Below are 144,179 nucleotides of genomic sequence, written 5' to 3'. Positions count from 1 at the left end.
ATGGGACACCTTACCAAGTTCAATAAAAATGTTAAGTTCATTAAGGAGCATAGTATGTTGGGAGTCACCTTTGTCTTTTGAAATGAGTAAGAGGCAATATAATTAACTAGAAAGGGGTCTCCATCATCTTTTCTGGGAAAGGGTGAAGCAAGGAAAGGGCATATATGGTGGAGGATTTGGGGGAGGAATAATGAATAGAATCCAAATACACTATGAAATTCTAATAATAAGAAATGAGAAAAATAAAAAGATGTGCGATTGAGAGGTGATCAAGCCTCCAAGCCATTTGTTCGTCACCAGTCAGCCTCACAGACCTGCCCATAAGTCATCATATCTTGTTATCAGAGTATTTCCTATCTAAGGATGACACTTTTATTCAAGAAGAACAGGAAAGGCTAGAAGAAAGGACTTTTACTATGAAGAAATGCTAAGTGTTTGGGGAGATTAATATGTTTACCTAGACTTGAGCATTACCCAAAGTACACAATGTATCAAAACACCACATTATGGTCTATAAATATGTATAATGCTTACATATCACTGAAAATTAAATGAATTTTTAATTTTACAGAGCACTTCCACAGGAAGAGAAATGTACAAGACAAAGGAAAGAAAAAATTGCAATTTGTGTAATCAATTCTACAGACAAAACCTCCTTATAAATTTACTGAAAACCTTTTAGAAAATGGCATCTGCATCATGCAAAGAAAGTAAAGCTCACAACATGTCCCTAAAATTATGAGTCATCTAAGCACTACGATCAGGAAACCTCCAAACACTTAAAAAGCAATTAATATCTGTGGAGGCCACAGTCGGTCCCCATCGGTGGGGTGTGCGGTGGACTGCCAGGTTGCATCTGGCAGCCTTAAAAGTTCAGCATAGAACCTTCAGTCCCAGGTAAGAAGAGAGTGGTCTTGGGGATGTCACAGTAGCCAAGAGGGGCGAAGTCATCTGCTACCAAGACTAAAGTCCTGCCTTGGATCCCTGAATTCCAAATGGTAGAAAGAAAGAATTGACTCTTCAAAGTTGTCCTTTGACCTCCTAGAGAGTCTATTGTCAAAAATAAAACCTGGTCAGTGCCTCCTACCATCAGCCCAAGCTTTTACCTTGGTAAACCCAATTCCTGAGACCTGCCTCACAGAATAAATACAACCTACAAAAAAACCCACATCTTCCACAAGCTGGAAATGGCTTTCTCGGGACTATACCCAATATTTCCTTTACTGGATCAAGTGGCTCTATCCACCGGTACCTCAATTAAAAAAAAAAAACACTTTAATACAGCTCTACTGTTTAATAAAAACAAAAAAAGAATTAGCAAACCAAAATACTGACAGAAATGATTTCTGAAGCTAAACAGACTTTTCCTAGGAAATCTGGGTGGTGCCAAATGGGCACTAGAATCTTTCCAAGTCATGGGCAAATAAATTGTCTAATTATATATGATCTGATTGTAAAGTGGATGCATGATTTTATAAAGGGGGTGAGAAGGAAAAATAAAGAATAGAAAAGAAAGAGAGGGATCAAAATCAAAAAGGCTATTTGTGAAGGGTCCACTCTCTGTTCCTACTACCAAAAAGCAATTTCATCTAATTGTACAAAGGAAGAAAAAGCCTTTCTTTAAGCCAAAAGAATACTCTCTGGGTCATTGTGTGGATGGCAGCATCTTCTGAACCAGGGAAGCTATTAAATGTAATGCTACCAAGTAATTATATAGCAGGCCTTGGGCCATAGCCCAAGATTAAGCTGTAAAATGTGGAGGAAGGGCCAGGAGGACATCCAACACCTGACCCAGTATCCAGCCAGGTAGATGTGGAGGTGGACCAATTTAGAAGTCAGCGCGGTGGAACTGAAAAGATATCTCAGTAGTTAAAGCATGTGTTGCTCTTGAAAGGACCTGAATGGTTCACAACCACACATAACACCAGTTCTAAGAGATTTGATGACTTCTTCTGACCTCTGCAAGCACTAGGTACACACATGGTACACAAATACATGATCAGTTTCCTCATACCACTGTGGCAAGATTCTGTCAGGTGGATTTCTTCATTTTTATGTTTTGTTTGAAGAGGGTATATTAACTATTTCACCTGATGACACCTTGCCATCATCTCAGATGAAAGTGACTTAAGGAAGTGTTATGGCTGGTAGTTTAACATGGCAGGGGAGGCATGACAGCAGGAGGCAGCTGATCACATTGTATCCACTGTCAGGGAAAGCGGAGATGGATAGATGATCACACTCGGCTCACTATCTCCCTTTTATGTGATCCAGAAGCCAGACCATGAGATTGTCCTGCCTGTATTTCGGGTCAGTCCTCCCACCTCAACCCAATTTAGAAAACTCCTCACAAACGTGCCCAGGAGCTGTATCGTGTGATTCTAGAGCCTGTCAAATTGACAGCATCAACCAATACACAGGGTCTCCTTTAACCCAAGTCAACTTTATATCTATACTATTATATCTATACTATTATATCTATACTATTATATCTATACTATTATATCTATACTATTATATCTATACTATTATATCTATACTATTATATCTATACTATTATATCTATACTATTATATCTATACTATTATATCTATACTATTATATCTATACTATTATATCTATACTATTATATCTATACTATTATATCTATACTATTATATCTATACTATTATATAGCCAAGAATGATCCAGAGCATCATATCCTTCTGCCTCCACTTCCCAAATGGTAGAGAAAACTGACTCCTACAAGTTGTCCTGTGACCTTCACATGCACATTGCAGCACATATGTGTACTGCAATATATATATATACATATATATATACACATATATATACATATACATATACATACATATACATATACATATACATATACATATACATATACATATACATATACATATACATATATATATTCACACCAAAAGAGAAAAGTGTGACTATATACATTCAAGTGACTTCAAGTAGTCCACAGTTTCAGAAGAAAAAAAAATCAGACAGCAAAATAAAGTGATCCTGGGTTTCTTGAATGTGTATTTGGTGGAACTGTGTATATTGCCTATAAGGAAGTATCATAGGACACAAAGGGTACTTTTCCCCACCCAGGGGCAGCTAGCATGTATGAAATACTGACTAAAGCAGGCCCTCCCCAGCTGCCTCTACCCAGAAGCTAACAAAACAGAGACAAGACAGAAATTGCTTGTGTTCTTACAAGGAGAAGGCACTTTGAGGAGTACCCACTTGAACATCCTCCTCCCTTTATCGATGAGGTCATTAGAACTCTGGAGAAATAGTAAATGAAGGTTCTAAGAAGGCTCCCTGTGGGTACTTTTGGGTGCTTCTGGAATGGCATAGTGATGGGGGGGGGAAGCAATGGGCTATGCACAGCCTGGTCTCCAGTCGAGCTGAGGTCATGAACCCCGGTGGGACCCAATGGGTGGTAAGTTCCACCTACATGGGACAGAAGGCGTTCTCTCATGTCTCCTGGACCCCTGGTTCCTGTCGAAGAAGTTACCATCTCCACAGCCCCCACAAGAGAGGCATGTGGCTAACAGTCATGTGGACAATGTCCCAAGCTTCTGGCCTTCTGGCTAGACTCCTCCCCACAGTTACCTAGCAACAGCAAGATAAGAGGGGCTGTTTGGTCCCTCCTCACTCTCTAAACTTTTACCTTTTTCTCTAAGCCTTCACCTTTCTTACTCTCTAGCTCTCTTTTCTCTCCTTCTCTTCTCCCTTCTCTCTACGTGGCCATGGCCTGTCTCTCTCTCTCTCTTTCTACCTTCTCTCCTTTCTCCCTGCCTTTCTACAATAAAACTCTAAAACCACAGACTGTCTCTGTTCATCAAGGCCTTCTGTGCTTGAACGATGGGATAGGCTTTCTCCTCCCGCCAGCCTGTAGCCAGCCCGGATTAAGGACTCTCACCTGCGTGGGAACCACCCAGTGCCCCCCTCTCCCTCTGCCCTCTTCCCTTATCTCCGGGGCCGAGTGCCACCCCAGAGCCCCTATTCTGTTCTCAGCTCCTCCGCCGTATCCAGTGTGGGATGCCAGAGACTGAGAACCTGGTTCCTGGGGCTGCCCCTTGTCCACCACCCACCGTGTGGGGTCAGTGGCCTAACATAGCCAGATGCCCACCCAGGGCCGCATGGAAAGTGTCTGGCAGTCCTCCCACGTCTGCCTGCCCAGAGCACCAGAACTCTGGCAGGACACAAGCTCTTTCCTACTTCCTTCTTCTCACACACCCACAGCCCCACAGGAGAGGTGTATCTTTTAGGCTACTTTTCTGAAACTTTGAGCCCAGAAACTAAATAAATAATAGAACAATGAACTCTGCTGCAGTTACTTTGTTAGGAGGAAGATCTTTCTTGGCAAGTCACCACACACCTACTCAAACCTAGTCCTCTCCATGAATCCTGCCTATCTCTGTTGCTAGCCCACTGTGCACACATATGCACTATTCAGACACACTGGAATTTCTGAAACAGCCCCCCTTCTAATACACACCTAGAGAGTCCTCCAATGAGTCCTAGTGGCTTTTCCTCCTACAATCTCAGAATCCATCCACAGCTGCCTCCCTTCTCCTCTCTACTCCCATCCATAAGGCAACCCTACCTCATCTGCAGTTACCTCCTGAGTATAGCAACTCTGAGCTCTGACCACAATGACCACAATTCAGGACAATGACGCCACCAAAAGTCAAGAACGTAGAGATGAGCCCTGGGCAAGGCAGCAGATTAGAGTGAACCTATGAACCTGCAATGGGGGGGGGGGGGGGGGGTCAGAACAAGACAGGAAAGAGCAGTTTATATCCCAAAGACAGAAACAGTGGGAGAATTCTGGAGATCAATGAAGGGGAGAGATACCACAAAAGAGCATTTATAAGATGTGTGACTTTGAGAACAATCCAACACAGCCTCAGCCCAGCTGGTGGAGAGAAGGAAGAAGACACTTCCAAAAGATAAGCCAGTTATCCCTTCCTGGGGCAGACAGTCCTGCCTGCAGGATAGACCTTCACACTCACAAGTTTCAAATCTTGCAGGTTCTGGGAAGATGGGGATTCCTCTGGCAGACAGGTCAGGGGTGGATACAAATCCCATTATTGGCATACTACATGACTTAGAGGACAATTTGGTCTTTCATAGGAGAGTCCCAACTCACAGCTGAAGACCTTCATACTCACCAAGTCTCACAAGAACAGAGATGGATCTTATGCCAACTATAGCTCTCTAGCTACTGTGTCCATTCCCAACACTCTTGGGAACATCTCAGCCATGTGTATAAGAACTGGAGGAGCCTGACAGACTCCTCCCAGCCCACAAAATACAAAGCTAAATATGGCCAGCAGAGGGCCCTGGTATGCAAGAAGGCAAATTGACACCACAGCTTCCCCCAAGCCCCAACCCATGGCAGATTTCTGGTACTCCAGTTCAAACTCCAGGCATGGAGAATCCCCCAGGTTTAGCTGAGCACCCTCATGCCACTTAACTCTCCCCTCCCCCTCCCATCCCTCCACCCTGCATCCCTGTCTGTAAAGGCCATCTCTGCTGTAAGGACCTATAAAGCTGCTCCAACATCACATGTTTTCTTTTGCTTTTGTTTTTTTTTTTTTTTTTTTTTTTTTTAACTGAACGTTTAGCAGGGCTTTTTCCTGTATTTCATTTTTCTAAATCTCTTAACTTGTTTTATTTCCCTACATACATTTATCTAATATGGTTTATGCTTTTTCATAACTTGAGGGTGGTAGGTGTTTTTTCTTAGTCTTTTATTTCTTTTTCTTTTTTGTTCCATTTCCCTCTTTCCCCACCCAAACTCCCTCTATATTCCCTAGCATTTATATTTTATTGAGTTTTATGACATTCTTACATTTTTAATTTTTTATTATCTTCTTACATGGGCCTAATTTTGGTTTTGGATTTATTATTATTATTATTATTATTATTATTATTAATGGGAATTCATTTTCTTTTCTTTCTCCCCCCTCCCAATTTCTTGTTTCCTCATCTTCCCCCTCCATTAGATTCCTGCCTATCTCCCTGATGTCTTTTAATGTATTTAACCTTGCTTCTCCTCGATATTTTTTCTCTGCCAGTCTCTTCCCTTTGTCCCATTCACTATTTCCACACTTAACCCTAAATAATTTTAATTTCAAAGCACATTATGCAATAATTCACACAAGTTTACCACTTTCACTTCAACTGTCACTGGTGATACATCAGAGCATGCAATTAATCTGAAGAGTATTTCTATATCATGTATGATTTGATACTGATACTGTAACAGCAGACTTATTTTTCCTTATCACTGAAAGATAGTTCATATTGAACCTTGAACTGTAAGATACTAAGATATTATAAAGCCATTTTTAAAAAAACACATATCTAAACCAACAACATAAGCACAAATCACAACACAGAAATGCAAGAAACAAGCAAAATAAAGCAACATGACTCCTCCATTAACTACTTCATTCATGATGCTGAGAGGCAAAATGGCCAATAAGGATTTCTTTAAAGGCTTTTCTGGCAAAAATGATAAATGACAAAGGAGCAGATTAATCCCAAACAAGCAGAAGAAACGGAATGAACAAATGTTGGGAAAGAAAATTTTGGTTAATTAAAAAAACAAACAAACAAACAAACAAAAAAACAGGAAAGACTCAACAATAGGCTCAACCAAGCAAAAGAAAGCATCAGGGTTGGAATATAAAGCTGGTACCAGGCCAAGTTCAATCATCAGTTAGGGAAAAAACAGATGAGCAGGACCACACCATCCAAGAACTATGAGATGCAATCAAGAAGCCAAAAGTATGAGCCCAGTGCATAGAATCCAAGATGAACCCTGGAGGCATACAGAACCTATCCAGTGAATTTAAGATACAATTTGCAAAACACATGAAATTGAAGAAGAACGAAGACCAAAGTATGGACACTTTGCCCCTTCTTAGAATTGGAAACAATCACCCATGGAAGGAGTTACAGAGACAAAGTTTGGAGCTGAGACAAAAGGATGGACCATCTAGAGACTGCCATACCCAGAGATCCATCCCATAATTAGCCTCCAAATGATGACACCATTGTATACACTAGCAAGCGTTCGCTGAAAGGACCCTGATATAGCTGTCTCTTGTGAGACTAGGCCGGGGCCTAGCAAACACATAAGTAGATGCTCATAGTCAGCTATTGGGTGGAGCACAGGGCCCCCAATGGAGGAGCTAGAGAAAGTATCCAAGGAGCTAAAGAGATCTGCAACCCTGTAGGTGCAACAACATTATGAACTAACCAGTAACCCAGAGCTCTTGACTCTAGCTGCATACGTATCAAAAGATGGCCTAGTAGGCCATCACTGAAAAGAGAGGCCCATTGGACACACAAACTTTATATGCCCCAGTACAGGGGAACACCAGGGCCAAAAAGTGGGAATGGGTGGGTAGGGGAGTGGGGGGGGAGGGTATGGGGAACTTTTGGGATAGCATTGGAAATGTAATTGAGGAAAATACGTAATAAAAAAAAACAGTTTTCTCAAATGCTACAAAGAAAAACAGAATTTCAAACAGGATACATTTAGAATCCTGAGTAGACATGACCAGAGAAGATCTGTGACATATATAGTCAAGATGTCAAAATATAAAGCAAGAAACAACATGAGAAGCTGTAAGGGGAAACCATCAATTCATTCACAAAGGTAGAAACATCAGAGTAATGTCAGATCTCCACACAGCAAAAATCAAGCCAGAGCCGGGCGTGATGGCACACACCTTTAATCCCAGCAATCGGGAGGCAGAGGCAGGCAGATTTCTGAGTTAGAGGCCAGCCTGGTCTACAGAGTGAGTTCCAGGATAGCCAGGGCTATACAGAGAAACCCTGTCTCGAAAAAGAAAAAAATCAAGCCAGGAAGGTGTGGAAAGATGTATTTCACGCACTGAAAGTAACCACTATCCATGCTGCCATAGCCATTCTGGTATTTGAAAAGACAGCTTCAAACCAAAATTTAAAAAGATAAAGAAGATCACTGTGTATTAATAGAAAGAATGATTCATAAAATGGAAACAAAAATTTTAACTGTGCACACACCAGATATGAGTGTACCCAATTTTACAACAGAAACACTAATGAGCATAAAAAGTAAAATAGATCCTGATACAATGATAGTGGGTGATTTCAACACCACAGCCTCGTATCTAGATAGGACACCTGAACTAAAAACAAATAAACTGTAGACATAAACTTTTTCCAACCTCTCTCCTCTAGCCCATCACCCACCAGAGGTAGTGGAAAAGAAAAGTTATTAGGACATGGGGGAAGTAGACCTGTTTAAAAATAGTTCTTTGGAGGTGAGTCCAGTCTTTGTTGTCAGGATATCAGCAGTTCAGTCCCATAGCAAACACCAAATATGAATCAGCAGATGCAGTCCAGTCCACTCGGCAGTCACCACACACTAACCAGCAAAGGCAGTTCAATCCAGAAGAAACCGCAAGGCTTGCCAATTGGCCCAAGGCCTGGAAACAGCAAGAAGCCTTAGGAAACTCACAAGAAGTTCTTTGCTGAGTTTCTCTCAATGGCATCACCACAAGTGGATCTCAGCGATGCAATGTAAGGTGAACCAATACATGTGTGTCCTTAGAAAAGAATAGAGAGGTGGAGCAAAGGAAACCAATGCTCTAGCTCCAACTGTCTGTGTGGTCACATTTATACTCCTTCATCACGTGTCCAGTCACGTAGTAAATGTGCACTATATTTCTCAAAGTGTATCCACAGTATAGAACAGAAAGGACTAGAGAGGCATCCTCTGCTCTCTCTCCTTGATGTTTTATGGTTTTATGTATTTCTGATGACTTGAGATATGGGGCTTTGCTCATCACAGGGACTGCTCTCCACCAGAAACAGGAAGGGTACTATTACCTTCGAGAGACCTTCTATGCAGAACAAACAGAAATCCTTATTTCTGAAGACATAGAAGACAATCTGAATCATTGGGCCTTGCTGTTCCCCAGCTGAGCACATACATACACACACACACACACTCACTCGCAGAGAGAGAGAGATTTGCACAAAATTGGGCACATCAATATTCTCTCAATGTTCCTGGTCTGTAGATAAGTCTGGAGGAATTGGTGGTTAAAGTTCATTCCTATCTTGATAGTTCCTGATCCCTTGATTTCAGAAGTACAAAAAATGTATGTGGCATATGCATCAATCTATGTTCCTTGCCCCCAAACTCATCTATTGAGGCCCCAGGCCCCAGTATTTCAGAATGGAACAGTGGTTTTAAAGAGGTCACTAGGGGTAAATGAGATCCTATGGATAGGCTCTTGTCCAATCTAACTTACAGCCTTTTAAGAAAAGGACTAAAGGCCAGGCATAGTGGTGCATACCTCCAATCCCACCACTCTCAAAAGCAGAGACAGATGGATCTCTACATGTTTGAGGCCAGCCTAGTCTACATAATAAGCTTTTTTAAAAAGCCAAAGCTATATAATTAAGACTCTATTTAAAAAAAAAAAAGGCAGGAAGGAAGGAAGGAAGAGGGAAGGAAGGAAGGTCCAGGCAGTGGTGGTGCATGCCTTTAATCCCAGCACTTGGGAGGCAGAGGCAGGCAGATTTCTGAGTTCGAAGCCAGCCTGGTCTACAGAGTTGAGTTCCAGGGCAGTCAGGGCTATACAAAGAAACCCTGTTTCAAAAAAGAAAAAAGGAAGAAGGAGAGAAGGAGAAAGGGAAAGAGAAACAGGGAGAGGCAGAGAGAGAGAGAGAGAGAGAGAGAAAGGAGGAAGAGGGAAAGGAGGAGAGGGGAGGAGGAGGAGGGGGAGGAGGAAGGGGAGAAAAACAGGAAAAGATTAATGGCCATTTAAAGAAAAAGAGAAATTAATATGAGGAGGCCACACTCAAGGGAAGGGCATGTGAGGACAAGGAGACTTGCCATCTGCCAGCCAAGGTCAGAGGCCCTGGGAGAAGTTGATCCTGCCAACTCACTGATCTGGGCCTCTAGCCTCCAGAGCTGAGACAATAAGTCCTTATTGTTGAAGTCGAAGTCCATGGTACTTTTACCACAAGTGCAGATGGTATCAAGACCAACCGCTAAAACTTACATTGCCCAGGAAGACTTCCTCAGCAGGAAGCCACCCCATGATGTTTCTGATGCTCAGCCAGTCTGCCCGGGCTCGGTGCCATGACTAATCAGAAACAATTCCGTACAACAAACACTGACTGCATGCCAGTCACAGCGAGAGGCGTTGGCAAAACACTTCTAATTCTCCAAGGTCAGAGGCACTGGAGAGTGTACTCAAAGGACGGGTCAATCAGAAGTCCAACTTCAGCCAAAATCCAAGATTTCCTTTCTCACACATGTCATCGGGTTCTCAAACAACAAAGAGAGTTGCCTTGATCAGGATTGCTCCTGTCCGGGTGAGACACTAATAAGCCACCACTGGATGGAGAAAGAAGAAAGGCAACCCACAGAAATCCACATACTTGGGTTAGCGCCCTACAAAAGCCAAGGCTGCTCCCTGTGAGGAACCCCTAGCTTCAAGATAATGATGGAAAGAGAAAACTCAGTTCCAAGTCTGCCCCCTGAAACAGCTTCCCTCACTGAGGCCTTAAATTGCATTATGGGGAAAAGAAAAAAAAAAAAAAGAACAGGTTTGGAAGCATTTCAATAATATTCTCAGATATGCCCCCAAGAAGTATGGAGATGGGCTAATGCATACATGTAAGCTCTGACTGCACATAAATATATGATAATGCGGAAGAGAGGGAAGACAGGAAGAAAGATCCGGGGCTGCTGTACTTTTGTGACTGAATGCCCTGGCAGAGGTGGCAAGCTTGGGAATCTTGGGAAACCATTCCATCATCACAAATCCTCACACCAACATCCATGCTAAAAGAAGAAGAAGAAAAAAGTATCGTAGAATCTAGAGAGCACCCTTAATATCAAAGCCCCCCCCCAACCCACCAACTTGGAAATCCAGCACTACCAGGTGGTCCAGGGACAGAGCCCCTCTGTCAGAAGAGCTGAGCACTTAGTTCTCCAAGTGACAAAGCTCTAAGCCCAGCGATGGCAGCATGGCGCCAGATGGAGAGCAGGGCAGAGCAGTTTTCCCCTGATGTCCCTTTTGAAACATTCACTTTGTCTATGTCCTGCTCATGTGGAGAAAGCCGGTGGTTTACCATTCCAGGGTCCTTTCTCCAGAAGAACTGGCAGTTACTTTCAGGAACTGACTCTGCAAGTCTGAAACTCACCTTTGCCCTGTAACCACAGCCAGAATATGTGTCAAGTCCTAAGGGTCACCTCAGGTTAAACACCTGCTTGCCAGTCACCAGCTGGCTGTTGACCATGGGGACAGCAAACAGTTTTAGGTCCTCTAAGGACAATCCCTGCGGAGATTTAGAAACTGGGCGTGAGCCGGTTGTTAATGAAATACATAGCATAGCATGTGCCCAGGTTCTGATAAAGACTGGAGTGTCTGGCCCTAGCCATCTTTTCCATTGGCCTTAGATAAGTTACAAAGTATCTCTGGACACCTTTGTGCCTCCTGTAAGGAAGCAAATCTCTGTCACCCAGCTTCTGTTCCATCCATTGGTTCTTATTATCAGTTCTTCTTTCTTTGAAAACAATCATAGTATACATAAGACTAAGACTCCTATAAGCTATTAAAGGCACAAAGTATTAGGAATGCTACTTTTTTTTTACTGTATAGCGGCTATTTCTCTCTTTCCTGAGTATAAGGAGTGTGATGATATTGTTAGTTTGTTTCCACCTAAAAAAAAAAAAAAAAAAAAAAAAACAGATACAATAAAGTTCTAATTTTGATACCTCAGAATTTTGGAAATAGGGTTACTACAGATGCAATAGTTAATTCTGGGCCATAGTCCTACTGAGAGGGCCTCCTTACAATGGTGGCATCCTTATCAAAGGAGAAACTTGGGACTGGTGCCTACACAGAAGGAGGAAACTCTATGGAGATTAGTGTGCATGCCACAGAGCCAAAAAGCTATAGGAAAGCACAGATTCCTTAGTGCACCTCAGAGGGAGCAAGAGTGCCAGCACCTTGACCTCAGACTTCACTCCGGAACTTCAGGGGACTGAGTTTTGATGAAGTCACTGATATTTGGCACCCTGTTAGCTGTAGCAACTGGATGATGGAGGTAACCCCCACTCTAAAGTCAGACTGGTTCACTTCCAGGTCAGGGGGACTAGGTTCTGTGAATCAGGCACATCTGACATGGCTGGCAACTCAAAGCAGTAATGACCGCAAGAACCCCTACCCCACCCCCACCCAGCTGACCCGAGGCAGCACCAGCCAACAGGAATCAGCATCTGCCATGCCCGCAGCAGGGTCTGTGCATGGCAGCAAGGACAGCAAACTACCCATTCTGCATCTGGGTCATGGGGTTCACTATGGTTCACCCGAGTTGCCCAGTAATATTTCATCTATTTCCTTCTTGCTCCAACAGAGGCAGCTTTTGCTTACTCTAGATCCTGGTGCATGTTAGGTCCTTGGTGTTTATCAATGTTGATGAAACCTGATATTAAAGCTGACTGGGGAAGCTGGCTCAGTATATAGAGAGCAAGCATGAACTGGAGTTCCAGAATTCGAGTTAAAGTTGGGTGTAGCAACTTGCACCTGTGACCTACAGCAGAGACAGAAAGATTCCAGAGGCTGCTGGCCAGCCAGGCTATGAGAAACAGCAAGCTTCAGGCTCAGTGGACAGGCTTTGTCTCCAAAAGAAAGGAAGAGAGAAATAGAGGGAGCTATCAAAAGTATACCTCTAATTCCATACCTGGACAAACAAGCAAGAATATCCACACACACAGACACACACATACACACACACACATACACATCATACACATCACACAGACAAACACATCACTCATCACACATATCACACACACACCACACATGCACATCATACATACATACCACACACACACCACATACCACACATCCCTCACATACACACAAACACCACTTGCACACATTCACACACATAAACCCCCTTACACACACTCACACATACAAAATAAACTGACAGATTTCTAAGCTAATTCATCTCACTGAATATCAAAATAACAATTAATGCCATTTAATCAGAAAACACTGCCTGTTGTGGTGGTGCAAGCCAGTAGGATATGCTGAAGAGGTGGAGATAGGAGGTTTACAAGCTTGAGCTACTTTAGCTACACACTTTGGTCAGGTGTGACATCACACTCCTTTAATCCTAGCACTTGGGAGGCAGAGGCAGGCAGATCTCTGTGAGTTCTAGGCCAGCCTGTCTACATAGTAAGTTCCAGGACACCTGAGGCTATGTAGACAGACTCTATCTCAATAAAATGAGAAGGGAAGAGGGGACTTTTGTTGGGCTCATTTTCTCAACACGTGGCCCCAGGCTAGGCCTTTCTAGCCTGGACTGAAATTCACAGATGGGGAACCCATGTTTGAGATCAGGAACCAGCAGGTGTTGAATGCACAATTTAAACCCAGTTGTACTGTCTGTAATAGTGAATAGAGATCCTTGAACAATGTTCAAAAGAAATTTCTTTAAAATGACAAGTAGAAAAAAAAATCATAAAAACTGCTGACATTTTCAGTCATAGACAAGCCTTAACATTCACTTTGATGGCCACGTTTGCATGTTCTTCTCTGGAAGAAAAAAAAAAAGAGTAGACCAGAATCCTTCTTCTTTTCTGGCAACAGCCCACAAGGGGACTGATTGATGGGAGCAGCTAAATAATATAGGGTACAAATTACTCAGGCAACAGCAAAGCTGGCGACATAATTTATCTGAGGAATTGTGTTGTGTCAGCTTGTCTTATAAGACCACATTCATTTTTTAAAGCTTTCGCCATTTCAATTCTGAGAGTCTTTGTAAAGCTTGTTTGGCAAATGGGAACAGTTTGGAACATAATATATGCAATGAAGGGAACCGAAGTCTCTCTTTCAACTGAGAAATTATGGTTAGCAGTAAAATCTAAGTAGTAAGAGCCCATGTCCATATCCTCAAGGTTGGTGACCTTCAGAAACAAAGCATCATTTTGGGAAGTGTTGGAGTTAGCCCGTGTGGTCCAGCAGCCAGAGCATGTGGTCTGGTAGCCAGCTCTGTGTTGGAGCCTCTGAAGTGAGGATGAACTGGGTCAGCTATAACATGCTTCCCATTATTGGCTGGAAATCCTCTCTTGGAGGGTTTACTGTTGAGGCCAGGTACTAAAGGTCTGTCTATTGGTTCGTCACCTTCCACACCACTGGACAGGACCCCTAGACCTCTTTCCTGGTCCACTGAATAAGACAAATCACTCTCTGGGCCATGGCTTACTCACGAAGTTCAAAGTCCACCTGGTGTCAGAAGAGGCTTTACTCTTTACTGTTTGAAATCCTGAGTCTGAGTACAGTGGGTATTCCTGAAACCCTTGGAAATGCCCACTGACTTTCCAGCCAAGCTGTCCCTCGGTTCTCAGTTACCCCCTTTCCTCTCTCCATACCCTCCAATCAGAAATATGAGAAAGCTGAGAGACCCAAGGCTTGCTGAAGCAAAGGGGTAGGATTCAAAATTAAAATGTCACACAAATGTATCAAATCTATTAAAGCTGACCGTACATCTGCCCGGTGACCCAGCAATTTGCAAAGTGACCAAGAATACAAAGCTCTCCTCTAAATGACGAGTGTTCAATATACACAAAAAACACACAACTGGAATGTACATCAACAATCCAAAAGTGGTTCAAATTGACACATCAGAACACACACACACATAAGCCACTTCTATATCCAACAACATGGGTGGGCCTAAATATTGACTGGAAGAGGGTAGACACCAGGACTACAGAGTTCATGATTCCATTAAGTTCAAGAAGTGGAAATACAGATCTATGGGGAAAGGGGTCAAGAAAGGCTTACCTGTGGGAGAAAGGATGGATGTTCACTGGAAGAAGACAGTAAAGAACCTACTAAGATGCTAGAAATGTTTTGAATATTTGACCTAATAAGAGCAATTACCTAAGTTTACATTTATGTCACAGAAGTCAAATGATGCTTATTTTTCTGTATCTTGTTTATAAGGGTTTTTTTTTTTTTAGGAAATGGATTTTGAGGGTCAGGATTTCAAACAGTAAAGAGTAAAGATTATTCTGCATAAGTTTATGTCAAAGCTACCAGGTCTCTCAGTCTTGTGTTCAAATTAATATGGAACACTAGAACATAAATAAAATACCTTCAAGAAAACAGCAATAATCACAACTGTCCAATCAGTATTTTCTAGGGGCCATGTACTACCAGGCATATCCAATCTTTTGGTGTTGTGACCTGACATTATCGACTACAAAGTTCATACTTGAGAACCAAACAATCTAATTCCAACAATATCAACAACCACCAAATCATGTGTCAAATAAGTATATAATTTTGTGTTGAACCATACTCGTAGCTACTACCTTTAGCCACTATGTGAAGCCCATAGACAGCAGGAGTGACACATCTCTAAGAGCTTGGTAAGTTTGATCTCATTGAATATGGAAAATGTATTATAAACATAATAACACTCAGCCACCATCTTTAAAATAATGACAGGCCTTGCTCAAGAAAAGCCTAGCTGTCAGTGAGAGGGAGTGTCGGACGCCGAAGGTTTGTGTCCAGAATGAAGAATGATTGCAGGCCAAGAGGAATGAGCTTCCCAGGCACTTTCACTCTGGGTTTTAATTTATTGACAATCCATTAATCAAATTTTCAGATATGGGACTAAAGAGATAAATGCTTGCAACACAAGTGTGAGGATCTGGGTTCAGATCTCCAACATGCACACAGAGGCTGCCTACAGTGGCACCTCTGTAATCCTAACACTGGTGGGACAGAGACAGGCAGCCCTCCGAAGCTCACTGGCCAGTCAGTAGAGCCAATGAGCCACTTCATTCAATAAGAGAATCTCTCAGGACAATGGGGTGGGGGTGACAAGTTGCAGAACGACTCAGAGGACACTCACCATTAAATGTTGACCTCCAAGTACACATATGGACACGTATATGCATGCACACATGCATATGCACATATATTCACATGCTCACATATGCACACACGATGCACACACATTCACATGCGCAAACACTGACACAAAGAATTTCAGATATTTACATATCTTTCCAGTCTTAGACATCCAAGCAATTAATACAATAAAATCGAGAATATTTTTATTTTTGGTTTAAGTAATGACTTTATTTATTCTTTGAGAACTTCATACAATATATTTCAAACAGATCCATACCCCCTAGCCTTTCTCAGATTCTCCCTCATCACTATGCCCCTCAAACTTCCTCTTCCAACAACCTAAAAAGAAAATCAGTAATAGTAATAGTAATAGTAATAGTAATAGTAATAGTAATAGTAATAATATGAAACAAACCCATTAGTGTGGACCCTGGGAGCCTGCCCTGCAATGTGGTCAATACACCACCTAAAGGAGGGAATAGTTTATATATATATATTTTATAATTAATCTTTTTATTGGATGTGTATTTACATTTCAAATGTTTTCCCCTTTCCAGGACTCCCCTTCAGAAATCCCCCTAACCCCATTCCCCCTCCCCTGCCTCTATGAGGATGCTCCCCCACCCACCCACTGCCGTCTTCCTGCCCTGGCATTACCCTACACTGGGGCATCAAACACCCTCAGGCCCAAAGGCTGCTCCTCCCACTGATGTCCTACAAGGCCATCCTTTGCCACATATGAGCCAGAGCCATGGGTCTCTCCATGTGTACTCTTTGGTTAGTGGTCCAGTCCCCAGGAGCTCCGTGGGGGGGGGGGGGGGTGTCTGGCTGGTTGACACTGTTGCTCCTCTCATGAGGCTGCAAAGGGGAGATTTTTTTTTTTTTTAAGGAATCACATCTAGGCATATAGTGGCTTCTGCCTTAGTCAGCAAATATCCTTTCTCCCCTTCTTCTGGAAAATATTCCACACAGTCCCAGCCAACAACTGAGATGGGCAGTGGCCCAGCAGAATCGCATCCCAGAGGCCAGGAAGCTCCAGGACCAAAGTGAACGGAGGCCAGGAGCAAGACACTCTACAGACTGAGGAACAGGGTGCCTGCTCCCACCAGCCCCAAGCTTACATCACTTTTGTTTGCCTTTTGTGAATTCTTTCAATAGAGCCTGTGTTCATGACAAGGCTCTTGAAAATAGTAAAAGACACTCAGTTTGACTCAGCTCAAGTGCAAAGAGAAATCCAGTCATGAGATATGCACATCGAGGCTGGAGAGATGGCTCAGCAGTGAAGAGCACTGGCTGCTCTTCCAGAGGACTCAGGTCGGAGTCTAAGTCCCAGTATCCACAAAGCAGCTCACAAGCATCTGTCCCAGAGGATCTAGTGCCCTCTTCTGGTCTCCCTGAACTCCAGGAGTGCATATGTCATCTAGACATGCATGCAGGTAGACAATTCATACTCATAAAAATAAGGAGATGGTAGGAAGCAGGGCAATCTGCTCGTCTCACAACTTCCAGTGAGACAGGAACTCAGCAGCCTCAGGAAGAGCATCATGGCAGGAGGGAGCCCCATAGGGAAACTGGAGGCCATTCTGTATCACCCTGTTTCTCCCCAGCCATCTGCTCTACTCTTCTCCGTAACTGCAAACCAGCCTCCTCCATGCCATCTATACAGTGAGGCATGGCTACTGCTGCCCCCAAGCCAATGCTCCCCACGAGAAGCCTATCTCTGGTTCTTTTCCTCAAACCACAAGCTGGGGAGGGGGGCAGAGGGATGAGGGGAGTAGATTCCTGAGCTCCAATCAGATGCTCTAGACTAAAAAAGTGCTGCAGATGGGTTCATGGTTGTAACTGTATAGAGAAATTGTGACTCTGACCACAATTCTGTGGATGAACAGAGGAAGAAGCAGCTCGTAGGGATTGCAGACAACAATCTGATGGGTATCTAGCACATGGACTAACTGAGCCAATCCTTTCACCGTAGGAAAATCACTAGCTTTAAAGTTATAGGTTGAGTTCCATCCTTCAGCACCTGTGTGATCCTAGACAAACGGCATCGACTTCATGGTGTCTTTGAGAGTGACAAACCAACGGAATCTGCACAGCACCTAACACGTTGCTTGACACATCTAAATGTTGAATGGTCCTAGCCTTATATTTAATGCCAACAATGAAAAAAATGAAGCTTTTTGTATAACGTTACTAAGCTAGGCCCATTTGTCACCCATGCCAGTGCCAATCACTGAAACAGCACATTTGACAAAAGAACAAGTTTATTCGACAGCTAGACAATGGAAGACCCAAGCTTCAAATCTGCCTCCTTGAGAACAGGGCTTGGGGACCTTTGGGCAAGGTGTGAGGGAATAAGACTGGAAGTAACCACACAGGCAAGGTGGATATTGTGTCTCTAGTGTTGACCCAAGAACAAGGAGTGGAAGGGAGTGGAACTGGGTTAAATCTATGGTGTCTATTTGCATTTTCCCTTCCCACCTTGTTTTTTATTAATCCCTCCTTCTTGAGGCATTTGAAGGTATGGATGCTTTGTATATGCCTTGGCCCAGGGAGTGGCACTATTTGGAGGAGTGGCCTTGTTGAAGTAGGTGTGTCACTGTGGGAGCGGGCTTTAATACCCTAGTCCTAGCTTTCTGGAAGTCAGTCTTCCAGTAGCAGCCTTCAGATGATGCTATAGAATTCTCAGCAGTACCTGCACCATGCCTGCCTGGATGCTGCCATGCTCCTGCCTTAATGATAATGGACTTAAGCTCTGATCCTTTAAGCCACCCCCAATTAAGTGTTGTCTTTATAAGAGTTGCTTTAGTCATGGTGTCTGTTCACAGACATAAACCCCTAAGACAAGGTAACAGTATATGTGGCTGTCTATCTGGCTACTGAATCAGAGCACAGACTGAATTCGATTAAGAAAACTGTTTAGCGCTCATTGGGGAATATGTGCAGGTTCTCTGGTCAGATGGTGAGCTAATGTCAGGAGCAATCCTTGCTAAACAAGTAATTCATTAAAACGGGGTCACCTGTAGAAAGGAGCCAGGTACCTACTATGCCTTAGTATAAATTTAAGATAGCATGCAAAAGGAAGCCGCCCATGGTTTATATGTGGAATGTCCCATGGGCTTGCTTATGTACTGGGTGCTTAGTCTCCAGCCCAAAGCTGGGGAAGCATTCTAGAGTGAAAGAAGCTCAGTCAGGAGAACGTGGACCCATTTGAAAAACCAGGATTGGCCACTTTAAAGAAGTGTGGCCTTGTTGAAGCAAGTGTCAAGTGATCAAGCTATAGAACACTCAGCTCCTTCTCTAGCACCATGTTAGCATGCATGCTGCCATGCTTCCTGCCACAGTAATGGACTGAACCTCCAGCCCCAATGAAATGCGTTCCTTTATAAGAGTTCCATGGTCTTGGTTTCTCTTCACAGTGATAAAACCCTAAGACACAGGTGCTTCCATCAGGTGAAGCAAAAGTAATTGAAATAACACCAAACCCAGGAAGTAGTCAACCAAACCATTCATGTAGGACTCCTCTCTCCAGTAGCTACACAGCTTTGGGGAAAATCTTGTCTGACTGAGTTCCTACTTCTTCGGAAGTGTTCATCTGGTCAAGAGCAGCCTCATAAACAGGAACTTCAATGCAAAGGAAACGTTTTAAAGTTTCTCAGTCATGAGGACCTTTGCTTCACAATCTTTTGGCCTTGTTTACCTCTTTGCTACTGATGTCACAAGCAACTCCATCTTGATTACATTTCTTTGCGTGTCTCTGCTTCTGATTCCCACTGATAGTCACTTTGTATGACCCATATTACCAGAATGGATCTGTGCCAGTTGTTGATCTGATCTGGTCCCAAGGTGACAGAAATTGATTGATCATGACTAGGCTGTGTCAGCCTCTTTTGGCTAGTGTGGCTAAGGGTAAAATGACAAAGAGGTTAGTAGCATTAGACAAAGCTCACAAAGGAAACACTAAACAAACATAAATAAAACAACCAAATTGTTTGGGGGATTGTAGTAGAAGTAGTAGTAGTAGTAGTAGTAGTAGTAGTAGTAGTAGTAGTAGTAGTAGCAGCTTTTGTTATTTGAATTTTGTTCTTTTAAGAAAGGTAAGTTAACCCATGCCCTTTGGACTTCCAAGTACTATTTGAAAACCCAAAACTATTTCTACACCAAAAAAGCTAAAGTGACAAAGCAAAGAAAAGTAGCATGATGAGGTGACATTGATGAGGTGGCATATGCCGTTAATCCCAGAACTCGGGAGGCAGAGGCAGATGGATCTCTGAGTTCAAAGCCAGCCTGGTCTATAGAGTGAGTTCCTGGACACGCAGGGCTACACAGAGAAACAATGGCTCAAAAAGACAGACAGGCAGGCAGACAGGCAGACAGACAGACAATGCTCAGCCTCTAGAAAAGCTTATTAATCATTTTGTTCATTCACATATTAAATCTTTCCCAAGACCTAAACCTTTATAAGGCCTTTTCAGACCTTTCTCAAATTTGCTATGCTTATGCAAACACTTGTTTTGGCTACCTCCCCCCATCCCCAACACCCTCACATTCTCTTAAATTTCCTTACAAAATATATTTGATTTTCTTCACAACAAAGGAAACTCTCCTACACTGAATAAAGCCAGCTAACTCTGACTCCCTTGTGTTGTTACTTTACATGAGTATTTTGTTGACCAGAAAGCATAGCTCTGTTTATTAAACTGACAGTATTAGGCAAGTCTTACTTAAAGGTATTTGCAACTTTATGAGTCTTCATTTATTTCTAAGTCAATGGGGTACCACAAAGACATAAAGCAATATAGACAGATAGGCAGGCGTATGCAAAAACATGGTCAAAACAGAAGTCACAGAGCCTTTAGATTCATTTGCTGTCTTTTAGATAAGCTTCCTCTTCTATTCTGTCAATATTCCAATTACTTCCTCTATTACTCTAAGCAATCTCTAACCCTAAATGTACCTAAGTCCTAACCTAGCTCATTTCCTAATCAGATTACATGCTTGAAACAGTAGCCTTCTGTTTTAGTTTGGGGTTTATTGCTGTGAAGAGGCACCATAACCAAGACAACTCTTATAAAGGACAGCATTTAACCAGGGCTGCAGCTTAAGAGGTTCAACTCATTATCATCATGGCAGGAAGCAAGATGGCATCCAGGTAGACATGGTGCTGGAGAAGAAGCTGAAACTTCTGCCTTTTGATCTGAAGGCAGCCGGAAGGAAACCAGCTCTTCTGCAGGCCCCCAGGAGGAGAGGCCTTTTCCAAACTAGGCCAAGCTTCAAAGCCCAACCCCACAATGATGCACTTTCTCCAACAAGGCCACACATCCTAATAGTGCTACTTCCCATGGGACAAGCATATTTCAAACTACTACGCTTTCCTAAGGCATTTCCTATGCCCACTTAACTGGAAAGGGAGTTTGTGAGAAAGTGCTAGAAGTTGTCATAATATACCACAGACAAAAGTCATTTTAAAAAGAAGGTCTGGTTGGAAAGGGAGTCTAGAGTCTGTAGATCATATCTAAATCTGGTGTTCTGGTCTTAGATACAGCTTGCTCTGGATTTCAACACATTTCTCCCTTCTGTTTCTAAGCAATATCCACTCAGAAGATGAGTCAGTATAGATGAAAGATCAGAAAGGGGTAAAAAAAAAAAAAAAAAAGATCCAGAAATCACCCTTGGACTATTATGGGCTGGTGGAAGGGTGGTAAGAAAGCCTCACTATCTGAAGAGTTTCAAACCTCCAAGGATAAGCTAACACAGGTGGCTGTTCGAGTCCATGTTCATTGCATTTCAGGTCTTCCCACTAGTTAACAAGAAGGCAAGGAAATGCCTGTGTTTGCCCAAAGCACTCCATGGGAGGCTGCAGGGGTTGTTCTGGTGAGGATAGAGAGGTTATGGGAGCACGGGGAGACAGCCACAACTCTCTATATGGGTCACAAAATGTATCACTCCCTGACTGATCATTAAAGCCAGGCTGCAGCAGAGATACACAGAGCCCTAAGCACTAGACCAGCTGGGGCTTGAGCTGCGCTAGCTGCCAAGGGGATGGGGGTGGATGTTGGTGACTTTGAACAAGTCCTTATGTCTACTGACAGTTTTGTAAGAATTAGTCATTTATAACTCTGTGAAGACAGCAGACCATAGTTCCCAAGTCAATCAGGTCTCATGATAACTTTTTTTAAAAATAGAAAATATCTTTTCTAAGGTTTTTTGTTGTTGTTGTTGTTGTTGTTGTTCTTGTTGTTCTTGTTGTTGTTTTAAATGGGTTTCAGAGTTAACAATTAGATGATTACATTTTAGATATAAATTGCTAAAGTAAAAAGTCTTCAAGTAAAAAATCAACATATTCCATATGGGCAGAGAGCTAAAAGGTCTCCTCCTGCTAATCCTGTAGCTGCAGCTTAACAGTTTTCTGTGGGTGCTCGCAAGAAACTTCTAAATCAAATGTGCAAAGTAACCATTTACATATATAACTAACTAAAAGTGAATTGGGGAAAAAAGAAATCCCTGACCACAAAAGGCAGAGCAACTTGTGGTAACACTCCCTAGGACTTTCAGGGTCAGATACCTTGGTGGTTTGGACCAACTCCTATCCAATGCTGTCTCCAGAATCCATTTCAGGATCTCTCCTGATTTCCAAGAAAAATGGGGCTAAGAAATAACTGAGAGTCTGTTGGTCTTTGACTCACCTTAACACCTGCTTCAGAAAGTAGACATTCTTGGCCTGGAGAATGCATGGTTGATACTTAGGCTATAGCTAAAACCAAATCTATGTACCTCAGGAACTGAACAAACCAAGAAAACTGGGTGCTGGATCCTGCATGGCCCGAGATGGGACAGTGTGAAGTGGTTCCCACCCCTGGAGCAGAGCCAGCAGGATGTGGGTCTCTCTGAATGCTGATGGGTGTTGTAGGTGTGAAGCTTGTTTGGATAATAATGTACATATTTTACTCATATTCCTCCTTCCTGGGAATGTTCTTGCTGCCAAGATTATTGGGGTATGCTCTCCCTGACAAGGTTAATGTCTCCATTATAGTCAGAAACAGCAGGATTCTGAGAAGCAAGAATGTGTCTGGTGATCTTCAGCAAAATGGAGAGGCTTTGACCTTCAGGACAGCCCTTAAGGCTGTGGGAAAGAACTCTGAAAACATGAGTTCATCAGAAGTTCAAGAATACATAAATCAGTTTAAGATCTGCCCTTTACAGGATTTCTCAACTATGCAAAATATAAGGACACAATATAAATTATATGAGGGCTTAGTGAGCCTGGAAGAACAGAGGCACCTGCACTAATGAGTCATCTTAGTCTGAAAGATATTAAGGAAGGAGACATGATTTGGTTAATAGAGGAAAAAACCCGGATCACAAAAGGGAAAGCAATGGGAAAAAAAAAAAAACAAAACAAAAAAACAAGGCTCAGATAGATGGCTATATATAATATTAGTGGTAAAATGGTGGTCACCTCCATGAAAGCCATCAACAACTAAATTTGATCCAGATATTCACTCCCTAAAGAAGATAGATTTATATTCCATCCAAATAGAGGTTGGGGATGAACAAAATGTCTGGTTATCTAAAAAAAATGATGATGGCTAGTGATATTCCTACTTTCTGGAATTGCTTATTACTTTCCAATAATAAGTCTTGGAGTTGCTGAGATAAAAGAGAAAAAAATCCAAAGATTGAAGTATATTGGTGTAGCTAAGAATGATAAAAATGAGCTTCTATGATGCTTGTATTGGCAAAAACAAGAGCTCACTAACTTGCAAGAAATTATAAAAAGTATTTCCTACTTTCTACTCCTCTTGGGTGAGTTTGCTTCTTTTTGTTCTAGAGCTCTCAAGTGTGCTGTTGTTAGTGTAAGATCTCTCCAGTTTCTTTATCAGGGCACTTAGTGCCATGAACTTTCCTCTTAGCACTGCTTTCATTGTGTCCCATAAGTTTGGATATGATGTGTCAACATTTTCATTAAATTCCAGAAAATCTTTAATTTTTTCCTTTTTTCTCCCCAACCAAGTTATCATTGAGTAAAGAATTGTTCAGTTTCCATGTGTATGTGGGCTTTCTGTAGTTTTTACTGTTATTGAAGACCAGCCTTAGGACATAGTGATCTGATAGGATGTCAGTCTTCTTGTATCTGTTGAGGGTTGTTTTGTGACCAATTACATGGTCGATTTTAGAGATGGTTCCATGAGGTGCTGAGAAGAAGGTAAATTCTTTTGTTTTAGGGTGAAATGTAGATATCTGTTAAATCCATTTGGTTCATAACCTCTCTTAGTTTCACTATGTCTCTGTTTAGTTTTTTCAATGGCCTGTCCATTGGTGAGAGTGGGGTGCTGAAATCTCCCACTATTATTGTATGGGATTCAATGTGTGTTTTGAGTTTTAGTAAAGTTTCTTTTATAAACTTGGGTGCTCTTGCATTTGGGGCATAGATGTTCAGAAGTGAAGCTTTCTCTTGGTGGGTTTTCCCCTTGATGAATATGAAGTGTCCTCCTTCATCACACTTGATAACTTTTGGTTGAAAGACTATTTTATTGGATATTAGGATGGCAACTCCTGCTTGTTTCCTGGGACCATTTGCTTGGAAGACCTTTTTCCATCTTTTTACTCTGAGCTAGTACCTGTCTTTGTTGTTGAGGTGTGTTCCCTGTGTGCAGCAAAATGCTGAATCTTGTTTGCATATCCAGTCTGTTAGCTTATGTCTTTTTATAGATGAATTGAGCCTGTTAATATTGACAGATATTAAAAAGAGTTGACTGTTGGTTCCTGATATGTTTGTTTTTGTAGGTGGCTTTATGTGTTTGTGGCTCTCTGCTTTTGACTTTGTTGTGAGATGCTTAATATCTTGTCCTTTCTTGGTGCAGGGCTAACTTTTTCCACATAAAAAGCTTATGTCTAGACTTGGCAACCACAAGCACAAGACTTGCTGTATTAGTCAGGGTTTTCTAGAGTCACAGAACTTATGGATAGTCTCTAGATAGTAAGGGAATTTATTGATGACTTACAGTCGGCAGCCCAATTCCCAACAATTGTTCAGTCGCAGCTGTGAATGGAAGTCCAAGGATCTAGCAGTTACTCAGTCTCACACAGCAAGCAGGCGAAGGAGCAAGAGCTAGACTCCCTTCTTCCAATGTCCTTATATTGTCTCCAGCAGAAGGTGTAGCCCAGATTAAAGGTGTGTTCCACCACACCCTTAATCCCAGATGAAAAGGTGTAGCCCAGATTAAAGGTGTGTTCCTTAAACTCGGAGATTGAATCTTCTGGAATCCATAGCCACTATGGCTCAAGATCTCCATACCAAGATCCAGATAAGGATCTCCAAGCCTCCAGATAAGGGTCACTGGTGAGCCTTCCAATTCTGGATTGTAGTTCATTCCAAATATAGTCAAGTTGACAACCAGGAATAGCCACTACACTTGCTAAGTTAAAAAACAAAACTGTACTTGTTGCTGGTTTATTTGCCTTGAATGTGTTCTGTGTATCAGTTTCTGAGTTGTGGGGCTAAGGTCATAAGATGCTGATCTGTGGATGATCAAAATGAAACCTGGGGTAAATGATTCAAATGATATGCAATCTCTAAGGATGTAGCTTATGCAAATAAAAGACTGGGCTTTGGTCTGCAAGAGAGAGCTATGAGCAGATTCCAGAGCTGGCAGCTTGCATCTATCACTGACTCTAAGTCATTCTTCTGCCTCTCCTGTTCACCCCTCCCTGAGGACCCTCTCTCAAGCTGAGGCTGTAAATCAGAACCCTGGACCTTCCTTACATCTGAGCATGCCCAAATGAGAGGAGAGCCCTCAAAACAAAAGAGAAGCCAAGGCCTCCTCTACAAAGCCAAGTTGCCAGCTCTTTCCAGACAAGACCCTCAGAATAAACTAGAGGGGAGGAGAGGCTGCAAAGCAGTTACTTCTGCCCAGGACTCCCCAAACAGGATGCCTTCCAGACCCAGAGACCAGTTCCTCACTACAAAAGTAAGATTATTTACTGAAGGTCAGCAGCATCTAGAGGAGCAAAGTCCTGGGGAAGGTCCCCTGGAGAGATGCTCAGGCAGTTGCTTAATTTATCCACGGGAAAAGTGCTTGTCTGAATTTACCTAGAGCAGGGGTTCCCAACCTTCCAAATGCTGCAACCCTTTAATACAGTTCCTCCTCCCGTAGTAAGAGCCCCCAACCATACAATTGGTTTTGTTGCTACTTCATAACTGTAGTTTTGCTACTATTAATTATTTTAATGTAAGTATCTGATATGCAGAGTGGTCTTAGGCAACCCCTGTGACAGGATCTTTGTACCACCAAAAGGGTCGTGACTCACAGGTTGAGTCACTAAACCAAGACTGTTTGGTCCACTCTGCAGTGTTCCGAATGATAAAACGAGGTATCTTGCAATAGAAGGCAAGAGATCCAAGTCTCAAATCCACTTCCTTAAGAAGACTGTTCTTGCGCGCACTCAACTGGCCAGGAAGAACGACGCTGCAACAGGATCCTTCTGCACACGTTTATTCAGTCCTGTTTCTTCTTGTTTTATATCTCCCTTGTTTATATCTCCCTTGTTTATATCTCCCCCGAACCCTGGGCCTCTCACTCTTTTATACTCTCAGTTCCCATCCACGCACAGCAGGCCACGCCACCTCACCAGGCATGCAGCTTCAGCTAATCAGGGCAGCAGGGGCATATCTCCATCAAAATGGATTCACTGGTATCCTGGTACACCTGTGCAGCTCTCAAGATGTTTGTGGCTTATATGAGGAAGTCAGGTGCAAATCATACGACTTAGCTGCAGTCCCTGGCGCCTTTGGGACTGCCACCACACCCGCTCCTCACAGACTGTTTTCTTTTTTTTTTTTTTCATAAAAGGAAAATAAAATGATTTTATAAAATCATTATTTTATGAAATTCTGAATAATCTCGAACCCTGAGTGAGCTGCTCAGTGGACTTGCTATCAAGATGGTGTTTCCAAAAGCCAAAGGCAATGGGTGTTCAGGTCAAGCACAGGGGGTTGTGGATCTTTACAAATATCTTCTTAAGAGAAAGGGCCTGCCCCTTGCAGTCTACCCTTTGCTGTACATCTTGGCTTAGGATCCCCAGGGCTCATCCTTGCCTCAGGATCTGCAATCACTTTTGTTAGGGTCCAGCCTCGACACCAGATCAGAGTTCCCAACTGGAAGCAGGGATATCTGGAAGGCGCATAATAAATATACACAGACTACTTTTGGGGTACAAGCTGACAGGCAGCTTTTCAAGGCTTAAAGTGTCTGTCTTCTCTCTCTCTCTCTCTCTCTCTCTCTCTCTCTCTCTCTCTCTCTCTCTTTCACTCGCAGCTTGAGGCTGCACACATTTTTCTGTGCACTCTGCTCTTCTCCTGAGTGCTTCTCTTTTTTTGAACTCTCACACTCATACACACCTCTGTGCATTCCCCTTTCACTCACACATACACATCTTACACATCACACACACACACGCTTGTGCACTCTTTCACTCATGCACACACTCTCCATACACACCTCACATTTTTCTCTTCACTCACTCTTCTCATGCTCTCTACAGGCTCTCCACAGTCACCTCACATGCTCTTTTCTCACTCACCTCTAGCCTTTCTCTTGCCCCAGTCTTATACTGATAGTCCAAAAGCAGGTGGAAAAAAAGACATTGTATAATCATTGCCAAATCAAATTCAAAAGAATAAGCACATCCCACAAAGAATCAAGAATTACAATTGTTCCCCAAAGTTTCAAGCTTCCCCTATTCTCAAGCCTATAGCCAAAATAATAATAATTGCAAACTTTTCGTTATTTAAACTTTAACTTTTGACTTATTATACTTCAGAGCTCAGAGCTTCAAGGTCAGCTACTTGCATTTTCTTATGAAGCTCTAATGATAAATGACATGGGCAAAGCTGCCAAACAGTGGCCAGAAAGAATCAAGTTAACCCTTAACTTAGTAGTTCTGCTAGCTTTCTGCTTCTGCACACTGCACATAATGACTCTCCTAAGAGTCCCAGTGTTTTGACTTAGTTTTACTAATATATAATTTTATGCATTCTATACTTGCTTATCCAGAAACCACTCTTAAATGTTGTGCAAAACTTCTTTTATAACTTTAGTAGTTTATTTTTTCTTTCTCAGGGTTCCAATGTTGGCTCTATTTCACTTTCTAATAATTTCTTCAAACATTCTTTGCAAGTCAACCATTAATCTGGAACTACCATTGTAGTTATTACATTGTTTCCAAGATGAGAGCACACAGCAAGCACCTGGGCCATTAGGACTGTGCTGTGCTGTGCTGTGCTGTGTCCCATGCCTCAATTTTTAATTGTGTAAGAATCATTATGTCAGGGAACATCTAGTTTCACAGAATTCACCAGAACAGAAGGAGAAAGAAGAAAGTCAAATATAATAGATTAATTATGCACACTAAGGCCAACTGAATAGTCACGCACAAATGAAATCTATACAGCTGTTGTCCAGGACTAAGGTTAGGAGAAATGGGAAAAACTGTTTTTTACAAACAGTTGCCACAGGCTACTGAGATGTCTCCATCCAGGCAGTGCCTTATTTCAGATGGCGGGTTCCCTGGAGGGATTGTGGCTCCTGTTTCTCAGGGTCCCAGATGCTGTCCTTTCTAACAAGATGCTGCCGTGGGCTTCTGAGATGTCTCCATCCCAGCCAACTGCAGGCAGTCCCTGTCATTGTATGCCATCCCCAGCAACTCTCCTTCTCTGTGGCTGCATGAAAGCCACTGGGTCTGCTCTATCTACCATCCCTGATAGAAACAACTCTTTTGTTGCTAACAAGCCTCAGATCTTTTCCATCATTGTATTGGTTTCTCTTTTTCCATAGAGCTCAGCAGTGTTGTGATGATCCTCCTGCCTGAACCTCCCAAACTCACAGCACACACGCGCGCGCACGCACACACACACACACACACACACACACACACACACACACACACCACCTCCCACAACCGGGCTAGAACACTCAGATTGAGAGTAGCATTTATGTGTGTGAACATTTATGAGCAACAATCTATGTACAGCCAACATTTGATATGGAAAAATTACTCTTCTGGAAATGAAAGACTTATATACAATCTAAAATTATTAGTCTACATTTTCTAGTGTTTTGAAAAGACTCGGGGCATCTTTCAATTAAACCATTTTCATTTCCCTCGTGAAAAGCAGTGTGCTTATCTAAGAATCATATAAACCATAGCTGGAGGGATTAGATAGCTCAGCGGTTAAGAACACTATCTGCTTTTCCAGAGGACCTGGGTTTGAATCCCAACACTCACATGGTGGCTCACAGTAATCTATATTCCCCAAGAATCCAATGCTCTTTTCTGCCTTCTAAAAGCATCAGGCACGCATGTAGTACACAGATAATCACACAGACAAAGCAGTCATACACATAACAAGAATCATAGAAATCAGACTAACACACACACACAACTTTACATCAGACCTGTGAATGATCACCCACCAGAGCCTACAGCCTTTCATCAGGTGAAAGGAAACAGCCCAGTAGCTCCTGAGCTCTTGTGCCAGCTGTGTCTTCATAAGCACTGGGTAAGTTTGGCCACACACCGAGAGGTATCTTTGCTAGCCCTCACAACACCTGTGTCCCTGCCTCCCACCTAGAACCATAGCTCTTGACACACCATGTTGAGAATGACCTGATCCTGTGCAAACAACGAAGCAGATTCGTCATTTAAAACCAAACCACACAAGCTGGGAGTAGAGGCTTGAATAGGTTTGGCCCCAAAAGATTGAATGTTTGAATGCTTGGCCATAGGGGGTGGCACTACTAGAAGGTATGGCCTTATTGGAAGAGGTGTGGCCTTGTTAGAGGAAGTGTGTCACTGTGGAGGTGGGCTTTGAAGCCTCCTATGATCAAGCTCTGCTCAGTGTGTAGGAGACCCTTCTCCTGGCTGCCTGTAGAACTCTTGGCTCCTCCAGCACCATGTCTGCCTGCCTGCTGCCATGCTTTCTTCCGTGATGATAATGGACTGAACTTCTGAACTGTAATCCAGCCCTAATTAAATGTTTTCCTTTGTAAGAGTTGCCTTGGTCAGTGTCTCTGCACAGCAATGGAAACCCTAACTAAGACACTGGGTATGGTGACATGGTAGTAATCTTGGCAGCTGGGGTAACAAGCAAGAGGAGCCAAGCTGAGCTGCATAAGATCCTGTCAGAGCAAGGAGATGGGGGGAGGGAAGGGGGGAAGGAGAGAAGCATCATAGCTTTGGTCATTGCTTCAAAAACATCAGAAAATGGACTTTCTGTAACATAATATCTCACTCATGATAACATATTATTTCCATTTTTTTCGTTAAAGTTAGATGTCTTTATGCTTTGGCCAACACCAACCTCAGGGGGAATTGACTACAAAGAGTTGATTGCTTCTGGTGGTCAGGAAATGGTTCTTTTGTTGGCAAGAGAGAGGTCACAAGAGGGCTTTTATGGGAGTAAACTAAAGAAAATAGCTTTTAAATTGGACATTTTCTTTGAGAAAGAGAGAGACTAAGAAATGTCGTTGCGGGTGGCAGCTTCCTGGAGAGAAAATAATGAGACATGAAGGGGTAGTGTCACATAGAATCACATTTGTGTTAATTAACGATGGTGAGCAGAGGACTGAACAAGAAAAAACAGTGGTTTTTCTCTTCTTTCTAACTGATACACGGTAATTCTACAAGTGTGTGGGGTATGGTGTGAGAGTTTGATACGTATCTGGGACCTTTAATGATCAGAGAAACTAGTATTTCCATCTCCATCTGCTGAAATAAGCCATTCCTGCTCTCATCTCCTGACTTAAGGGCCAGAGGCAGCCAATGGAATCCTAGGCAGAAAATTGCTTCAAAGAAAGAGACAACATGGATGGATGGTTCTCTTTTGTCCTAAACTTGTGTATATGAAGGGGATATGTGTATGTGTGCGCGCACACGTATGCACATCTGTGTGCACGTGAGTGGAGGCCTGAGGTCAAGGTGGGCAGTGTTCCTCTGTTGCTCTCCAGCTTGTCTTTTTTAGTAGTAGTAGTAGTAGTAGTAGTAGTAGTAGTAGTAGTAGTAGTAGTAGTACGTGTTTTCCTCAATTACATTTCCAATGCTATCCCAAAAGTCCCCCACACCCTCCCCCCCCACACACTCCTCTACCCACCCATTCCCATTTTTTGGCCCTGGAGTTCCCCTGTACTGGGGCATATAAAGTTTGCATGTCCAATGGGCCTCTCTTTCCAGTGATGGCCGACTAGGCCATCTTTTGATACATATGCAGCTAGAGTCAAGAGCTCCCGGGTACTGGTTAGTTCATAATGTTGCACCTACAGGGTTGCAGATCTCTTTAGCTCCTTGGATACTTTCTCTAGCTCCTCCGTGATATAGCTGTCTCTTGTGAGACTAGGCCGGGGCCTAGCAAACACAGACGTGGATGCTCAGGGCCTCCAGCTTGTCTTTTAAGACAGGATGTCTTTCCTGAACCAGGGGCTCGCCACTCAGTTAAGAGCTCACCAGAAAGCTCCTGCCTCTGCCTCCCCAATGTTACAGACATGCACCAGGCACAGCTTTACATAGGTGCTGGGGATCCAGACTCAGGCCCTGTGCATTTGTGGCAAGTGCTTTAACCACTACACTGTCTCCCGGGTCCAACTTGGAGTATATAGGCTGTGCAAAATGATGGGTTTCTTTCCAATATTTTTATTCACATATATAGTATGCTTCAATCATATCACACATACACTGCAAAAAATATTGATGGAAAATGTTCATGAGGACATCTCTACAATTTAAAAAAAAGAACAGAAAATTTCAAAGTATTTTCATTCCTTTCCTTCTCTTTAACTACATCACAGTTATAATTGAGGAAATTGTACATAAAAGGATATGAACTACTCATCAAACAAGAACACAAAATGGCACGCATTCATTGGTCAGGCACGTGGATCTCCAGTGATGTTATCCTACAGTGCTACAAAAACCTCCAGAAGTGAACCCAGAGGCATGAATTCTCACCACACTTACATTCCTCAGAATTCTTGTATCAGGAGAGTAATTCGTGGCTAGCATAATGTATGTGAATCCTGTTCTCATTTGGAAAATAACTTACTCTCTCCTAACTCACATGCAAAAGCACATTAGCACAAGTATTTGGGGTTCAAGAAAGTCATGTGTGTGCTGAATGGTTTCAAGAAGTGGAATGGAGCAAACAGTTGGCAGACACCAGTAAGGATGAAGATGATGCTCTATGTCCCTGCTACCCTGGAAGACAACATCACCTTGTGATAGAGCACACAGACAGAGAGGACATGGGGCACAGGAAGGGCAGCAAGGCCCAGCACAGCAGGCTGAGCATTGAGAGAATCTCAACAACAGATTCTGAACCGCGTTAGAGTCAGAGCACACATCTTGATCACCTATTGGATCTGTGCTAAGGACACCTTTCACTTTGTGACTTGTGCCTGAAGCCTTATCAGCCTGTTAATCTGTATCGTGTAGCCACCCCGTGATCTCACTTACCTTTAAGAAGTTTCTTAAAAGGACACCCAAACATTTCATTCTGAACAGCGTAACATCCTAAGCCACCAAAATACTGTAAATATAGGTATTCTTAAGTCACTGCTTCTCCCTGTGAGAGTTAGATTTGATTCAGTTTATTCTACAGTGAGAGTGTGGGCTAGCAACTGTTCCTCTGAGGTCCAACACACTTGAAAGATGTGAGACACCTTATCATCTGCATTGCTGCGGCCATGTTCACATCACAGAGGAGGCAGCAACCTAGAGACCCATCGCTTTCCAAACACCCTACCCTCATACCCTCAGGGTATCAAGAATTAAATCAAGAATTTAATGATAAAAGGTGACCCTGGGTAGTGTTTGCCTAGCAGGCATGAAGAGTCCCCAGTATCATCACATAGAACTGGCACATACTTATAGTTCCAGTACTAAGGAGAGAAAGGCTGGAGAATCCGAAGTTCAAAGTCATCTTTGGCTACACAGCCAATTTGAACTCAGCCTGGGATACATGAAATCCTGTCTATAGATAGACAGACAGACAGACAGACAGACAGACAGACTGGCCGACAGACAAGAAGGATAGATGGCTTAGAGGTTAAGAATATTTACTGTTCTTCCAAAGGACCAGTGTTTGATTACCAGCAACCACATGGTAGCTCACAAACATTGGTAACTCCAATTCCAGGGCATCCAGCAACCTCTTGGGGCCTCCATAAGTATCAGGCATATACTAGGTGCCCTGACATACAAGCAGTTAAAATACCTACACACATAAAATTTTAAGTAAGTAAAAAATACACAAAAATAATTAAGAAAACATCAAAAGAGAAGCCCTGAAGAGAACCAGCCCAACCAAAGCACAATACAGCGTCGCTGTAACACCTAGTAGCCAACCAGATCACTACAGAAAAGGTAAAGTCCTAAAACGGAGCCAGAGACACAGGAAGATGGAAACCCCATGATGCCAACTCCATGGGGCAAAGCTAGCACTTGTAATAAACAGTGCTGGGACAACCAGCTTGATAGGGGAAGGGGGAAAATTCAGTCCATTCTTCATGTGATAAAGCTCCCTTGAGCCTTCCTGGCTAACAAGGAGCCTAGGAAAGAATGAAGGAGCACAATCCCTTCCCCTACCCAGCCCCCTAGTTCCAGCCTCCCTCCTCCATTACTATGCCCTGCTGGCTAACATCTCCTGCACTTGGGATCCACCCATGTGCATCCAGGCCACTCCTGGCCGGGGATGTCTTCTTGCTTAGCTACACACATGCTCCATTGCCTCTCCTCTCTCCAGATCTGGCTTTGAAAGCCTTCCCTTGATCTCTGGCATGGTGCTCCACCCCTCAGTGCTTTTACAGCTGTGAAAACCCCGGTGTACTAAACGCAGACGATTGCCCACCTGCTTCTGGCTCTAAGCCCTTAAAGGGCAGAACTGTTGTCTCTGTCATCTTTATCTTCCCAGTGCCTTCTGGTATCTAAGCACTTTGTTCAACTAAAGTGATCAGCAAGTGTTTTCCTGCAAGCCATGAAAGGTCCTCTTGTCGAAAGAAAAGTCAAACAAACAAAACCTGAAACCTGTGTTACAGTGGGCGGGAGGCAGTGGCTCCGTTCCGCAGAAAGGAAGACTCCTGCAAGCACCCTCTCACAAGACCACAGGGTGACACAGCAGAAAACCAGAAAGGGACCTTTAACTGATAATGAATACCACAGACTGACGTGAAGAAAATAAACCTCTGCTGCTGTCTTACAGGTGGCTAAGATTTTTATGTGGAAAAGCCGTTGTTAGATGCTTAATTGGAAGTGACTTGTCTAGAAGTGAGGAAACTGTATCGAGCATTGCTGACCCAATGCTTATAGCAGCTGTCATATTCTGAGCAAGATTCACTCCCCAAGAGAATATATATATATATATATATATATATATATATATATATATATATATATATATAAAACAAAAACCAACCTTTTCACTATAAATGTGGTGTCTGTGTCCTTAATGAGAGCTCTCCCTTTGCTGCAGTTTTCAAGGTGGCTTACTTCCTGTGTGTGTTTCTGCATTGCCTCCCATCCTAGGCCATCCAATTCCTCACTGGAGCAATGGACTTTTCCATTTGGATGCTTACCAGTCAGCATTTTACTCCCTACTCCAACCTTGCGGATTCAGAGACACTTAGTCTAGCCACTACTCCTGACAAGGTCAGATCATGTGTCAGTGCTGAGGTCACAACATCATCTCATCCCTAAGACTGAAGCCAATGAACTAGAAGGAAAGAGACAAAACTTAGCAACAGAGGGAGTGGGGGAGGACAGAGGGGATGAAGGGGAAGGACAGAAAGAACCAAGATATTATGGATGCTGCATGGAGCAGCCCACTGCCCTCCTCTTACACTTGGGAAAAGAACCTTCTGGATTGAGTTCAGGATTCTTTCAGCAATGACTATAAGGGACAGAAAAATTTTAAAGCCTGACATCACTTCTCCATTAAAGCCAGCAGAGTGATGGAAGAGGCGTGTAATGCCACAGTGAAGGCAACAGCCAGCTGGGTTCAGGTCACAGCACTGAAGTCTTGAGTGAGTCACTTAACCTTCGCATCTCAGGGTCATCTGTCAAGTTCTGCCCCAAAGGGCTGCTGTGACTGCACACGCACATGAAGCTGTAGGTTCATATTTCAACAGTGAGTGCAAAGAGCGCTTTCAAGTGGGTGGAGTGTTCCCATGCCTGTACTAAAAGGGGTTCTGAGAAGTGATGTTTGAAGACACTCAACCAAAGCCAAGATGCCACATTTTTTATTAGATATTTTATTTACATTTCAAATGCTATCCCTAAAGTTCCCTATACCCTCCCCCACCCTGCTCCTCTACCCACTCACTCCCACTTCTTGGCCCTGGCGTTCCCCTGTACTGGGGCATATAAAGTTTGCAAGACCAGGGGGCCTCTCTTCCGATGATGGCCAACTAGGCCATCTTCTGCTACATATGCAGCTAGAGACACGAACTCTGGGGGTACTGGTTAGTTCATATTGTTGTTCCACCTATAGGGTTGCAGACCCCTTCAGCTCCTTGGGTACTTTTTCTAGCTCCTCCATTGGGGGCCCTGTGAGCATCCATTTCTGTATTTGCCAGGCACTGGCATAGCCTCACACAAGACAGCTATATCAGAGTCCTTTCAGCAAAATCTTGCAGGTATATGCAATAGTGTCTGGGTTTGGTGGCTGATTATGGTATGGATCCCCCAGTGGGGTAGTCTCTGGATGGTCCATCCTTTCGTCTTAGCTCCAAACTTTGTCTCTGTAACTCCTTCCCTGAGTATTTTGTTCCCTATTCTAAGGAGGAATGAAGTATCCACACATTGGTCTTCCTTCTTCTTTTCTCGTGTTTTGCAAATCGCATCTTGAGTATTCTAGACTTCTGGGCTAATATCCACTTATCAGTGAGTGCATATCAAGTAACTTCTTTTGTGATTGGGTTACCTCACTATGGATGATATCCTCCAGATACATCCATTTGCCCAAGAATTTCATAAATTCATTGGGTTTTTCTTATTTGTTTTGTTTTTTTGGTTTTTTGAGACAGGGTTTCTCTGTATAGCCCTGGCTGTCCTAGAACTCACTTTGTAGACCAGGCTGACCTCGAACTCAGAAATCTGCCTGCCTCTGCCTCCCAAGTGCTGGGATTAAAGGGGTGTGCCACCACCGCCCGGAAAATTCGTTGTTTTTAATAGCTGAGTAATACTCCATTGTGTAAATGTACCACATTTTCTGTATCCATTCCTCTGTTGAGAGACATCTGGGTTCTTTCCAGCTTCTGGCTATTATAAATAAGGCTGCTATGAACATAGTGGAGCATGTGTCCTTCTTACCAGTTGGAACATCTTCTGGGTATATGCCCAGGAGAGGTATTGCTGGATCCTCCGGTACTACTATGTCCAATTTTCTGAGGAACCTCCAGACTGATTTCCAGAGTGGTTGTACAAGCTTGCAATCCCACCAGCAATGGAGGAGTGTTCCTCTTTCTCCACATTCTCACCAGAATCTGCTGTCACCTGAATTTTTGATCCTAGCCATTCTGATTGGTGTGAGGTGGAATCTCAGGGTTGTTTTGATTTGCATTTCCCTCATGATTAAGGATGTTGAACTTTTTTTTTTTTTTTTACAAACACTCCTGTTTACGTGCATTTCTACACACAAAATGGCAAGGGGCAGGGGGAGGATTGAAAGGAGAAAAGACATTTTTCTACTGTATGAAACAAGAATTGGCTATATGCAGAGTGAACTGAAGACAGAACAAACTTCAGTCGGTCTTTCAGATCAACACTGCAGCAGAGGTTTGGGATCATAAAATAGGAATCTTTAGTTTCTGTCTCTAACACTCAGCACAACCAATGGTATAACAATACTCAGAATGATGTGCTGCCCCCATGGTCCTGGCCACTGCTCTCACACTGGCCACCTCTGTCCCCTCAGCTCCCAAAAGATGAAAGGTGCAGTAGTGAACGCTGAGATGAAGGAGGATGGTCGCCAGCTCAGTGCAACTGTAGAACCTCTGGCTCTGACTGGTGTTGCCACCAGAGCCGCTTCTGAGCCCTCCTTCCGTGGTTCAGAAAAGGCAGATTTTTTTTTCTCATCTGTAATTCTGGTTCTTCCTGTCTTTGGGACTAAAGGATTGCAAAAGCAGCAGCAGCAGACCAGGAGCCTGACTCGGGACTGTCAGGAAAGCTGGGCTCTGCCCTCTCTTCCTGCAAAGATCTGGATTGCTAATGGTAGAGCTGGGCTTCCTTGGTGACTTTGAGTGGCTGATTATTTGTATTTCTCCTCACTTTTAAAAATCACTGGTACATCGATCTTTAAACCTGTTGGAGAGAACTCATCTGTCTCTATCTCACGGAGACTCCCTACTGGCAACTGTGCCAACCATGCTGTGCCCGCCTCACTGATTGCATTCCAACTACGATCCCAGCTCCACCTGTTTGAGTAAGTTGGTCCAAACTGGAAGTTCTCCCTTTCTCACCGTGGGTAGAAATACGAATGCCAGTGGGAGGAAGCAGGCACGAACGACCATTAACCACTTTTTAAGAGAAATGAAATGTCAGGAGGACAGACATGCACACCAAATAGAACTGATGCACTGCCTTAGAGCTGTGACGTAAAGAGCAGGTGCTCTGGCTGTGTTTCAGATGAAGGAAGCTGGCTGCAGCCTCCGCTGTAAGATGGAGGCAAGGGGAAGTACACGTTGCCTACTATGTGTGTGGGGCATAAGGTCAGTACTCCCTGCATTTAAAAACAAGCATTTGCTGGATTAGGTTAGACTCAAATTCATACCTGATAGTTATCAAAGCCTTTCATCAGGGGTTCATACCTCATGGCTATATATCTGTCACATGCTTGTCTGGATTTAGCTAGTGAAATGAGGGACCCTGTGTCATTGATCTGGTCCTGTGCCCCATCATGTGTTGAATGAGTTGAATAAATACTGGGAGCTGGTCCTTGAAATAACTGCATTTTAGAGTCACTAGAATAACTGAATTCTATAATCACAGACTCTTTCATCAGCAGAGATGTCTATAGTCCTCTTGGTTATTATAATTGTCAAGTGTGAGCATTGGGATGAAAAGTTTAAGAACAGAGAATCTAATCTTGTGGAAAGGTGCAATACTATTGATAGGATGGTTCTAAACTGCTGTCAAATGTGTTCACTGGGGACTAGAAAGATAGTTCAGAGTAAAACACTATACTGGTCTGTACTGGCTGGTTTTGTGTGTCAACTTGACATAGGCTGGAGTTATCACAGAGAAAGGTTTTAGTTGGGGAAGTGCCTCTAATAAGATCCAGCTGTAAGGCAGTTTCTCAACTAGTGATCAAGGGGGGAGGGCCTCTTGTAGGTGGTGCCATCTCTGGGCTGATAGTCTTGGGTTCTGTAAGAAAACAAGCTGAGCAAGCCAGGGGAAGCAAGCCAGTAAGTAACATCCCTCCATGACTGCATCAGCTCCTGCTTCCTGACCTGCTTAAGTTCCAGTCCTGACATCCTTTGGTGATGAACAGCAACGTGGAAGTGTAAGCTGAATAAACCCTTTCCTCCCCAACTTGCTTCTTGGTCATGATGTTTGTGCAGGAACAGAAACCCTGATTAAGACAAGGTCCTCTACAAGAGGGGCCTGAGTTCAGTTCCCAGAACTCATGATCCCTGTTAACTACAGCTCTAGAAAGATCTAATGTCTATGCCTGCCTACTACAGTCACTGTAGCACTCGGGCATTCACGCACACCATACACACACACACACACACACACACACAAATATATATATTAAAAATAAAATCTAAAACAAAGCAAAACTGAAAAAGCCGAAATACTCACCAGATTCAGTTCCCACTTCTCTGAGAAAGACCCTGCCATGACCTCCCTACCACCCTCTCCTAAGTCCCGAGGCCTCAGACTAAGTTTAGCCTCTTCTCTGAATATTCTAACTGCATTTTCCTTCCCTGGCATTTCTACAGCTGCACAGGCTAGATTAAAAAGAAAGAGTCAAGCTGTATGATTTCTACCCAGTTGTCATTAAGTCAAGTCGGGCAAGCAGAGCCGCTATGTGGGGTCTACTGTTGTCTCTTGCCCTTTTCCAGCCCAGAGTCACAGAGAGAGGTGTTCCTCCACCCAAAATTCTGTTTGCATGCTCTATGGCTCAAATGTTAATCAAGCTGGTACCTGAATCTACTTGTCCCCAGTCAGACTCCTCTACTCTGCTCAGTTGTGAGGAGCCGCCCTTGCAATCGCCATTACAAGATTTTGAACAAACGCTTCAAGAGTTGAGAGTTGCTATTCTACAAGTAAATTCTACGAGTCTTGACCTTTCGCTGACAAAGGGCTTCTCCACCTGGATTTCCTCTGCATTTTCCTACTTTAAGGAGTAGGTGGGGGTAGGCTTGTTTGCCGTGATCCTATGCGGTGGAGCGTTGCTTTTGCTCTGGATGATCTGTAAACTTAAAGCCCAAACAAAAAGGGACAAGATGGTAATAGCCCAAGCACTTACAGCATTAGAACACAGTACCTCCCCTGATATATGGTTATCTATACTTAAGCAATAGGTCGCTGGCCACTCAGCTCTTGCACCCCACGAGGCTAGTCTCATTACACAGGATAGAGTGAGTGTACTTCAGCAGCCCGAGAGAGTTACAAGGCTAAACACTGCAGTAGAAAGGCTCTGTGACATAAAATGAGCCTATTCTAGAGAGACATGCCATCTTGTATGAAGGTTGAGTGTCCAAGTGTCCTTCCCCCAGGAAAAACGACACGGGAGCGGACCAAGACCCCTCCGGGTGACGAGCCTGGGAGAAGGTTTTGTGTAATGCCCCTATTTTTGCACACTGGGGATTTGACCTCTATCTCCACTCTCAGTACTGGGTGGCCTGTTGCCTTTTAAATAAAAGAAAAGGGGGAGATGTGAGGAGCCGCCCTTGCACTCGCCATTACAAGATGGCGCTGATATCCGGTGTTCTAACTGGTAAACAAGTAGTCTGCACATGTGCTGGGGTATTTTTCCATGCCTTGTGCCCTGCCTGTCCCGTGGCGTCATCTGGGCTAATGGTGAGCAGCTAATCAGGAGCTGACACGTCTCCAACCGCTCTTTGTGGGTTATAAAAGGACTGAGTTTCCTGTATTCGAGGTCTTCCTGATAAGTAAGCAATAAAGCTTTGCCGTAGAAGGATCTGGTTGTCCGAGTGTGCTTTGCTGGCAAAACATTACAAGGACAAGACTCAGTGTCTGACATTCTGGTAAAAAAGAATCCTTTGCCTGGTGACACAGAAGGGGCATGTGGCCTTAGACTGACACTTCCAATGGCCTCATGCTACAGGGCTGAAAACAATGACTTCCATCGTCTATATTTTAAAGGACAATGAGGGGGCTGGAGAGATGGCTTAGTGGTTAACTCAGGGATCCAATGCAGTATCCGGGGTACCTATAATTGTGGTATACACTCAAGACGATATACACATTAATAAGTAAATGGCAGTGGTAAGCCTCATTCCCTAAATTTGAGTTCTCACACACAATATTTGAGATCTGGAAAGAATTCAGCAAAATGAGATCCAGTCGTGATTGTGAGTGGTACATTAAACGATACCAGTTCACTTCTTTTCTACCTTTTACCCTAATCTTGTACTTCAAGTGACTGCCTGTATTAGAATCACCTACAGAATGTGACAGACATATGTGTCGCCCACCTAGCTGGATCAGAATCTCTGGGTACTGGCTAAAGGAACTGCATGCTTACAAGGAATCTAAAGATACACATGCATCTAAATTGGCACCTGAGCCAGTGTTTCTATTTCATAGCAGTTCATACTGCTTTATGCACTTGGACTCAAACAATATTGCCTAGATCACTTTCCTAACTCCTACGTAAAAGTCTTGCTGTAAGCCATGATTCAGGTCTGTAACCCCAGTACTTAAGTGAGACTGAGTCAGGAAGATCTCAAACTTGAGGCTAGTTTGTGCTGCATAACTGAGTTCAAGGCCAACCTGGGGTACATGGCAAGACCTTGATTCATAAAAGCAAACACTATAGTCTCCCTGTTAATGTTTCATACACACCCAAGAACACACAATGATTTGGTATGTGAGAAATATGGCATCTCAAAAATGGATAATGTAAATAATTAGTGTCTGGGGAACTGACTAAGCTATATGGGGAACAAGATCTGTATACATAGCCCAAATTCAGATCTTGTATCAAAACAAATTAAGACTTTACATATTTACATATGTCATGGAAGCCAGAAAGCAGAGCAACACATTTGATGGATATTAAGTCATATATAGCAAACAGGTTACTATGGTGTAAATCATAAAATGCTGTCCAAAGGCTCATGTGTTAAGAGTTGGCTGCCAGCTGATGGGCTTTGGGGATCAACTAGATTATAGGAGCTCTAATGTCAAGAGATTAATCCACTCATGGATTTATAGCTTGATGCCATTACTGGAAAGTGATGGAATCTAGGAGATGGGAAATTGAAGGAAGTAGGCCAATGGCAAGGTATCTCTCATCCCAGCCTCTTCCCCTCTCTACTTTCCAGAAAAGAGAGCTGTCAAGAAAACCACTTTCCTTCTTCATGCCCATCCACCATAAGCAGCCTCTCCATGCCACCGATCCAGGAGCAAGAGGGCCAATGACCATGAACTGAACCCCTGAAACTGGGACTGTGCCAAAACAGAACTCTCCTACTTTACTTCAGGTATTGATTCAAAGCTACAAAAGTGAGTCTAATACACTCGCAACACATAACAGACAAATGAATTATCTCAAATATGTAAAGGTTTCTTAACATCAGTAAGAATGGTCAACAGGAAAAAAAGTTAAAAAATGTAAAGTCACATGCACACACCAAAGCACACACCCAACTTCTACATATGCTCAGTGAGCAAATGAAAGCCGTAAGAACTTACTAGAGAGGGGTGTGTGTGTGTGTGTGTGTGTGTGTGTGTGTGTGTGTGTGTGGTGTGTGTGGCATGTGTGTGTGTGTGGTGTGTGTGGCGTGTGGCATGTGTGTGTGTGTGGTGTGTGTGGTGTGTGTGTGTGTGTGTATGTGTGTGTGGTGTGTGTGTGTGTGTGTGTGTGTGTGTGTGTGGTGTGTGGTGTGTGTGGTGTGTGTGTGGTGTGTGTGTGTGTGTGTATGTGTTTTGTAGGTACACACAGCAGCACTCATGACGACTATGGCTCTAAAGCTCCATGGATTGCCCTGTATAGCACTGTACTTGTACAGAGACCAAGAGAATGCTTGCTAGCAGCACAGGTGATTTTAATTACTCTTTGTGCTTTTTTTATAGCTTTCTTGTTTGTTTTATTTTACAGTATTATTTTACCAAAACAGTTCTTTTTCTAAGATGACACTTTATCCAGCACTATATAAAATCAATAAAAAGCTTGTCTGCTTTGGAAACTAATCATGAACAGTCTTGGTTTGCCTTTGGTCTCCTTTTCTCATGCCTGTCCTGAAACCCTAGAACCATCATCACCCTCAATTACTTGACGGACAGTCTCAACTAGTGGGTAATCAGTTCCTACCAGATATTTGTGACCTGATTCCCAGGGGTGGGGGAAAGCCATACTTACACTAAAGATTCTAAACGGTTGTCTGACTGAGAACTTCTTGATTGTAAAGCTGAAATGTTGCCAGATCCATAGCCAAATTGTCCTTATTTTAAACCCTTTAGTAGTCCTTCACTGCTCAGCACTATGTCTGACATAACATTCTTGGGACTATCAGGTAAATTCTCTTTGGAATGTGTATTAGCCCCTCCCCCTTCCACCCAGTCAGCTACAAATACCATCAGATAGTAACTAAAACAACAAGGTTTCCTTATTTGCTGTAATCCAACCATTCCCACAAATGCATTTGAGAAGTGCCTGGTGACTTTTTTATTCTGTAACTATAAGATGACATTGCATCCACATTGGAGCATGGAACAACTACGGTCACTCATTGGTAAACCATCTCCTCCTCCTCTGAGGCAATGGACACATGAATGAATGTGTTCACTGATAACCAGAGCCACAAACACACCATCCGCCTTACGCTTGCTGACTTGTGCTGCTGTACCGGGGGTGATTAGACTCCAGGGCTCCAGAGATTGACAACCCCAAGTGTGGTGAGGTCGAGCAGGAGGCGTGCGCCTCTCCTGAGTGTTTGCTTACAGCTGACTTGCATTTCCAGTGCTGACATGCTCACCAACTGTGATGGAGCTATTCTTGGCTCTTCTGAAAACATGATCAGTGAACTGATGATAGTCCGAGAATAGTTAAGCATTTGGAAACCTTTACAACAATTTTATAAGACATTTTTATGGTCTTAGATCAAAATTAAGTTGGGACTGATTATGTCTAAAATTTTATTTTCTGGTAGTGATTTTATTGTATTCTATCAAAGAATCAGGTCAAAACAGATTAAAATTTTAAGTTCTAAATTTTTTGAAAAAGCTATCAAACTGGTTTACAAAATGTACACAGAGCGCCACTGGGTATGATAGTATAATGTCTCATATGTAAATGCCAGAATGCTTTTCGGCTTGAAACAACATTAAAGTCCTCATGGGTGTTGTGTGACATGATTTCTGGAGAGACACAGTCGACTCACCCCAGATCACAAACTGATGACAGACTAAAGTGAAGATAACACCCAAATTCAACTTAGTGAAACAGTAGGTTTTACTGTGGTTACTTACAGGAGCAAAATTGCCTCAAAAACAGCTGCATCACAGAAAGCCACCGCAGCCTATCATATATCACACATATCGCACATATCATAGGTTGAGAACCTATGGAAGAGGAAAATTCAGAGCATTTTTACTAAAATCAGAAACAAGACAAAGTGCCTACTCTCTCCACTTTTAATTCAATATAGTACCAAAGTCCCAGCTAAAGCAATGAGAAAAACTGAAAGTGAATACAATAAACAGAAAAAAAGAAAGCAAAGTATTCCTATTTATAGATATGACTCTACACACAACACTACAGAGTCTACCAGAAAACTGTTAGTGTTGATAAACACTTTCAGCAAGTTACCAGGATACAAAATTTTCATACAAAAATCAACAGCCTTCCTATATACCAAGGGCAAATATACTAAGAAAAAAAGAAAATCAGGGAAACAATTCTATTCAAAATTACCAAAACAAAAACCAATAAGCTTAGAAGAAAGATTTCTACAAGGAATACTTTAAAATGGTGAAGAAACTGAGGAAGTCATTAGCAAATGGAAAGACCTCTTATGCTCCTGAGTTGATAAGATTAATAATGTGATAATGGCCATCCTACCAAAAATTATCTACATTCAATGCAACCCTAATAAAAATGCTAGAGACATTCTTCATAGAAAAGAACAATTTTATAACTCATGTGGAAGTACAAAAGTCAAATAGTCAAAAAAATAGTGCTAGATATCACCATTATCTGACTTCAAATATACTACAGGGCCATAGGAAACAAACAGACAAACAAAAAACAGCATGGAACTGTCACAAAGCATGCACGAAGATCAGTGGGATAGAGTTGAGCACCCAGATACATAGAGTCCAGGCACCTAGCCACCACATTCTTACAACATGCAAAAAAATACACACTGAAGAAAACAGCATCTGCCACAAACGGTGCTGGGGAAACTTGGAGAAGTTCCCTGTAAGTAGAACTTCTAGACCCTAACCCTCAGCCTGCACAATGTCAGCCTGCACAACGGAGTAGGAGCCTCACACCTTTTGCCTGCAACTGCTAGAGGCATACGGCGTCCACTTCACGCCTAGCCACAAGTAAGGACTTTCTGAAGAAGACTGAAAATATGGTCAATACTCAACAAATGAGACCTCGTGAAATTAAAAATCTATTATATAACAAACGAAACTGTCAATAAATAAAGAAGCAGCCTGAGAATGTGAGAAAATCCTTGCCAGCTAGCTATACATCTACCTGACAAAGGATTACTATCTAGAATATGCAAAGAATTCAAGAAACTAAAATTCTAAAAAACAACCCAATTTTAATTGGGGGGAGGGGAGAAATGGGACACACAGACCTGAACAGTCTCAGAAGTACAAACGGCTAATAGACTTTTTAAAAACTGTTTGGAAATAATTTAAATATTCAGCCATCAAGGAAATGTCCAATTAAAACACCCTTGAGATTCTGCCTCACTCTACTTAGAATGTTGATCATCAAGACAGCAAATGACAACAAAAGCTGGTGAAGACGCAGGGAAAGACGACACTTACTCTATGTTGATGTGGTGTAAACTGGTGCAGCCACGAAGGAATCAGGGTGGAGTTCCTCAAAAAGGTAAAACAGCAACTACCATAGGATCAAGCACACCATCTTTGGGCAGATAGATACCCAAAGGACTCCACATCCTGCACATAGATACCTGCTAACTGTGTTCACTGGTGTGCTACTGACAAGCTAAGAAACAGAAACGGGAATTGCCTACAGAGTCATCAACCGATGAATAGGGATAGTATGGTACACAGAATTCTAATCAGCTACAAGAAAAATGAAATTGGGGAAATTTCAGAAAAATGGAATGAACTAGAAAATACACTAAATGAGAGAGAGTCAAGCTCAGAATGACAAAGACTAAGTTGTCTCTTGTGTACAGATCCTTCGCTGTGAAATTTTAGACTTGTATACTTAACCTCGAGTGTCTCGGAGAGTCAGAAGACCAGGTGGGAGGGAAACCACTCTAATGGGGGAAACGCCAAGTACAATGCTAGGAGACAGTCAGGGGATAAAGAGTTAAAGCAGGTATTGGGTGGGGCCAGGGAAGGGAGTGGTGAGGGTATTTAATCAAGACTAACAATGTATTAAAAAGCCAGACAGAGACCCACTACTTTGTAAACTAATTTAAAAAGAAATTTTAAAACGAAAAAGGATTTTTTTCCTTGAGGTAGGGTCTCTCTGTGTCTAGGCTGGCTCCACTGACAGAGATCCTCCTGTATGAGAGGACATGTAAGAGAGTGAAGCCAAGCCTGGTTTCCAGGAGCTCGGGCTTCATTACCTAGCTCTTGTGTGTCACTGGGACACACTGAATAGATGCCATCCTAGGACTCAGACACATGGCTTCACTCCCCAGGCTGTTACTTCAGACACCAGCTTCTAAATCAAACACTACTGTCTTAGTCTCTCAACTCTTTACACTCAAAACTTTAATAGCACAAACTTCTAAATCTTATTTTTTTAAAGACTACACATTACAGAAATCTGAAAATTGATTACCACACACTTCTCTCACTCCTGTCCCCACAGGAAAGGGTGTGGTTCTCACTGTAGTCTTTTACACTTGGCCCCCACATTGAACACTTAAATTTCACTCTAAATACAACTCTTTACCAGAAAGAAAAAAATAAAAAATAAAAAACTCACCAAAAAAAGCATCAACAGCTTCCGTGTGCTGCCTGGGCACTGCTTGTTTTGACTCTTCTCCCAAGCACGCGCACCTGCTGGAGGTGCCGTACCCGAGGGATTTGCATGCACTGGAGTCACGGCTTGCCTGGTCCAGGAGGCCAGAAAGCCTATCCCCGAAGTCACCCATGCAAACACACTTAAAATGTGTTATATTCTCCATAGGAAGTACAGTAGTGCACAGGACTCTACCCTAACTATAAATCTGAGATTTCATGTGTTCAGGGATTTTTAAGAAAGCAGCCCACAGGGCATCCCCACCTCATACCCCCAGAGTCAAAGGTACAAATATGCAGGTGAAAGAAATAACAGTATGTAGCAGACAGTAGATCTGCAAACAAGACTTCTAAAGCTTTAGAATATGTACTGCCATGTCCAGTTGTATGATCTATAAACCGGATCCTTAGACCAATTAATAAAATGAACACCTGTTACTTCAAAAGAAAAAAAAAACCCATAACTCCAAATTACATTAGGAAACTTTTATTGACTTAAGCTGGCATTCTAGTTTTGTCCAAGTCTTAATAGGTGCCTTTCTTATCAATCTGCGTGTGTTTTTACCACCACAGAATCATGACGACTTGCACTTATCATTGTCCTGTAATAATTAAAATGATGTTCAAATAATCAGCAAGTTACTTCTCTAAAATACTTAAAAGATGTTCTGAGGAGTGCTTCCAAGTTCTATGTATAAATAATGATTGATACATTTAAGAGCCATTTGATGCTGAAGATAAATATTTCTTATATAAAACATTGTTATAACATACCATTGTCCTAATGAGGCTGTTATTAGATATATTTTTATACTAAAGAATAAAGCTTTATCTTTGTAGTAATTTTATTTATAGAACTCTTATCAATGAAGAACTCTGTATCCAACACCAGAAAGCAGGCATACTGCAAGTGACATTCTGTAGAGGAAGCAAAAAAAGATGGCTGCAAGAAAAGAGACCACCGTAAGTTTATATCAGACATTCTTTATATAAACAGTCCATTCTCAGCAGCAGAATCAGATGCAGAGCAAATGCTTTCAAAGGTATGTGTGCCTATGTGGTGATTACATTCTCCACACATTAAAAGAAAAGGGACACTAGGAGAGACCACAGTATAATAAAGAATTACAGCACATTAATACCCGTAGCCATCCACCAAGGTCTTGCTCATATTGGCAATTGAAACTTCACATCCACATGGGCTTCTTTGGCTAAGGTCACTATTTCAGAGAGCTTTACAACCTGAAAGAGAGAACAGGGCATATCTGTATGTTCATAAAAAGGTGAACCATTATAAACCAAGGCAAAAGACAGAATCGTTTCCATTTAAAATAGTAGGGCTATTCTGACATTGTTACAAGTTACACTATAGTCTAGTAAGAACTGACACAAGACTGTCAAGTTTGACATTCTCCATAACCTATAATTCAATTAAATATGCCCTGATAAAAATATATAACTAGATGTATTACCTAAATTTTACCTTGAGGACACAAACAAGGAGTATCCTTTCAAGACAGCCCATAATTCAGAGCATAACTAAAGCTTACCTGGAAAAAGCTTACAAGCTTAATCTGGTATTGGGGTAGGAGTTTAGATATAAGAACTGCTGGTGTGGGCTGGAGAGATGGCTCAGCAGTTAAGAGCACTGACTGCTCTTCCAAGAGGTCCTGAGTTCGGTTCCCAGAAACCACATAGTGGCTCACAGCCATCTGTAATGGGATCTGATGCCTTCTTCTGGTGTGTCTGAAGACAGCTACAGTGTACTCATATACATAAAAACTGCTGGCGTAAGGCAATCTTTTGCGAGGAAACCAACAAAAACCAACAAAAACTCCAATGCTCTGTATGATATGAGAATACCTATCTGTTTCCATACAAAATGTCATACAAATTAGACATGTCTACAAACAAAATTCAGCTCCACTCTAAGAGTAGTTACAAAAAAAAAAAAAGAAAGAAAGTAGTATGGGGTTAGAGGTATATGACTTTAAATGAGTGAATTTAGATAGCCTATTTCTTCATATATGACTTTAAATGAGTGAATTTAGATAGCCTATTTCTTCATCTATACACATGGAAACTTTACCACCAGGAGGATCCTTGCAGGGTGTGAAGGGGAAGTATTATCAAACAGTCAAGGCTACCGACTGAACTTCCAGTTTAGGAGAGAATACAGAGGACAGAGCATGCTAAGCAGATGATGGTTACACTCGTTAAACCCAGACTGAAACTGTACAGGACCATAACATAGTACTGGTCCAACAAACCAGGAGGGCTATAGCTTAAGAAACATAGCTGCATATTACCCAACTGCAGTGCATACAGTTTGACACCAAGCTTAACAAAGAACCTAGATGGTACAAAATAATAGTTGAACTTTCACAATCAGAACGCCAGTATTCCACTAAAATAATAGTAATTTCTTTACATCATCATACTAATTCACTTCATATATATGATTGAGAAGTATAAAATGCTGCACATGGGGGTGTATACGAGTTTCTGAAAAAGAATCTGTAAGTTCTCACTGCCTCCAAACACTTCTGCACTGCCCAGTCTGAATGTCCCCTTAGTTGCATTGTTTTTAATTTCCCACCTGCCAACTAGCCATCTGGATCCTTGAATACAAAGTCCTGCTTTTCCTTGTTGTATGAGGCTGAGTACAATTTTTATCCCCCACTGCAAACCCCATCCTAACAGTATTCGTATCTATTGCTGTCACTCCCCAGAATTCAGCCTGCTTTCCTGAAGTACTAATATTACTACTTGGCTGGCTCATTTTAGAATCTAAAGCTATCTAGATCCTTTCCACACTATAAATGCCTTGGCTCATTAGAGCCCACTTACCATTTTAGCAGCTTCATCCAAATCATCACAAGCAAGGATTTTAAGACCACTGTCTGCTATTAGTGCCTTAGCATCATCAACTCGTGTACCTAGAAATGAGTTATGAATAGAAGCATATAACTTGAATATATATACAAAGCATTTAAAATCTTTTTCTCACTATAAGAATTTCAGCACAGGAATTTCTATTATTTAATACAATACTTAATTTTTAATAAATATTCTAAGAGCTTGGAACTACCTTGTGGAATATTTTGCTTTACCATAACCGTGGTAATAAAAGCAAAGTCAGAATTGCAAGTAAATCACCAAACAAAGCAGAACTTCAAGCATTTTGCCCAATGTAGTAAATTCTTTAAAAAGCCACTTTGTGAAGCTGAGTGGTGGGGGCCCACACCTTTAATCCAAGCAGGGGCAAGAGGATATCAGTGAGTTTGAGCCAGCCTGATCTACAAGTGAATTTCAAGGCAGCCAGAGAAACCCTGTCTTGAAATAGAAACAAAAACCAACAACAAAATCACATTGTGGTGGTTGGAGTGAGAAACGTTCCCACAGGCTCATGTTTGGTCCCCAGTTGCTGGCATTATCCGAAGAGGTCACAGAACTTTCAAGACAGAGAGCCTTGCTGGAGGAAGTACATCACTAGAGACAGGCTATGACCATTTATAGCCTCATCTACTTTTCCTGTGTGTGATTGAGATGTGAGCATTCGCTCCCTGCTCCTCCCCAGTGCATTTTCCACTACTGTGGACAACCTGCCCTCTGGAACTATAAGCCAGAATAAACTGCTCCTTAAGGGCCTTTCATCAGGATATTTTATCACAGCAACAGGAAAATAACATTTTTCAAGTTTTGTGTTTAATGCTTTCATTGAAAAGATGTAGCTATTTGCAAATCATTTTTTAAATTAACCTTGCCCCTTACAACTGCATCACTGAGAGAATTAGAAAGAACTAGGTGACCAGCACTGCATCACTGAGAGAATGAGAAAGAACTAGGTGACCAGCACTCACCTTGTAACCGCACCACAACAGGTATTCTGATTTCTAAATCCTTTACTGCCATGACTATTCCTTGTGCAATAACATCACATCTCATGATTCCTCCAAAAATGTTGACCAGAATAGCCTGCACCTATTAATAAAGTATTAAAAAATAAGTATTTATCCTCTTCTCCCCAAACAGTAGAATATAAAAATCCATCCCTTGTCAGCAGTTTCAGATAAAACCATTATTTCCTTTTCTATCTCCCAGTCCACTACCACCAGGACTTACAACTACTCATTTCAATACTGGCTTATATTTGTTTTCTACTACATCCATAACAACAGAAACCTTGTAAGCCAGACTTCCTCCTACTGAGCCACACAATCACCTCAGATCCTATCTTACAGCACTGTCACAGCAGGCTTCTCCACTGTACTCATCCCTACTACTCTCTTCACTCCACCCCACCAATCCAACCAATTTTTACCAAACCCTGGTCAGACTACCTCACAACTATGTCTCCCCTGGCCACAGCCCCTTTAACTAATCACAGCTCAATCCTTTACAAGCTGGCCCTGCCTATCCTCAAAAGGTCTTCAGTAGCTCGTTCAGTCCTTATTCTTCTTCTTTACACTGTCTGCCCTGCACAGCAGCCCACTCCTGATGTGTGATCTTACCTCTAACCGTTCTCGCTCGCTCGCTCTCTCTCTCTCTCTCTCTCTCCCCCTCTCTCTCCCTCTCTCTCCCTCTCAGTGGCTTTTTAACAAAACTGAGAGGACAGGTTCTAGGGTCCTCACCTCCCTAGTTCCTAAGGCCTCAATTTTCCCGAATATGCTAAGGACTTACAAATGTATCTCCAATCGTTATAAGAAGTAAAACATTCTGGGGCAGTTAAGAGTGTCTGCTACTCTTGCAGAGAACCAGAACCCCATTCAGTGGCTCACAAGCACCAATAACTCCAGTTTCAGGAGATCCTTTTCTGGCTTCTATGGGCACCCACGTGCACATGCACATACAGACACTGACACACACACACACATACATGAATGAAAAGAAGATAATGCTTTTAAAAGTATGTTTACAGCTAATTGTTTATGAGGTAGTCACCACTCAAGCTCAGCACATCAATTCCAAAATCCTTAACCATTGCTTCTACAGTACAATAGGAACTAACATCTAGTGTGCCTCATTTTAGCTCAATTTGTAGTAAAAAATATTAATACATGTAGTAAATAACTTTATAGGATTCCAAGGGAGAGACAGTACAAATCTTTTTTTAATTCTAAACAGAAAGGAGTACTTTTCCATCTTCTAGTATTTTCTATCATTTCCTTTTTCCTAAAGTCTAATACCAAAAGAATTAAATACTGTCAGCAACATCAATATTTATTAATGAAATAAGTATTCTTGGGTACATATATTTTTACAATTCCAGGCTGGTGCAGTCAAATAATATCACCAAGACCACTTCCCCTATGAATGGCTCCCATGTCAGTCCACAATAGGCATTAATAGTATCTTTATCTAATTTAATCAAATCTCTTCACTGTTTGCTAAACTTCAACATTAATTCCGTCAAAGGTTCTCCTCAGATCTCAAATCCTACCACATAAGCCCCACCCTTACCTTTTTATCTGAAGTGATGAGTTTAAACGCTTCTGTTACTTGCTGGACTGTGGCGCCTCCACCAACATCAAGAAAGTTGGCTGGAGTCCCTCCGTGTAGTTTTATTATATCCATTGTGGCCATAGCCAAGCCAGCACCATTTACTATCAAGAGGGAAAGATGGTTTTTGTGTAAGGAACAAAAAAATATACTAAGTTGTACAAAGCCAATATAACATGAAAATACACTGGGTACCTAGACATCCTATGCTCCCATCGAGGCCGATGTAGTTAATATCTGCATTAGCTGCTTCTTTGTCCCTTTCGTCTTCCTGACTCCAGTCCTGAAGATCAAAGATCTTCTTCTGGCGGTAGGCTGAATTTGAATCAAAATTGATCTTTGCATCCATGCACAACACTTAGAGGGGAAAATAAAGAAAATAATCTAAATTTTATGACAGATACAATGAACTATCCAATAAAAACATAGTTTAGTATAGGGTAAAAAGGACATGTTAGTTGGTTATTTATTCAAAGTATTTCAATTCATGTTCACAATGAATTCAAACTGTTTCTCATAGAAAACATAGGAATTTTAAATACCCTAAAGTTACTTTTTCTGCATCCAACCTGGCACAGAGAGAGAGAGAGAGAGAGAGAGAGAGAGAGAGAGAGAGAGAGAGAGAGAGAGAGAGAGAGAAAGCGAGAGCGAGTAGAGAGCAGAGAAAAAAAGAAAAAAAGTTCCTCAAAGACATCACACATTTTTAAAGCTTTCCAAGAATGAACTGGCCATGTTCTTAGCTGAAATCCTTTCCCATGGGCCCCATCCTTACAACTCAAGGAAGTGTCTTTGGGCAAATCTTTACACCCCCACACACTGTTATAATGGCTACCTCCCCTAGACTTGCAAAGCAGTGTTAGTACCGACAGGACTTTCTCTCAAGCCCACCACCTCCTCCTCACTCTTCTCTGCATTCCTTAGCAGCAAAAATTCTAAAGAGTTGAATTAGGGGAAATGGGGGGGGGTCAACAAACTATGGCCTGTGAACCTGATGATTTTTGTCTATTTCTACTGACTTGTGAACCAAGAAAGTGATTTATAGTTTAAAAAGATTAAGTAGAAAAGGAGAAAAGGGGAACAAAAATAAAAACTCCGAAATCCAAGATCATGAATGGTTGACAAAGCAAAAACTACTTAGGAACCATTAACCTGTTGAACTAGCTGCTCCTATCATGCACTCTTATACCCACTTCAACTAGCTTCTGCCCTTCCCACTCCATCAAAAGGGTGGTGGTGGTGGTAGTGGTCATCATCGTTGTTTTTTTTCTTCTTCTTCTTCTTCTTTTCTTCTCTTTTTCTTCTTCTTCTTCCTCTTCTTCCTCCTCTTCTTCCTTCTTCTCCTTTTTTTTAATGTATCATGTGCATCTAACCCAGCCAATGGGAAACTGCTATCTAGAAGAGATGCTTTCTTGGGACCAACGGGGTGTTGGTGGAGGGTATTAAAGGAGCTTGCAGCAGTGTTCAGATGAGCTTGCTGCAGTGTTTCTTACCTGCTCTGGGAATGTGCGTGTCATTAACTCTGCCCCACCTCACCTCCAACACCCAAGGGCAGGTAGGGTCAGGCAGGGAGTAGTCCAGGACACAGGTAGCACATGCCACCATGCCCAACACAAAGCAGCTCTTACAGGTTGCTTCTCCAACTTCACTGTTCATCAGTTATCCCTTCCTCAGCACAGGGTGTGTGAACATAGAAGCACAAGTTTGGCACAGGATTCAGAAGCTGAGATTCTCAACTTGGGAGAATAGTTAGGAAAGTTAAAACTCTCAGTTACTGTCTCTACATCCATTGCACCATCCCTCACTGCCTGGCTGATCAAGATCAGGGGAAATGCAGGTGTGAACTTGGTTTGGGTTGAGTAATGCCTTGACAGGCAATTGGGTCTTCCATAGGCTCTGTTGCAAAAAGCCCAGCACAGCTTGATCTCCAAAGCACCAGGGATTAGGTTAGAATTTGCAGGTCTAAGATGTCAAATCAGAGTTCTGGCAGAAAGTGGACTTCAGTCACAGAAATCCTTGTCAGCTGTGAAGGACTACTTTCTTTCCTGGTTTGAATTACTGAGACCACAACCCTCACTTCCACCAGTAGAGACTGACAGCAGACATCAATCAACAGAAACAATCAACAGGCCTGGCACGATGGCAGGCACATCTTTACTCTTCTGAACTAGAATGTTATAGTGTGGAGGTCTGAATAGAAATGATCCCCACAGGCCCATAGGGACTGTCACTATTAGGGGTGTGGCTTTGTTGGAGAAGTGTGTCTCAATTTCTTCCTGCAGCCTGCCTATCTGAATACAGAGCTCTCTACTCCTCCTTTAGGACCCTGTCTGCCTGTGCGCCACCATGCTTCCTGCTATAACAATAATAGACTAAACCTCTGAATTATAAGCCAGCCCAAATTAAATGTTTTCCTTTATAAAAGTTGCTGTGGTCACAGTGTCTCTTCACAGCAATAGAAACCCTAAGACAAAGACCAATAGGAACTACAATACTTCATCTTAAGTTTTTATATTTGTTGTGTTTTAACTGTAACTCTAAAAAGGCTTTTATCCTTTCTCTAAACCTAGTAGTATTTTCTTTACTGTTACTTTTCATAACTCAAGAAACCTAAAACATATACTTTCCTTTCCATTGATTTTAACTCTTTTAGTCTGTGCCCATTTCTTGTTCAGTTTGCTACTTGAGTGTTTCCTTAGCTCTGAAATAAGAAACTTATGACTGGGGAGATGATTCAGCAATTAAGAGCATTGACTGCTTCCATAATACCAGATTCAATTCCCAGCTCTCCATAGTGGCTGACAACTGTAACTATAGCCTCAGGGAATCTGACTCCCTCTACTGGCATCCCCAGGCACTGCACACAAGCATGCAAGTGCAGAGGCAGTGATTAACTCAGAAAATGATCCATCCATCACGTTAAATTAATGTTGATAAGACAAAAATATAACAATTCTTACCTTTCATTTTCTACATGAATTACATACTGATGCACTGTTGCACAATTCCTAGATATTTACATTTACATCATTTATGAAAAATGCTTACAACTTTTGATTACTCTTCCTCACTATGAGCACTATATACTTGATGTGACTTCTGATAATTAAGTAGCAGGGGCTGAGAGAAAACCTAAGTACAAAGTACTGTGCCCAGGGAAACTGATAACTGACCCTGTAGTGGTGAATTTTGGCTATTGTCCTGTGTACCAGCCACCTGCCCAGGAACTCTTTGAACTTACAAATGAAAGGCACACATACATTAGCTTATTTTAGAAGTGCCAAAAAGAAAAAAAGAAAAAAGAAGAAGAAGTAGTGCCTTGGCTAACTCAATGACTGGGCACTCCTATACCTTCCCCTGCTATCCCAGGCCCAAACGGGAAAGTGGCCAGTGGCTACTCAACCAAATTCTTACACAGCTTGTTGGTTCTCTCTCCTCTTCCATCTCCTACCACTTCCTGGCGATCCCCACTCTTCCCCCTACATCCTAGCCCTCACAACTCTATGGGTTCCACCCTGTCTCACTCCAGACCCTAACTGGGTAGGATTCTTCAGCCTTGAGTTTGTTTACTGCTGCTGTAAATGTGCTGAGAATCTGAAGCCATGAGACACTTGGGTCTATAAGTACCTTACTACTTAAGGCACAATAAAAAACTTGAAATTCAAACAATGTAATTTGTAAAGCTATTAAAAAAAAAAAAAACCTGTCCATTCCTGTGAGAAGCAGTCCAAGTTGCCCTGACTGACTGAAACAATCCCAATTCTGCCTTGAATTCATGGTGCAACTTTCTATGTAATAACAGCTACAAACTTCCAAGTCAAAGAGCTCCAGCTCCTAAGGTCCTCTATGCTTCACTACATTTAGTCTTTATGTTCCAGACGTATCCTTAGGCAGTTTATTATTGATAGAAGTGTTTAGAATCTCTTATATGTCATAGTTTAAACTTCACTTCACTGCAGAAATTCCTGATTCTGCATTAGACAACATGACTGAGAATAATCTACTATGGGAAAAAATGCTTTTCGGGATTCATCTAACACTTTCTCCTGACAATGAGTATATCATTTACTAGAAACTTGGGAGCAAACATCTGAGCTTGCCACAAGTGTACCTGGAGACCAAAGGAAAACTAGCTGAAAGTAGTAACAGTGGCCTCAGTGTCCAAGTGAGACGGCCTGTGTCTACTCCAATACACCAGAGTTGAGAGCTAAGGTCAAAACATCGAAGGTTCACTATTATCACAATTTCTGGCCCATTTTCCTCTTCATACTCATTTCGCCCCAGAGTGTGAAAAACAAATTATCTGCCTAATAACTGCGGGTATTATAAACACGCCATCTCTTGGAGTAAGCTACCCAGGGGAACAAGTTATCTGCTAATCCAAGGCAAATTCCATCCTGCTGATGTTTAGCATTTGATTAAGTAGATTATCTAATCTGTAATTGAATTGGCAGATCCAATTGGACTGAATTCAGGCAGGGAAGGGAAGTAATCACTAAAGGGTCTTAGGGGATTCTTATGGCAATGATGATAAGCTTTTTAAACAAATCCCTTCACTTTTTTTTTTTTTTTTTAAAGCTAGGGTCTTGCTTTGGAGTCTTGCTTGACCTGGAACTCATCATGGAAACCAAATTCATCGAGGTCTGCCTGCCTATTCCTTCCAAGTGCTAAGATTAAAGGAGGGACCACTATACCCAGCACTTTAGACTTTTTATGTTATCCTGCTTTTAGACATTGTTTTCCCATTACTAAAAATAGTCTCAAGTCTCCATCTTTCAATTACTCAAACAATTACACAGTATACTTAAAGAGACATACTTCATCATACATGGTAGATATTTCCTACAAAGCTACACAAAACAGTAATTCTAAATTTAGTTACCAAAATTTCTTTTAAAGACTGCTATGGAAACTTCTACAAACTTATACTATATGTTTTATGACAACCATTTACCAGTTTACAAAGAGACGACTACATTTTAATGAATACTTTTGAAACTAAGTATCTACCTTCTAAAGGAAATTTGTCAATCTATAATGTTAAAACTATATCCTACATTGCTCTAAAGTTTCCAATAGAAATAACTAAAAAGAAATATAGATCTGGTAAAAAAGCCCAAATGTAAACTAATCTGTGCAATAAAGCCTTCTCTTTCCCATACACTATGTTTACAATCTCCTGCTCAGCATACAACTGCAGCTATCTAAGGTCTACCCCTGTTTCCAATCTCCTGCTCCTCCCAGCACAGCAATCACATTCCCAAGCAGAAATACACCTGGCATGCAACTACGTTATTATTAAGTTCTACTGATCACTGGTTTGGAGTTGAAAGCACATCTCTATAACTAGTCACATGTCCTCAGGCAAGCCTGATATCTTGACACTAAGTTTCATAATCTATAAAGGTAGCAATAATATCCAACTCACAGAATTACTGTCTATATTTAAAAAATTAAAGAGGCCCACATTTGTACTTACAACAGAACCTGGCACTGATATGTTCTTGTTAATGAAAAATACATATTTTTAAAACTTTTTAACTATACAAACCTAAGTATGCTTAGAATATATGTTAGTGAGGTCAAAATTCAGAACTGTTTAATAACAAAAAGACGATAAAATATAAAAGGCAAGCTGAAATCCACAAAAGGCTTTTTTAACTAAGAAAAATAAAAGCAGTGGTAGAATTAAAATCTGTAGTAAACTCTAGAGTCTCGTCCTAGTAGAAATGGTGGCAAAGATCTCATTCAAAATAGCAAGAGTGGCTAGAAAGATGACTCCATGGGTAAGAGCATTTGCTGCACAAGCTGAGACCTGAGTTAAAGTGTGAAAAGGTTTGGCTGTGGTTTTAAAGCATCCCCCTATACTTTGGAGGTTTGTCCTGCACTGAGCAGGTGGTAGGACCTTTATTTAAGAGGAAAGGCTACTGCAGCCACTCGAGAGTGCTGATCCCTGAACAGATTCACATGGTTCCTTTGGGTTTGCTGGCTAGTTTATATGAGAGCAAACTGTAAAACCAAGAACAAGCCTGCACTCTGGACCTTCTTGGTTTCCTGTCCTCATGGTGTGACTTGTCAAGTGTTTCCATCACTGTAAAACCATCACCCAGAGAGGCTCTCATCAGAAGCCCAAACAGCCAAAGAGGCTCTTCCTATGTGTGACTTTTTCACACATAGAAATACTACATACCATACCATACCATACTATACCATACTATATTATACTATACTGAACTCCACATAAAAATAATCACATCTACAGAATCAGGTATGATGGGTCAGGGTACCAAAGATCAACAGAAAAACAACATTGAATTTAACAATATTACAAAAGGGCATACTTTATAAAAGAGGCAGAAAAATCATTGTTAACTCCAAAAACTTAAAGCTTTTTAAATGAAACAATTAAAAAAAAAAAAAAAAAGGACACTTTATACTGATTCATAGTTACTGATCCTGAGGTAGCAAAAAAATCTCATCACGAAAATAAAAGAAGCATAAAAGAGGTCTGACTGGCTAAAAATTAAAAGCTTTAATATGTTCAAGGCAAGCAAAATTAAACAAACAATATAACTAAGAAAATATTCAGCTCAAGTGCCAGAAAAGAAGTTAGCATCCTTAATAAACAAAGAGCCTATATACATGGAGAGATCACCAAGAAAGGGTATTAAGTAAATAAAGAAAAATACAAAATGCATGGAGCTTGCAATCTTCAATTAAGTAATTAATTAAGAACATGTTTTCTAACATTTTACTTAAAAATGAATGTTAAAAAAGGACAACCAAAAATGAGGTCAGAGAGAGACTATATTAAAAATTGATATGAAAATATCCAGAAGTCAACATAGTAGTAAGAAAACTATACCATTTGGGTACTAGAGCAAAGAAATTACAAATTTACAGAAAGTGTTACTCGATACGATCGTTTCTACAGATGTGCTAAGGATGCTGAGATCGGGTATTATCCCAGATGACAGGAACCATAAGCATCCTTACAAGAGAAAGGCAGAAGACTAGACAGATACACACGGAAGAGAAAAAAGCAATGTGGCCACAATGGCAGAGACGGAAATGAAGTCCCTCCTGGCCAAGGAACACTACCAGGAAGAGGAGAACTCAAAGGCACAGATTTTTCACTATGGCCCCTGAAAACACACAGCCCTGCTCACACCTGGAATGTATTAGATAATGATTTTGGACTTCTAGCTTACAACTATGAAGAGGAAAAGTCATTTAAAATTATGGTAATTTTTATCAGCCATAGAAAACTAATAATGGTAACAAAAAACATCAACAGAAAACTCCAAAACAGAAAACATGTTCAACGAACAGGAAAAATATACATTAATAGAAATCAAAGAACTGAGTAAATTAGACAAAACACCATTTCTTCATCATCAGCTTGAAGATAAAACCCACTATGTTAACTGATAGCAACATATGCAACAAGACTACTGCCTTCAGATCAACATGCAAAACTCTCAGCTCCTTGTCCAGCACTACATTTGCTAGCATGCCACCATGATAAGAATGGACTAAACCTCTGAAACTGTGAGCCAGGCCCAATTAAATGTTTTCCTTTATAAGAGTTGTCATGGTCACCGTGTCTCTTCACAGCAATAAAATCTTAACTACAACAGAAGTTAGTACCAGGAGTGGGGTATTGCTGTGACAGGCCTGAGCATGCTTTTTATTGTAGAATTGTGAATTTGGGAACTTTGGATTATAAAGAGCAATTGAATACTTTAAGTGGGTCTTAATGGGTCATACTATTAGAAGCACAGAAGAGCACAGCACTGAGGGTGATTTGAACTATGGGGACGTAGCTCACGAGGTTTCAGAGAAGAATTTTACTATGTGGCTTAGAGACTGTTCTGGGATGTTTTGGTGGAGAATGTTTCTGCTTTTTGCCCTTGTCCAAAAAGACTGCCTAAAACTAAAGTGAAAAGTTTTGGATTAATTACATTGGCAGAGGAAATCTCAAAACAGCATTATTAACTTTGTTATGTTATTATTAGTGGTCACTCTTACACGGATCTATAAGAAAAAGGAGCAAGGGCTGGTGAGATGGCTCAGTGGGTAAGAGCACCCGACTGCTCTTCCGAAGGTCCTGAGTTCAAATCCCAGCAACCACATGGTGGCTCACAACCATCCGTAACGAGATCTGACTCCTTCTTCTGGAGTGTCTGAAGACAGCTACAGTGTACTTACATATAATCAATAAATAAATCTTTAAAAAAAAAAAAAAGAAAAAGAAAAAGGAGCAAGCTGAGCAAGGAAAAACACAAAATGTACTTTGAGGGGGAAAAAAAGGCATCAGGAAGTGGAATCGAGCTAAATCCTGTGTTCACAGAGATAACCAAATTAAAGAAAAGCTTGATGTTAAATGGAATAAAGGGATGACCCAGCTAAGAGTCTAACTTGTGAAAAGAAATTTTTAAAAAGCTTAGGGCCAGGTGTTGGTGGCACATGCCTTTGGTTCCAGCACTTAGGAGGCAGAGGCAGGAAGATCTTGAGTGTGAAGCTGGCCTGATCTACAGAGTAAGATTCAGGACAGACAACCTGAGGCAGTGAAGGAAATCATAGAAAACAGAAAGTTGGTGAAGATGAAGCTGAACGGGACCATGTTCCAGCCTGAGCAAGCAGCAGGACTTGGCAGCTTCATCCACATGGTTCTGGCTTTAGAGTCAAGAATAGAAGAAAGGGATTATGGAATCTCCCTCTAAGGAAAGGCACTAAGGTCACGCATGTGTCAGGGTGTCCCTGCATGAAGTCCTAAGAGAGGCTATTGTGTAAGCTGTTGCCATGGTTATAGTGTCTCTTCACCGTAATAAAAGACAAGCAAACTACCCTTCTTCTCTACTGGCTCCAAATGCTGAAATGGATTCATGTCTGAGCACATCTTTTCACAGAAAGGATCCAAGCATGGAGGCTTGGATGGCTAATTCTCCCAGACTGGCTAACTCTTGCCATAACCCTTATTTCTCCAACCAAGTGTTGTCCCACAAGACCTTCTGCCTGGGTGGAAATGCTCCATTTCTGTCCAATCCACTATGGTGACTACTGAACCCCTGGAATGTGACTGAGTGATTGCTCACTTGGATTTGCAAGTTGTATCATTTTTATCAATTCAACCAGAAAACTGTGATTAGATGTCCTTCACTATATAAGGCAGCACAGCTCCTGTGTTTGAATGGGTTTATTTCACATCTGCTCACATTCAATTCATCAGAAGATGAACTGCTACACAAGAACAACAGATGACACACAGCATCATGTGATAGAAGAAGGTACCTTACCCTTTCCGTCAGAATCTTCTACCATTGGGTTTATTTCTACCATAGTTGCATCATACTTCAGAAAAAGATTATAAAGCTTGATCATGTTTTCTGCTGCAGAGTCCACAATGTTAGAAGGAAATCCCATCTTCTGTGCAAGCTGAAAGTAATTTGTCTTTTTCAGTTGTAACTTGTATATATCTAATCAACATTAAAATATTACAAATAAAAACTTTATCATTTAAAAAGATAAGCGAGAACTATAGTTAAATCCTTGGAAGAGCAGCTACTAAAGGTTTAAACAACAAAAAACTTGCTACTTCAAAATCTTAGTGTGTGAGTTATGCCTATTTTACAAATCAGAAAACGATTCGGAGATCAAGCGCTAGCCATTAGCCTAGAACACAGTCCCAGTGGTCACTTCATAGCTTCCTCACTGAATCTATCAACAGTCAACCTAAACTGAAAAAGAGACTTATGTGCTCGTTCTGGCAACACATATATTAAAAACTGGAACAATACAGATAAGAAAAAGACTTATATTTTATTAAAACAACATCTAAAAAGGTTGATAATCTCAATGGTCGAATCACTAGCCAGTTATTAAAGTACCCTACTTTGCCTTGAAGGTAATGCAAGGCATGTCTACTGGGCTAATAGGGGAGGCAAAGGATACTGTCTCATCCATTCTAAACTCAACTCTGACAGGCTTCAAAGACACGGGCAGTTGAGCCTCTTGTCTAGAAGAGTTACAGAGGTGAGCAGAAATCCGAATCAGAGACATGTATGGAACAATTTAAAGAACAAATTTCAAGGTCACAAGCCAGGAGATGTAGGTTGCACTTTCTACGGTGAAGCAAGTGTACAGCCCTCTGTGGAGCTGCTGCTGGGTCCTAAACCTAGGAACTCCTACCCGCGTGCCACGTGCTCTGCCACCAAGTGCTGTCCTACCTGAAACAATAGTCAATTTCAAAGTTCCTTGAGAAATTTTGAAGTAATGATATACAGAACAGGAGTCTGCTTTAAAAACTACAAAGGATTCTCTCCTCTATTTCAAATATCAAAGGCTGCAATACACTCCTGATTTTCAGGAGCAGAAAAATCTTAAATCCTTTGAGGGTGAATATGATTTATATAAAGAGCCAAATAGCAAAAAATTAAATAAATAAATAAATAAAAGTCACTGATCAAAAAATAGAATTGAGTGAAAAGCCTTTTTGTGAAAAGCCTTTATAAATAAAAAATTAATACAACAATGAGTACCATTTCACCATAAAGATTTTTTTATAGAGACTTAAATATTTGAGAACTACAAAATGATTTTCACCAATCTACTATGCCATTGCCCAGCACTGAGAGATGCCTCCTTCCTGCTATCTTCCCTCTCTAGTCATCACTCTCATATAATTCATAATAAATCATGTCACTTTTGCATATTTATTCCACTCATCTGATTAAGCTATGGGTCTCACTAGAGAAGCCCCTCTGCTCTGTGGGCCTTACATCAGTCACAGGCCTGCTGTTGCTATACTTCAATAACTAAGCTTATTTTAACAGTGTTTTCTCACAGCTACTGATGAGCCTGTGTTTATATCCACAGCAAACAATTTAGCTTATTTTTATACATAAACCAAATAATTTAATCCAACAGCATCATTAAAAATAATATCAAGCAATACTCAGATACAAGGTATTAAATTCTACAGTTTTGTTTCGAAGGAGCAGAAGCCAGGCAGAAGGGGAGGAAGGACAGAACAGAAAGCCAGAAACCATACACAGATGTTACTGAGTGTACTTGTAGGACAGCATCTCTGGCACTATATATAATTGACAGGGGAGCCGGGGAACATTTAAAATGACTCAATGAGAATTTAATCTCAGACTATGAAAAGCAATGACTGATAATCACCCCTGATTCTTCAATAAATAAACAAATTAAAAAGTGAGAAAAGACCTACACATTAGAAAAACTGGTGTGGGACGTATTACCTAGTCACAGTGAAGGACATCCTACCAATCTTGACTCAGGCAACTTCCACAATACTGAGACATTCCGGGTACTACTAAGAATGACTGGACATAAGCTGACTTTAAGGAATCACGGTTAACAGTACTAGATCCAGCAATGGCACAGGAACCTACATAAAAGCATTCCTGTGCTTTAAAGAAACACAGAAATCTTCAAGAAAACTATTGTAGACTTTCAAGATCTTAAAAATACTGTACTTTCAAAAACTGCAATTTTAAATAAAAAATTAAACTGACCTAAATTGTTTAGTGTTTTACAAAGTTAACTATCTTAAGTATTATAATTATCTAATTAAGAAGTAAAGCTGTTTCAGAGCGTAACATACTGTCACGGCTTGTTCCTTTTTGATGCCCTCCACTATATCAATAGGCTCCTTTACAATGGCTTCAGGGTTCTCGGCAGCCACATCTTCAATGTTAACACCACCTTGTGCACTTCCTATCAGTACAGGACCCTACAAGGGAGGAAGGAGACAAAGCATCAAACTTTATTTTAGACTCAATATGATTTTAAACTAATCTGTGCAGTGTCAGATTTGGGCATATCCAGCTCCCACACTGTATTTTCAATTTTCTTTGACAATGTAAAATATCTCCAATAACTAACCATTATAAATGTTTAACTGAAAAATAGAAAAGAAGCAGAAACAGAAAATAAAAATGACATCTTGCCTGCAAGGGAAAAAGATAAAATACACACATCTATACCAAATAAGTAAATATAATCAAATATACAAAATATAACCTACGCATTTTTATACATAAAACTAAAAACACATTAAAGTATTGCTTAAATTTTCCATCTAAGGAAAAATTTACAGGTTTTCTGAGCTACGAGTCTTCCTGCAAGTAAGCAAAACAAACCACCCTGCAGGAACAGCCCTGACTACTGCCACACACACAGTGTAAGAAAATAAGGCTTATGTACAAATAGTTAAATCATGAACTTTTAGTTCCTCCAAAAATCAATAAAATTACAAAACAAACATCTTGTAGATTTGCTAATCTGGTGTGACTAGAACTAATCTAGTGGCAGTAAGAATAGTAAAATCATATTAATGTGGTGTTTTATAAAACAGTAGTGCGATGTAGCAGAAAGAGCAGCTCAGCGGCCAGCCAAGGTGTCCCCTGAACAATCAAGCCACGGGACAGAAGGTTTATGGGAGGAAGGGAAGGGGACCTGGAAAAGGGGGTAGGAGCAGAAAAAGGAGGACAGAGGAGGACAGAAAGAGAAAGGAGAGAGGAAGGGAGGAAGAGGCTAGCCAGGGACACTGGGGTGGGGGGCAGGAGAGGGGGAGAAGCTATCTTCTTACATGCCTGGCTCCTGGCATTTACCTGGTGGGTGGAGATGCTAGTTGTTGCTAGGTAACTCTTGAGTGGAGCCTAGAGGAGATGCTAACATAATAAGAAAATACAGATCAGAGCTAGAGACCTGACTCAGTGGCTAAGATGGCTGCTCTTCAGAGGACCCAAGTTTCACTCCCAACCACCAACAACCACCTGTCACTCCAGTTTCAGTGACATTTTAAAAAGAAAGTCACTGTATTTTTATGTCATTATAGTATTTCAGTAACAAACATAAAATGTAATTTCAAATAATGGTTTAGACCCCCTTCACTGAAAAATACAAATCTTTTTTTTTTTTTTTTTTTTTTTTTTTTTTTGGTTTTTCGAGACAGGGTTTCTCTGTATAGCCCTGGCTGTCCTGGAACTCACTCTGTAGACCAAGCTGGCCTTGAACTCACCTGCCTCTGCCTCCCAAGTGCTGGAATTAAAGGTATAAAACAATAACTAAAGGAAATTTATTTTTTAAGTTAACTCATATTTAAGTAAAAAAATATTTTCTATCATGTGGTTAGATACTGTGTGGTAATGAATTGTCTAGCTGGACTTTGTTCCAGTGTAATATGTAACTTAAGTCTTCAGCCATCTTTATGGTCAAGGAAGGACTCAAAGGTCCTGAACCCCACTTTATGCTAAGTGTGGTTGTTTGAATACATATGACCCCCGCAGACTCAATGTTTGAATGCTTGGCCCACAAGGGGTGGCACTATCAGGAGTAGGCGTGGCCTTGTCGGAGGAAGTGTGTTACATGAGGTTTCCTATGTTCAAGTTACAACCAGTGTGGCTCATAGCCTCTCCTGTGATGCTTGCAGATCAAGATGTAGAACTTCTTGCTCCTTCTCCACCACCACATCTGCCTGTACACTGCCATGTCTCCCACCATGATAATGGACTGAATCTCTGAAACTGTAAGCCAGCCCCAATTAAATATTTTCTTTTATAAGTGTTGCTCTGGTTATGGTGTCTGAGTCAGTTGGCCAATGGTACATCGCTCAATCAGGTGAGCAGAGGGCCACAGCTTTGAGCCGAATAACACCATGTGGAAGACAAAGATTTAAAAATTTAGTCAACTGCAGAGATAATAATTTAATCATTCCTGCAACAAAGAAGTCCCCAAAAACTCTAGATGATAGTAGCAAGATTAGTAAAGTAGGAAACCAAAACCCCTCCCACAAGCATCAAGTTCTAGCACCAGTATGCAGTTGAAAAGGCCTGAAAATTCAAGAAGCCAACCAAGGAGTCACTGCACCCAGAAACAGTTAACACTAACAACGCGTGTACTAACTGCTAAGAAAAGCCATTTCAGCCATTTCACTTCATCTGCATTGGCCACCCACCCCCACCCCAATTCAGTTTGGGACTAAAGGGGAAACAGCCTTTGCCCCAAGGAGTACAAAGGTGACATATGTCAATATTCTGGCTTTTCAGGGTGTAGTCCAGGGTGCTAGTTCATTTCTCTAACTCCAAATACAGCAGACAGGCTACCTGTGGCCAGAGACAAGAAATGAGCTGAAAGCCTGTGGGGATACCAGAAAACTAGTGCTCTAGTCACAGACTGACACACATGGCTCACTCTGACAGAGAAAAAGCACCAGCGCAGGATTTGATTTATATCACAAGGAACCAAAAAAAAAAAAAAAAAAAAAAAAAGTTACTAGTAGAACTTACATGAACTAAAAGAAATAGGGATAATGGGGGGGGGGGTGATTACAGTTGAAGAAAGGCTTTTTATTGAAAGTAAGGAAACATATACACAGTAGACAGCAAGAAAAAGGCCTTGGCAAAGCAGTTTCTTTTCTAAGGCTGGGAGGTTTTAAAGTATGTGTAGGCTCTACCTCCTCTAATTTAAAGTTGGTCAGTTAAAGGACAAGAGGGCTAATTGGCCCACAGCTACTGTGTAATCTGGCCTTGAACTTGCTGAGTCAGCCCATCAGCAGGGGCCCTATTGGCAGGAAAAATACACACAAGGCCTTAGTGTGAGTGAAGCTGCTGGCTTTTATCTCAGTTCAGGAGAACAAGGAGGGAGCCATATTGGAAATTCACCATCTTTATTTTACCTGGCCACAGCCTGTCTCCCTATCTTTCTGCCTATCAGGTAAACTGTCTACCTCCTAGCCCTTCAATCCTTTCTCTCAGAGGTCACCTGAACTGCTGTTAGAGATTCTAAGGCACAGACTGCTTTTAACTGCTTCCAACTGAAAAGGAAGGGGCAGCAGTCAGAATGCCTCAGACAAGGGCTGCTCTAAGCATCCAGAAAAAAAACTTCACCAACAGCAACATTCTAAAACATAAGATGGCCATTTAGTGACAGTGTGACGGTGACTTTAGAACACTGGGGAAAAATTAAGAAAGCTTGGTGGCGCACGCCTTTAATCCCAGCACTCGGGAGGCAGAGGCAGGCGGATTTCTGAGTTCAAGGCCAGTCTGGTCTACAGAGTGAGTTCCAGGACAGCCAGGGCTACGCAGAGAAACCCTGTCTTAAAAAACAAAAAACAAAACAAAAAAGGAATTAGACAGTTAGAAGATGAACATTAACAAACTCTCAAGTGTACTAAATGGGAGGGAAGAGCAACTCAAACAACAACAAAATCAGCAGAAACAGAAAACCTAGCAAATGGTGACACTGAAAGACCCACAACGTGAGGACTCCCCCACGTTCTGACTCAGGAGAGGCGACACCCCAAATCACTCACGAGAAACGGTCTTGCTGCAAACTGCAAGAGGACTTTTTATTTCAAGAGTGCTCTCAGGCCCACAGTCATACACCACTCAGGGGTAGAGGACCATGGCGCCTGGAATAGCTGGGTAAGGGGGTATTTAAAGGAAGAAAGCACAACTCAAGGAGGTAGGGAGGGCATTGTTGGAAAATACCAAAAATACCAGTTAAGAGTCACAAGGAAGTGCAAAGTCACAAGAGTCACAAGTAATACCTGGTAATTGTGGGGGTTATTTCGCAAGACAGTTTCTAAGAGCCCCTAACAATAGCACATTTGCATAGCGGATTCCAGCAATGGTCAGGGTGGGTCAGGGTGACTTTCTTTGAATGAACACTTGAACCCAGAAAGCGGGTGGGTGGAGGAATGTCGCTATCTGTTTTAAGATTAGCATACCTTGGAGCATTGAGCCACAGAGGTCACATTCTCAAGCCTTGGCCTAAAGGCCGAGGATTTTGCTTTTATGTTATACTTTTTCAGCACAAACAACGAAACCCAGGGAAAGTAGATGGAAGGTGAAGAAACTAGCAATCCAAAGGTAAAGAAGGACGGACGAGACGGACACTGTGGGCCCAGTCACCAGAGCGTCCCAGGAAGCGGCCATGTTAAGAATCATGACACACTAAATCCAAGAAGTATAACACTAGCTACTATAGAAAAAGCAGGTCACAACTCCATCCCTCCCCGGAGCTTTAACACCAGTAGGCATGCCTGCGGCTGCCAGTCATACCATCGATTGCAGCCGGGAGCCAAGGACTACAGTAGCTGCCCAGTACTGAGGCCACTGGTAGTTAAAGCCCAAAGCAATAAGCACAGCCTTAGGTTTCTGCCTTCTAAAGCCTGATGCAATAGACCCCAAGTACTCAGGGCTTGGAGATATAACAACCCTCTACGTTGTAAAATAGAGCTCTGGGGCCTTGAACACTCAAGGACTAGGGACCACTAACTCTAGAAAAGTTTCTCCAAGCCTACTCAAAATTTCTATCCAGGTAGAGAGAAAGGATGCCAATCAAACAACTGGTAACAGTTTGAACTTCAAGTGTTTAAGTCAGCAATAAAGCACAAGTCTGGGACAAGAGAAACTTATCAGTGGGCAACAAAATCAAATCCTTTTTAAATGATCATGCCTACATGAAGAACTGCTTATGAGGCCAGTGAGATGACTCAGGTGGTCACAGCGCTTGCTGCCAAGGCCATCAACCAGACTTCAGTCCCCAGAATCCATAGGATTTAAGGAAAGAAATAACTCCCTAGACGTTACCCTCTGACCTCCGTATGTATAGCCGACACATGCATGCATCTACACATAGGCATACAAGCCTACAGCACCCAGATACATATGAATGCTGTGGTGGTGTGAATACGTATGGCCCCCGAAGCTCAAGTGTGTAAATGCTTGGCCCATAGAGAGTGGGAGGCCACTATTAAGAGGTGTGGCCTTGTGGAGGAAGTGTGTCACTGTGGAGGCGGGCTTTGAGGTCTATGCTCAAGCTCCACCCAGTGTAATACAGTCTCCTTCCTCCTTCGGCTGGATGGACTCAGCTGCAGCAGCATGTCTGCCTGCCTGCATGCTGTCATGCTTCTTGCCCTTATCAACTCATGGACGCTGATATGGACTGACTGCTCATCTGTGTGGCCTCCAGATTTAGTGACTTTTTAATCCACTACAAGCAAATGCTTTTCTTTTCTTTTAACAGATTTCTTTGGTAGCTGAGGTGATACTGTGAGTTACTGAAGGCTTATTTTGTGTTTTCAGAAGAAATTTTTCTTGGTAACAACTCCCCCTTCCTTTGGCATTCTTGAACCTCACTAGTTTTTAACATGGAGTGGGCATAAGGAGCTCCTACCTGGTACACATCTCTGCCTTTGAATTAATCTGATATTTATTGAAAAACTGTTGAAGACATGCTTTCACTGAGTAACACTTTAAGGAGTACCTGCCTATAGTCCTTACCTGTCTTACAACCAGGCAAGAAAAAGAAAAGGGGGAGGGGGGTAAAAGCACCCAAAGGTGAAAATTAAAAATAAAATTGCCTCTATAGAGATAAGATGATCATTCTCATAGAAAACCCAAGAATTGCACACACATACAAAACTAAAATAATTTTAGCAAAATTCGATACAAAATTAGCAGGCAAAAAAAAATATCTGTTTTATTTCGATACACTAAAATAAACACCCTGAAGAGGCCGAAAGTGCCTCTGTAACAGCACCAACCTGAACAACACATAATACTAAACATAGCCAATGACTTTTATGCACTAAAAGTTATAACACATTGCTGAAAGAAACTGAAGACACACAAAATATGGAAAGATACTGACTGGCCCAAGAGGTGAGAGGAAGTGTAAACGTTCCTACTAACCCAAGCAACCCACAGGCTCAATGGAATTCCTACTAAAACACCAATGCCTAGGGTCTTCTTTCTCCTCTTCTCCCTCCATCTTTCAATTCATTTGCAAGCTCAGTCATAATGGGCAAAACAGTCTTGAGAAATCAAAGGCTGGGAACCTCATCTTTCCTGATTTCAAAATATTACCACAAAACTCTAATGATCAAAACAGTATGAAGCCAAGCATGGAAGCACATGTCTGAAATCATAGCATTGGGAGCCTGAGGCAGGAGGACAGAGACTAAGCTACATAAATAGACCCTGTCTCAAGAAAGATAGTATGATACTAGCCATAAAGACCAACGGACTAGCATTATCAGGCCCAAACAATCTCTCATACATCATAGAGTCACATGATAAGCAGCAATAGCCACAATACACAAAGGGTAAATGATACTGTCTTTTTTACATGTAATGGGAAGGAGATATTTAGATGCAGAAGAATAAAATTACATTAAGTCAAGAGAGAAAAATTAATTCAAAATGAATTGCAGACCCAAACATATGTCCTGAAACTATAAAACAAATTGAAGACCCTAACATATGCCCTGGAGCAAATACAGAGGAAAGTTTTATGATATGAGTGTGGCAATGATTTCTTACAAATCATACCAAAAACATAAGGAACAAAGGTTGTAACAAGTGTGATTGTATTAAGCTTGAAAACTTCTGCACAGCAAAGGAAATAGTCAGACAAAATGAAAGCCAACCTACAGAAGGAAATTAAAATATGGGCAAAGTACTGAATAGCATTTCCCTAAAAAGATATACATACGGACAACAAGCATGTAAGAAGATTCAGTGGCATCAATTTTTATAGAAGCATAAATCAGAACCACAATAAGGCACCTGCATGATGCTCACGCTAGGTAAAGACATGCACTACCAAGCCTGACAACCTGAGTTCGAAACCCAGTATTCACGAGGTGGAAGGAAGTTAGGCATGCATGGATATGCACACACACATACACACACACACGCTCACACACACACACACACACACACACACACACAGAGACATGATATTAAGTGTAATTTTAAAAATCTGATAACCCACAGTGAGGTATCATTTTATATCCTTTAAAAAAGCCACTATCAAAAAAATTAGAAAATAAGTACTGGCAAGAAAATGAAAGACTAGGAGCCCTGCACAAGTTGGTGAAAAACAGAAACCATTCTGGCATATGATCCAGTGATCTTGCTTGTGTGTAGTCAAAAGAACTGAAAATGAAGGACGGAGAAAAGGAGGGAGACAGGGAAGGGAGAGAGGGAAGGAGGGAAAAGGGAAGAAAAAGAAAAGTACTGTCATATATTACTTATCACAGATGAAGACATTTGAAAAATGAAATAAGCAAGTCACAAAAATGCAAATGCTACATTTACACAGGCATCTAAATAGCCAAACTCTGAGAAAGAATGGCGGCCATCACCTAGCTAAGAGAAAAGTGAAGTGTTCAATAAATATAGTTTCAATTTTGCAAAATAAAAAGTTCTACAATCAATCTGTGTGAGTTGGCACATGCTTATAATACCAGTATTTTACCGCTAAGGCAGGAGGATCACCCTAAATTCTAAAAAACCCATTTTACATAACAAGTTCAAGGCAAGTCTAGACCTTGACTCACAAAAGGCAGTGCCAGAAATCAGTGTCCAATAACCTTTAGATATATATGCATGCATAGATGGCAAACTTTAGATATATGTGCATGCATCCATAGATGGTAAACTTTGAGTCATTTGATTTTAACATAATTTAAAATTTTTAAAAGTAAGAAACCCTCTAGATTCCAGAAACCTGGAGAGAGACCCCTTCTGGTTGTCAGCGTTCTGCATATTGTCAGACAGCTTGATGGGAGAAGAGGAGACACAAAGACAATGAAAACACAACACAGAAAAATCACTAATGTGGTACTACTGGAAACAAAGCTTCATGTCTAAGAAGCTCTCAGCCTTGCTCTGTATGTCTCTATCTGACTGCTTGTGACCTTTGCCCCATGGCTGATAATAAGCGTAATTACTAGGTACAGCATTCAGTATAGTCTGTACATTGTTCTGGGGAATTATCAAACTAGAGAGGATGAAGGAAGCCCACAGATCTGTGCCCAAGTCAGGTGTGGTGGCGCCTGCCTTTTGTCCCAGCACTCAGGAAGCAGGGGCTGGTGAATCTCAACTAGAGACCAGCCTGACGTACAGAGTGAATTCCAGGACAGTCAGGGCTACACGGAAAAACCGTCTCAAAAAACTAAATGAATGAATGAGTATATATTTACACTAATAATGTTATTTTTACTTTCATAAACCTAAGTTCTTTGTCCCTCAAGAATCCTTGTCTTAAAATAAGTTTGAATTTAAAGTATAAAATAAAGATCTATTGGGCTGGAGAGATGGCTCAGCTAAAGTTAAGAGCACTGACTGCCCTTCCAGAGGTCCTGAGTTCAATTCCCAGCAACCACATGGTGGCTCACAACTATCTGTAATGGGATCTGATGCCCTCTTCTGGTGTGTCTGAAGACATCGACAGTGTACTCACATACAGAAAATAAATAAATCTTAAAAAAAAAAAAAAAAGTCTTTAACAAAGGCCATCTGATGAATTCTGTTTTCTCAGGGCAAAGTCAATACCAAACGGCAGTAGGCAAATGTCACATCTCACGAAGTGCTAGTGAAGGTAAGGTGATGTCTGTCAGTCTGACACATGAGTTCACAGACATGCCTGCTCAAGGATTCTCACGTGTTCCTACCAAAGCCCAGAGCAACGCCATGGCTAGGTGTGGCTGTGCCTGCATATAACCTTAGCACTGAGGGAGCAGGCAGGAAGGCAGGACACTCGAGTTTGAGGTCACTTGGGCTGTGCCAGGCTTCCAGGGCTCCTTTTGTTACTATTACACTGATGCAAACCACATTTTTAAAAAAAGAAAGAAGTCTGGACACAACAAGGAGCCCTGTAACCCGTTGCAAGTGGAGACAGGTGGGTCCTGGGAGCTTGCTGGTCTCCATATAGCCCATGGGCACATGTATCCCATGTACACCTGTGCGTGTGTGCACACACCCACACATGAACACACACACTCATCAACTTAACAAAATAAAAAGAACTAGTCTCTCTTGCTTTGTCCAGACATTTACATAACTAACAGGGTGATAGGTACTGATGTATACCAAGTGAGAAAAGAATGTGTACAAAAACCAAGTCAATACATGAAACACAACTTCTGCCAATCTTTGTGCTTAGACTATTGTGGGATAATTGCTGAAATCATTTACAAAGCTCAATTATACCATACAGAAAAAAGGAATACTTTTAAAAATCATACCAAGTGGGGCTTTGCTACCACCTAGTGTTATATCTCAAGAAATACTCCTTAATAAGAATTAAAAATCTTAAGATACAGCCGGGCATGGTGGCGCACGCCTTTAATCCCAGCACTCAGGAGGCAGAGGCAGGTGGATTTCTGAGTTTGAGGCCAGCCTGGTCTACAAAGTGAGTTCCAGGACAGCCAGGGCTATACAGAGAAACCCTGTCTCGAAAAACCAAAAAAAAAAAATCATAAGATACTTTTATTACTGAAGATTTTAACTGTGGGAGGGCAAGTATCACAATATAGAAGAATACTGTTTTTTAAAGCTGTTATATAGAAAACTATCTTATGATCTTTAAATTTTGTTACTCTAAAGCACACAATAATAATTTTCTATACCAATTCAAACATGAATAGTTTGCTTCAAACAAGAAGCTAGTAACATCCCAAGCAGCCCTCTATACACTGTATCTTCAGTACACCGGGTATGTACTGAAGCGGATGCTATGTTCAATGCTAAAATGTTGGTTCCATAATGGGAACAAAGCAGGACTAAAGCTCCTTGAAATCCCTCGTTCCCTTATGGCTGCATCATTTACACTCATCATCACCTTCCACCACACCAATAAACAAGTCAAACATGAAACATAAACAAAACAGTAAAGTAAAATAAACCTAGAAGCAGAAAAAGAACAGGATGCTATTTTTTGGTTTATTCTTTCTTCTTTGGTAAGACTACTTTACAATGCAAAGAACTAATTTTCTCTGTCCATTAACCCAAATACAATTTCCAGAGATTTAAGGTACGTCTAAAGAATTAATCATTTGAAAACCCCATGAAACGTATTACAGTGGAATTCCCCTATCGCTTTTTAGAAACTATATTACATGTCAAATTCTACCATATTATTTTTCAAACCTGACAAATTCTCTGTGAGTAATGGATAATACGTCTTATTCCTCATGTATATAATGCTCAACCTCTGAAACTGACAGTCAGATGTAAATCCTGATGTGTCCTGTCTACAAGTACTCACTTGAAATGACCTCTCCATTGTTATTGCAAAGTAGTATTCTCTCCTGGGATATTTGCGCTCACAGACCAAAACTTGATTGCATATTCTGCCCTTTTCTCCAGTTTGCTTGGTAATCAATTTTTGCCCAATCATCTGTGAGGAAACAGCTTTTGCTTCTTCTGGACTACAATAAGAAAAAAAATTCAAATTCTTCTCTTCTCCAATTGAAAAAAATCTACACCACAGGTAACGCTCAGTGTTTTCAACAATCTGATAATTTAAATAATTTTTCTTTAAGAAACTATTACTTACGAGAAAACAATCTTCACTCCTCCTTTGAGGCCACTTGTAAATGTTCCTTTTCCTCTGCCGCCAGCCAAAACCTGTGCCTTTATCACAACATCCTTTGATCCTAGAAGAAAAACACTTTTATTACACAGAAAGCAGGGAGTCACATCCAGGACAGTATTTTATTTAATAAGTGTTATTAAGTGAAGTCCCATTACCACAATGTCTAAGACTAAGTCATTCCACATACATAGATTTTTCTAGATTTGAAAACTAAAACATTATTCACCATATGAAAGGTCTATCCCTTTAAAAGATTAAGCACTTATTTTAGATCATTTCTGAAATAGTATACTGAAAATTTTTGGCAATTCTTAAACTAGTGCTTTGGGAGAGATTAAAAATACAATAAATATTAAGGTTAAAATGTTTTCTTAAAGCTTCCCAGAAAGTTTTAAGGAGAGATGGCTCGATGGTTAAGATCTCTAATTGTTCCTCCAGTGGAACCAGGCTCGGTTCCCAGCACCCACATGGTGACTCACAACCACCTATAACTCCAATACTGAGTGACTCAATGCCTTCTCCTGACCTACACTGGTACTAGGCACACATGAGACATATGGAGACAAAAACACCCATACATACATACATACATGCATACACACACACATGCCTGCATGAACACACACACACCCCAGTCTCTCTATTCAAATGTAAACTTATGTCATGTGACTGCTGAGTCACAAATACTACTTCAAGCAAGACTTGGGACTTGAATGAGCCTATGACTTGACTGATAGGACTGATAATGCCTCCAATAACAACAAATGCTGTTATCGCACACTGTTGAGCAGTGAGTGACCTTATGAAGAGTACTTACCAAGAGTCAGGAAGATAGGCAAATAAAAGATTTCCCAAATGCTGTGTTTAAAAGTCATTCATCTTTGGGCTTGTTTATATAATGGATTACGTTGATGGATTTCCAAGATTTTGCTGAAAGGACCCTGATATAGCTGTCTCTTCTGAGACTATGCTGGGGCCTAGCAAACACAGAAGTGGATGCTCACAATCAGCTATTGGATGGATCACAGGGCCCCCAATGGAGGAGCTAGAGAAAGTATCCAAGGAGCTAAAGGGATCTGCAACCCTATAGGTGGAACAACATTATGAACTAACCAGTACCCCAAGAGCTCTTGACTCTAGCTGCATATGTATCAAAAGATGGCCTAGTCGGCCATCACTGGAAAGAGAGGCCCATTGGACATGCAAACTTTATATACCCGAGTACAGGGGAACACCAGGGCCAAAAAGTGGGAGTGGGTGGGTAGGGGAGTGGGGGGGAGGGTATGGGGGACTTTTGGGATAGCATTGGAAATGTAAATGAGGAAAATACCTAATAAAAAATATTTTTCCAAAAGCAATCTACAGATTCAATGCAATCCCCATCAAAATTCCAACTCAGTTCTTCAACAAATTAGAAAGAGCAATCTGTAAATTCATCTGGAATTTCAAAAAACCTAGCATAGCAAAAACTCTTCTCAAGGATAAAAGAACCTCTGGTGGAATCACCATCCCTGACCTAAAGCTCTACTACAGAGCAATTGTGATAAAAACTGCATGGTACTGGTATAGTGACAGACAAGTAGACCAATGGAATAGAATTGAAGACCCAGAAATGAACCCACACACCTATGGTCACTTGATCTTTGACAAGGGAGCTAAAACCATCCAGTGGAAGAAAGACAGCATTTTCAACAAATGGTGCTGGCACAACTGGTTGTTATCATGTAGAAGAATGCGAATCGACCCTTTCCTCTCTCCTTGTACTAAGGTCAAATCTAAGTGGATCAAGGAACTTCACATAAAACCAGAGACACTGAAACTTATAGAGGAGAAAGTGGGGAAAAGCCTCGAGGATATGGGCATAGGGGAAAAATTCCTGAATAGAACAGCAATGGCTTGCACTTTAAGATAGAGAATTGACAAATGGGACCTCATGAAACTGAAAAGCTTCTGCAAGGCAAAAGATACCGTCAATAAGACAAAAAGGCCACCAACAGATTGGGAAAGGATCTTTACCTATCCTAAATCAGATAGGGGACTAATATCCAATATATATAAAGAACTCAAGAAGGTGGACTCCAGAAAATCAAATAACCCCATTAAAAAAATGGGACTCAGAGCGAAACAAAGAATTCTCACCTGAGGAATACCGAATGGCTGAGAAGCATCTGAAAAAATGTTCAACATCCTTAATCATCAGGGAAATGCAAATCAAAACAACCCTGAGATTCCACCTCACACCAGTCAGAATGGCTAAGATCAAAAATTCAGGTGACAGCAGATGCTGGTGAGGATGTGGAGAAAGAGGAACACTCCTCCATTGTTGGTGGGAGTGCAGGCTTGTACAACCACTCTGGAAATCAGTCTGGCGGTTCCTCAGAAAATTGGACATAGTACTACCGGAGGATCCAGCAATACCTCTCCTGAGCATATATCCAGAAGATGTCCCAACCGGTAAGAAGGAAACATGCTCCACTATGTTCATAGCAGCCTTATTTATAATAGCCAGAAGCTGGAAAGAACCCAGATGCCCCTCAACAGAGGAATGGATACAGAAAATGTGGTACATCTACACAATGGAGTACTACTCAGCTATTAAAAAGAATGAATTTATGAAATTCCTAGCCAAATGGATGGACCTGGAGGGCATCATCCTGAGTGAGGTAACACATTCACAAAGGAACTCACACAATATGTACTCACTGATAAGTGGATATTAGCCCAAAACCTAGGATACCCAAGATATAAGATACAATTTCCTAAACACATGAAACTCAAGAAGAATGAAGACTGAAGTGTGGACACTATGCCCCTCCTTAGAATTGGGAACAAAACACCCATGGAAGGAGTTACAGAGACAAAGTTTGGAGCTGAGACGAAAGGATGGACCATCTAGACACTGCCATATCCAGGGATCCACCCCATAATCAGCTTCCAAACGCTGACACCATTGCATACACTAGCAAGATCTTCCTGAAAGGACCCAGATATAGCTGTCTCTTGTGAGACTATGCCAGGGCCTAGCAAACACAGAAGTGGATGCTCACAGTCAGCTATTGGATGGATCACAGGGCTCCCAATGGAGGAGCTAGAGAAAGTACCCAAGGAGCTAAAGGGATCTGCAACCCTATAGGTGGAACAACATTATGAACTAACCAGTACCCCGGAGCTCTTGACTCTAGCTGCATATGTATCAAAAGATGGCCTAGTCGGCCGTCACTGGAAAGAGAGGGCCATTGGACACATAAACTTTATATGTCCCAGTACAGGGGAACGCCAGGGCCAAAAAAATGGGAATGGGTCGGTAGGGAAGTGAGGGCGAGGGTATGGGGGACTTTTGGGATAGCATTGGAATTGGAATTGAGGAAAATACATAATAAATAAATAAATAAATAAATAAATAAATAGATAAATAAATGTCATTCATATAGTTTATAAATAAGCATATTATACCATATATATTTCCCTTCCCTTTCTAATTTACTGTACAAAACTAGCAAACTTGGGGCAGGAGAGATGGCTCAGTGGTTTAAGTGCTTGATGTGTAAGCATGAAGCCCTGAGGTCAGAGCCAGAGCACCCACATCAGGCACAGACGCACAACTATAGACACAGGTAAAACCTTGGAACTTTCTAACCAGCCAACCTTGCTGAAACTGAGTTCTGTGTTCAGCAGGTGACTGTGTCTCAAAAACAATATGGGGGACAGACAAGATACTCAGCAGGCAAAAACATTTGTCACACAAACCTAGGGACCTAAGTCAAACCCTAGGACCCACAGGAGACAACTAAAAGGCTATCCTCTGGTTTACATACACACACATACACACACACACACACACACACACACACATACACATACACAAACATACAATGCACACAGCATGGCACAATCATGCCTGTACCTCACATATACAATACAACACACATACATGCACATACATAGCTCATGGCACAAGCATACCTGTTACCTCACATACATTATACAACACAGAGAGAGAGAGAGAGAGAGAGAGAGAGAGAGAGAGAGAGAGAGAGAGAGAGAGAGAGAGAGAAATACACTCACACAAAAAACAATTTTTCTGAAGTGGACAGCAATAAAGGAAGACATCCAATACTGACCTTTGACTTCACATGCACCCACACATTTCTCCCAAACCTAGCAAACTGGATCGTTAATCTAGATTTTACTCACTGTTAAAAGGCATTCCCCTTAAAAAGGTATTCTCTTGTCACAAAGACATGCATAATTTCTGATCCTCATCACTCTGCCTCTCTTAACATTTTGCCCACCCTGACAATGTAGCATCTTTTACCATATTATGGCAAAAGAATACAGGGCCTCATGCTATTTGCTGTACCTCAAGCACGTCGTTGTCTCTGGGATATGACCGCTCCTTGTAAATACATATTTGAACAGACTGAAGATGGGCACTGCACTATGAGAAAAAGTCATTTCCAATGCACAAAGCATAATAAATAACTAATCACTGAGATAATCAATGCTTTTGGTGATCAAATAAGAAGTGAACTACGCTGGGTGTTATGGGGCACATCTTTAATCCCAGCACTTAGGAGGCAGAGGCAGGTAGATCTCTGGTCCAAGGCCAGCCTGGTCTACAGAGTTGAGTTACAGCACAGCCAAGGTTACACAGAGAAACTTCGTCTCAAAAAAACAAAACCAAAGCAAACAAACAAGAGCAGAGAACTCTAGCATATAGGACTTTACAAAAGAACACATAAAATGCTGTAAATTAGCCTACACTGGAAATGTTTACTGCCTGAGTCAGAACTTGATCCTAACGTTAGTCAAGATGGCATTTAAGAACACTCCCTCTCCCGAAACTACAGCACTGGCCACTCCTTGCCTCCAGCTAGGCACCTGCCCTAGCCACCATTCTTCTCACCTGGATGATGGAATATTTAAATAGTCAATGAGATGATACTCTACTTAAAACTACTTCAAGGCCGGGCGTGGTGGTACACGCCTTTAATCCCAGCACTCAGGAGGCAGAGGCAGGCGGATTTCTGAGTTCGAGGCCAGCCTGGTCTACAAAGTGAGTTCCAGGACAGCCAGGGCTACACAGAGAAACCCTGCTCGAAAAAAACAACAACAACAACAAAAAAAAAAAACTACTTCAAACAGCCATTTCAGAGTAAAAGCCACAGTGTTTACAATGGCCTTTTACAAAGCCAAGAACCTAGACAGTGTCCTTTTAGCTCCTGGGTTCACTGCACTCCAGCTACACTCCTCTCCTCTGGCCATCCGGGCTCATCCTAACGTACTAGCTGTCCAGTCATGGTTCTAAGACTCATGTGGCCCTTAGGCTTACTTACACTGACAGGCCTAGCTAAGAATGCAATCTGCACACCTCTGACCCATTTCCCTTCTCTGACCTACTTTTCCACCAGAGATTCATCAGCTTCTAACATTATACATTCTTTTCTTCTGTGTATCACTTGTGCCTTGGCTTGCCCACTAAAATGAAGCTCCAGGCAGCCGAACTTTAGCTATATCATGGATACGGATAGGCTGTTGCAAGAGTTTCCAAGACACAGCCTGTTGAATGTTGAAAAAGGAACATGTTAAAAAAAAATCTTGAATTCTCATAAAAATCAGAATTCTCATAATCTAGACTATTTTCCATTGCTCTAGAAAGACTCAGAACTGAAAATACCAGAGGCTCATGAGTGCCTTATTTGGAAAAGACCATTCCCAAAATAAGCCAGACTCTACCATTCACTAGCGTATGAAACTAGCAATAAGGTTATTAAAGGTAGTTCACTTAAAAACAACAATTTCCTTAATCAACAAGTACCCTCTGGGACCAGAAGACAGGCAGTGTCCAAACTACAACAAAACTCTTATTATTCTTTCTAGCTCTCCCTTGTTATCTGCCAAAACTCCCAACTTTCTAGAATTTTAGAAGTACTCAGTTACATACAAAGATGTACAGAAGGAGAGAAGAATTAGAAAATTAAGTATGAGGACAAATGATTAAAATAGTCCAATCAACTCCATTAATTCATGCAACAAGTTCCGTAGGTGGCAGACAGCAGAGAGAAGGTTGAGAAGCCACAGTGAGAGGAGAGGGCCAAGCCTTTCCTTCCTCTCGGGCTTACAGGGCTGCTCTGCGCAGACTGACAGCGAGCCTTCATCTTTGCAGTATTTCCTAACACGAGCAAACATTCTCAGTGCCTAAGAAGTCTGCTCCACAGGCCACAGTCAGGGCTCACAAGGCTGGTGGCTGGGAACAGTCACTGCTCTCCCCTGTATGTAACTCCAGTCCCAGTGGGTCCCCGGCCTCTTCTGGGCTGTGCTCACCGCATACAGGTGGTGCACATGTACTCACACAGGCCAATACACTGCATACAAAGAACTTTTTAAAAGAAGCATCTTTTTAAATAAAAAGTCAGAGCCCCCCCGCCCCCCCGCTGTCCTTTACAGACCTGTAAGTCCTAATCCACAGACATTTCCAAAATACAAAGCAACAAAATAATTATCTCGTATTTTAAAAAAGCCTTTCAATTATTTTTTCAAAAAAAAAAAACTAGGTGGAAAAAATAATAATTTGGAAATAGAGACAGTTTTTCTGACTTCATTAATAAATAAGTTAGGACCTGTTGCCATGGGCCATATACAAACTCAAGTCCCACTGCATTCAATTAACAGGCATTTCATTGAAATTAGTATTCCACAAAACTTTTGCTGAATAATCTGAAATGTTTTTATTATTAAAATGATAAAAACTGTAAATAAAGTCATATTCTCAAGTCAAGAAAACAATACCCATTCAAAATAGTTTACCTAGTAATATTCTCATTTTTAAAGAAAACTATTTACAGCTAAGGTAAATGAAATTTTAAACACTTCTTAAATTTTGCGTGAAACAAAGTCACATATTTAAAGTCACAATAGTCAAAACTGCATCCAGGATGAATGCCTTCTTACCTAGATAAAAACAGGCAAGCCCTCAAATACTACTATACAGAAAACAGAGTGGGCAGCTACTGCTTTATTTCATTTATTACGTATTCTTTCAATAAAAAACAGATGTACTAATGAGGTTGGAAAGATAGCTCAGCGGTTAAGAGCACTGGCTGTTCTTCCAAGGGACCTGCGTGTAACTCCCAGCACCCGCAGAGCAGCTCATAACTGTCCATGACTCCAGTTCCAGGGCTTCTGACACCCTCATACATGCAGTCAAAATACTAATTAACATAAAATTTTTAAAAATTAAATTAAAAAAACAGATAATGTGCCAGCAAGTTTTTGCAACTCATTGAGCAAACACTAGTATGTATTGATTACCTAGTTGTCAGGCATCTTTCTAAGCCTTTGTGGTGTTATCAGTGAACACATAAAGACAACAAGGAGCTTAGCCTAGAGTTCACCTTCTTCATTCTCTTGCATCCACTGGGAGCAAGGAAGTTAAGTCTCACCCTTTCCACACCACACATAAACAGCTAAGATTTCCCTTCAGAATCTTTCTAAAACAAAACAAAAAAGTCAAACAAAACAAATCCATCACAGCCACCATCCTTTTTTTTTTTTTTTTGGCTTTTCGAGACAGGGTTTCTCTTTATAGCCCTGGCTGTCCTGGCACTCACTTTGTAGACCAGGCTGGCCTCGAACTCAGAAATCCGCCTGCCTCTGCCTCCCAAGTGCTGGGATTAAAGGCGTGCGCCACCACACCCGGCTCGCCACCATCCTTTAAGCTATAAAATAAAGAGAGTAACTTTCTCCTAAAGTCTGTTCTAGCTAAAAGGAGGACTTCAGCACCCTACCACCAATATAAATGATTCCTAAGTCACTAAGAGTACAGCTCAATATCATCTTCTAATAACTATAAAGTCTCAACAACTATAAAATTCTACCTCCTCAAAAACAAGCCAAGTCAAACGTGATGGCCCAGGCCTACTCCAGGCATTCTAGGCGGTACAGACAGGAAAGTCTGAGTTCAAAGTCATCCTTGGCAGTCAAATATGCAAGGCCACGTCATCAAACTCAAAGGAAAGGTCACATCTTAGACAAGCTTCTGTGTCAAGGTGACTAAGGTGGTTTTTAAAGTACCTAATTTTTTGGCAATTGCGTAAGCTTCATCGGATGACTTTGCCACGAAGCCTTTGGGAACAGAGACACCCGCTTCCTGCAATAACTCCATACTCAAGTATTCATGCAGCGAAAGGGTCCTCTGCTGCTGCTGCTGCACTTGTAGTCCATGCTTGTTAAACAAGCCAGAATTTCCCAGAACCTAAAAAAATGGAGACACATTTAAGTATGACAGTGGCAAGTTTTTGTCTTTTTATTGTTGAGAGAGAGAGAGAGAGAGAGAGAGAGAGAGAGCACAGGAGGGAGGCTAGGAGGGAGGGAAGGAAGAGTGTACCTATTCATACTTGGTTATAGAGTGCTCAGTTCTCCAGTACTACAACAAAACTGCTAAATTAAGTCATCCAAGCTCAGTTATAATATAAAACTAAAAGCTGGTCTACAGTTAAGCATCAAACTTTACCCTTGGCACTTTTCATTGTTTCCTCTTCATCCATCCCTAGTCCTTACCTCACTCCTGGGTTTTATTATCATATCTCTACTAGCCTACAGGTAATATTTACCTAAATGATAACTTCAGAGGCTATAAAGCCAATCTCATCTTCTCCACCAAACTAAAACTGTTTCCCAATTCTTTTTCTCTATCCTCCTCTGGGATCTATCTGGCCGAATAATTGGTACCCGGTCGCACTCCTTCCCAGAGAACATGCCAACTACAAACTCCTGCCCTTTTCAACCTATGTTGAATATTCATTTGTTCACTCTGTTAAACACTTAAAGCACATAGGAACTAGACATAGAATGATGAAATTATCCTCTAAGGCTGAAGTCTTGTGTGTATTTGCACCAAGGACAGTCAGTGCATAAACATGCCAGATGAATGGGAAAGTGCTCATAGATAGAGAAATCTAAAACATCGGGATTATGACCCAAAAGCCAAAGGGGTGGCTCCAAGGGTAAGTAAGGTGTTTACAGTCCAAGTCTGGTGACCCAGGCTTAATCCTCAAACCCCTGCAAAAGTCATTGTTGCCCTCTGGCCTCCACATATGCACAGTGGGTAATACTCACATAGACATTTCAAACACAACATACACACATTGTTTTCCTTATTCAACAAAATGTCAAAAAGAAATCTCTAACATACCTTACTGCTAAAAGAGAAGTATGCAGCTAGCTTTTCAGCTTCCTGCACCATGGCCACACCTCAGGAAGCACTCACATCAGTTACATCTAGCATCTATCAGAGTCTAAGCTGAACCTAATAAAATGTTGAAATACCTGACTTCCTTTTCAAAGACCCTCAATCCTTTCAACCTCAAGGCGCTATACAGAACAAGTAAGTCACAAAACCCTTCCACGGCTGCACGGAGAGAGGACTCTTAGCCTTTAGCTTACACTTCCATTACGTCCACAGGAAACCCAACACCAAAACATAATTCACACCACAAAACAGACTATCATAAGAGTTAAACTTAAAGAGCCCTATACAAAGTCTGCTTCTTGAAATACATTCTTGATCCACAGCATCAAAATGTTTCTTAATATGCAGATTCATGGCCTCCATGGTCTGCAGAACCAGGATCTCTGAAAAGTGGGCTCAAAGAAATCTGAACTAGTGACAAACCACTTAGTTGAACCTTAAGGATGCTAGTTTAAGAGCCTCTAACCTAACAAGCTAATCAACGTGTAATAGCCCTTTGTCGCTAATTCAACTAGTTAAAAGTTGGCCAGGGTTGACAACATGGTTCAGTGGGTAAAAGTGGCTTGCCATGAAAGCCTAGCAACTAGAGTTCAAACCTCAAAATCACTAAAGGTGAAAGGAGAAAACTCCACAAAGTTGTCCTCTGAATTCCATGTGCACACAGTTTACACACACACACACACACACACACCATGGAGGTGGGGGGGGGGGTAGGAGGAGGGAGAGAGGAGAAAGAGGAACAAGACATGAACAAGAACAAGAAAAAAAAATAATAAAAACCTGGCTAACATTTCATTTAACGAACTCAATCCCTTGACTCAGTGTCACTCCAATATAAAAGGCAGCAACTTCCCACTGTCCTGGATCTCTATCGGCTGACCTATTCCTAGATATTCACAACAGACAATGAGTCTAATACCTACCCAAAGGCAAATACAACATTCACAGCAGGCTTACCCACTAAGACAGAAACGCAAATGCCCCAATGGCTTACCAACAGGTTAAATTCTAAGTATTTATATAACAGGATACTTCAGAGGGGGGGAAAAAAGTTGTTCACCCATCAGTGAATTAAAGTCACAAATGTAATGCTGAAGCAAAGATGCCAAAGAAAAAAGAGAACGTCTCTGATATTTTCTACTTCTTATGTCATCCACTTGTGCTTGTGGGTGCACACCATGGCACATCTGAAGACAAAGTCAAGCTGTGTGCGTCACTTCTCTTTCTACAGTGTGTGTCCCAGGATCCAACTCCAGGTCAGGCTTGGGGCCACACACCTTCACCCACTGAGCAATCCTGCCCACCCCCAGGTTCTCTTTTTACATAGTTCAAACTGGTCAAAACTGGCCCGTGGTGGCCAGAATCAGAATCAGTGGTTACTCTGCAAGGGAGTATTGATAAAGAGAGGGGCACAGGGCTCTCTGTGAGCTGACAACACTACCTGTCTTATCTGACTGGTGACGTACGAGTTGTACAAACATAAAAATCAATCTAGCCATTAAATTAAATCATGTATTTTATTGTACATAAACTACACAGCAAAATAACAATAAATACAGGTGAAGGAAGTACTACCTAGGTAAACCTAGTAAAGGTTGTCACATTAATTTTTTAATGTTTCTATAAGGAGACAGTGTGCCACTAATGTTACGAATGTTAATGCTGGGGCTAGAAAACTGGCTCAGCAGTTGTACTGCTGTTCTTGCAGATGACCTAGGTTCTGTTCCCAGCACCCACACTGAAAAGCTCACAACTGCATGTAACTCCAGTGTCTTAGTCAGGGTGTCTATTCCTGCACAAACATCATGACCAAGAAGCAAGTTGGAGAGGAAAGGGTTTATTCGGCTTAAACTTCCATACTGCTGTTCATCACCAAGGAAGTCGGGACTGGAACTCCAGCAGGTCAGGAAGCAGGAGCTGATGCAGAGGCCATGGAGGAATGTTCCTTACTGGCTTGCTTCCCCTGCCTTGCTCAGCCTGCTCTCCTATAGAACCAAGACTACCAGCCCAGAGATGACACCACCACCAAGGGGATCTCCCTGCTTGATCACTAATTGAGAAAATGCCTTACAGCTGGATCTCATGGAGTCATTTCCCCAACTGAAGCTCCTTCCTCTGTGATAACTCCAGCTGTGTCAAGTTGACACAAAGCTAGCCAGTACATCCAGTTACATGCTGGGGAATCTGATACTCTCTTCCAGATTCTACAAGCACCCACACACATGTGCACACACCCATGCTAGTCACATCCATAAACACACAATTAAACAGCAGTCTGTGCCAGTGGATGGCACCTCCTTACTTCCTCAGCTGCATGTATCAGAAAGAAATACCATAGAAACAGATCCCCATTCCTAAAACAAAATCTGAAGATACTGTAGGGACATCAGAAGCTGAGCTACATATGAGATACTCACTTTCAAGCAATGATAAAGTTTCCCCACGACTATACTATGGTTATTTGGGAAAAGATCCTATTCCTTGGGAACTGGAGAGGGGGCGGTGGGGGCGGGGGTTGTCTTGGTTTGGTTTGAGATGGCCTAGGCTGGTCTAGAACTCTAAGGATCAAGTGATCCTGCTATCTCAGTGCCCAAATTGCTGGTACTACACATAGTATGGGTTCCAAAACGTTTTATTCTTATGATACATATATGACTACACAGGGTGAAGTGCCATGATATCTTCAATTTACTCTCAGGTAGTTCAGTGAAAAGAAATGGTATGATTTCATAGATTTATAAATATATGCATATAATTTTGAGATTGTAATTTAATTACAATATTTATCCTCGCCTTGCCTTTCCTCCCTCCAAACTCTCCCATACACTCCCCTCTTCACTCTCCTTCAAAGTCATAGCCTTTTTTTCACTAGTTATTGCATTCATAGATGTACTCATACATGCATATGAATTCCTAAATCAGCCTGCTCAGTTCAGCTAATGCTCCTTGTATGTATGTTCTCAAGGATGACCACTGGGCACTGAGCGACTGAGTGACGTGCTCCTCCCTGCGGAGGGCCGCCTCTCCCATTCCCAGCCATTCTTAGTTGCCCAGAGTAACTAGGTTCTGAGTAGAGCTGAAGCCTTGTGGCCTCTTTCTCATTCACTCTGCCATGTCCATTGCTGTCATCCGTGTTCAGCTCACACTGGGCGGTCATGTTGGTGAGACTTCACGGGTATAGCTTCCGGTCGTACTAAAAGACACAATCTCACAGCAAACTCCCTCGCTCTGACCCTCTGGCTCTTCCATCTTTCAGCCCCCTCCTCATCACTGTTCCCAGAGCCTTGGATATGAGAATGTTCTGTAGGTGTATCCACTGGAACTAGGTCCACAACCCTGCATTTTGATTGGTTGTGGTTTTCTGTAGTAGTCTCCATCTATTGCAAAGTTAAGTTTCCATAACGAGGACTGAGGACTATAGTTACCTGTGGGTATAATATGGAATATTGTTAGGGACTATACTGGTTTGATAAATTAGTTTTTGTAGGTTCTCCTCCAACGATCACGACTTCACTAGCAGTAAGTGGTTAGCTAGGTTTCCAGTATCAGGCACGGCCTTCCTATTGAGCAGGCCTTAAATCTAACTGGGGTTGCTGATTACTATCATGGTGCGTATGCCCCTTCTGCACCCTTAGGGCTATCGTGCCATGGTGGTCATTGGCTCAGTAGGACTGCTGTTTGCCGCCCTCCTTTGGGAAGATTTGTGTGGTGCCTTCTAATACGGAGAAAGCTAGTCTCCAGAGAGGGGGCATTTGGATCAGCCTCAGCTCAGAGGTCTCCCGGCCCTTTTCTGAAGTACACAGTGTCTTCAGGAAACACACTTATCTTCCACCTCTCACAGGTAACTAAGGACAAGAGCAATAGGCTGTATGCTTTGGGAGTTTCTTGGCCAACAACTCCAAAGAGGGCTTCTCCTGCCTAGTATTGGGGGTGTTGTTAAGGTGAGGTCTCTGGCTGTTAGATACAGACATATATTTACGATAAAGCGTATTGGAGCCAGGTGCTGGTGGTACACGCCTTTAAGTCCAGCACTCGGGAGGTAGAGGCAGTCTCTTAAAAAATAAATAAATAAATAAAGCATATATTGCAAAATGTTCAATCAGGTGAAAACATCACAATACTACTGTTGGAACATTTTCATTAGTTTGAGTTTGTCTGTTTTGTTTGGTTTTTGGTTAAGACAGGGTTCCTCTGTGTAGCCCTGGCCACCCTGGAACTCACTCTATAGACCAGGCTGGTCTTGAACTCAGAGGTCCACACCCAGCTCTTTAGAGAATTTGACTGGCTGAAGTAATTAGATACATTGTTTCCTTGCAGTTGTTTCTTTGCAGCTGTTGTCACTTCAGAGTTCATTGGTTTTTAAAGTTCTGTTAGTAATTCAAATTCTTGCATAAACCCAAGAACTGGGCAGCATCAAAAGTTACAGTTAGACAGGAGGAGGGAGCTCTGGTGTTCTATCTACTGCAGTGGCTTTGAGTAACAATGTGTTGTCTGTTTTAAAGCAAGTGGAACCCACAGTTATACATGTTGTTACCATAAAGAAATGACAAATGAAGCTGGGCATGGTGGCGTATACCTTTGACCTCAGCATTTGGGAGGCAAAGGAAGGTGTCTAAGTTCGAGGCCAATCTGGTCTACAAAATTGAAGGACAGCCAAGGCTACACAGTGAAACCCTGTCTCAAAATAAGAGGAGTGGAACTTAAGGAAAAAGAACATTCCTGACCCCCCAAAGTGGCCAATTCCTGGACAAACCCATGAATACCTGTCATAACCTGGGTTATTCTCCACGTAAATACAGAAAAACTGGAAGACCAGAGGAATAATTGCTTTTTCTTTCCAAGACAGGGTTTCTCTGTGTATCCTGGATTATCCTGGAACTTACTCTGTAGATCAGCTAACTTTGAACACAGGGATCCAAGTGCTAAGATTAAAAGGTCTGAGACACCACTACCCTGCTCAGAGGAATAATTTCTTTCAGTGAACTGAATTACTAAATTTAGTGTATGACCTTGAACAAGTTTCCTCCTAAGATATTGTGTCCTCATCTACAAGAGCAACTCCAAAGCCACATCTTTTTTAAAGATTTATGTATATGAGTACACTGATGCTCTCTTCAGATACACCAGAAAAGGGCATCAGATCCCATTACAGATGGTTGTGAGCAACCATGTGGTTGCTGGGAATTGAACACAGGACCTCTGGAAGAGTACTCAGTGCTCTTAACTGTTGAGCCATCTCTCCAGCCCCCGCCCCCCAAGATACATTCTTAATGCTATGGTAAAAGAGAAAGAGCTGAAATAAAGACAATTTATCAAGCATCCCATAGATGCAAAGGCATCTCTCTTAAAGGAATTTTCAAATAGATTAAAAACTATTAGAATAAAATCCTATTTGTTCACTAAATCCTTATCCTCTTAAAACTTGGCAGCATTATTTAAGGAAGGGAGGGGGCTAAATCTATCCACCTATGATGTGTCTAGTTACTTCAAAACATAACCAAAACTCTATCTTAGAAAGCTAATCCCGCTCTTGAAGTTTTAAGGTACTAACACTGAGGGCCAATTTGTTTGGGGCTTGTTGTTGTTTAATTGGTTTGTCTTTGTTATTTAGTGACAAGCCTTGGCTGGCCTTGAACTATGTATGTAAAAGATGACCTTGAATATCTCATTCTCTTGCCTCCACCTTAAGTGCTAAGGTTACAAGGATGCTGGGGATAGAACCCAGGACTTCCTACATGCCAGGCAGGCCCTCTACCAAATAAACTGCATTCCCAGTACCCACTTTTTGTGTTTGAATGCTGTAGAACAGACACAACAAGCACACAGCTTCAGAAATGGACCCTTGTGGAACTAAACCTCAGTTCTGTCTCAGACTGCTATGTCTCCTAGGCCAAAGTACTTCTCTGAGCCATCATCAGATCGTCATCAATGGTTACTGGCCTTAATGACAACCCCTGTGCTGTTGACAAGCCTAATGACCTTAGGACAACATCTGACACTCCCTAAATGTCGAGAAACAAAGCAGCAAAATAGGTACTAGAGTCTGTCCAGAAGTGAAATCCTCTAAAAGATTTACTCTCCCATCTAATCCTTACTCTCCCATCTAATCAGCTGGGAAACTGAAGAACTCGTTATCAGTACTCACTACCAGGACTGACTGATAGATCAGCTCTGCTGGTGTTCCTAAGTCCTTCCCACCTACGACAGTTTGCTGGACCTCAAAGTACACTTGAAGGGCATCCCCTTACCCAAAGGGGGTCCGGAAGCGTTGGCCCCGGGCAAGGACAGCCCCCGTCCCCTCTGGGATCGCTCCGGCAGGCTCCCGCAGGTGAGGCCGACTGCCAGGCCGCCCTGCCGGGCCTCCAGCGGCCGGGGGACGGAGCCGAGCCCAGCTGCCCCGAGCGCCAGCTCGCAGCCCTGGCCCGCAGCCTCTGTGCAGAGCAGGGCATCCCGGCCGTGCCAGCGCCGCTGAGAGCCCCGGAGCTGGGCCGCGCCCCTGAGCCTTGCCCGCCGACCCCCGCGGCCAAAGCGAACAGGGCGAGCTTACCTGGGCGGCGGCTCGCAGCGTAGTCTGCGGCCGGTGGCTCCTCAGGGCGGCCGCGGCCAACTGCCGGCCGTAGAACATGGACGCCGCCATTTCTGAGTCCGACCCGTCCCCTGGGCACCGCGCAGGCGCAGAGACGCAGTTGCTCTCGGGGCGCTCCCGGCCCGAGACAAGGACAATCCTCGGGGGCGGGGCCTCGCGTTAACCCCGTCGCTGCCGGAGGAGCCGGGTTTGGCAGGCACAAAGCAAACTTTGGCCTTCAGAACTTTGACCTCAGTGACATGTGGACAAGGGGCCATCAGAACGCTTCCTAGAGAACTGTGACGCTGCTACTTCAGTCTTCTTACCTTCTCTGAGCCCTAGTGGCCTCACAAGTGAAATGGGGTTACTTAGGGAAAGCGAATGTATGCGTTGAGCCTTTAGGATACAATAGATACTAAAATAAAACATAACACAAAATAATAAAGACAGTGCCACTGATACTCAAAAGACTGTTACTCACTAGTTACTGAAGCCGCCCATACTGAAAACACTCCTAACAAAGTGTTTGAGAGAGCTAGAGAGATGGCTTAGTAGTTTGGAGCTGGTACGGCTGTGGCACTCAGCTGAATTCCCAGCCTCATGTCAGACAGCTCACCACTGCGTATGGGCTCTGAAACTCTCTTCTGGCCTCCCTGGGCACCAGCACACACGTGCACATACATATATCCAACAATGCATACATATTAAAAGAAAAGAAAAGAAAATACTATCACATTTGAACTGAAAAAGATGGGGTAACCCAGGACCCAGAAAGACCTATTACATGTTCTCTCAAATTTAAATATGCTATCTTTAAATTTTTATATGTATGTATTTATGTGTGAGCAAGGATTAGAGGCCAGAAACTATAGAGGGCCCCATGAGAAGACACAATAATATGTTTGTGTGAAGGCACAGTAACTAATAAGACTCATGTAAGAAGGAACAGGGCGGTGAGGGAAAGAAGGAAGGGATCAACCAAAACTACTATAAAAATGGTGTAAGAAAGCCTATGAGTTGTAAGAAAGCCTATGAGTTGTATGCTAACTTTAAAATATACCCACCCCAAGGCATGCCTGATAGTTTATGCCTGCAATCCCATCCCAATGGAAGCTACAATGAGAAGTTAAAGAACTCCAGACTACTCTACAACTCACAGGGGGGGGGGAGATACCCCACTAGCCGTGAAACCCATCAGCAGCATCCTTTCATGGAGGGGGTAATGGTCTCATGAGGCCTCCCCCCTCCTTGAGGATTGGTTGAAAGTTAATGGTTGGCATTGGAGTGCATTCATTCAGTGGCGTAGCCTGTGTTCCTGTAAGCAAGCCAAATGAAACGTGTTCAGCCATCAAAGAAGAGACAGGAAAGTGAAGCCTGCAGAATTAAGAAACAAAAGTCGAAAATGGGTGAATATGATCGAAATGAACTAAATACTGGGGCTAGAAAGGCAGCTGTTCCACAGTTAAGAGCCACAGCTGCTCTTCCAGAACGTTCCAGTATGATCCCCAGCACCCTTATGGCAGCTCGCATCACCTGTTCCAGTTCCAGAGATCTGATGCCTTCAAGAGCACCAGGCATGCGACTGGTACACAGGCAAAACACTTGTACACATAAGATGAAATTTTAAAATGTATTAGATGCATGCATGAAATGCTATAATGAAACACATTGTTATGTACAGTTAAGATATGCTAATAAAAATACTTTTAAATAAAAAAACAAAGTAAGAAAACCACCCCAGGCCCCACCCAGGGGAAATTAGGGAATTTTTATTAGAGTCTCTAGGTGGAGCAGACACACACATCATCTTAATTTCACTTCCTGGCACTGTGATAAAAACACGCTGACAAAAAACCTTAAGATACAAAAGGGTTTCTTGGCTCACAAATCCAGGTTACAGTGCATCATTGTGGGAGATCAGGATGACAGGAACGTGAAACAACTAGACGCATTCATTCGCATCCCACGCACAGTGGGGAGCAGTGGGTTCCTGCAAGCACACGGTGCTCAGCCCTTTATCTTTACTCCCAGACAAACCAGATCCCTCCCCCGGGGAACACTGGCGCTTCCCACTGGTGGAGAGTCCCCCATAGAGATGCCACTGGCCTAATCTAGGCAATCCTTCCTTGAGGTTCCAATCCCAAGTGATTCTAAATTGTGTCAGATTCTTAATTAAAGCCAACCATCACAAAAGCATGTCCTAGGCCATAAAAATCCCCTGCCAGACAGACCCTGCTCCCACTCCCAGAATCCCTGAGTTTTAAAATACGTGGAAGAAATACTGGGGATGTGACTCAGTGGTGACAGAGTGCTTAACTAGCATACATGAAGCCATGGTCTCATTCCCCAGCACCACAGAGATTGGGCACAGTGGCATTTATCTGTAACGTCAGCATTTCAGGTGTTGGAGGCAGGAGGATCAGAAGTCCAAAGGTAATCTTGGGCCACATAGTAAGTGCCAGGCTGGAGTAGTAACATTTTGGGCGGGTGGGGGTGGGGGGTTGAGGGGTGGGGGAGATGTAAAAAAGCCTGCAAACAGACTGAACTTTTTTTAAACTTAGAAGCTGAGTTAATAATATCCCTTGAGAGCATTTAAGACTGCATACTCGCCGAGCAGAGGTGGCACACGCCTTTAATCCCAGCACTTGGGAGGCAGAGGCAGCCGGATTTCTGAGTTTGAGGCCAGCCTGGTCTACAGAGTCAGTTCCAGGACAGCCAGGACTACACAGAGAAACCCTGTCTGAAAAAAAAAAAAAAGACTACATACTCAACCTGCTATCCTATTGTGTGCTCTGTCTGTTTGAGTTTAGCCTATCTTTAAGAGTGCAACAGAACAACTTTCCTATGTCTTGGATGTCCAGCATAATCAGCTTTTACAACCAGAGTTAAATGCTTAGCTTTACTCTTAAGTTATATGCCCTCCTATGCTCTGAACTAGAATAATGTATGTATGTATGTATGTGTTGTGATTGTCGTTTGCTGAAAGTGGCCAAAAGGCTGAAAGCAACCTTAAAACAAATACACTCTACATGTTGGAAGCAACAGTGGATCGAGGTTGATAACAACTGTTTGCAGGGTTTGGGTTGGCTGTTTGGTTGGTTGGTTGGTTGGTTGGTTGGTTGGTTGGTTGGTTTTGTGAGACAGGGTTTCTACATGCAGCCCTGGTTGTCCTGGAACTCAGAGATCTGCCTGCCTTAAAGATTAAAGGCATACGCTACCATGCCCAACTTTCCAATTGCCATTTTTAACCTCCTACCTTTAATTTCATTTAATTAGTAATCAGTTGACTTTATTAATCTCTAAAGCAACACCTGTTAGCAGAGGACCAGTTTTAAGATGCATGGGCTTTGAACTGAAAGAAGTTGAACTTTTGGCTTTCAAAAACCAAAGCTCAGAAAAACGTATGAAAATGTCACACACCAGAAGAATAATTGAAGGTCCTATAGAGACAAAAAGGCCAAAAATAAAAAGCAGAATTCCCCAGTCTGTTTCAACCAGACTTGACGACTTGGAGTCTGACCCAGTGACCCATGTTGCTTTATGGCACAGAGTACAGCCTTATCCCAAATGGCCACACTCAGAAAAAGCAAAAGACGTTATGAAATTTATAAGACCTGGGCATGGTGGTACACACCTTTAATCTCAACACTCCTGAAGCAGAGACAGGAAGATGTCTGTGAGTTCCAGGACAGCCAAGGCTACATGGAGAAATCTGTGTCAATAAAATAAAATAAAATGTATAAGATAGTGAACTGTCCTCTTAAAACCATGTCACTTCACTTAACTCTTAAGGACACCACAGGTCCTAGAGAGTTGATTTTCTGAGAATTCTATCATTACACTCCTATCCATAGTGCCCTTCCTCCTCTCTCCACTTCCTCCTCCCTACCTCCCCTTTCTCCCCACCTCACCCGTGTGTGTGTGTGTGTGTGTGTGTGTGTGTGTGTGTGTGTGTGTGTGTGACAGCCACAAGCTAATATTAGTGTTTTCCTTAATCACACTCTACCTTCTCATGGCTATTTTTGAGACAGGGCCTCTCACTGAACTGGGACCTTACAGATTTGCCTGGGCTGGATAACCCACCGACCCCAAGGATTCTATCTCAGCACTGGGATTACAGGTGTGCAAGACTACCTGGATTTTTACATAGGTGCTGGGGGTCTGACTTCAGCCTTATGCTTGCACAGCAAGCACTTTACCAACTGGGCTATTGTTCCCAGCCCCCACTGCATATATGCTTCTCATTTTTTTTTAAAAAATTATTACTATGTGTACAAATATTTTGTCTTCATGTATGTCTGTGTACCATATGCATGCCTGGTGCTCCCAGAGGTCAGAAGAAGACATCAGATCCTGTAGAACTGGAGTTATGAGGACGGTTGTGAGCCACCATGTGGATGCTGAGAATCAAACACAATTCCTCTATAAGTACACCAAGTGCCCCTTACTGTTGAGCTATCTCTCCAACATGCATATTCTTTTAAAACTCTTTATATAATTTCTGACCTGGTAAATACTTCTGTCCCCATACTTGGAGCTCCTCATTTTTGGCATGACATTTTTGTGGCCTGCCTGGGAAGTCTCCTGACAGCTCTTGACTTCTCCATTCGGGTGCCGTATGGGTGGCCAACTGGCTCAAATGCAACTGAAGGTCTCTGGCTGGGGCTGCTCTCCAGTAAGATCTGAAGGCCTCTGAGCTGGAATTCCAGACTAGTTTGCCCACCAGGTTAAAGCCAAGCAATGCCCTTCAGTACACTGCAGAAGGCTTTGCTTCCCCCTTCGCATCTGAAGGACCCTGGCCAAGGCTCACCACTTCAGTGGGACCTGAAGACCAGAGAAAACTAAGGTTAGTCTACAAAGATAGGGTGCCGCTTTCCTTCCTCACTCTCGACCTGTGGGAGTGTTGACAAGGGCAGCTTGTCCAGGGCAGGTGCACACACTCTGTGAGGACTCCCTCATTCCTGCCTCCTGTCCCTGCTTTTCCCTTCTGTGCTTTCGTGAGGGAGGAAACAGGGCATGTGGCTAGGGTGTCCATGTGTGGTTTTGGTGTTCACAGCTGCCATTGTCTTTCCCCACCAGATTCCCTGATCCAAGACGTCCATGGGTTTTTACTTTCTCCAGGATGGGACGGTCTCCTGTCTCCCATCCCTCACAGCTGATCTGTGGCCAGTTTCAGTTTGTGAGGCTGGTCTGGCCTGGCCAGTTGGGCCAGTTTAGCTCCAGAGAGAAACCAAGTTTTACCATTACAGGCTGGGAGGCTGCTGCTACTCTTGGGTATGCGGAGCCTGCTCAAAGAGAGCACTGCTCAAGAGACAGTTCGATGAAACCAGGACTCACCGAGACCCTCAAAGAGGTCTGAAACTCCCCAGAACATTTCCAGGCTACACCTCTGATAGGACCCACAAAAGGTGTCTCATCTTCTATTTCCCCTGACTCTACCCAATGATGTACCTCAAGAAACCTGTACAAATTTGAGCCTCTAGTTCTTAAAAAGAAAACTTCTTTTCCTTTTGACAAAATCTTCCCTTCATACTCTGCCAGGACCATGAATACTGGCTGCCTAATGGCACAGTGAGCAGCAGCCCCCTACAGTCAGGCCTCTGGTGTTGTAACTTAGGAAATGACATTGTCTGGCCAAGCTCTCATGGCTTCGTCAGAGATCCCTTATCTATGCGAGGGAGGTCACATGTGCCTGGCTAGGTTCTCTCATACTCCTCCCTCTCCATCACACTCGGCCACAGAGGGCATCCATGATAGCCCTTTGTGTTGATGCAGCCCCTGTTCAACTTCAGACTCCACTACCAATATCTTTGCTCATCCTCCTTCACTCTGCCCACGAAGCTCTCTCTAACTGCCCCCAGCCCTATCCAGGTAAACTCTCTCAGTCACCCACCCACTGGGAAACTTCATACAGGAAATGCAGAAAATAAGTAAAAGCTTCCCCTCTCCCCAGGGAAAACATCTTTCCGCTTTACAAGGTGGCTAACCTTGTCATACTCCAGAGTATCCCCTTCCCTGTGGACGACCTGACCCCACGGACAAACCTGACCAGGGTCATTAAGCCAGGATCCACCATCTTTGTTAGAGAGTTCCAAAGGGCTACTATGGCTTTTATAACCTGACAGGATACCTATGTCATCTGACCACTTGGTACACGCCTGGGCAAAAGAAGAAAAGTCCCAAATCTGCTCTTTCGGACACACCAGGAAAATAAGCTCACACCCATAACCCAGATGCTCAGGGTTCACTGCCATGCTTGACATAGAGTCCTTGACATAGAGTCCTTCCAATCCCATCAGCTCACCAGTGTGAGGAATGCGAGGGAAGGGTTTGCTGAAGCCATACCACTATATTCTATTTGGGGGGGGGGGGGTGAAAAGGGCCTTTATCTAGCCTGTTAACTACCAAGTGATGGGATACCGTGCAGGGATCTTCTGAAAACCCTGCACTGTTTCAGGATAGAGAGATGAGAGAGAGCACAGTACACTCACCAGGGGCCAGGGTCTCGAGCTGACCTGGCTGTACATTTTATAAGCTAAGTGTCTCAGATGTTAGACAAAGGCTTCAAAAACTAGACGGAAACCCCAGATTCCTTTCCCAGCTTTATTAAACAGAGCTTCTAAGATCCTTAATAACTGGAAAGGGATCTGAGTCTTTAATAGAGAGGAAGGGACTGAGGAACAGAGGGAGAAAGGAGCAGGGGAAATGAATGGCAGTAGCAACGGCTTCCGCCTTGGTCATCTCTCCAGTCACCATCCGGTTCAGCCTAAGAAAACCAACCCAGCCCTGAGTAAAAGGACTCTTTTCTGCTCTCATTGTAATCAACTAGGACAGCTATCCTGGCTAACTTTATGTTAACTTGACCACAAGCTAAAGTTATCTGAAAGGAGGGAACCTCAATTGAGAAGACGCCTCCATAAGATCTGACTGTTAGGTATTTCTCAATGAGTGATTGATGGGGGAGGACCCAGCCCATTGTGGTGGTGCCATCCCTGGGCTGGTAGTCCCGGGTTCTGTAAGAAAGCAGGCTGACTGTCTTACTGTAACTTATTAGCCTTGTTTAGCTGATATCCCTGGGAGGCCTGCTCTTTTCTGAAAGAAAATGGAAGAGTGGATCTGGAGGAGAAGGGAGGGGGAACTGAGAGGAGAGAGGAGGAAACAGCAGTCGGGATGTAATATATGAGAGAATAATAAATATATAAGCAAACAGACAAATAAGGAAGCAGGCTGAGCAAGCCATGATGAGCAAGCCAGTCAGCAGCGCTCCTCCAAGTCCTCTGTATCAGCTCCTGCCTCCAGGTTCCTGCCTTACTTAAGTTCCTGCCCTCACTGCTCTTGATGATGAACTATTATATTCAGCTGTGAGTGACACAAATCCTTTCCTCCCCAAGTTGCTTTCGGTCATGGTGTTTCATCCCAGCAATAGTAACCCTAACTAAAACAACACTTCACCTGTGACTGCTCAAGGCCACAGAACTTTTCCAAGGGCCAGCCATGCCCTGCAAAGTGGGGGTTCAAGCCATGCCCTGCAAAGTGGGGGTTCCAGCCATGCCCTGTAGAGTGGGGGTTCCAGCCATGCCCTGCAGAGTGGGGGTTCCAGCCATGCCCTGCAGAGTGGGGGTTCCAGCCATGCCCTGCAGAGTGGGGGTTCCAGCCATGTCCTGCAGAGTGGGGGTTCCAGCCATGCCCTGCAGAGTGGGGGTTCACTTGAAGTGATAATGTACTTCTCTCCCTTAAGAAAGGAAGGCCAGCTTCTGCCTAAGGAGCTCAGATCAAACCTGAAAGCAACTGTTCTTACTTTTGCCTTGGACTTTGTTCTTAGACTTTAAGAAACTCAGCAAGGAGGGAGGTTTACATTTGAAATCTAATTGGGGTTCAGAGGCTGTACAAACTAGATCTAGCAACCCTAGATGTGGCAGGGAACAGAATGGCTTTGCTCTTAGACACTGGGCTAATTTTTCAGCTCTCACTGCCTTATCAAGGAAAATCATCTTGCTCCTGACCCACCCCACTGATATTAAAGGCAAGTTCCCCTAACCCTTTTTTAGCCTATATGATAGACAAATAATTTTAAACTCATTCCTTTCTGGTCTTATTCTCCCCTGAAGGTAAGTACATCATGTCTAAACTTCAGGGTCATTTGACTATCCTCGAGACTTCAGAAGAACCCATTGCATCCCTGACACCAGCCTGTTGTCCCACAATGGCACAGAGCTGTCTGGGATCCCAAAGGTCTTCCCTATAGTCTATACTGTAGACCCCACAGAACCCATCAAGTTCTCCCTGAAGCATGAGATAGTTCCATTTCTGGGTGCTCACTGACAGCTACTCCTTCCACAGTACTCCTCTTGAGAATGATATCATTTTTCCCCAAGGCCCCAATATCCTTCAAAGCCTGAGGCATGGAAAGCTTATAGCCTCTAATGAATGAACTTCTGGCTACCTATGTAACTCCTTGCAACTGCCCTGTCTCGAAAGCAGGTAAATGAATCCTACAGAAATGCTCAAGGACTTGGGGCTACAGATGAGGTTGTGGTCCCGAACCACCTTAAACCTTCTTAGGTAATAATCCTCTGATACTTCATTTATATGTTACAGCATAGGACATTTTCTTTTATATTCCAGTCTACTCAGACTGGATTTCTTCAACTAGCTTACTAAATAGCTAACCTGAACTATCTCCCTTCTGGCTGTCAAGAAAGTCCCTATCTCTTTGGATAGACCCTAGCCCTTTAAGAAATCTCTCAGTAAGCTCACGCTTGAAACTCCATGGCCTTCTTGGCCCACTTTTGTGAGTCTGTATAATTGCCAATAACCTCAGCCCCTTCAAAGTCCTTTACGGTAGGCCCTTCCGCTAAACAGACCTCTCATTATATCCAGAGAATAATTATCTGTCTGTCACCAGGACAGGCAATTAAGACTACCACTGAGTACAGCCCAGGATCAGGACAGCTCTAAGCCTGAATCCACCTTTTCAAAATTAATCCTCACATTAGTTCGGGAGACTGGGTCTATCTTAAAACCCTCCAACATGGGGCTGGGAGACGTCTCGTGGGTAAAGTGCAAGCTTGGGGACTTGGATTCAGATTCTCCAGCATCCACAGAAAGAGCTGGGCATAGTGGTACACACCTGTAATCCCAGCACTGAGAGGCGGAGGCAGGAGCAGCCTTAGGGCTCACCGGCCAGCCAATTTAACTAAAATGTTGAGTGCTTAATTCAGGGAGAAATCTCATCTCAAAACAAAACAAAACAAAAAAAAAAAAAAAACAGTCGAGGAGAGAAAGGAATTGAGGTCAGTATCCTGACATCAGACTCTGGTGTCCATATGCTTCAGCATGAGCATGTACATCTACACACATATGTGTATACACACACACACACACACACACACACACACACACACACACACACACACATGTTCTCCTCTTTCCTTTCTTTCCATTTTCCTTTTCCTTTGGAGGAGCTTTGGCCTGACATGCTGACTAAATTAGTCTGAGTGTCTCAGCCTGAGGCCAGGCTTCTTTTGCCTTATCAGTTGGCATTTCTTTACCAGGACTACCTGGCCTCCCTGTCCTTGTCCTGCCTGTTCACTTTCTATTTGCTGGTCTCCCGTCTGCTGCTTCTCTGTGACCCATTACTCGTTGCTGCTCTAACCCTGCTTTATTTCCATCCATTCACACCACAGTAACTAGCATATTAGTTCACACACCACAGTGTTCCTATACTTTCTGGCATTATGGAATATTTTTTTATTTGACTATACCATATCCTCATAGTGGCCCTACCCATTGATCAAGATTGGTGTTGCACACAGCATTCAACTGTCAGGGGGTACTACGAATTAAGCCTGGTGCCTCCATCCTAAGTCTAGCACCAGGCAGACACATGGTACATACATGCATGCAAAATAACCACACACATAAAATAAAATAACTTGTTTTGCTTTGTTTTCTTTGGTTTTTCAAGAGAGGTTTCTCTGTGTAGCCCTGGCTGTATTGGGACTCACTCTGTAGACCAGGCTGGCCTCAAACAATTTTTTTTAAAGAAAAAAACTATAAATAAAATAATCACAATTTCCCACATCTAGGCTAAGAGATGCCCAATTAGGTACAGGATACCTTTAGAACATCAAGTAGACAAGGCCAGAGAAGAACCTACCAAGGTAAAATTATACTCAAAACATCAAATATACATAGTGAAGAGATGGAGAAGGGAAAATGGATACAAATAAGAAAAGAAGATGATAAAATGTTTTAAGATTTCATTCTATACATGAGATAGAAAAAAAATCAACCAGAGTGCTAAATAATTTTATTAATTTTATGTCAATTTGACACAGGCTAGAGTGATCTGAAAGGAGGGAACCTCAATTGAGAAAGTCCCATAAGACAGGGCTAGAAGCAAGCCTGAAGACTGATAGGGGAAGGTCCCAGCCCACTGTAGGTGGTGCCATCCCTGATGGTTCTGGGTTCTATAAGAAAGCAGCCAGAACAAGCTACGGGGAGCAAGCCCCTAAGCAGTGTCCCTCCAAGGCCTCTGCATCAGCTCCTGCCTCTAGGATCCTGACCTGTGTGAGTTTCTTTACTGACTCCCTTCGATGATGAACAAAGATATGGAAACATAGCCTGAATAAAGTCTTCCCTCCCCAGGTTGCCTTTGGTCATGGTGCTTCATCATGAAACCCTGATGAGGACAACCAGAACATACTTAAATCTGATAAACACTTCAGCAAAGTGACAGGATAGAAAGTTAAAATATAAAAACGAAGTACCCAAGGAGCTAAAGGGGTCTGCAACCCTATAGGTGGAACCACAGTATGAACTAACCAGTACCCCCCGGAGCTTGAGTCTCTAGCTGCATATGTATCAGAAGATGACCTAGTCGGCCATCAGTGGAAAGAGAGGCCCAATGGTCTTGCAAACTTTATATGCCTCAGCACAGGGGAATGCCAGGGCCAAGAAGTGGGAGTGGGGGGAGGGCGAGTGGGGGGGGAGGGCTTGGGGGACTTTTGGGGTAGCATTGGAAATGTAAATGAAGAAAATACCTAATTAAAAAAAAGAAAAAAATAATATAAAAATGAGTAGCTTTCTTACATATCAGTACCAAGTGTGCTGAGGAAGAGACCAGTAGCTTTCTTACATATCAATAACAAGTGTGCTGAGATCAAGGGAACAATCACACTCACAAGTGCCAAGTGTATACAAAAATAAAACACCTTACAATAAATCTAACTAAAGAAAGGCCTCTAAATTTGTAGAAATTTACAAACACCAAAGACATTGAAAAACACACTAGAAGATGGAAACACCACCACCACCAACCCACGCGCACTTCATGTTCAGGGATTAGAAGAATTATTATAAAAATTGTTATGCTAATAAATCTAGTCTTCAGTGGAATCTTTGGTATCTTGAATATCCAATGAAATCTCCACCAAAACTCCAACGTCGGTCTTCACCAAAATAGGAAAACAAGCTTAAGATTCATGTAGAAACAGCAGAGTCGGCTGTGAGACTGTGTCTCGTAGCAGCATCAGAAGCTTCGCCAGCACAGTCTCACCAACACGCCTGCCAAAGTGTGAGCTGAACACGGACGACATGAATGGACATGCCAAACTGGATGAGGGAAAGCCCACATGGCCTCAACCCTACACTAAGGGCAACTGAGGAAAGTCGGGAGCAGGCAAGATGGCCTCGTCTATGGAAGAGCACATCGGTTGGTTGTCAAATGGCCACCCAACCCAATACTGGATTATCATACAGATTGAACAGACTGGCTATAGTTAGCAATCTGTGTATCTATGAATACATATATGTGTGTGGTAAAAATTAGCAAAAAAGTCATACATTTGAAAGAAAGCACATAGAAGCATATGGGAGGATTTGGAAGCCAGGAAAAGAGAAATGTTGTAATTAAATATAGCCTCAAAAATATTTTTTTAAAAAAATTCAAGATAGCCACAGTAATCCAGAACAAAAAGAATAAGAGTAACACTGGATGAATCACAATGTCTGATTTCCAGATAGATTATAAAGCCACCATAGCAAGGCCACAGTTGTATTAGTATAAAAACAGATATTTAGCTCAGTGGAAAATAATAAGAAATATAAACTCACACAACTACAGCCACCTGATTTTGTAAGATTCCAAAAATAAATGTGTGTGGGGGGGGAGCCCCTTCCACAAATACTGATGGCAAAATTGGATGCTGCATAGAAAAGAATGAAAGTAGGATGAAAGTAAGTCCTAATCGTTCACCATGTTCAAGGACCAACTCCAAATGGGGATGTGTGTGAAAAGAAGCCCACTGATGCTGCTGGTGGAAATGAAATTCGCCTAGCACTAAGGACGTCAATGTGGCAGTTTCTCCTAAAAACTAAAGTAGATCTCCCATGTGACACATCCATGTGACCAGTCCTGTATATTTAAGTATTCCAGTTCACCATATCACAGAGCTATGTGCACACCAGTGATTCCTGCTATTCACAAGAGCTCAGCTATGGAGCCAGCCTAAGTGTGAAATAACAAGGCAATTGGCAAAGGAAGATTATAGACAGGTTTGTACAATGGCATTTTTTTCAGCCCTTAAGAACAAAGTTAAGTTGTTTGTAAGGCAATGGCACAGCTGGAGATAATCACATTAAGCAAATTAAGCCAGACTCAGAAAAATAAATAGTGTTTTCTCTCATACACGGGTTTTTGATACCATATCGATACATAAATTTACATATTTACATGTGATATGAAAATAGAAGTGAAACTGTCTAAGGAACAAAAGTGACTAATAGGGGTCATAAGGAAGATGGTAGCGGTGGGTTATGGAGGGGACATTCACAACATACAATATACATGTGTATAAAAATGCCTTTATGTTGGTGTGTGGGGGAGGACATCTTCATGGAGATGGGTATGGGAGGGGGAGCAGATATGAGATGTGAAACAGTCAGAGGGTGGACTGGGAGGGGGATAAAATCTAGAGTGTAAAAAAAATTAAGTAAAATAAATAAATAAAAATAAAGGTTAAAAAAAAAGAAAATGCCTTTATGTAACACAGAACCACATACAAGGAACATACCCAATGAAAATTAAACACTATGAAGCCATCCTTAACCATCTCCAGGCCTTGTAAGTAGACAAGATTCTCTCTCACTCCTCTGAGTTCTTGAGACATAATTTTACAAGCTCTCATCTCTTGTTTTCTCAATGTCAAGCAGGACCAAACTCAATTTGGAGGGTTGTCTTCAGCCTGTCTCTTTCAGACCTCTCTTAGACTATTTCTGGTCTGAGGTCACCATCAAATTCAAGCTATAACCCCTATTGCTAATTCTATACAAAAAGACAAAGATTGTGATAGCACTGTATTGGGAACCTAGTCATTGTTCTTTTGCTTATATTCTTTTTTAAATGTTTCATTTATTTATTTATATGTATGTATGTATGTATGTATGTATGTATGTATGTATGTATAAGTGCACCATCGCTGACTTCAGACACACCAGAAGAGGGCATCGGATCTCATTACAGATGGTTGTGAGCTACCATGTGGTTGCTGGGAATTGAACTCAGGACCTTTGAAAGAGTCAGTGTTCCTAACTACTGAACCATCTCTCCAGCTCTTGCTTATATTCTTAAGCAACTGACTTTTCACCCACCCCACAGGCACCCCCCTTTGCCCTTGCTGGGTTTATGATACAACCTCAAGCTGATCTCCTTTCCAATAACTATATTTCACGATGTGCTGCATCCAGATGGTCATCCTTATGGGTTTAGGTATTTGTCACCCCCTCGCTCAAGTCATAGACAGAATCTTGATTTAATCTGTCTAGTTGTTGGATATGTACCTGAAGAGACACCATGTTGATACGTGTAGTGGTTCTCCAAGCCTATCTATGCCCATTAAAAAAAAAAAAAACCCTGGTTAATAACTCTGTACAGTACTTAGATTCTCCTGTGTTAGCTATCCCACAGTTAGATATGATGGGAAAGAGGAGGTCCTGGGTACATAAGACCCCAATGGCAACAGCTCATCCCAACAAAAAGTACTAGTCAAGTCCAGTCCTTGGGCTGGCCTTTCTGTTTCCAGTCTATGGAAGACAACAAGACATTTCCTAGTGCTGAGACACCATCCTATGTTCCTACATGTTCTCCTCATGCAATCACAACGCTGATATTCTGGGGTAAGAATCATATGATAAATAAGATAGGTACATTCTTTACACTATTTCTTTCAACCTATGTTGGGTGTCTTAGTCTCTGTTTACTGCTGTGAAGAGACGCCATGACCAAGGCAACTCTTATAAAGTCTTAGTCCATTCTCTTCACGGCAGGGAGGGAGCATGATGGTATGCATGGTGCTAGAGCAATAGCTGAAAGCTACATAACAATCCACAGGCAGAAAGAGTTGGGGGAGGGAGACAGAGACAGAGAGATGGAGAAGGAGAGAGGGGAGAGTTGGAAGGGATATCTTGAATGTGTTTTCATGCTCCTTCCAGGTGTAGCAGATAGGAGCGAGTGTACTTCAGATTATTCACTATTGCTTGCTGCTGCTATTCAATTAAATGTTTATATTCCTCTATGGAAAAACATGTTTTGGCCATTGTGGCTTCTCAGACAGGGTTTCTCTGTGTAGCCCTGGCTGTCCTGGAAATCACTCTGTAGACCAGGCTGGCCTCGAACTCAGAAATCCACCTGTCTCTGCCTCTGCCTCCCAAGTGCTGAGATTAAAGGTGTGAGCCACCACTGGCTCATATGACTCTTCTTAATCCTCAGAGTATAGATTGTCTGATGCTCTAAATAAAAGCTGCCTTTGCATGAGACTTCAGTCTATCTCATTTACTGGCTCCATTCCCCCAGATCCCACCGCCCCATGGGTACTGACAGTAGGGTAACAATGTCAACATTTGCAAACCAAGTTTTCTTTCCAACTGAGCATCGTTCAGTTTGCTCCCAAAACAGAGGCACTCACATGACCACTTAGTAGTGGGAGTGACCACTGGCAGTTGGGTAAATATAACTCTTGTAGTTTTGCCTGGAACTAAGTGGGACCTCACTTTTCCCTTTTATCTCTGGTCTTTCAAAAACACGGCTGCCAAGTCCCTCACAATCATCCCATTTTTGGGCAACTTCTGTGTATAGCTGAATACTTCCCTGGTATGAGGCCAAATGAATTCAATCCCTGAAGGCCCCTCAGACCCTTCTAGTACAGCCAACTTCAGCAACCTACTGACAGGCCTCTGATATGGCTAGATTTAGTAACCTTAAGGGAACAAGCTACATTTGCCTATGTGACTTCAACTTATATCTTGCCTTCCCAAACTTCTCGTCTTCCAGCGTCTTCACAACTTAGGCTCCTTTCTAAGGAAGGCACTCTTACCTCCAAGCCCTCACGTCACACAAACAAAATTCCAGAATTGTCAGAAATTCCCCATTTTAGAGTGCTAGCCACAAACAACCTGTTGCTGGAACAGGTAGCACTAGGATAGTCTATTCTCAGAGGGTTCCCTTTGACCCATGGGAATCTCAGAAATAAATATCAAATCAATCTCTCTGTGTCTCTGTCTCTGTCTGTCTCTGTCTGTCTGTCTCTGTCTGTCTCTGTCTGTCTGTCTCTCTCTCTCTCTCTCTCTCTCTCTGTGTGTGTGTGTGTGTGTGTGTGTGTGTGTGTGTGTGTGTGTGTGTGTTTCAAGACAGGTTTTCTTCGTGTAGCTGTTGGCTATCCTGGAACTCTCTGTGTACTAGGCTGGTCTCTAACTCAGAGATCCACCTCCCTTTGCCTCCTGGGTGCTGAAATTAAAAGTGCACGCCATTACCACTGCCCCGGCATGTAAGAAATCTCTCTCTCAGACAATACCCAGAAGGCCACAGTGGCATCTGCAGTAGCATGACAACACAGTCCTAGCTTCTTAGCAGGAGTAGCCTTCCAAAACTTCAGGTTCCCAGAAAGACTTAATGTAGGAGCAGGGGACACATGAGTTCCCTTTAATGAAATCTCTGCTTCTAAGTCAATACTTATGGAAAGGTAGAAAGAAAAAAAATCTCTCTTCAAAATAAATAGAAAGACCCAAGACTTTGTACCAAAGTTCAGTGCCGAGCTATGGGTGGGACAGCTTCTAGACAGTTGTCAAGATGGGTCTAGAGTGACTTATCTCCTATTGGCCCTATTTTTTCTCTCTCTCTCTTTTTCTCTTCTTTAAGTGTATCCTGTATCTCTGGATCCTATTTTATAAACCCTCTGTTACAGTTGGTATCTTACAGGTTACAGGTAATTACAGGACATTAAACTCCAAATGGTATTACCTCGGGGATGTCAGTCACCAGCACCACTGTCTCAGGCACTTCAGTCATCAGCACCAACACCTGTCTTTCCCACCACTGAAGACTTCTCAGCCCCCAAGGATGTCACACAGTCCATCCTTCAACCTCCTACAATGACTATCATCTTCCCACTCTCCAAAATATGGCTTGAGCCTGATGGTACTATGATCCCATAACAGATCACCAATGCCAACCAGCACCCCACCACCCGTTTTCAACTCTGAAGAAGCTCCAGAACTGAAACAAACAAAAGTTAATTTTTGATGGACCCATGCTATCTTACCTTAACAAACCAGTCTCAGAATAGACAAGGGGACATAATTTACTAACAGTGGAGACAGTTAGGCACCTCTTTTCTATTAAAATCTGTCCCTACACAAATGGCCCACTAAGATAAGACAAGGTAAATTTGCTTTTCTAATAGGATCTCTTTGTTCCTTGGGGAAGCAATTCCTTCTCCCTGTCCCCCCTCTCTCTCCCTTTCTTTCTTTCCTCTCCCTCTCCTTCTTCCCCTCCTCCCCTTCCCCTCCCCTCAACCTTCTGTGTTTCTGTCCACAGCATATATTCTTTACTAAAACCTTTGTACCAATTCTGGTCTTATAATTCTTTTACCCTTGCACCCTGGGCTCTGTTCCCAGCCCACTGCTTGCCTCTAAAGAGAAGAGTACAAGGAGAATGATGAAGGAAATGAGAAATTTGGTGGTGCTTCCTTGAGAAAGAGCTGTGTGTTCCTGTATTCCCAAGGGCTGTTGTATCCAGGGCAAAGGGTGAGCTACCCTAGAGAGGGTTGGGAATCTAGAACAAGGAGCGCTGGACGGACACCCAAGGTTGGGAAAACCCCTTGAGTGTTGGACAGAACTAGAACCAAGTAACAGGAAAGAGTAGAGGAGAAAAAAAAAAGAGGAACAAAGAGGTCTAGGGACACCCCTACCAAGGGCATCTGGAGTCCAGATATGGGGCTTAGGCTTAAATAGAAGGTAAAGGAATGTACAATAGCAGCTCCGATTGTAGTCCCACTCTATTGTCTGCGCTCCAGTCTCTCCTGTAGGATGGTCTGAACGGTTGTTAGAACTGTGTGACCTCTTCCCAGGAGACAAGTTTTTGCTCTGGTTGGCTCTAGGGCTACTTCTTTTTCTTCTTATGTCATGAGATTTCAGAGTAAAGTTCCAATTTCTTTGGTGTTCACTACTTAAATAGTTTGATAGCCAAAGGGAAAGGGCATAAATGTCTCTTTAGAATATCTTCATTCTTTCCAGGGGTGAAGACCCAGTCAGTAAAATCAGTGACTGCACAAAGCCTGGTGACCCAAAGTCCATCTCTGGAATCTATGTGAAAGATGTGGCAATACAAGTTTGTGATCCCAGACGTCCTACAGAAAGATGGGGGACAGAGACAGAAGAACTGCCAGAGGTCACAGGGAAACTGGCCTAGAGAACATGGTTCAGAAGCACAAATAACAGAGACCTGGCCTTAGCAAGATGAAAGACAGAAGTCCTTTGACCTACACACACACACACACACACACACACACACACACACACACACACAGGTGCCTTGAGCCATCTTCATTCCTTCCAGGATAGTTATAGAGAATTGCATCTTCTTGCTGGAAGTAAATTTTATTCCCAATGTTCATACCTACTTTAGAAGGGCTGGGGAAGCCTGGAAAAGCTTATGGTGTCCATAGAACTATATAGACAAGCACAGGGGGCCGCTGGTAGACACAATGGATAAGCTTATGGTGTCCATAGAACTATGTAGACAGGCAGAGGGGGCCAGCCGATAGACACAATGTATAAGCCCAAAGGAAGCAGGTTCTGAGCAGATGGCAAGGGCTGTGTGTGAGGTGCTACCTTACTTAATTAGCCAAAGCCAATGACATTTTCCCTTTGCTCAATAACTACAGGGAGATTGCAGGAACCTAGACTTGACAGAGGTTGTTTCTGGTACTTGTTATAGGTTAATGTCAGAGTTCAAGATCATGGGTAGTTCTAATGACCAGAATAGTTCTCAAAAAGAATAAATGTGAATGGCCAATATAGACCTGAAAAGGTCCTCCAACACTCTTATTCATCTGGAAAATGCAAGTTAAAATTGCTTTGAGATTATGTTTCACCCTGGTCAGATAATATCTTTGAAAAACCACATGACAGAATTCTAGCAAGGATGTGGGGAAATAGGAATATGAATGCATTGCCAGGGAGAATGGAAATTGGTGCAGCCTCTTTGTAAATCAGCATGATGTACAAATCGAAAAACAGGTTGACCATGTGACCTTATCCTTATTTGTTGTCATAGCAACAGTGACTGCATAGATTAGGTGTAGTGTGGAGACCTGCTTCTTTTAACGTAACTGTAGCTATTTTGTACTCAGTCTCCACTTTGCTCATAAGGTGAAATTAAGTTCAGGTTCTCAGACTCTGCTTCCCAGATGTAATCATCCATCGCTGACATGGAAGAAGGCTACTAATAAGCCAGAAAGTTATGGTTGGATTATTTGTGCTCTGTTATCTCAATGTTCTGAAATTCCCTGTTCACTACCTATCCACCTCTCTCCCCTCTTACTTCACTCATCTTAAAGGTTAGCTGATAATATTTTGCCTAGTCAGCCAAAATGTTGGAATGCGCCCCTCCTTGTCTTTTAAACATCTGAACCTGGTGTTTCCTATACAAAGCATGCTTGCAGGACAGACGGGTACCACATTTAGGCTCTGGAGTCTTTTTTGCAGACCTGGACATTCAGTCTTGGGGTGTACATTCAAAACACTACTCTTAACTGAGATGGGTTTGTGTGGCGATTCTTGTACCTCATCATGTGGTGTTAGTCTTTCCTTTTTACCATGTGGAACACACTAGGGGAATTAGTGTTAGCTATTCCTTAGAGATTTGGGAGGACTAAGCACTGAGTCTGTCCAGTCCTAGGAGATTCCTATGTGGCGACTCCGACAGCACCAATCTCGTTGCTTGGGAGAGCTGTTTAAGTTGCTTCATTGTCTCAAAACAAAACTGTATTGTTTGGGTTTGGTTTTGGTTTTTTGTTTGTTTCCTTTTCATTAATTTCTGTCCCTGATTACATCCTTTCCTCTTTCAGATATTTATTTTTATTGCTTTTTTGTTTTGTTTAGTTGTTTCTTGGGTTGGGGGGGGGGAGGTGAGGTCAGGGTTTCTCTGGATAACCCTGGCTGTCCTGGAACTCAGAGATCCACCTTCCTCTGCCAGAGTGCTGAGATTAAAAGTGTACATGACCACCATTGCCCAGTAGTTTATATCCTTTCTTTATCTGTTGCTTTGGAGTTTGCTTTTTCTAAAACCTTGCGGTGCATAATTAGAATTTTTTTAAGCCTCCTTGACTCCATAATGATCCCATGGGTCATTCAGCAGTATATTGTGTGGAGCTGGAGAGACAAGAAAGCTCAGCAGGCAAGAACTTGGGCAGCTCTTCCAGAGGACCCAGGTTCAGTACCTATATAGGGGCTCACAACTTCTGAGACCTCCAGTTCCACAGGATCTGATGCCGCCTTCTGGCTTCTGTGGTCACCAGGAACACATGTAATACACACACATACATGCAGGCAAAACATTCACATACAGAAAATAAGAACAAAAATAAATACAAACTTTATATTTTAAAAAGAGTGTATTGCTCAATCTCCCAGTGTTTTCAAACTTTCTGTGTTGTTGTTGTTGTTGTTGTTGTTGTTGTTGTTGTTGTTGTTGTTGTTGTGACCAGGATCAAGAACTGTTTCAAGGTCCTTTTCTGCATTAGTTAGTACTTGCTGCATGGACTGAGTTGTGCTGTGTTTTAGAGAAAGCTCTATGGACTGATAGAAAGCTCCAAAGTTGTTAGATGGACTATTCTGTAGATATCTGTTAAGTTCATTTCATCCATGATGCAGATTAACTCTGAAGCTTCCTTATTGGTTCTCAGTCTGAATGACCTATCTGTTGACAAGGGTAGGATGCTGATGCAACTACTAGTATTGTATTGGTAGCTGGCCTTTTATGTCATTAGTGTGTTTTTTTTTTTTTCAATGAAATTGGGTGCCCTACCAATTAGTGCACAAAAATTTACAACTGTGTATTCTTGATGAATAAAGAGGGGCGTGGCCTTCTTTATCTTATATAATTCCAATTTTAAAGCCATTTTATTATCAGAATCACTAAATCAGCTTCTTTGCAGTGTCAGCCTGCTTTCTGAACTGACAGTGAGTACTACCAGTGAAGTATGTTTCTTTAAAATAATAGAGTTGGGTCCTTTTTAAAAAATAATATGCTGGTCTATATCTTTATTTGGAGAGATAACAACAGTTATATTTGGGGATTTTATTGAGTTTTTTTTTTTTTTTTGCTAATTTTATTTTGTGTTTGTTGTTTTCCAGGCTGATGAGGTTCGTTATTTTTCCTCCATCACAGGTGATGGAGTTACACCTTACACCAGACCTCAAAGAGGCATTTTTGAGATGTTGGGGTTTGGAAATCGCCACACAAACCACACAGGTGCTGATCTAAGTCAAACGGGACTGGTTTATTGAATGCACACTCGGAGACTGTCCAGACTAAGGAGCTGACTTCAACCCCCAGCTAGAATCCTATAGACCTTTTACACCTGAAATCCACAAACATCTGTGCCAAGTTATTCCACCAATCAGGATTTAGGGATGGGGATTCCCTTAGGAACAAGTCTTTGTTGTACATTTATCCTGTTCTCATTGGTTGGAGTATTCAACCACCGTGGTGGTGGGGGGGGGGCATCTGAATTGCCTAATATTCATGTCTTAACTTGCCAACCAGGATGTCAGTTACCCATGTACATGACTCTTTCTGCAAAGTAGGATGTCATTTCCAGGGAGGTCTTGGGAAATTAAGACTTTACTCAGCCCCTACTCAAAATGAAAGTCTTATTCCAAATGGATTTTTATGCTGGTACAGGTATCTCTCTTATACTGGATCCACCCCAGGGGCAGCTCATAAGTGCAAAAATCACAAAAGCCCATACACAGGTGCAGGAAGTGATGCGGTGTAGCTGGTTTGTGCCCAAGCTTATTGTAGCTAACTATAAAAGCAGTCTGACTGACTTCTATTAATCACAATAGCATCATTTCCAAAGAGCTTCAAAACACAGAACATATGCAATCAACTGGTAAACATGATAAAGTTTCCTAGTAACAGTAGTTACAGCATATGAGAAAGTTTCTTTAGAACATTAGTAACAGCACAAAATGGCTGACTACGCAGGCAATAGTTACCCAGACCTTAACATAGGTCCCCTCCTTTTAGATAACTCTAGCTTGTGTCAGACTGTCATCAAACTATCCAGTACATGGAGGAAATAGGAAAGTTTGTGGAGAATGCCAGAATCCTCTAGACTGAGAATACAGAATTTCTTCTATGTGAATGAGAGGAGGACTCTCTGGAGAAAGCTCTGTGTTATGTGGGGAATGGACCTCTGTGCCTGAGGCCACTTCCTTTCCTCTGGGAATATAGATAAGTCACAAAGGAGAAGGGTTCTCTCTACCAGGTTCCAAAGTCATGATAGTGGCTGGTGACCCTTGTTCAATTAGTTGTGACTGTGCAGAAAAACTTATGGTGTGTGGATTCTCACATTAGACTGAGCAAGATTTAAGTAGGACGGTTTCCATTTCTCTTACCTTTCATTAAAAAAAAAAAACTTTCTGTTGCATTTACTTAGTGTATGGGGGTGGAGCATGGAGAGATCAGAGGCTAACTTGCAGGAGTTGGTTCTTCCCTTCCGCCTCCTGAGTCCTGGGATCAAAGCAGAGCCACCAGGATTGATGGCAGGTGCTTTTATCTACTACACCAGCTGCCCAGCCTCTCTCTTACCTTTTCTCAAACATCACTTTATCTTTCTCACTGACAACCATTTGCACTTCATGTGACTCCTACCATCTTTTACATACAGCATACAGTCTGCTGAAAAAATCACTTGTCTGTGCAAATTCAATGAACGACGACTCACAAACTAGTCCATTATACTAGGGGGAAGGAGAGCACTTTTATTCAGAGGGTCTTGTCTTAGTTAGGGTTTTAATGCTGTAAACAGACCATGATCAAGGCAAGTCTTATAAAGGACAACATATATTTGGGACTGGCTGACAGGTTCAGAGGTTCAGTCCATTATCATCAAGGTGGGAGCATGGCAACATCCAGGCAGGCATGGTGCAGGCAGAGCCGAGAGTTCTAATTCTTCACCTGAAAGCTGCTAATGGAAGACTGACTTCCAGGCAGCTAGGGTGATGGTCTTAGAGCCCACACCCACAGTGACACACCTACTCCAACAGGGCCACACATTCTAATAGTGCCACTTCTGGGCCGAGCATATACAAACCATTACAGGTCTTCATGGTGTACTTACATGTGGAGCGCCTTTCTGGGAGCTAGGGATGCTGAGGTACTGATCTTTTCCTTGGCCCTCACACTCCTGAGGGATGATGCTCCTCCTGAGTCATTCCTTCACGCAGAAGTAGACCCATGTCCATTCCAACTTCCCAAAGCTCAGTTAAGACTAGGATGTAACAGATAACCAAACTTTACTGGAGACTTCGGAAAGTAAAACAGAATTATAATACAATATAGGAAAACTTGAAACTAACAATGAAATGTGAGTTAATCTAAATATGACAGTCTGTTCTCCTCACCTGTTCACCTCCTCTTATCCCCAAACATCTTACTCTGTTTTAAGAGCAACCTACTCTCCAGGCAGTGATGGCACACACCTTTAATCCCAGCACTTGGGAGGCAGAGGCAGGTGGATTTCTGAGTTTGAGGCCAGCCTGGTCTACAAAGTGATTTCCAGGACATCCAGGGCTACACAGAGAAACCCTGTTTCGGAAAAAAGAAAAAAGAAAAGAAAAAAAAGAAAGGAAAAGAAAAGAAAGAAGAGCAACCTACTCTCTTTAACAGGAATGCCTACTGCTATGGACATTGTCAGTCCCCAATTCCAAATTCTCCAAGGTCCAGTGACAGGAGGAGTCTGCCTTCCATAGGCCAGTCCAAGGCTACTCTCCTCAGATATACAATCTTCACAGATAGAATCCTACCCCCAGCAAGGGTGACTTTTTGACATTAAGTAGACATTTCACTTCACACTGCCTTGACCTCCTCACTGCTACATCCACTCCAGTAGTGACAAGCACGCGACAGGACCTGAAAACCTGGGCGCTGTCTCGAGGCGAAAAGTTCATGGAAACTTAGTCTCCTGGAATCATGGCATCCTGTATAAAGAATGCTCCAATGTCCTTGCTTCAGTTGGTAAACGGATCTGTGTGCTTTCCCTTAATATTGCTTTATTACAAGTGCTCCTAAGGATTGATATTTTGACATATAGCTAAGTTAGATTCTAGGCAGTCCTTGATCCGACTTGGGCATGGATAGCTAAGTCACTGCCCTACACAGAAATTTACCATTATCTAGGAAGAAGGAAGTTTGTGACCTAAAGAGGAACCAGAGTAGATACTTAGAACTATAGATAGCTGAGTTACACCCATACACAAGTATTTACAATGGCCTAGGGGGGAGGTAGACTATACAATAGACTAGAGTAGGAAATATGACAAGGGCACAAAGCCCTTGCCCTTGGCTTCTAAGATTAAGTGGACCTTAGGTGAAGCTGTTTTTGATCCCAGTTGTTAACATTGAATTTTATGCCAGTTTGTTCCCACCAGTCCTTCCGTGTTTGCATTCCTGTTTTGTGTAAGAATCCAGTAACCTCTTTGTACCTTGCTAGTTTGTCACTCAACTTCCCTATTTCCTTCTGTATAAAAAGTTTGATGCTGGATTTGACAAATTACATTCAGATCCACATTCCCTTGTGTCTGTCTGTCAATTCCCACCGACTCCTTGTCCACCTGCAACCAGAGACCCATTCCACGCAGACAGGGACCAAAGAGGGTCTGCGGCACCTCACTTCATGACTTTTCTGCAAGTTCGATTTGGGCTTTTAAAAAATGCTAGATATACTGAGGCTTAATACACATGTAGCAAATTCCCTCTTTATATAACAAAGTCTTTTGAGTTAAAACACACAGTCATGTTACTAACATCATAGTTTATACATAGACATTTCAATATACTGGAAAAAATCTCTCCAGTTTGTTATTTTTGTTGTTGTTGTGAAAGGAAATAAAACTTGAGACCTGTGGTTCATGTAATTTATGTCAAATAGCCCAAAGAGTTGTTTGTGAGCTTTGAAACCTGGGGCCGAGAACATAGCAGAACAGGCCAGGTCATGCCCGGGCAGGCCCGTCATTACATGTCCTGACTGGCCTAGTGCCTCCCTATCTCCCACCCTTTGGACAGTCTGTTGATGTTTAAATGGACCAATCATGTAAAACCACACCAATCCCTCCCCAGCCCCACCCCTTTTCTATAAAAGTCCCTAGCTTCCAAGCCTCAGGGTCGAAACCACTGTCTCCTGTGTGAGATATGTTTCGAACAGGAGCTCCGCCATTATGGCTCCACCATGTGGTCAACACCTCTGTCTCCTGTGGGAGATATGTGTCGGCCCGGAGCTCCGTCATTAAACTACCTCATGCTTTTACATCAAGATGGTTGTCTGTTCGTGATTCCTGGGTGCGGGCCAAACGGATATTGAGTGGGGGTTTCCCCACTAGGTTCTTTCAGTTGTTTGCAGTTACCTCTCCCTGTAATTAAAGCCTCAGGCAAACACTGATCTATTGGCTCTGGCTATTGGCTGTTTAGTCTATTTCAGATTACCCTCTAAGTGGAATTATCCAGCTTCTGTATCTAATTTTTTTCATATAGCATAAAGCAATTGAGATTTGCCTACACAGTTGATGGTATCCACACAGTGTTCCTTGTTTCTCAGCAATTTTCCATTTATGAATGTGCCATAGTTAATTTATTTATTCACCATTAGGGTAACATTTACTAATTATAAATTAAGTTACTGCAATATTTCCACACATATCTTTGTATTAACATACACTTTCATTTGTCTCAGTCCATTATCTAGTAGTGGAATCATCAAGTTGTATCACACAAATATACTTGCTTTTTATGAAACACAGTATGCTTTCCAAAGTGGTTGTTCCATTTTGCACTTTGACCAAAATTAGCCAGACCCAAAGGCTATGCAGCCCAATGAACCCCTGTCCTGTCAGAGCAGCAATTCCTAGGCCATGGAGCTCCATGCTGGGCTTCACATCTTCCCAATCAAATGCACTTCTCTGCCACCACAAACCTGGGAATCCACGGCAGGAAAGAACTAGAAAAACAACTCGCCTTATTTTCTCTTTTCTACCTTCCCGGTCCTTTACCCTCACTCAGCCCTTCCTTGTCTCCCCTTCTTTTGCCGCTCACTGTCCCTCGATGTAATTTGTTTACAAATATACAGATATACTGTAGGCCACAATCCGCACTTAAGGAAGAACATGCAGAGGTTTTCTTCTTTCTGAGACTGTGTGACCTTGCTTAATGTTATACATTCCAAGCCATTCCATTTTTTTCTGCCAAAATATAAATTTCATTTTTCTTTAGACCTGAATAAAATCCATGTTATATATTGTCTCAGTTAGGGTTTCCATTGCTGTGAAGAGACACCATGACTAAGGCAACTCTTATAAAAGATGACATTTAATTGGGGCAGGCTTACAAGTTCAGAGGTTCAGCACATTATCATTATGGCAGGAAACATGGCAGTGTCCAGGTGTACATGGTGCTAAAGGAGCTGAGAGCTCTGCATTTTGCTCTAATTACAGTCAAGAGATATTGTTTTCCAGTAAGTTAGGAGGGGGTGGGTCTATATTTAATTTTTTGAGAAACCACCACACTTATTTCCATAATGTCTGTGTTAGTTTGCTCCCCTCAACACTGAATAAGGGTTCTTCTCTCTCCACAACTTTTCCAACATTTGTTGTCAGATCTCTTGATGATAGCCATTCTGACTGGGGTAAGATGGTATCTTGCCCAGAGTTTCTATTCCTGCACAAACAGCATGGCCAAGAAGCAAGTTGGGGAGGAAAGGGTTTATTCAGCTTACACTTCCAAATTGCTGTTCATCACTACAGGAAGTCAGGACAGGAACTCAAGCAGGTCAGGAAGCAGGAGCTGATGCAGAGGCCATGGAGGGATCTTTCTTACTGGCTTGCTCAAGTTGCTTTCTTATAGAACCCAAGACTACCAGCCCAGAGATGACACCACCCATGGTGGGCCCTCATGCCTTGATCACCAACTGAGAAAATGCCCCACAGCTGGATCTCATGGAGTCACTTCCCCAACTGAAGCTCCTTTCTCTGTGATAACTCCAGCCTGTGTCAAGTTGACACCCAAAACCAGCCAGTACAGATGGCATCTCAATTCCTCAATGGAGATAGTCAACACTTTTAAAAATAGTTATTATTTTTGTTTCTCGTTTTAAACTGTCTATTCATTTGCACATTCGTTGATTGGCAAAACTTAGGACTTTGCTAAGCATACCTAATGGATACTGAAACTTTCTAATGGATTACTATGGTAGTTTAAATATGCTTGGCCCAGGGAGGTGTGTCCTTGTTGGAGTGGTTGTGGCCTTTTTGGAGGAAGTGTGTCGCTGTGGGAGATGGGCTTTGAGATACTTCTCCCAGTTGCTGTTTGAATCTTTTCCTGTTTGAATTTAGAACAAGATATACAACTCTTACCTCCTCCAGTGCCACGACTGCCTGGATGCTGCCATGCTTCCTGCATTGATTATAATGGACTGAACCTCTGGACCTACAAGCAAGCACCAATTAAATGTTGTCCTTTATAAGAGTTGCCTTGGTCATAATGTCTCTTCACAGCAACGGAAACCCTCACTAAGACAATTACTTAGGATACAAATTAAGTATACACTCAGATATATGTGTGGAAATATAAAAACTAACATTTCAAAGAGTTAAAGCTGTCTCTGGAAGCAGGGCTAAAAGGGATAGTGTCTGTCCTTGGGCAGTTTTGTACTATTGGGTTTCTAAAATTATGCACACATTAGTAGAAATAAAGTAATACTTTTAAAGTAAACCCACCCGTCCAAAGATTTAAGATGTCAATCTTGTTACAGCTGATTTCCCCAAGTTTTTCTTTTCATATTTCAGTTTTAGTTGATGTATATTTTTATCTACTATAATTTGTTTTTCTCTAAAATATGAATTTATCCTAAAGAAACTTAATTAGTCTCATTTACTTCCCCAAATCATCTTTCAGTACTCTTATGTTAGTTATTTATATGGTTGTTTCTGCATGATCTATGCACCAGGCGACAGGTGATTCGTGAGACACAACACTCAGCGAGCAATCAGCGAGGCTCCTGCCGGTTCCCGTACAGCTTCAACGTCACTTCCGGGGTCAGCCAAATGCTATGGCCGCTAACGCAGAGCCGAGGCGGCGGCCAGGAGTTGGGGTCGGCGTGGTGGTGCTGAGCTGCGAGCATCCTCGCTGCGTCCTTCTGGGGAAAAGGAAAGGATCGTTTGGAGCCGGCAGTTTCCAGCTTCCTGGGGGCCATTTGGAATTCGGGTGAGCAGGACGACCTCCGGGAAGCGGAAGCTTCGGGAATATCACTAGTCCGCACGCCATTCTCGGTCCGTGTGACGCGCTTCAGTGCGCAGTTGAGTTCCGCGAGCTCTCTACGGCCCCGGTGTCCTCCGGGATCCAGCCAGGAGGGGGTGCTGTGCCAGTACCCGGGCCCCGTTAGTCCTCGCTCTGCCCTCTCCTGGCTGCAAGTGGAAGTCGTTTGTATTTCTTAGTGTTTACAGAGAAAGTGGATGTTAACTGGGACTTTTCCTTTTGCCCCATGAGATTTAAATATATCAGAGTTTTGTGAGGCTGGCCCCGCCGCTTCTGCGATGTGGATGTGTCAGTCCCACAAAGGGGGAAGGGTAGCTAAGTCAGTTTCTGTGCAATCGTGAAGAAACCCTGGCTCTGCTCAAAAATGTGTTCTAATCCGAGAGTGTGCCTTAAAATACAATAAAAGTATCTAAGACATCCAGATTCGGTGTGATTTCCTTTAGTCTTGTATAGTAATATAAAATAATGTAGTGTTATAAAACACTTGGAAGGTAAAGCTTCAAGCCTTCCTACGCCTTATCTAACAAGCACCATACTTGATTCTGTAGACAATTTCAAAGGAAATCTGAGACTTCCTATTATGTAATTATCTGGGTCACTATTATCTAATAGGCTTATTTAGTTATAAGAGACCGAGATCTGCCTGCCTCAGTTTTCTGAGTGTTGGGATTATGGCGTGATGGATTCACTGGATGGAGGAGCCTCTCACTGGCTCTCCATGACAGGGAAACATTACCAGGCTGACAACTTCCTTCCTCTTGATGGTAACCTGTACTTTCCTATGTGGCCTGGAAGTACAAGTGTTGCATGCCCCTTAATGCTAATCATCTCTTTCTCTGTTGCCTAATTGCCTCAATTTTTAGGCTTAAACTGGAATTTTGAAGCATAAGGAAGGCATTTAATGCACTTTCAAAACACAACCCGAAAGGAACATTAATTAATGTTTCTTTTTTTCCTGGGTACAGTTGACTCAGAAGCCTGGGTTTTGTTGTTGTTGGGTTGTTTTTTATTGTTGTTTGTTTGTTTGGTTGGTTGGTTTTGTTTTGGGTTTTGGGGAGTGGTTTTTGTTGGGTTTTGTTTTTGTTTTTAGAAATAGGGTTTCTCTGTACAGTCTTGGATGTCCTGGAATTCCCTCTGTAGACCAATCTGGCCTCAAACTCACAGAGGTTCACCAGGCTCTGCCTCTAAAGTACTCGGACTAAAGGCGTGTACCACCACCACCCAGAGAAAGCCTGGGTTCTTACCTGACACACTAAACTGCACCCTTGCTGCCTAAGTCTATCTCCAGACCTAGGAATTAATGCTGTTGTTAAGTGTTAATTTTTGCATAACCTAAAGCTCTTTGGGTCTTCAAATCACTAAATATAGAATATGCATAATGTCAAGATGGAAGATTTTTTTTTAATCAGTCTAAAGCATAAACTAATTACCATTGCTTTTACTGTATACCATAATTTTCCTACCAGGACTCTCACCTCATGTGTACACTAAGCAGGCTGTGTTTCTTTTTCCAGTGAGACCTGGGAAGAATGCGCTCAGAGAGAAACCTGGGAAGAAGCTGGGCTTCACCTGAAAAATGTGTGCTTTGCCTCCGTGGTAAATTCTTTTGTTGAGAAGGAGAATTACCATTATGTTACCATATTAATGAAAGGAGAGGTGGATATGACTCATGATTCGGAGCCGAGGAATATGGAGCCTGAAAAGAATGAAAGTAAGAGAATCAGATACAATAACGTATTATTCTTCAGAGAAGCATGGTTAGAGTATCATTGCCATATGAAGAGAATCGGATTCTCTTTGTGTCTATGACCTCGAAAGTTCCTGTGTTGGAGCTAAGAAGGTGACTTTAACCCCAGCACTTGGGGAATAGTAGGGAGAGACAGAAAGATCTCTGGGAGTTTGAGGTCACTGGTTTACATAGAAAGTTCCAGGCTAGCTAGGTCTATGTAGAGACACAATCTCAAAAAGAGACAAAAACCAAAAACCTATGTTGAAATTCCAGTCTTGGGGTGATGGTGACGGGGCCTGGGCTTTGCTGATTCTGGGCCCTTAGTGAGATGGAATGTCCTGGAGGAGCTGCAACAGACGCTTCTCACCTCCTTACCCCTCAGCAGGACTGAGGCAGAGTGAGAAGGACCAGGTGCAGTCTTCAGAGGCTCACCTGCCATGTGCAGATGCTCTGAACTTCCCATTACCTCCCAAAATGGCAGCGGCAGCGGCGGTGGCTAGGATCCACTGTTCACCACAGGACTGAATGAAGCACTGCCTAACAGGCCACAAATGGAATTAGTGCTCACATGAACGAGACCCCAGAGAGATCCTCACCACGTCCTCCATGTGAGGATACAGGAGGAGTATGGCTGTCCCATGAGCTAGGAAATGGGCCCTTACCAGACATCACGTCTGGCCAGCATCTTGATCTTAGACTTTCAATCTGCAGAATTATGTGAAATGAAAGTCTGCCGGCTGTCCTGTTAGAGCAGCGCAGAGACAATGTAGAGATGGGGAGATGTGTAGATCCCAAGGGATGGAAGATACAGATACCTGTGCTCCTGTCATGGTTCTTGCACTGTCGCTGTGATTTAGGGCACAGTGAAACCACCATGTTGGAGTACTCCATGGCTAGAAAGAAAGGCTCATCTGGGAAATTGAAAGATGCTATGGATGTCTTGGGGTTGGGGGAAGCATGGACTCGAAACGTACAACACAGAATAGTGAAAGGCGGGGAAAGCCTTGGCAGTTTTAAAGAACTAGTCTGTGCTGGGATGAAGCCTGTAAGCCAGACATCCTGGAAGTTTAGCGTGGGCGTGGGTTGTAGGGAAGTGGGTGGTCGCTAGCTGTGGGACTTCAATATGTGTTCATAGGTAGCTAGATGCCGTGCTCGCTGTGCTGTGGAGACAGGGCAAATGGAAGCTCTTCCTGGCAGAAACCCAGCTCACAGGTTTTGGAGGAATGCTTATGAGGCTTGAGTGTATCTATCAGCAATCCTGTATCCCTGATGGGCATCTAGCCTGTAATATAGACATAGGCAGTGGCCCCATCTCGGGGGTCCGGTTTGGATCTAACAGTTCTCTGTGAAGTTACTTGGCCAAGTTACTTAATGGTGGGCCGTTTTCCTCATCTGTGAACAGTAGACACCTCAGATGAGTTCAGTCAGGACTGAATGCTTTGCTACATGAGACCCTGTCTCAAACAAAGAAACAAGAAACACTCCACTGTTTTCTTGGTCACCTTTCTCTTCCCAAGCTCTTCATTCTAAATGTGGGTTTTATTTGTCCAGCAAATGCCTTGCTTTCTGCCGCTTCTGCGTACTGACTGTCAGTTTCCCTTCTAGGTTGGGAGTGGGTTCCATGGGAAGAATTCCCTCCCTTAGACCAGCTTTTCTGGGCTCTCCGCTGTCTAAAAGAGCAAGGTTATGACCCATTTAAAGAGGACCTGAACCACCTGGAAGGGTACCGAGGAGAGCACCTTGAAAGGACCACGAAGACTCCTTGATTAAAAACAAAGTCTTCAGGAAATGAAAACTTCTGTTTCAGGACAACTCGATTTTATCCATAGAGCCACGTGGTCACCAGTTTATCTGCAGTCTCCTGATATAACTCAAGAACCTTAAGAAACTCTTCCTGGGGTGTGCCGCTGAATTGTCCTGGTGGCATAGAATAAGGTGTGTAAGGAGCTTGCAGTTCATTATCTGCACTTCTGCATGGCTTCCGCTGTCCGCTGCATGGAGGCGAGCGTAATAGATTGCCTTGTGCTAGTTCAAACAGAGGTCGGAACTCAAATATGGCCATTCAAGTTCAAAAGCAAGGCGCCTACTGCCAAGTTCATCAAGCTTGATGTTTTCCTTTTCCCTTTCAGCCACTTGAAAAGAACTTTTAAATGACAATTCATGTAACTAGAGAGCTTATGAAAAGCAGTAGGCTACATTCCCCTGGTGTCTGAGAGACCCCGTGTAAGTGTGAGAGTAAGCTGTGGCTCCCGCCACTAACGGCCAGGTCCTCTGCATCTCCCTTTCACAGCCTGAGACTGGGGTCCTTGTGTGCTGGGATCACACAGGGCAATGCATCGAATCACCTACTGGGGGCAGGGGGGTCCCCAGAGGTCAGGAACTCCAGAACATCACAGCCAAAGGTTGGTTGGCTGCTTTCTCCCCCTAGCAAATTGTAAGCTTTTACTGTAAGAGATTGAACAGTGAAATGTCTCCGAGGACTGCATTGTGTGCTGCCTGCTGTCAAAGCAGAGGGTGTTCTGGCTTGAGAGAGGACTTTGGGTTTAAGAGAATCGTGTTCTTGGCCTGAGGACCGCATCGTGCTTAGCTAACGTTAAGAGCTAAAGCTTCTGACCAGCCCATTCATGCCGATCAGCAGCCAGGCTTGGGTTGCATGGACCCTCATCTTTCTCTGGTCAGGCACAGCATAGCTTTCTGCTGATGTAGTTTCTGTTACTGAGCAGTGACTGGCCCTTCTGCTGTGCAGGCCCCTGCTGAGCTCTTCATGTGAGGTGGTTTCTCACCAGTGCCATCTCTGTCCTGCACAGGTGCCATGTGGGTCCTTTACTTGTGGTTCCTGTTCTTTACCCAGTATTCCTGTTTCACATGGGTCAATTTTTGATCAGGGCAAAAACATCAAAGATAGTTGGAGAGTGCTGGCCGCACCTCCGGTGCACAGCCCAGGCAGATGGTTGATGTCAGCTGTGCCTGCACAGCCCAGTTTTTTATAATGGCCAGATATCACTAATTTCTTCATTTAATCTCATATATCTCAGGCTGGCTTCCAGGTCACTTTGTAGCTAAGGATAACCTTGAACTTCCAGTCTTGCCTCAGCTGCCCTGATGCTGATTTAAGCTACATCGCCCACCCCTCTCTAAGCGTGCACAGTAGTTGCCCGTGTGTGGCTGGTTAGTTTCCTGGGTTACTTTGTTTCAGTACTTAGGGTTGAACTTGGGGCTTGGCACATGACAGGCAAGTGCCATAACAGACTAAATGCAGAGGCAGTTAGAGAAGCCAGCTTCCTTCTGTCAGGTCAGACATTGAAGAGATTTGCCAAAATCTAAAATGACTTTCTCACTGAAGAGTTCATAAAAACTATGTTAACATGTACCTGGTTTTTACTATATGGTCAATAAACTTCCCTAACTTTAATTTCTAACATTAAATATTATTTCATAGCTTACAAAACTAAAACCTGACTTTAAGGTTTTATAAAGGCATCCAAACCTAAGGGGACCTGGACATTTAGCTCAGTGCTAGGCCACCTGCTACGCTCCGTTCAGTCCTCATCTCCAAGATAAAAAAAATTACAGAAAGACTAAGAAAAAAATGGCACCCAAAAGGGTTCCGAGTGCATTAGCCCACATCTCCTCTTTCATAAGCTCGTTTCTGTGAACTGTCTGACATCTCTGAACATTTGTAGTTTTCTCTTTTAAAACACTGAATAAATGTGATGTTTGCTAGTTTTCAACTTTTCAAAATTACAATGTGCTGTATATCTATGTCTCATCTCTTATACCTACATATTTGTCAAAATGTTTGCATTCTGATAATGATAATGTATGGTCCTTAAGCTTCTGGGTCTAGGGAGGTGGTTCATTTGTTAAGAGTGCTTGCTGCTTGTCCTTAGAACCCAGCATCAACACCAGCTGGCCTAGTACTCCTAAGACATCACCTGCCTCTGCCACACAGGTACCGGGCATGTGCCACCATGCCTGGAACATGTGGGATTTAAGTAAGAATCTATTTCAGAATGTTAACGGGTACTCAAGAGTAGATGGCCAGGTTCACTTTGTGGTTTATGCTGTTTCTTAAATGTTCTGTGATAGTTATTATATAACTATCTAAAACTGATACTTATATAAACATCGTGGACACAGATGTTAACTACGAGGTAGCTAAAGAGTTAAAAGTGACTGTTTTTTGAGAAACTACAGTAAGAGGCCAAGGCAGGTGGCTGCAAGTCCCAGACTAACCTAGGTACCTTATACAAGCAGGGAGACCCAGTCCTGTAAAAGATGAGAAAAGTCACAAGGAGACAAGGTGATGGCATGAGATGGCCATCTATTCTAACTTTCCTTATCCTGTGTGTATGTGTCTGTGTAGTATGGGGTTGTAATAAATGTTTTCAGTTTCAACTTAATGATCTCAGAGACTTAATTGTGACTATGAGTTAAGATAGTCATTTTATTGTATATACTGTATCATATATACCAGAATCTTATTTTATTATAAAATACATCTGGATTTTTTTTCCCCAGACAGGGTTTCTCTGTACTCCTAGAACTTGCTTTGTAGACAAAGTTGGCCCCAAACTCAGATCTGCCTACCTACCTCTGCCTCCTGAGTGCTGGATTAAAGGCATGTGCCACCACTGCCCAGCTCAAATTCAACTGGATTTAAATGTTTCCTTCCTACACTGAAGGTGTACCTAAATTTTAAAAATATTTTTTAAAAAATTGAAAAAAATTAAATACAAACAAAACCAAGTTTATTTACACAAATTACAGTATTTACCACATATATATATTGAGTTGTTCAAGTGAGCACTTCTGAAGTATCACACAGCGCTCCGATGCCTGTTCTTATCTCTGTTACCCTGGTGGCTCAGCTCATTCTGTAGCTCAAGGCGGCCCGACACTCACAGCAATCCCTCAGCCTCCCAGGTGCTGGGACTATAGGTGTGAGCCACCACGTCTGGCTCAGTGCTCTTTCTAAGTATGCTCCATGAGTTGTGTGAGTTCCTCTTCAGTCTCATGCCAGGGCTGCTATGTACAACCAAACACTACAGTAATTCTGACTAATCCTCAAACATTGTGTAACAGATAGAAAACCAGGGGCTCGGGCTCTAGGAAGAAAACCCGCTGATTTTCATGGGCTCCTTAGGTCTGTGCTTTTCTTTCCCCCTTGACAGAACTCTGCCGCACTGGAGTCTGTGCATGCCACACCTTTCTCAGTCAGAGTCGCTACTGCTGCTCGAAGAGTCTGTTGACATAACCTCAACATCATCTTCATTTTCTTTGTTGTGCCCAGGAGGCTCCAACAGAAAGTCACTGCTGTGATTTGGTGGCAGCATGTTCACAGACATGTCATTTGACTGCCATGGGTACTGCGGAGCAAGGACATCTGGAGAAAAGAGGCACATGGGATTAGTCCTACTTGTGATCAGCCTACTCAAATCCCCTCCCTCTATGCAAGTACCTTAATTCTATCTACCCACCCACCTACCTTGTAGTACCAAGGATCTAACAAGGTTAGGGATTCGCAATGCTAAACACAAATAAGCAGATTCCCAAATCCACACTTTAACACAGTGTGGCCCATGGCTACAATGGGCTTCAGAAAGCACAGTCCCCACTATGTCCTCTCCTTAGGAAGGTTCTTCCACATTAAAACACAGCACCTACAAAATGTGCTTATTCTATTTGGGGGCATGCCTCTCAACTGCAAAAATGCTCTTCAGAGTGGTCACGACAGGGGAAGGCCAGGCCTGGGGAGGGTGCCAGGAAATAGATGCACATGAGGGACATAGGGGCTTAGGTCAGTGTCCTGTGCATCACTGCAGGGTCTTTGGATGACAAACTGGCAGGGAACCTGTGTAACAGATCTTGATGTCCACTACCAGACAGTGCCTCACGGGCACCTCTGTCTGCTTAAAAACACCCATCCAGTTGGCATTACCTGGCAGTCTACCTGCTGCAAGGGCATCTCCCGGGAGGTGACCATTCACACCACTGGTGGAAGGATTGTTCATCTGACCCAACAATCCACTTCTCATCTCTAAATCGGTTGGGTATGGCCTCCGAGGGTCTCCTAAAACAGTAAAGACAGCTTTTAACTCAGGCTTTCAAAAAGCATTTATATGTTCTTGAAGAATGAGCTGCCCTTAGTTCACACTAAAAGACGCAAGTGCTTTGTGAGCCTCAAGCCTGCAGTCCTGCCTCGGCCTCTTCAGTACCTGCCTTTGCAGTATATACTGCCACACACTGCCTGAAGCTACAGTGGAAATCCTTAAGCTGGGCACGGTGGCACGTACCTTTAAGGCAGAGTGAGGCAGAACTCTGACTTCTCTTCCCAGGCCAGCCTGGTCTACAAAATGAGTCCCCGGACAGCCAGGGCTACACAGTAAGGGTAGAAGGGTAGAAGAGGGTAACACCTGACATTCCTTCCAACACTGAAGAAAATGCCTTTGTTAGCAGATGTTACTCTAGATGAGTACATTCTACGTTAAATGATCTTATTTAGATACCTCAGTCCTTTCAAACCTGCATTCATCTGATGTAAGAAGCTCTGTTACCTGGAACCCAAGTCAGTGGAGCACAGACAGCATTGCTTGCACTAATCCTGTGCGCATATTTAATGATTTCTTCAGAGGAGATAGCACCTGAGTTGAGAAAATAGAACAGTTCAGATCATTAAACACAAGTTTAGAAGAGCATACATACACACACCATATTTAATTTCAAACTATCAGGAAATAGGATCATCTAAGCTGTCCATCTCCCAAACACCTGCACATACACAAAAACTGTTATAAATACATTTCTGAACCTTGGAACCAAGATACCCACCCAGCAAAGTCGGCTAACGTAAATTTAAGGCCAGCGTGATAATGCTCAGTCATCTCGATTACTAGCCGCCATCAAGTGCAGAGTCTTCTGAATGCCACAGTGAGGGACAGTAAACCAAGGGGAGCGCTTTTCATTCCAGCAGCATCCAAGCTGCTGACCCTACAGTCTGCAGCCTCTGTGTGACTCCCAAGGAAGAGGCTCTAGCAGATTGTGCGCCAGACAGTCATAGCTTTCCATTCTATAAATTTTAGACCTGTTTCAAAAAGCACTAAGGAGTTCTAACCACCCCTGAGCAATGGACTCAGCCTCCTCTCCTAGAGACTTGCTTCTGCTACAGAAGCCCACCCGTCTCTCAGAGAATATGAGCTGTTTTCCTGAATGTAACAATCAGAAAATAGACTCCATACTGGCAAGCAGAGAACAAATCAGAGATGGAGAAATGGCTAAATGTAAACCAAATGCACAAAGTATTAAAGTGAAACAGCTGTAATTTCACTCTTGGTATAAAGACCAACTAGACCATGTAAGGCTTTTAAGTGGGCAGGAGGCAGGCAGGCAGGCAGGCAGGCAGGCACAGTGTACTAGCTGATGGTCTCTGACTCTAGTGTTTCCTTCTCAGTTTAGCTGTGTGGTTCCCAACATTGTTTCCTCCTAGCATTCAAGATCCAACTTCAATTTTGCTTCTCCTTCTTTCTCAACACTTCTGTAAACCAGTGTCCTCACTATACACCTGAGATAAAGCCCCATCCGCTTCTCTCATTGGTTATAAACTAACGGAGGGTTGTGAGCTACGTGTACCCTCTTCAGGATGCAAGAACACATCACACGCTACACTGAGTAACTACTGAGCATCCTCCCAACAGCCCGACTGGAGTAGTTTTTAGTTTTATCAACTAAATATTTTATTTTCATGTGCATTGATATGAGAATGTGTGCATGTGTGTGTGAAAGCATGTGAGTGTGGGCACGTACACAGCTTATGCGGTTCTAGGGATCACACATGAACAAACTTTTTACCCACTGCATCTTCTCCCCAGCCCTTATCAGCATCCTAAGACATGGGCTTATATTTCAGCCAGGCAGCCTTCCCATGGTACCAACCTTTTCTTGCTTTCTCTATTGACTTGAGTTTTTCCTTTGCCTGGTAAACAGCTGTTGCCTAATTTGAACAAATTTAAAATACAAATTATTCTTCACTATATCATGCACAGTTTTTAGATACACAAGGTTACTCACCTACAGAAACAATAACAAGACTTAGAAATCCCTGAAATTTATCAGTCGTCTTTCTGAAGCACCACTTAATCTCATTTATATCACATTAAATATCACTTATAGTTAATGAGAGAAATGTATTCACAACTCAGCCTCCTGTTGATAAATAGCTGTTAGAAAGCCATGGCCGTGCAGGGAGGGAATGCCGGGGTGAAGGGTTCCGTGGGGATTAGGACGGGAGGAGAGAAGATGAGGGCTACAAGCAGAAAGTCCTCTTGGAACTACAACACACCAGCCCTGCCTAGAGAGACAACAACAACAACACTGGATGTGCACTGTGCTACTGTAAAACAAAGGCAAATTTTCCTTTTTCTACTTTCTGTATTTTCTGGTAAGTAAATATTTCTTTCACTAGGAAAAAAAAAATTTTTTAAAGCATTTACTTAAAAATCCAAACAAAAACCCCAAAGTATTCACCTGTGATGGTTCCTTCTTATGGGCAAAACACATGCACATAAAACCGTTTATTTTACAAACAGAAATGTTTTAAATAATAGAAAACAAAGGAACACCTAATACAGAGCCTTGATTGATAACTTACCAACTTAAGATGGAAGAGCAGATAGATTAATGAAATTTTAAATATTCTGTGAAACTAGTACATGTTTATTGACCCAAAATATTTCACAAACTAGACAGTTTGATTACTTATATCAAACCTTAATTAGGTCAAAAGTACAATTCCCTTCCAATTTCTATAAAGCATTTAAATAAAATATATAGCACAAAAATAATATAGGCTATCTGAAAATAAATGGGAGGGTGGTCACTGAACCATGGGTAGGATGAGGCAGGAGGATAGCCACCAAGTTTGAGTTTGCAATTGGCATAAAGTCCTATCTAGCCAACTAAAAGGGGTGGGGGGCTAGGAAGGTAGTTCACTGGTTAAGAGCACAGACTGATCTTCCAGAGGACCCAGCAACTACATGTGGCTCACAAAACTGTCTGTAACTCCAGTTCCAGGGGATCTGATGTCCTCTTCTGGCCTCTATAGGCACCAGGCACACATATGATATGATATACATGCGTACATTCAAGCAAAACTCTGATGCACATAAAGTAAAATAAAAACAACCTTAAAAATGGCAGCTCCCCCCCCCCCCACACCCTGCGCTCGAGCACACACACAAACTAAGATAACAGACCCCTCAGAAGAGAATGAAGCAGCTCCCTCTCTCAGGACCATCCATCAACTCACCAGGATCTGCTCGGCCTCTTTCAGCTGTTTCTGCAGCTGCTGAATATCACTGTCTCTCTTCTCTACTTCTTTCTCTAAAGCCTGCATTTCGTGGTGAACTTTTCCCTGATTAAGTGCTAATTTCATTAGTTCTTGGAAGTCCCCATCTCGGTGAATTAGCAACTCCAAGACCTGTAGAGTAACAGTTGATTCCATCAGACAACAGGATTATCAAGGCTACCACCAGGAGATAATCTATAATTGAATTGGCTAGGTTTATACATTTTAACACCTTGAAATATTCTTAATCAGCATGCCATTTGTGGTTATTTTGGGAAACAGTCTTAATACCAAGAAGTGCCATTCATTCTGCTCCTCTTCCATAAAGAACAAATCTTTCAGCAGTAGTACCATGCCAAATTTCAGATTTGTTCACCTTCCAAGGATAAAATTTTTAAATTTATCCTTAACATACAATGGAACTAAAAAACAAACAATCAAACAAAAAAACCTCCTCTAAAATCTAATGCTTTCAGGCGGCAAGTTTAACAGGCAGTAAGAGACTTAAAAACTTTGAAATGTAATTGCACTGATATATTAGAAGCTATATGACACCCAGTACTGCTTAGAATGCAGGTAGTCTGAAGAATGAGGTGGTTAAAAACACAGTACAATTGAATAGATGGTATACAGATATGGCAAAAGGCCACAAAGGTTAATACCCAACAGGAGCCTGGGGTTCAGTTTGCAGCCCTTCATTTGCTAGTAGTACGACATAGGAAAAATCACTGCCTTGCATGAGCCCATTTTTCTCCTCTAGCGAGAAAGATTCACTAATAACAGCATTTATTAAATAGTGTTAGTACAGGCCAGGCTGTTCTCAAGACTCGTGACATAATGCATGTTATAACACAAGAGCTCAGCAGGCCAGGCATGGTGACACCTGTAACCCCAGCACTGAGGTAAACGCAGGAGAATCACTGAGTTCAGGGCAAGCCTAGGCTACATAAAAACTCATCTTAAAAAAAAAGACAAGGAGCTGGATAGTGGTGGTGGAGTACAACACACACCCCTTAATTTAAATCCACTATTTTTCATAGGTTTTAATAATTATCATTACTGTTAACATAAAGATAGTGAAATCTTAAAGATAAGGAGGCAGGATGGCGGTTCCCAAAGGGTGCAGGTGTGAGATATGACACTGGAAAAATACACTTGGATCTGGGCCTGGGTGGCAGCTCCCTGTTATCTGCACCATCAGGGAGCTCTCAGCACTACTCCCAATAGGCCACCCAGTGCCACCATTGGCAGCAGCCAGCTCGCCTGCACACACTCCTCCAGAGCCAGCTCCACTGTGCTGCCCAGTCAAGGGACTGGGCCAGCTCTCCTGCTCTCACACCCTAAGGGCTGGCTCACCCATACCTTCACCATCAGCTCTAGCTCAGGTGGTGCAGACCCACCCTCCTGAGTGCTACAGCTAGGGAGTGGGCAAGGCTAAGTCTCCTATATTCATGCCTTGGGGCCGACTCTCCAGACTACCACAGATGACAGGGGAAGAGGGGGAGGGCATCACCCCTGCACCCACACCACCTCATAACAGACAAGTGGCAGGGCCCACTCTCCAAAGTGCTGCAGGCAGCAAGGGGCAGGGCCAGCTCTCTCAACTACTGTAGGTGGTAAGGGGCATTCCCCCCCACACCCAGGAAACCTCACAGTAGATGAATGGCTGGGCCAGCTCGGGGCTGGGTCACCTATGCTCCCCCACCCAGGGACAGCTCTACTGTGCCGTCCTGGTGAGGTGCGGCGTCAATTCTCCTAAGCGCTGTAGCCATCAGGAAGCAGGGCAGCTCACCCACTCTTATGACCCTGTGGTGACCAGAGTATGTTTTAGAGTATCCAAGGCTACATACAAAGAGAAACCTTGTCTTGAACACTACCCCTCCACACACACACACACACACACACACACTCCAAAAAGAGAAAGGAAGAAAGCACAGGGAAGGAAAGGAAAGAGAATGGATGAACAGTATACATAGCGTGTAAGAGTGAGAGGATCTTTGATTTCCATTCAAGTTTCACGGGGATAAAGCAGCAACATACAGGTGTTTATAATAACAACTTCCTCCCAGCATTCTATCTTTGTCTCCATTTTGTAAGGTTGTGTTGATTAACTCAAAAGTAAGGAATAAAATTTGTATCCAGACCAGGAAGAACGTCAACTCACAGCGATGTGTCTCCCTGGGACACTCCGGTGCTGGGATTTAAGGTGTGAGCCACTATGTATGGCTGGGAACTTTCATAGGCACTGTGTTACATAAGTGCTATAAAGAAAAGTATCAATGTGCCGGGCACACTGACACGGACCTTTATTAATCCCAGAACTCGGAGGCAGAGGCAGGCCAAGGGCTGTGGGTTTGAGACCAGCCTGGTCTACGGAATTACAGAACAGGCAGTGAGACAATCTCAGAAAAACCCAAAAATAAAATAATGCTTTTTTTTTTTTTTTTTTAAGTATCAACTTAAAAGACTTCAAGAAGCATCCCTACTCTCACACAAAATAAATATGAACTTTCAAACATTAACTTATCTCTCTTATTTTTTTTTCAAGAAAGGGTTTATCTGTGCTGGCTGCCCTAGAACTCCCTCTGTAGACCTGGAAGTCAGAGATCCACCTGCCACTCCCCCACAAGTGGTGGGATTGAAGGTGCGAGCCACCACTGCCCGGCATTAATAACTTTTTAATAAAAAACAAACAAACAACAACAAAAAGTTTACCTGGTTTTCCTCTTCCAGCTGTAATAGCTTCTGATTTCTTGAAATTGCAAGCATTTCTATGAGTTCCCTAAAAGAAAAACACCCATCACGGTATGGTGATACTTGCCTGTAAACTCAGTGTTTGGGAGGACTCAGACCAGCCTCAGATATCTAGTGAAACCTTTTCATAACACAGTAGAAACACAAAAGAAACTGTTTAAATTGCTCCCTGCCCCAACCGATTGTTGGGTTTATGGTCCTCCTAACATGCTGGACTCTCATGGTGACTACAAACACTTCAGCATTCGCTGGCTAACTGCACGTGATAAAGACTCAGCTGTGATTTACAAGAAAACCTCCTGACTCAACTATGTAGGTCTGTAGGCCAATAGTGCTGCCATTTGTGTAAATTATGTTTTCTTGTAAGACGGTGGCCATGGCTGCCTTCCCTTGATAAGACTTCAACTGATAGATTTAAGACTATCACGACGATGTGGAGTGTGACATCCAATTTACTCTATCTCGGCCACACACCAGCCAACCCCACTGTGCCCTGCCTGATGTTTCCAGGCTTTTTCAGATGATGGGCTATCTATCAGACGCCTAACAAATCTGATTTGACTAGCAGCCCATTTCTTGGGGACGTGTGCCCTGCTACCACCAGAATAGGAATCCCATCGGTGGACTGCAGGAGGCTGCGGCTCAACCCTTAGAAATCTGGTCCATAGCGTTTTAACACATTTGTCTCTCCTGTCACCCTGGGCTCCTTCGTGTTGGCATCTAGCCTCCCCTTGACTACTGGGGGGAAGCGTGCTTTTAAATGTCTGTTGCGTGTCAATGACTGAGGGGGCTCGGATCTGCCCCTCTTACCGGCTACTAAAGTTTTGACTGCCTTGGTTTCCAGGTCATGTGACTGAGATGTCCCCTTGGCGGGGAAATGCGGCCCAAAGCCCCCGAAGGCCCTAGACCCCACGTCCAACGGAGCCTCCCAAGCCCGCCTACCCAAGTCAGCGCCCACAGCCGAGCCGGCCGGAGCAGGCTCCCGGGCCGCGGTTACCTCGACAAGACCTCCAGATCTTCCAGCGCAGACAGAAGCCGCTCTCGCGTACTGCCAAGGCCGGCCATTCCCGAAACGCCTCCCATCCGCTCCTTTTCCTTCTCACCACTTGAAGAAGCCGCCATCGCCCCGCTGACCACCAGCCGTCGCATGCGCAGTGTGAGCTAGCCACAGGAGGGGCGGAACCGGAAGAAGGAAAGAAGAGTAATAGAGGTCGGGACGGAGAGGTCCGGCTAGAGCGCCGCCTATGTGCCTGGAGGTGCACTACAGTTCTAGCGCCATCTACAGGGCAAAGGAGGGCTTGTGACTCGTTCCAATCTGACATGCTCCAACCGGACCCAGGATGAGAGATGCAGTTCCCAGTCTCCTGGGTTTTATTTCCTCAGCATCAGTGGAAGGCTTCTAACAAAAGATTTTTTTTTTAAACTGGGGAAATTACATAATTATTAACTTCTATTTTGTCTGTATTCCGATAAAATCCCAGCCATCAAGTTTGGTCTCTCGTGAAGTTGTAGTAAACTTAGAGCAGGAAGTAAAATCTTTTCTTCCCTCCCCATTCCGTTGTTTGGTAGCAAAATACATATAATTGGCCTATAGACCAGGCTGGTCTCGAACTCAAGAGATCTGCCTGCATCTCGAGTCCTGGGGTTAAAGGGGTGTACCACCATGCCCCGCTACTAAAATTCAGTATCTTAACCATTGTATGTGTAGGGTTCACTGCCACTAAATTGCTGTTAAGCAAGGCAGTTGTGAGGCATGCCTTTAATCCCAACACTCAAGGAAGCAGAGGCAGGCAGATCTCCTGAGTTAGAGACTAGCCTGGTCACAGAGTGACTTCCAGGACAGCCAGGGTTACACAGAGAAACCTCGTCTCAAAACAAAACAAACAAACAAAAAATTGCGGCTAAATAACATCCCCAAAACTCTTCAACTTGTAAAATGTAAAAAAGGTGTGCTCATGAAGGTCTGACTTCCCGTTCCTGAAAACCACACTGTACTTTCTGTTTGTCTGGCTATTCTATGCATTTTGAATGAGTAGAATCACATGTTCTAGTTTGGGGCTTGGGGGTTTGCTTGTTATTATTTTTTGGTTTTGGGGGATTTGGGCTTTGTTTGGTTGGCTTGCTTTCTTTCTTTCTTTCTTTCTTTCTTTCTTTCTTTCTTTCCTTCTTTTCAGACCGAATCTTGTTGTGTAAACTAGTCCTAAACTAAGAAGGAACTCACTTTCTCATTACAGCCTACTGAATGCTGAGCCCCTATAGCAGGCTGATTCATTTAGCATAATGCTATCATGGTTCATGTACATTGGAATAGGTGCCAGAATACCCCTCCCTTGAAGTCTGAATAATACTTCCTGTATGTGCTAACCGTACCCCCTATCAGATGGCATTTAGCTGGGTTACCTTCTTGGTTTTCGGAACTCATCTTTAGGCCTGTATATCTTCCAACAAACTGCTCTGCTCTTTATTCAAGGTGACTGTTGAAATGAATGAATCAATAGTGTAAACTGTCATTCAAGAAAATAGTGTAGGGCTAGAGAGATGGCTCAGAGGTTAAGAGCACTAACTGCTCTTCCAAAGGTCCTGAGTTCAAATCCCAGCAACCACATGGTGGTTCACAACCATCCATAATGAGATCTGATGCCCTCTTCTGGTGTGTCTGAAAACAGCTACAGTGTACTCACATATAATAAATAAACAAATCTCTAAAAAAAAAAGAAAGAAAGAAAGAAAGAAAGAAAAGAAAAGAAAAAAAGAAGAGAAAAGAAAAGAAGAGAAGAGAAAAGAAAAGAAAAGAAAAGAAAAGAAAAGAAAAGAAAAGAAAAGAAAAGAAAAGAAAAGAAAAGAAAAGAAAAAGAAAATAGTGTAAATCATCTGCAAAGCACCTAATTCCAAGGCAGGCCTGGGTGTCAACACTGAAGCTGCACCTCCTCCCACTCCTGCAGAGATCAACACAGCAGGGAACTTTCCCTACCTAGGCTCCAGTTATTGGCAGTGGGGACTCCATGCTGAGTCATGTTGCTGTTATCAAAAATAAGGTGCCATTCACAGGCAGTGGTCATGACTGTGTGCTGTCTTCATTTCAGGTCTAGTCCTGCCCACTGTCCTGTGGAGTCCGACTCAAGAACTCCAGAGCTGGCAATCCCCGGGGAGACTCATGTTTATAAATCCACTCATAAGCAAAGCTGTGTAATTCGGAATGTCAATGAAAAAAGAATGGTGCGGAGCGCATTTCCCCATAAAGAAACCTACAGGAAAGCCCGTGACCGCAATAGTTGTTTGGTGAACTTGAATTAGAACAAATGAGGGGAGGTTCCACACTTGGTGCAGCCTCGAGACTGTGTGTCTCCAGAGTGTGGGGAGATCTGTGTTAGAGATCAGAACATTTGTGCTCACGAGACAGGGTGCCTCCTTCCTTATACAGTGCAAGGGACGCACGGATTGCTTTTGTTTTCTGCCCTTCCCCTATCTCTTTGGTCCCTTCCTGTGAGCACATCAATCAACAGACATCATAATGAATTTTATTTATAAACGGGGGGGGGGGGGGGGGGAGCGCCTAACAAAAACATACAAAAGTTTAACCCCATTGCCTCCAGAGCCTCACGTTCTACCACGTGCAGCTCCATGGAGGGAATTACTTTCACCGTTTGCTCCCCAATTTTAAGATGCCATACATATACCCTGTGGTTTTACTGGATTCCTTTATGAACGTATTTCTTTCCTACGATGATGAATCAAGATTCCACGGCTCACCAACGCCCCGCCCCCTTTCCTCTGTCACCGTAGGATGACGTATTCTATGATATCCAGGATGCGCACACGCTCCACTGTTATTTGCATGTTTCTATGTGGTTATCACTCGCATCAGAGATCCAACACAAAGCTCTGCAGAGATTTCTACAGAGAAGACTTTCAAAAGACAGATATGTAGTTCTGCTCGATGAAAACTTTTCTTCGTTATACATTTATGATTTTTTAAAATTTTTTTTTTGAGACAAGATCTCAACTACATAACTTTGGCTGCCCTAGAATTTTCTTTGTAGACCAGGCTGACCTAGCCCTCTGCCTCTGCCTGCCATGATATTAAAAATGTGCCCCACCGTGCTCAGCTGTATTAGTCTTACCGTGGATAAAAAGGTGTGAAAGTTTGAAGACAGGTCCTTCAAGGGGGTGATTAAGTTAATTGGGGGTTATTAGGGTGGGGGCCCTGTCTAATCTGACTGGGACCCAGGGAGAGTCGGAGATGTGCCAGAGATATGAGAAAAGGCCTTGGGAGGACACAGTGAGGTAGCTTTCCTCAGAGGGAAACCAGGTCTGCCTGCTCCAGGCTCCTTGGACTGAGCCACTGATCTCCAAAAAAGTGGAACTGTGGGAGCAGCCCCAGAGGCTCACGCGGAGGGCTTGCATGTCAGTCAGCATCTACAGAGCTCAAGGAGCTGCACTGCCTCACACTGGTAAGGCTCACTGAAGCCAGGGCCTTCTCAAGATCAGGCAAGCACTCACCACTGAGCTACATTCCCAGGCCTTCTCCTCATCTTGATATGTGTTGCTGTCTTGTCAAGACTTCAAGCTGGGCTATGTACAGCTTTGCCCGCTACAAAACCCTGAATCTCCAATGACCCCAACTGAGACTGCATAATCAGTCTATGTCCCTGCTCTAAATCCTCCCCACATCCTGGCGTCAGTTCACATCCCTGCCTGTCTCCAAGCAGCTGGCCGCATCTCCTTGGCCCTCCCCTCGAAACTTAGGATCTTGCTTCACTCTGTGCGCTAAGAAAGGAGGCAAAATCAGAAGAAAGAGCTTCCATAGTCTGCCTCCGTTGTATGCAACCATCCTCCTCCCCACTCACATCGCACCACACACAAGCAACGGGCAATAGTGCAGAGGAGTGAAGCTTTTAGGAGGAGAGACAGAGCCCTAGTGAATGAATTATCTTGGTTAGTTACAGGGAAGTGCCCCCTTCCCTCGGGCAGGCACGCCCTTCTGCTCTGTTGTCCTGGGATAAGGCAGCAGGAAGGCCCTCACCACACACAACCCTGAGGTCCCAGACTTTTCAGCCTCAAGAACCAGAAGATAAAGAACAACTTTCAGGAGTTGGTTCTCTCCTTCCACTGGGTTCTGGGGACTGAACTCAGGTCTTCGAGCTTGGCAACAAACACCTTTCTCATCCAGCCAAATTTCTGTTCTACATACATTGTCCGGTGCGGGATGTTCTGTTATAGGAGCACAGGGTGGCCCAAGACACTCTTCCAGCTCCCCAGGCTAGCCCCTAGCATATCTGTACACCAGTGTTGTACTCAGAAATTCTGCTTCCCCCACTCCCACTCCACTGTGTGGGACTACTGCACAATGAAGTAGTGAGCAAAGTGGGCACTAATAAATATCAGATTTACCATTGATAGGAATGCAGAAATCACCAGAGAATGATACAAAGGGGAATTAAAGACACTAAAAGCAATACAAACTATTACAGCTTGCCTGTAAGGAAGAAAGTAATAAAAAGCTAGTTTTCAGTATTTTACCTTCCCATATTTCTCACCATACTTTAAAACCGATCCCGGAATGTGAAACATCGTCAACTAATGATAGACTAGTTCAATTTCCACGCTGGGCACTGCTGTGGAAACTGGCAGACATTATTCTATCACCTGCTTCTGCTCTGGAAAACTCTTTTCCCTGGCCATTTCCCAAATTAAGTTTCCAGGCTCCTGTTGAAGATCAAGGGTGAGGTGGAGGAGCAGAAGTAGGCATGCCTCTCCCAGGAGCTCAGTATCAAGGGAAGGAATCCAGGCCTACAACATTCATTAGCTCCGTTCTCCAAGAAGCAAAAAGCTCTGACACTCTACCTGGATGCATGGGCCTCAGAGCCTCTAATCTTGGGGAGAAATATATCTACTAACATCAAGCTTCAGTTTGTGCTTACCCAGGGATGAACCCCTGTAGTAGGAATGGCCCCCTCTATGCAAACACCAGGCTGCACAGGTAAAGCCAATAAAGGAAGATACCTGCATCCTCTTCTGGCCTCTGAGTGAATGCTCACAAATGCACACACACACACACACACACACACACACACACACAGAGAGAGAGAGAGAGAGAGAGAGAGAGAGAGAGAGAGAGAGAGAGAGAGAGAGAGAAGGGGAATGGGGGAGACAGACAGACACAGACACACAGAGAAAATACTTAGGGAGGGTAAAGACAGAAAGCATTAAGGTAGAAGTGCCCTGGGTTTAGTGTTAGAGAATGGAACAGAGAGGACCAGAGAAAGAGATAACTCAGCCAAAGAGACAGAGCACTCCACCATCATCCTTTCTTGTTTGTCTTTAAGAAAACATCTTACTGTACAGCCTCGCTGTCCTGGTACTCACCACTGTGTAAATCCAGCTGGCACCAGGCCTGTGGCAAATCTCTAACTTCAAATGTGGGAGTCATCAACTTCTTCATTTAAATGTGTAGCAAAAAGAGCCTTGCCAGATGTGGCTCCTACGTCTTGGCCTTCCCACCTTCAAGGGTATCGCATTTCTGTTTATTATGGCAATCCAGCCTAAGGTATTCTCTGATGGTAGCACAGAGTGATTGGAGATGGTCTCTACTGGCTCAGTGTCTTCAAGAACCTTCTGAATTTAAGGACCCATGGTAGAGACTAATTGCTCTTAGCAGCCATCAGTCAACAAATTAATGTTGCTAAAGTACAGTCAATTACCTAGTACAAATGTAGTTCACTGCCATCTGAATTGCCTTGGCCAAATTCTAACTCATGGCTTTCAACAGAATAATTATTTTTGCTCTTTTCTTCCTAATGTTAAGACACAGAAGGATGACGGAAAAGAGGGAAAAAGAAAAAGAAAAGAATGGGGGAAGAAGGAAGAGGAAAAGAAGGAGGAAGCAAGCGAGGGAGGACAGAAGAGGGAGTTAAAATGGGAATGGAGAGGAAACAAAGATTTAAAGAGAAAGAAAGAAGAACAATTATCCCAGCATGGCTAACTCGGACTTGCGAGGCTGAGTCGGAAGGCTGGAAATTTAAGACCTAACGAAACTCTATATTCTGAGACATATCTATAGCAAGTTCATGCCTGCCTGGGAGATCTAATGAGACCCTCAAGAAAAGAGGCTGTGGAGCTAGGGCAGCAGTACAGAGGTGGTGTGCTTGCCTACTACATGGGAGACTCTGGGTCTAACCCTCAGCACCACAAAAAGAAATTACACAGAACTTGTTTTCCACAGACTAAGATGTTTAAATTGGTCTTCCGATATGCTGCCCCGGCCCTTTAACCTTTGAACAGTTTGTCCTACACCTAAGGACATGCTTAGCATTTTTTGTCATCACGAGACTCATCTCGAATCTTCTGTGAAGGTCAGTTTTACATTCATTTCAACCTTTGTTTTCTTCCCGATCAAAATATTTGCTTTGGCTGTGCTATGTGTGAGAGTTCCCAGAAACGTTTCCTTCAGCTGTTGGTAAGTTCGTGAGCATCCTGTCTTTCACTCTGGGAAGACAATTCAGAAAAGATTGGCTGTAATCTCTTTGTTTTCCGTTTCCTTGCATTTCAAACCAGTTTGCTTTTGCCCGTGAGCCCTCACGTGGTAAGACAGATGCTTGATAAATGCATAGTAATTTGATTTAATTCCTGAAGCATTTGATGAGCTTAAACAATATAGTTATATTGGCACAGTTTGCCTCGAATTTCCTTAACCTTGGGTCTGAATGTTTATCACAATCCAGAAAGAACTATATGGCCCTGTGCACAAATGAGTCACTGTACTCTACCCACAAAGGCTTGGAGATAAACATAGCTTAGTGCCAGCAAGTGCAGAACTGTATCCACCCCGAGACCCCCACATTGCCGTCCATTGTGTCTTCCCGAAAAATGCATTGTGATTTCCAAATTTCCATTAACTGTCAGATGCACCCAAAGGTGCACTCTCTGCCCAGATTTGTATCATTAAAGGCACAAAGGTGAATTTACTGCTAAATGTTTGAGTAAAAGCAACGAGGTTAAAGGAGGCCTCTTGGTCCTTGTTTCTGTGGAACAGTGGGCTCTTTGTCCTTTCAGAGCCTCTGGGGCTTGGCCCCCGGCCTCTTCTTGGATAACATGTTGCTCTTCGTCTTGCTGGACAGCTGCCAGGTCTAGTTCTCACCCCCCCCCTCCCCCAATAAGTTATTCCCTTTGGGCAGTCCCAATGCAGACATGCATACAGTGACTCCCTGTCCTCAGAAGTCAGGCTTCCAGAACATTCCCTGCCCATTTTGTGAATCTAATACCTGATATAAAATTTCTAATTACAGGCACTCAATTCTCTCTCCTAGGAGATCTGAAGCTTCAAAGGCTGCTGGTTGCCAGACCTTTTCTTCTCCCTGGAAAGCCCTTGCCAAATGGCCACATTTCACTCTGTCTGATCCAGGCTTTTTATCTGTTCTCAAGCAGACAAGGGCAAAACGCTTCATCTGCCGGCTGCTCAGGCAATCCACTTCCAGGATCTGCGTGTGCACACTCCCGACATACCAGTGTGTTGTGCAAATCACTGCAGAGCTATTTCTCAGGCTCCGGCCAAACCACTGAGATGCTTCTCAAACAAACAAACAAAAAAAAAAACAAACAAAAAATCCTTACAATTTCAAAGAGCGTTGGCACAAGTGAATTCTAGAAGTGTCAGCGGCTTTTCCCTATGGATGTATATCGAACTCACAGAGCAGTGGATGCAAGGTTCAAGATGAAAAGGGATGAAGTTAGGAGGTGCAAATATCGTTTCACAAGAGAGAATTCTGACACATGCATATTTAAATGTTTGCAAAAAAAAAAAAAAAAAAAAGCTTTTTGGCTTAGGTTGTTCTAGGGTGCTGATCAGAAACTTTAGATTCTCAGAAAAAGTGAAGAGTCTATCCAGGCTCTATCACCAAGGACTACGAAATGGCCAAAGTCCAAAGAGTCTAAAACTCTGACCTATCCTGCCTATTTTGGGTGATAATGGATATGTTTGGGTTCCTGTATGGCAGGTCCTGCCAGGAGCCTGAGTAGGTTCAAGGTGGCCCCAAGAAATGCAAGGCAAGAAAGGCAGCCATCAGAGCTGTCTCGGCCTGAATCATCAGGAGAAAGGGTCAAAGGCAAAGGTAGAGAGAAGGGTCCTGGGAAATCTCCTGGGCGGGGCGAACAAACCACTCTGGAGCCTCTGTTGATAGATGTTAGGCTGGATAATTTCCTGCTCTGCATTTCTCTTTGGAAACTGTAAACAGTGGTATGACATAGAGAGTGAGAGAGTAAGCAAGAGCGTTCAGACAGACCAAAAGCATGTGCACAGGTCTGAGCCCAGGCCCGTCTGCTTGTTTAAACCCCCAGCACAGGCAGGGAGTAGCTGTGATCCCGAGGACACAGCCAGAGACCCTGCTGACACAATGGGAGATGAGCCAAATGATCCCCACCCTCTACAGCTGACTTTCCAATGGGGAGGCAGAGCTTTAACAAGCCAGTATGAGAGAGACAGTTTTAGTTTATGGTAAATATTATAAAGGGGTGAGGGCCGCCTCAAATGGACAGCCACAGAAACTACCTCTAAGGAGGGCAAAGCTTTGGCTACGAACCAAGGGATGAAAACGAGAACTCATAAAAGCTCTGAGACACTAAAAGACAAGAAGGCCTCTGAGGTCTCTGACAAAAATCGACTCACTGTTGGGTTTGGGGTGGAAACCGAGAAAACGCACTTCCGTTCCAGAAGCTTAAAAATGAAAGTCTATTTTCTGGGGGTCAGGGAGTTGGCTAGGTCAGCATCTGAACCATGTCCCTGTAGGGAGACTGTACAACATTTTTAAAGGATGGGAGCACAAAGCAAGGGGGAGCTGGGGAGAGCCGCTGTGTTATTCAACTGTATTTTGACATTATGGGCTAAGCAAGGGAGCACCCGTTGGAGACTGAGCCATATCCAGGGCACCTGACTTCCAGGTCCTTAATTCACTCTCCTAGACATTGGGCCTGGAGCTCAGGGTGATAAGGGGACAAAGGAGCAGGCCAGTGGCATTCAGTTAATTAGGGAATAACAGGCAAATGGTTATATATGTTTTAGAACTTATGCACCATAGTTTATATAACAGCAATAGTCTTTACAAGTCAACAGACAATTGAGAAAGCATTTGTTTGGAGAAGTGGGATAGGTATTCATTCCTAGTCCTGGGAACATGACCTTGTTTGACCCACCAGCAAAATGGAGAAGTTGTCCTTGAGATGTGTGGACTCAGACAACCTGTTTACAACAGAAGATGTTCAGCTACAGGGAAGTCCCCAGCTCCCCTAAGGACTCGGACCTTGAATTTAGTTGGAAAACGAGTTGGCAGTACTTAGAATAAGTTTCTTTTGCTTGTTCTCTACACTCAACCCCAGCTAGGGAGCCATGACAGACCAAAGTACAGATGATGTTTTGTAATGCAGCAGGCTCATGCTCTTAACTCCAATTGGCCAACCCTCAGGGCAGTGTTCACTTAAACTCACCTAACTCATTGCGACTTCTCTTCCTCCATATTCTCCTTCTCCCGGTTCTCCTCTGATCACCAAGTCTGGGAATCTTAAACCCCGCCTACATCTCTTCTGCCCAGCTATTGGATGTCAACATCTTTATTCACCAATTAGAAATAATTTGGAGTCAAGGTCACATAGGGTCTATGGACTCCAGATTTTGGGTTCCCACAATCATCATTACAATAGAAAGCAAGCCCCAAACCTCAACAATGGGATTAGAAAGTCGAATGCTCTAAGGCACAAGTCATGAGGTTCAATGGAGAGTAATTTTGTAAAGATGTTGAAGTGTCTATATTCTGTGCTGGTATCAATGGGAAAGTTCCAAAGTATGTAGAAAATGAGCTGGGAGATGAAGTTAGAGTAGTCATTAGAAGACTCTACACTAACACAGGTACAGTGTGATGACTTGACACAAATGAAGAGAAGACTGATTGCCTCTGTAGCCATGGTGATTGCATCTGGTATTCATGGCATTTGCATCTGTAACCATGGCTTTAAAAAACAAATGTGAAGATTTGTGTATGGTTCTTGTAATCCCAGGGTTGGAAAGGTTGAAACAAGTGGATCCGGAAGTCAAGGCCATCCTTGGCTACTTAGTGAGTTTGAGGCCAGCCAGCCTGGATTAGGAGGAAACAAACAAACATGTGCCAGGGCTATCTATCTATCTATCTATCTATCTATCTATCTATCTATCTATCTATCTATCTATCTCAAGAAGTTGAGCCAGAAAGAATACACAAACTGAAACTGAAAGATGGACAAGCCATGATGGGCTGGGTAAATCAAATGGAGAAAGAAATCAGCCCAGGAATGTGTAGATGTGCTAGCAAGAAGAAAGCTACGGTGAGTACTGTGTAGGGGGGAAGGAGCAGCAGAAAAGAGGCTTGAGTTCGGCCCATGAGGTGGGGCACTAAGCAGCAGTTCCAGGAGCTGACAGAGGTCCCTGGAACCTTCCAGGTTCAGTTTCCATAAGGTTTAATGTTACTGTGTATCCTAGTCAAGAGTTACCACGAGTCTCGTCTGTCTTACTGCCCTGCATAACGGAGTCTCTCTTCTTCTGTGTATAAGCTAACTTGATTTTTTTATTTCAATATAAAAACATGAGTAAAACTGTAATAAAGCCGGATGTGGTGGTACAGGCCTTTAATATCAACACTTGGGAAGCAGAGACAGGCAGATCTCCGAGTTTGAGGCCAGCCTGGTCTACACAGTGAGTTCCAGGACAGCCAAGGCTAAACAAAGAGTCTTTGTCTCAACAATAGCAAAAACCAGCAGCAGCAACAAAAGTGTAACGATTATGTTTTGATCTGTTGAAACAAGGTCTCAATATGTACTCACTATATAGACCAAATTGGCATTGAACTTGGACCAATCCTGCTTCTGCCTCTCAAGTAGATGACTTTATATAAGCCAGTTCTTTGAGAAGTTAATAAAAACAGTTGGTGTGGTGGCGAATGCCTGTCATCCCAGGACTTGGGACGTAGAAGCATAAGAATCAAGAGTTCAAGGTCATCTTCAAATGCACACATGGTAAATTTAAGGCCAGCCTGGTATACATAGACCCTGTTTCAAAAAGAATAAAAAGAGTAATATTGCCCTTGGTGGCCTCCCAGGGATGGAAGGTAAATCACTGCTGCTCAAGACACCATGCACTCCAGACACAAGAAGCAGAACATTTGAGGGGGATCTAAACTACAAGCCTTCTCCCTGGCTTCCGTAGTACCAGAAGGTACCATACCAGCTGCAAAGCAATAAGTGAGGCCTGTGACCCACAACAATGACCAGCTCTGCATGTTACTCCTAAAAGGACAACAGTGGCACTCATATCTTGGCAGCTTAACAGGAGGGA

The 144,179-nt window shown here is 42.8% G+C and overlaps 3 protein-coding genes and 1 long non-coding RNA gene across 7 annotated transcripts; 1 reads left to right on the top strand and 3 right to left on the bottom strand.

The window, feature by feature from the left end:
- Nucleotides 1–46,865: 46,865 nt before the first annotated feature.
- On the bottom strand, nucleotides 46,866–90,224 carry Sucla2 (succinate-Coenzyme A ligase, ADP-forming, beta subunit). 3 transcript variants are annotated; one of them, NM_011506.4, is made up of 11 exons: nucleotides 90,113–90,224; nucleotides 82,389–82,569; nucleotides 74,277–74,376; nucleotides 73,986–74,148; nucleotides 63,526–63,654; nucleotides 61,193–61,331; nucleotides 52,092–52,253; nucleotides 51,858–52,000; nucleotides 50,258–50,378; nucleotides 49,245–49,333; nucleotides 46,866–47,636 (listed from the first exon to the last, which is right to left on the bottom strand). In NM_011506.4, the coding sequence occupies exons 1-11, from the start codon at nucleotides 90,200–90,202 to the stop codon at nucleotides 47,562–47,564; spliced, it is 1,392 nt and encodes a 463-aa protein (NP_035636.1). In that variant the 5' UTR covers nucleotides 90,203–90,224; the 3' UTR covers nucleotides 46,866–47,561. The 3 variants fall into 3 exon arrangements, with proteins under 3 accessions (NP_035636.1, XP_006518820.1, NP_001348567.1); XM_006518757.3 differs by lacking the exon at nucleotides 90,113–90,224 and adding an exon at nucleotides 89,814–90,103; NM_001361638.1 differs by lacking the exon at nucleotides 82,389–82,569.
- A 4,543-nt stretch (nucleotides 90,225–94,767) lies between these two features.
- On the top strand, nucleotides 94,768–124,130 carry Nudt15 (nudix (nucleoside diphosphate linked moiety X)-type motif 15). 2 transcript variants are annotated; one of them, NM_172527.3, is made up of 5 exons: nucleotides 94,768–94,976; nucleotides 110,825–110,942; nucleotides 117,694–117,950; nucleotides 119,516–119,712; nucleotides 121,336–124,130. In NM_172527.3, the coding sequence occupies exons 3-5, from the start codon at nucleotides 117,796–117,798 to the stop codon at nucleotides 121,494–121,496; spliced, it is 513 nt and encodes a 170-aa protein (NP_766115.1). In that variant the 5' UTR covers nucleotides 94,768–94,976; nucleotides 110,825–110,942; nucleotides 117,694–117,795; the 3' UTR covers nucleotides 121,497–124,130. The 2 variants fall into 2 exon arrangements, with proteins under 2 accessions (NP_766115.1, NP_001347413.1); NM_001360484.1 differs by lacking the exons at nucleotides 94,768–94,976; nucleotides 110,825–110,942 and having other exon boundaries at nucleotides 117,761–117,950.
- Nucleotides 112,568–117,708, bottom strand: Gm41209. Its single transcript, XR_874819.2, has 3 exons — nucleotides 117,464–117,708; nucleotides 117,101–117,173; nucleotides 112,568–112,968 (listed from the first exon to the last, which is right to left on the bottom strand). It is a non-coding gene; the product is annotated as a predicted gene, 41209 (long non-coding RNA).
- A 334-nt stretch (nucleotides 124,131–124,464) lies between the features above and the next one.
- Nucleotides 124,465–132,961, bottom strand: Med4 (mediator complex subunit 4). The gene is made up of 7 exons (NM_026119.3): nucleotides 132,825–132,961; nucleotides 131,789–131,855; nucleotides 129,035–129,205; nucleotides 127,663–127,720; nucleotides 126,288–126,374; nucleotides 125,672–125,803; nucleotides 124,465–125,116 (listed from the first exon to the last, which is right to left on the bottom strand). Exons 1-7 carry the CDS (start codon nucleotides 132,947–132,949, stop codon nucleotides 124,944–124,946), a joined length of 813 nt encoding a protein of 270 aa, NP_080395.1. The 5' UTR covers nucleotides 132,950–132,961; the 3' UTR covers nucleotides 124,465–124,943.
- Between the last annotated feature and the right edge of the window lie 11,218 nt (nucleotides 132,962–144,179).

Source organism: Mus musculus, chromosome 14 (assembly GCF_000001635.26).
Source record: "Mus musculus strain C57BL/6J chromosome 14, GRCm38.p6 C57BL/6J".
Taxonomy (NCBI): Eukaryota; Metazoa; Chordata; class Mammalia; order Rodentia; family Muridae; genus Mus; species Mus musculus.
The sequence above is the reverse complement of the archived record's forward strand: the minus strand, read 5'-3'. Positions and strand labels throughout refer to the sequence as shown.

Excerpts from the sequence above, each read along its gene's own strand:
- Sucla2 (XM_006518757.3), bottom strand. The coding sequence starts at position 90,014 with ATGCCCTGCTCTGCACAGAGGCTGCGGGCCAGGGCTGCGAGCTGGCGC. Across the intron at positions 61,332-63,525 it reads AAAAGGAACAAGCCGTGACA|CTTGCACAGAAGATGGGATT; the intron begins GTATGTTACGCT and ends AATTACTTTCAG. Across the intron at positions 52,001-52,091 it reads TGGGAGCATAGGATGTCTAG|TAAATGGTGCTGGCTTGGCT; the intron begins GTACCCAGTGTA and ends CCCTCTTGATAG.
- Nudt15 (NM_172527.3), top strand. The coding sequence starts at position 117,796 with ATGGCCGCTAACGCAGAGCCGAGGCGGCGGCCAGGAGTTGGGGTCGGC. Across the intron at positions 117,951-119,515 it reads GGGGGCCATTTGGAATTCGG|TGAGACCTGGGAAGAATGCG; the intron begins GTGAGCAGGACG and ends TTCTTTTTCCAG. Across the intron at positions 119,713-121,335 it reads GGAGCCTGAAAAGAATGAAA|GTTGGGAGTGGGTTCCATGG; the intron begins GTAAGAGAATCA and ends TTTCCCTTCTAG.
- Med4 (NM_026119.3), bottom strand. The coding sequence starts at position 132,949 with ATGGCGGCTTCTTCAAGTGGTGAGAAGGAAAAGGAGCGGATGGGAGGC. Across the intron at positions 127,721-129,034 it reads AAGAGGCCGAGCAGATCCTG|GCAACAGCTGTTTACCAGGC; the intron begins GTGAGTTGATGG and ends TGTTCAAATTAG. Across the intron at positions 125,804-126,287 it reads TCCACTGACTTGGGTTCCAG|GAGACCCTCGGAGGCCATAC; the intron begins GTAACAGAGCTT and ends TTACTGTTTTAG.